Source organism: Marmota flaviventris, chromosome 10, assembly GCF_047511675.1.
Source record: "Marmota flaviventris isolate mMarFla1 chromosome 10, mMarFla1.hap1, whole genome shotgun sequence".
Taxonomy (NCBI): Eukaryota; Metazoa; Chordata; class Mammalia; order Rodentia; family Sciuridae; genus Marmota; species Marmota flaviventris.
In genome coordinates, this window is record NC_092507.1 from 90690693 (window position 1) to 90834871 (window position 144179).

General features: G+C 34.7%; 2 protein-coding genes, 1 long non-coding RNA gene and 1 pseudogene across 7 annotated transcripts; 3 read left to right on the forward strand and 1 right to left on the reverse strand.

Annotated features, from left to right (window-relative positions):
* Nucleotides 1-18925: 18925 nt before the first annotated feature.
* On the reverse strand, nt 18926-26709 carry LOC139707466 (uncharacterized). The gene is made up of 4 exons (XR_011709032.1): nt 26672-26709; nt 24209-24320; nt 19615-19743; nt 18926-19422 (listed from the first exon to the last, which is right to left on the reverse strand). It is a non-coding gene; the product is annotated as an uncharacterized lncRNA (long non-coding RNA).
* Nucleotides 26710-26812: 103 nt separating this feature from the next.
* Nucleotides 26813-63353, forward strand: Rnpc3 (RNA binding region (RNP1, RRM) containing 3). 4 transcript variants are annotated; one of them, XR_011708891.1, is made up of 16 exons: nt 26814-27092; nt 28253-28300; nt 32462-32580; nt 33753-33836; nt 34307-34418; nt 35075-35143; nt 36354-36496; nt 38679-38804; nt 39886-40037; nt 42776-42937; nt 44008-44102; nt 44188-44246; nt 46604-46736; nt 47279-47350; nt 49942-50017; nt 62079-63353. XR_011708891.1 is itself a non-coding variant. In XM_071618098.1 (15 exons), the coding sequence occupies exons 1-14, from the start codon at nt 26901-26903 to the stop codon at nt 47336-47338; spliced, it is 1551 nt and encodes a 516-aa protein (XP_071474199.1). In that variant the 5' UTR covers nt 26813-26900; the 3' UTR covers nt 47339-47350; nt 49942-50143. The 4 variants fall into 4 exon arrangements, 3 of the variants coding, with proteins under 3 accessions (XP_071474199.1, XP_027780987.1, XP_027780986.1); XM_071618098.1 differs by lacking the exon at nt 62079-63353 and having other exon boundaries at nt 26813-27092; nt 47282-47350; nt 49942-50143; XM_027925186.2 differs by lacking the exon at nt 62079-63353 and having other exon boundaries at nt 48393-50143.
* Nucleotides 49942-99333, forward strand: LOC114098916 (pancreatic alpha-amylase). Of its 2 annotated transcripts, none has more exons than XM_071618099.1 (11): nt 49942-50017; nt 92089-92302; nt 92658-92804; nt 93623-93820; nt 94335-94565; nt 95409-95542; nt 96255-96377; nt 96455-96554; nt 97478-97596; nt 97696-97821; nt 99123-99333. In XM_071618099.1, exons 2-11 carry the CDS (start codon nt 92135-92137, stop codon nt 99310-99312), a joined length of 1536 nt encoding a protein of 511 aa, XP_071474200.1. In that variant the 5' UTR covers nt 49942-50017; nt 92089-92134; the 3' UTR covers nt 99313-99333. The 2 variants fall into 2 exon arrangements, with proteins under 2 accessions (XP_071474200.1, XP_071474201.1); XM_071618100.1 differs by lacking the exon at nt 49942-50017 and adding an exon at nt 82654-82909.
* On the forward strand, nt 72408-73489 carry LOC114083973 (dnaJ homolog subfamily A member 1-like; annotated as a pseudogene).
* Nucleotides 99334-144179: the final 44846 nt, after the last annotated feature.

Genomic DNA, 144179 nt, shown 5'->3' on the forward strand with positions numbered 1-144179 from the left:
CTTTTAGGCAGTAGTTCAATATGGAAATTAGTGTAACTATATCTTATTTTATCCTGCTTAAAATATAGCATTATAAAGTTTTCACATTGTACTTTGAAATCACAAACCATTAACTGTTTCAGCATGCCATTAAATTGTGCATTCCAATTCAGAATGTGGCTCTAATGATCTCTTAAATGAACCCACCTTAAATAAATTAATGTTAAAGGAAAGCAACAGCTTGGTAAACATGGTGTCTGAAGGATATTATTAAATGTAAAAGAATATGTGTGGCAATCACTAAACGGTGAACAGAGCACATTTAAAAAAATTTCCAAAAGCTATATGAAATTTTTGAGATTGTAATCCTCTAAGTTCTTTCTAACATCTCCTTTTAAGGACCAACTAGGACACCATGAACATAGTCTGGTACAATGTTTGGTACAATGGATAATAATTGATGTTGGGCAAAAGTGAAGAATATCTAAATAGACTGACAACTTTATGTGTTCAATAATGCCCTTTACCAAACACTAAGAACATACTTACAGGTTAGGTGCATTAATTGTTACAGCAAGAAAGAATGCATACTATGGAGAATTGTGGGACTTTTCTGTAAGGAGATGTTAGAAAGAACTTAGAGGATTAGAACTTTGCATGGATAGTTTTGTGAGGATCAAATGTATCCTTATGTAGATAGGATTCTATCAGAAAGTTGGGACACTTAATGATTGGTATCTCAGTAAATATAATCTGTAGATAAAGCACACAAGATTGCAGATAAAGCTATAAGTGGAAAAACATCAATTACACTCTTTGGCTTCCACATTGTTCATGTTTTATTTGTGTTCATCATGTTTATCAAGAGGCCAGTTTTTGTCTTGCTCCATCATAGTCACAGAGTATCCTTATCTGATGTTGATAAATTGTTCTATTTTTCTCCAAGACTTACCTCTGAATGTCTGGCCAGTTCAGAGAAACACCAAAGTCTAGTCGACAGTACTATCCCTGAGGAGTTCTTGGAGAGGGGCAACTCAAATCTGGACACGTGGGGTCCTTGGAAAATGTGACAGAAATGATTTCAGCATACCCTAGTCAGAGACACAAATTTATTTAGGAAAGCAGAAAATCATGAGAGAATGTCACCTATCTTGAGAGAGATGTCTTTTATGATAAAGTACGAATATACACTCAAGGGAGAATGCCAGCCATTTCCAGAGGGAAAGAAAGCAACTCCTTGGTGTAGCGTGTTAATATTTATAGAGGAACAGTTACTAGGAACTGGATTAGAGGTGTTATCAGGACAGAATTATCAATTTCTTGTCAGTTTTTACTGCACTTGCAAATTGCTTGAATTGTTAATTTTGCAAGCAAGTATGTGGCCCAAAGGGATTGGGCCATGGACTTGGGCAAAGTCTGGGTTGCTCAGGGAATACTTGTTTTGCATCTCAGAGATTTATAGGAATTCCTACATTCTAACATATCTTAAACCCTTCTCCTTTAAGTCTCTTCCTTTTCTGAGTCCCAAATTCCTCAATACCAGGCCAGTTCCCAAATATCAGGGTCTGCTTTATATTCTTAAGGAAGTGCTTACAAAAATAATTATAGTAAGCACTCCATATCCATGGGTTCTTCATTCAAAGATTAAATCCACCAAGGATGGGAAATATTTAGAAAAGATGAATCTGTACTGAAACTGTCATTATTCCTTAAACAATGCATTACGACAACTATTTACATAGCATTTACATTGCATTTTAGGTATTCAAGTTATCTAGAGATGACTCAAAAGTACACAAGAGGGGTGTGTATGTTACATGCAGAAACTATGCCATTTTATATAAGGAACATGAGCCAAGATTTGATATGGTTGGGGGTAGGAGGTTCTGGAACCAATATCCCTGTGGGCAGATTTCAAGGAAGGTCGGCAATTGATTTGAACTAGTAAACATATACATGAAGGATTTTACTAAGTTCTGTACTACATCATCATCTGTATTGATAGAGTGAATTTTACTAAATTTAATGTTTTCTTATAACTAATAACATGATTTTTTAAAAAATCTAATTTTTTATAGTACCTAATGGGCTTCTACTTTATACTTTGCATCATACACAGCAAATTTTATCATTAAAACTAAAAATGCAATAAGATTTGAAAACATGGAAAAATTAAGTTGATATAAGAGCTGGATTTTTATTTGCTTAGGAGTACAAATTTTAGATAAAATAACAGAAAGTTCATAGGGCAGAAATAATTATTCACTAACATTTTTGAGCTTTATAAATCAATTATTAACCAACACTGAGTGCTTTCTATGGGCCAAATTACTGACAAGTAGTAACTAATTTACTCTTTTCAACAATATGAGTTCTATCATTTTCCCTATTTTACAGGTGAAAGAAAAAAAAGAATTGGACACCCTGTCTGTGTGAATTCAGAGGTAAGTCTTCAATCTTACCTCTCCTACTAAGGAGGTTCCACTAGGCCAATAATCAAAGTTTAAGATTGTGAGACATCAACAGCCAGAGTAGACCCTTAAGATGAGGATTTAGATTATATGGTACCAGTCATTGATATTGTAATTATTTTAGACTAGATAACACAGAGTAATATTAGTGTAAAACAGAATGGCAAAGTCATATTTAGTTTATATATATAGTTTTCTATACATACTCTGTATGTATATATATACACACTACATGTGACTTAATGAGTAGATCTTTCACAAGAAAATGAGTTAGACCTTTTCATACTGTTTCACAGAAGAAAGAATTAGTTGCATTATGAATATATAATAACAATTATATATTATTTAAATATTCCTTAAAATGATTCTTTCCTTTAATTTTTAACATGTATACTAAACATGTCTATTAATTCTTAGACATCAATTTTCTTGGATCTGCTATAACCTGGAATCAAAAAAAGGCACATGAACTTTTCATTCACCTCCTCATACGCAACTATGAAAAACCATCTAGCCAAAAGTCAATGTACTGATAACCCCAAATCTAAATCTCAGAAACGTAATTGTGACAGAGAAATTGTAATTACTGACAAGGATAGGAGCTGAATAGACATAGGAGTTATTGCTTGTGATTCCAATGGACAACATACAATGAGTAAAGAAGTGGTGTTAGAGATAGCCAAATAGCAGTTAGAAATTAGGAAACAGATTTTAATGAATAAGGTACCTGGGAATAAGAAAGAGCATTCTCAGTGTCTGACATTCTAAATTCAGCCCCCATGAGGCCCAACATTATCATTTTCATTCTTTGGAATTCTAGGACATCTGAGACTTTATAGTAAACAATTCCTTTTTGGTGGGAGAGGTACTGGGGATTGAACCAGGGGCAATCAACCACTGAGCCACATCCCCAGCTCTATTTTGTATTTTGTGTAAAGACAGGGTCTCACTGAATTGCTCAGCACCTTGCTTTTGCTGAGGCTGGCTTTGAACTTGCAATTCTCTTGTCTCAGGCTCCCAAGCCACTGGGATTATAGGTGGTGCCACAGGATGCAGCAACATTTACTTCTTTTTAAATCTAGTTTACATTAGTTTCTGTACCTTAAGACCAAAAAAAAATTGACAGAATAAACAAAAGTGCATGTAGTGGAAAGCTTTAATAATGCCACTTCATATGAAAGGTTGGAATTCCAGCTAGAAGATTACAATTTTTAATTGTGTTCCTGGGATAACCCCCACCTGACAGTCAAAACAGAGTAGGAACATTAGTCCTACAACCTTAAGGAATTAAGCTCTTCCAACATCTTGAATGATCTTGAAAATGAACTCTCTTTGGAGCTTCTCCATAAGATCCAGCACATTTATTTTGACCCTCTGAAAGCCAGAGCAAAGAAACCAGTTGACCAATCTGGACATCTGACCTGTGGAACTGTGGGACTGTGAGAAAATCAATTTGCATTGTTTTAAGTCACTCAATTTGTGGCAACCTGTTAAGCAGTGATAGGAAATGAATACGTTATCTCAGACCATATACCTGCCACTGAATCTTCAGGTGACTATAATCATTATAAGGATCCAAAGTAAACCTAGCCCAATTGCTGATCCATACAACTATCTGATGATTTAGGCCACCAAGATTCTTTGTGGTTTATCAGACATTAATAAAAAGCTGATAAATAAGATAAAAATAAGTACTGAAGATTGGAATCTGCAGTCTTAAATATCTGGAACAGATGACACTAGCTTTAGGATTAGGTAAAAGGTTGAGACTTAAAAAGCATAAAGTAAGCTGTTAGTGAAGTCCTCCTCACCAAAAAAAAAAAAAAAAAAAATTGTGAGGAAACTGCTTTAAGAAGTCAGGAGAAGGAATCATATACCTAGATGATATATCCTGATGATGGTATGTATAGTAGAAAGCAAACAGTCAAATCCCTAGGAAACAGAAACATGTAAAGATGTAGACAGAAAGAAGGTCTAAGTAAAGGAGATTGAAAGGTTGTTTTTTTTTTTTTTATTTTTAGGAGAGTAGTCATGTAACCAAGAAAGAATGATCCAAGCAAATCAATATTCAAAGAAGAGGCCAGAAAGCTGTGAGAAATCTGACAATATGGATTCCAGGATTCTTAAATATATGTACTTTTGACTTATAGTTGCACTTTCATCAAATTATCCTACAGAAAATTAGAGAATTTTTTAGATTGATAGAAATTTTCAAATACAACCATAACATATTAAGTATTGAATAAATAAATGATGACACAGCCATATTGTGCAATTACAAAATGTTGGATATTGGTTGGCATTTCAGCAAATAACAGAAGGAAGTTCACTCTCATACCTCCTGTTTCTCTACTTCTCTAAAGCAGGCCATAAATCCTAGCTTATAGCAGTTTCTCCTCTAAAGCAGTCCATAAAAGCAACCTTTCCCAGATGTAGGTCATAAAACCCTCATTCCAGAGGAGTACACCCAATTTCTGGAAGAAAGGAATGTTCTCATCTCTGAAGTAAGATACACCAAGAATCTGAACAAATAGGTCTCACTAAGTTTCTTCTAATTTATTAACCTTTTGATTTTCAACTGTACTTCTGCATAACTGTCCATAAAATATACTGATTTCCATGTTTCTTTGGGTCTTCATTTCTAAAGGCTACCATATCATGTAAAACTTATATTAAATAAATCCATATGCTTTTCTCTTGTCTGTCATTTGCTCTAAGAGTCTCAGCCACGAACCATGCAACCAGTGAGGAAGACATTACATTTTCATATGTGTGTTTGTATGTGTGTATATATACGTGTTCACATACCTTAAATAGATATACATGAATGTGTATCAGAAAAAAAATCTAAACATATATAATGATATATGAACATATTTAAATACACACACATAATGTTAAAGGAGTCATCAGCATAACTGAATGATTTTTTTATTATTTTTTCCTTTATGTTACTATTTTAAAATTTTCCTATTATAAATAAATGTAAGACAAGCTTCATTTTTTTAAACTTTAACATTAGTGAAGACATCTTTCTCTGCAAAGAGTGCCAAGAAATACTAAATACCACAGAAAATAATTTTTTTAAAAAAGTGATTATTTGACTTGGCATTCAATAGTTTATTCACAACTTAAGAAAAAAAAAAACATTTTATTTGAATTTGAGACCCCTGGAGTTAATGAACAGGAGTCCTCACTTCAGGAGGATGTCATGAAGACAAAACAAGAAAACAAGGGTAAAGAACTTAATGAGTTCTTGATCATCACAGAGTAAATAACCAAAGAGTTCTAGTTAAAAAAATTTAGGGGAGAATAATAATATCCATATTATAGTATGTATGCTTTGGATTCAAGTTACCTTCAGCAGCAGATCTTTTAGCCTCTTTCAATCTGTTTCCTCATCCTTAAATTGAGAGGACAGGTGCATGTATTTCATCCAATAATAAAGAATTAAATTTGGTAACATACATGATGCCTAATCCCTAACATTGGCTTAGAAATATTTCTGAATGAATGAATGAAGGGATAGTGAGAGTAAACTGACACACCCCTTACAAGAATTTTGGCTGTGAAATGAAGTATGAGTGTGGTCAGTATATACAAAACAGAGAGAGGGAGCATGATTTCATGGCAGGAAAAATTGAGTATATTCATTTCATGAAGAGAAGAAAAGAGTGAAGAGTGAGAAAATCTATGAAAAGAGAAATGATAACTTAATAACTTATTTGTGAAATAATGTCTTTGATGTAATGAGAATGAGTGGGCTCTAAAGCATAGGAGATGCATTGACCTTAGTCTGTGTTCCTATGGGAAGGAAGGGATAGATATTGATGTAAAAGAACCAAATCCTTAGGAAAAGATTTTCTTGGAGTGGCCTATGTTGAGTGACCTATCTGAAGCTTGAACAATATTCATGTTGACTCATAAGTCTGTAAGCATCTGCTATTACCATTATTAGGGTTTTCTGTTCTTGGTGTTTTTAAAAAAAATCCTTGCCTTCACCCTCAAAAAAGTAGCAGTAAAATACGTGGAAACTTAGAAGGTACCTCATTGAATAAAAAAAAAAATGAGAGAAGACATTTACTTACTTGAGTAGTGCCTTACCCTTACCCCAAAATGATTGCCAAGATCCAGATAACTCTACATAATTAAGCCTCAATAATTTGAATTCCAACTTCATATAAACACCGGTTGACACAAGCTATGGGCTTGTTCCTCAGTACTTCAAATTAACATTTTGAACATTTTTAATGTGGGGGGTTGTGTAAAGGAAACATTTTAAAGGTATTTTTGGCAGGTGCTTTGGCTAGCTTCACTGAATCTATTCATTAGTAAAAGGGAGCATTCTCCACTGGTTGCAGACAAAACTGAAGGTAAACTTACTGGGTAAACACTCCAGTTTACTTGTCCTGATAAATTATTTATGATTATTTCACTATACACAATAGTTTTGTGAGATAAGTTAATAAATAACATATGCAAACTAAGTAGATGGTCAGTTATCTCTCAAGGAATATATAACATTGAGAGGTACTCAAGAGAATTTTAATTTATGTAGCTTTATTGTAATTATCATTATCATCATCACCAACACCACCACTACCATTTTATTTTCATGTGGAATAAAAATTTATCCTAGAAAAAAAAAGCATTAACATACTTCACATTTAGTAACTATAATGTCCCTTATATTAGTCAAGTTTCTCCAGAGAAACAGCAACAATGAGGTGTGTGTGTGTGTGTGTATGTGTGTGTACACAAACATGCAAAAAGAGACTTATTTTAAGGAACTGACTCGTGATTATGCAGGCTGGAAAGTACAGATTCTGCAAGTGGAGCAAAAATAAACAGCATGTTGACCACATATATAAACTTCAGTGTAATAATTACATAGATATTCACATGCGTGAGAGTGCATGCATACATACATATTAAGAGGAAAAGTAGCTGGGCATGATGGTGCATGCCTGTAATCCCTGCAGCCCAAGAGGCTGGGCAGGAGGATTACTAGTTCAGAGCCAGCCTCAGCAATTTAGCAAGACTCTAAGTAACTTTGCAAGACCCTGACTCAAAATAAAAAATTAAAAAATGGCCTGGGGTTGTGGCTCAGTGGTTAAGACCCTCTGGGTTCAATCCCTAGTACAGAGAGAGAGGAAAAGTAGATGTGATTTGTAGGCTGAAGTTCATTAAAATTATAACTACACATTTGCTATTGTGGTAAAATAATTCATCTCCCTCTGGTAAGGATTTATTTTGTCATGAGGCATACTACACCCATTTTGATGATGACTATTTGCAAACACTGGAAAATTTTTCTGTAGATACAAAATAAACTCTATGGGTTGTTAGTTATTTTGGGGAAAAAAACTCTCTTCATACATAAGTACTAGCCATTTCCACAATTGTGCTTGTTAACAACCTACCCCACAACTAAGAGGCATAAAACAACAATCATTTTTTTTTTCTTGTTCACAAATGGGTATGCTGACTAGAGAGGTTGGCTTCTTTAGGCTGATCTTGGCTCCAAGTATAGTATAAATTGAAGTTCTCTCTCTCTCTCTTGAACTCATGGGACTAGTGGCCTACCCAAATATATTATTTATATAACAATAACAGAAGTATTGGAGAGTAAGCTCAATTGCTGCATTAATTTTAAAACTTTTACTTGTATCATGTTGGCTAATAGTGCATAGGGCAGAGCTGGTCATATGTTCAAGTTCTAAATTAAGAGCTGAAGTAGTATATCCCACACATCTTGACACATAACAAAAGTGTGAATATACATTACTGTGTAACATATATGACTAAACTAAACTCAGAAACACACTGTATCCTTAAATATCATTGGTCAAGGCAAGTCATAAGATAGCTCAACATCAAGGAGTAGTAAAGAAAGAATACTCCTTTTTCTCTTTCATTTTATTGATTGTTTTATTTATTTTATGTATCTGTGTGTGTATGTGTTTGTGTAAGTGAAAGGTTACATGGTGAATGATTACAGGTAAGTGAAGTGAAACAATTTACCCAAACTCTAATTTCTTATAAATGCTGATATATGTATTTATATATGTGTGTGTGTATGCAGGTATGTATCTATCTACATTTCCACTATTTCTGTGTATGTATGATTATATATGCTTCCATATATTATATATAATGCATTATGTAATATATAATAAAATTATATATATATATATATATATATATATATATATATATATATATCTCCACCAGTTTAAGTAGATATAGAAGCTCAAAAGAAAAGAAACCAATACAGCAGGTAGGAGACAAAAGTAGTACTCAATTCTTAGATATTTATTTTTCTTATATGTACTTTGAACATAATCCAAAAAAAATGAACTATATGAATACATTGAAACCACACTTGGAACCAGGGAAATTAAGATACAGGTTATTGCTGGGCGCAGTGGTGAATGCCTATAATCCCAGTGATTTGGGAGGCAGAGGCAGGAGGATCATGAGTTCAAATCCAGCCTCAGCAATGGCAAGGCACTAAGCAACTCAGTGAGACCCTGTCTCTAAATAAAATATAAAATTGGGCTGGGGAAGTGGCTCAGTTGTTGAATGCCCCTGAGTTCAATCCCTGGTACATTAAAAAAAAAAAAGATTCAGGTTATTTCTTGTCTCATTAGCACATGCATTAATTCAATGAATGTTTAGCTGACTTTCCCAATTGGAAAAGACAAAATGAGATGATTTTTAGATTCTCTTTTGTTGTTACTTAACAGAATAATCTCTATAATCTGTTTTGTTACTCTTCTATTTCTAAAATATTCTTGGTTTTCATAACTGATGGCTCTCATTCCATTTCTTTTCTAATTTATCTGGTATGCTATAAAGAAATTAGTATAGTTGGACAAACCAATGAAGATTTTCAGCAACCTTGCCATCAGGCATTCTATAAAAGTGGCTGCTGGCAATATTCTTCAATTGAGACATTTAACATGAAACTTTGATGTGACTATTTAATGAGATGTATAAATCCAAACTTGACCAGATATGCTTAGCATCAAATTTAACTGTAAATTTAGTTTTCAGAATCTTTCAAGATGGCAGAATAGAGAACATCACTTTCCTGGCTGCTCTGTGGTATGAAACCAATAAAGCAGATAAGCAGCTAACTTCAAGCAAGGTGGGTGAATAAAAAGGAGGGCGGAACCTAACTGAGATTTAATATTGGACATTCAAAGTAGATTGGGGACTCAGGAGGTTGGATATAATAAAATAAGAAAGAAATCCCTAGCGCCATGTGTTGCAATGGCTGGAAGCAACAGCCAGAGTGGTTCTTTTGTGAGCAAAGTGGAGGGAAAAGGGAATTAAAAGAACCCACATTTTTAGGAGGCCTCAGAAGTGTCTGATTATGGAGAGACCAGAGATCAAAGACAATGTCCAACTGGCCTGAAAGGTGTGCTGCACAATATACTTCTGAGGGAAAGAAACCACATCTCCCAGGGCTACCCTCAGAGAACAGGAAAAAACCATTCTGTAGCCACAGTGCGGAAGACCACCAGCTGGAGGGGCTGATTCCTGGCAAACCCACATGGCATGACATAGAGTATGCCTAAGTGACCAGGAGAAAATCAAACATGGAGAGGGGTTTACACAGGGGATTACTGGTCATGGAAACCCACCTGGCTTTCCCCATTCTCATCCAATCCTGCTGCTTGCAAGACTGGATGGGTGACATGTGCAAGACTGGAAATATGAAAGGTCGGGCAGAAGAGATTGGAGTTTAAAGACTGAATCCAAGGGACCAGGAAACATGGAGTCTGCGGGTGACAGAGAGAACTAAGAATTGGCTCCTCCACTGCACGAGTGAAACCCAGGGGAGATGGGTGGGGTCCAGTCTTCCAGTAAGGACTGGCAACTCTTGGGCTCTGGAGTTGTGCTGATTTAAAATCTTCAGATCAATCGCCATTCAAGCAAGAACCTAAATACTATGAAAGCCTAAACCCCACCTTCAGGAGTTCTGCCTACAGAATTACTCTTACAATCCAGCAACCCAACCCTGAGGGTAGAGAAGGCATCACACTCCAGCACTCCAGGCCACCCCACCTATCACTACCATGGGAAGCTGAGAATCATATGACCTCCAATGGAAACAATTCTTTAACTTTTCATCAAGATCTTTTTTTATTTGATTTTAATTTATTTTTCCATTTTCTCGGTTTAACTGTAACTTTAATGGTTCATGGACACATACCTACTCATATATTTTCTTTTTCTCATTTCTAGCATTGTGAAGCTAGCTATTTTTTCATGGATCAGTATTTTGAGAACTAGGATGTTTGATTAATATAGTTCAACTTTATTTTTAATTATTTAAATTTTTGCTTTGTACATAGTTTTTTCTCTCACTTATCTATTTCCCTTGATTGTCTTTCTCTATTCTTCCACTAAATGGCCAATCTCTAGTGTTCTCACTTCATACTTCCTTTAATTTTTTACTTCTATTTTCTTTCTTCCTCCCTCATAACCATCACATTCTACATCATTTCTGTTCTCTCCTCTCTACCACTTGAAACTGTAAACCTTGTTTGCAAACTTAATGTTATTACTGTGGGTAATAACTAATCACATCATTTCTCTTTATTGTGAAAATTAATACTGTAGATGTCATAGCAGGAACTATTTGATTTAATGCTATATATTATTTGCAGTGGTTGTTGTTATTATTTGTCTTCCTGTACATGGTGAGGTGCTGGAAACTTTCAGGGACACTATTAAGTCCACAGGGTAGAAACTCTACTGTCTCAGATCCATGATGTTAGATGGGTAGACACAAAAACAACATGAAAAACAAGGGAACAAATCACCCTAAACAAACCAAACATACTTCAATAACAGAATCAATCAAAGGTCATTCCATTCTGTTTACAGTAATTGTGCATCAACAAGACATAACATTAATCAATATTTATGCACCAAACAGTGGAGCATCTACATACATCAAACAAACTCTTCTTAATTTCAAGAATCAAAGAGATCCTAACGCAATGAGAGTGGGTGACTTTAACATGTCTCTCTCACCATTGGATAGATCTTCCAAACAAAAACTAAGTAAATAAGCTATAGAACTAAATAATACAAATATTAATTTAGATTTAACAAATATGTGTGTGTGTAAATAACATTTTATGCATGAATGACTGAATACACTTCCTTCTCTAAAAGAAGAGAGCTCCTTCTCTAAAACAGATATTTTAGGCCACAAATTAACTCTTAGTAAATACAAAAAAATAGAGATCACAACTTTCATTCTATCAGATTGTAATGAAATGAAATTAGATATCAATGATAAGATAAAAAATAGAAACTACTCTAACACCTGGAAACTAAATAATATGCTATTAAATGGCCAATGGATAGCAGAAGAAATCAGGGATGAAATTAAAAAAACAAACAAACTTAGAAGTAAGTGAGAATAGTGATACAACATATCAAATGCTGGGACACTATGAAGGCAGTACTAAGAGGATAGTTCATTGCATTGAGTTCATTCATTAAAAGAATAGAAAGTCACCAAATAACCTAACATTACATCTCAAAGCCCTAGAAAAAGAAGAACAACTCAACACCAAAAGTAGTAGAAATCAGGAAATGAATTATTATAACAGCCAAAACACACCAAATCACATGAAATTAAAACAAAATCAATGAAACTAAAACAAAAATAAATTTCAAAATAATCAATGAAACAAAAATTTGGCTCTTTGAAAAATAAAATTGAAAATTCAAATTACTAAAATTTTTAAAAATTATTTATTTATTTATTTACATGAGTATTATTATTATTATTATTATTATTATTATTATTATTTTGCATTACAATTCTTAATACACCTTTATATCACAATTTACCATATCTCTGTACACAAGATATGTGACACCAAATTCACATCTTCATACATGTATTTTGTATAACCACGAGGGTCTCCTTCCACCATCCATGCAATTTCCCTTCTCCCTCCCTTTCCCTCCCACCCCTCTTCCCTATCTAGAGGTAATCTTCTTCCCATGCTCTTCCTCCCTACCCCATTTTGAGTCACCCCCCTTATATCAGAGAAGAAATTTGTCATTTGATTTTTGGGGATTGGCTAACTTCACTTAGCATAATCTGCTCTAATGCAATCCATTTCCCTGCAAATGCCATGATCTTATTATTTTTTAGTGCTGAGTAATATTCCAATTCTTGATAAAAATGGAAATATCACCATGGACACTACCAAAATACAGACAATAACCAAACATTACTTTGAAAATATATACTCTAATAAAATAGAAAATCTTGACGACATCAACAAATTTCTAGAGACATATGACCTACCCAAATTGAATCAGGAGGACATCGAAAATTTAAACAGATCAATTTTAAGCAATGAAACTGAAGATGCCATTAAAAGCCTATCAAAAAAGACAAGGACCACACAGATTCTCAGCCAAATTCTACCAGATCTTCAAAGAAGAACACACACCGATCCTTCTCAAATGATTCCATGAAATAGAAAAGGAGGGAACATTTCCAAACTCTTCATTATATGAAGCTAATATCACCCAGACACCAAAACCAGACACAGAACATCAAGGAAAGAAAATTTCAGACCAATATCCCTGATGAACTTAGATGTAAAAATTCTTGATAAGATACTGACAAACTACATAGAAAACACATATCAAAAAGACAGTGCACCATGAGTCAACTGGGGTTCATTTCAGGGATGCAAGTTTTGTTCAACATATGGAAATAAATAAATGTAATTAATCACATCAATAGAATAAAAGACAAGAATCATATGGTTATCTTAGTAGATGCAGAAAAAGCATATGACAAAATATAGCATTCATCCATGTTCAAAACACTAGAAAAACTAGAGATGGTAGGAATGTAACTTATTTTAAAAGCTTTAGATGCTAAACCCAAGGCCAACATCATTCTAAATGGAGAAAAATTGAAAGCATTCCCTCTAAAAACTGGAATGAGAGTGGAATACCCTCTTTCACCACTTCTATTCAACACAGTCCTTAAACTAGTCAGTATAATTAGACAAAAGAAAGAAATTAAAGCCATATAAATAGAAGAAGAAGAGCTCAAACTATCCCTATATGCCCATGATTTCATTTTATATTTAGAAGACTCAAAAATTTCACCAGAAATCTACTAGAACTCATAAGTGAAAAAGTAAAGTATCAGGATATAAAATTAAACACTCATAAATCAATTGTGTTCCTAGGTAACAATGATGAGTCAGCTGAAAGAGAAATTAGGAACTCTCCCATTCATAATAGCCTCAATAAATAAATAAGTAAATAAAATACTTGGGAATCAATCTAACAAAAGAGGTTAAAGACCTCTGCAATGAAAACAACAGAATGCTAAAGAAATAAATTAGAGAAGACCTTAGAAGATCTCCCATGTTTTTGGATGGGCAGAATTAACATTGTCAAAATGGCCATATTACCAAAAGCACTATACAGCTTTAATGCAATTATAATTTCAATAAGAAAAATTGAGATACTTAATATACTTTTTTTTAGAACTTCATCTTCAAAATCTTGTTTGTATTTTCCATTTAAGACCATTTTCAGAATGGATAAAGAAACTGTGGTATATATACACAATGGGATATTATTCATCATTAAAAGAGAATAAAATTATGGTATTTACAGGTAAATGGATGGAGTTGGAGAATATCATGCTAAGCAAAGTAAGCCAATCCCAAAACACCAAAGGCAGATCGTTCTCCCTGATAAGTGGATGTTGATCCCTAATGGGGGGAGGGAGGGTATGGGAAAAATGGAGGAACTTGGGGCTAAGGGGAGGGAGAGGAAGGGAGGGTGAATGGGGGCAGGAATGATGGTGATGGACATTATTACCCTAGGTACATGTAGGACTGCATATATGGTGCTATGCTACATCATGTACAACCAGAGAAATGAAAAGTTGTGCTACTATTATGTACAATGAATCAAAATACATTCTGCTGTCATATATACCTAATTTAAATAAATAAATAAATAAAATGCCTCAGATTCAAGTGATAAAATGTTGCTAGTTAATTATAATATTAAGATAGTGCAGGTCAAGTTCACATTTCTACATTTGATTATAGTCACTGCTTTTCTTTACCCATTTTTTAAACATATTCAATGCCTACTATGTGACAGGCACTATAATAGATACAGAGGTAGGATGGGAATGAGCGAAATCTGGACACTCTGTCATAAGTTTATCAATACAGTATAGTGTATTTAATATCCCAATGTGTAGAGCCTTGGCAACATCCACAAATTGTAATATTTACGCTTTTAAAAATTGTTTTATTCAAACTGTCTATAATTTCATCATTAATTTTCATTAGAAGAACATTATGGAAATTTTCAAGTACATAAAAACTCATAAAAGAATTGCAAAAACAAAACAAAAAAATGCATATGCAACATTTAGTCATATCTTTAAAAATATATTTTTTAGTTAGAGGTGGACACAATATCTTTATTTTATTTTTATGTGGTGCTGAGAATTGAACCCAGTGCCTCATGCATGGTAGGCCAGCGTTCTACCTCTGAACCACAACCCCAGCCTTAGTTGGCTATCTTTCTACCAAACTTCTGATATCTCCTTTTTGCTTTTTTTTTTTTTAAAAAAAGAACTTGTTACTGGGGATTGAATAGAGGGGTGCTTAACCACTGAGCCACAAACCCAGACCTTTTTACTTTTTGATATAAGCTCTCAGTAAGTTGCTGCAGCTGGCTTCAAACTTGTGATCCTCCTGTCTAAGCCTCCCAAGTTGCTGGTGTTACAGGTATGTGACAACATGCCTGGTCCCTATTTTGCATGAACATTTAAAGAACTTTCCAGATATCACAGTATATAGTGTATAGAAATTTCAGAATTTATTCCTACCAAAATGCATTTTGCATAATCAAATGCTATTTTCCACACCCAATGAAAACATAATTTCTTAATATTATCTACTAGTACGAATATTCCTATTTTCCCAATTGTTGTGAAAATGTCACAACCTGAAGAAGAACCATTCTTTCATTGCATTTGATATGTCTCTAAAGTTTTTTCAATATCTTAGGAGTCCTAGCTCCTTTTTCCAATATCATTTTATTGGTTGAAAAGCTGGGTTACTTCTCTTGTAGAATCACCCACATTTAGATTTGCTTCTTGTTGTGTCATGACATTTGTTATTCCATTCCCTATTTTCTCTAAACTTGGGAGTTGGATCTTCAAGCTTAAATTAAGTTTCAATATTTTTGGTAAGATGTGTGTTTTTTATTGCATCACATTGGGAAGCACATAAGATTTTCTTGTACTACTTCTGATCAGTGGATTCAGATGCTGTCAACCTGATCTGTTCACCATAAAACTCAAGTCAACCTGTAGAACTGGTTCTATATCCATTATTATATTATATGTTACAAGATGTTATTTTCTAATAGAACTTTCTAATTCTATGATTCTCTAACAAAGAACTTTACCTTATCAAAGTCTGGTTTTCTTAAATACAGTTTATATAGGAATTACAAGCTAGATGACTTTTCTTTCTTTTCATCCATTTTCAGCATGAGCTGGTGCCCTGGCAAATTTCAGAGGTACACTACACAGATAGAATAGGGATGATAAAAGGTAAAGCCAAAAGCCTTTCACATTTAGTTCTTTAACAAAGTTCCTTTCTAGAGTGAATTTCCTGTAGTTTAACTTGGTTTAATTGTGAAGAAAGGCTTCTAGTCATTAAATTAACAGATTGTTTCCTTTAAATAACTAAGTTATGAGCCTGAAGCAAAAGGGATTCCTACATTCAAAAATTTTCCTCTAAGGTTTATTTTCTAATGCTCCTTAATACTATGTTCACATATGAAGGATTCTTATAATTATTAAGTTACATTATGAATTTGCTGGTGGTAAGTAAGGTGTGAATGTTGTCTGAATGCTTTCTTACATTCTAAACGTGTAAGGTTTCTCGCCAGAATGAATTCTCTAGTGTTACATAAGCGGTGCATGAAGTCTAAAGTCCTTTCCACATTCCTGTCATAGGGTTTCTCACCAGTGTGAATACTCTGATGTTGAATAGTAAGAGCAGTCTGAAAGTCTTCTCACATTCCTTACATTTATAGTTTCTCACAAAAATAAATGCTCTGGTGTTGAGTAAGTTGTGAGAACAGCCTAAAAGACTTCCCAGATTCCTCACACTCATAAGTTTTCTCTACAATATGTGAATGCCTTAATGTGAAATAATTTCTTTTTGTTTTTAATATATATTTTTCTTAGTTATAGATGGACAGATACCTTCATTTTGTTTATTTTTATGTGGTGCTGAGAATCAAATCCAGTGCCTCATGAACTTGAAGCAAACGCTTTACCACTGAGCCACAACCCCAGGCCGTGAAATAGTTTCTGAGTAAGATGAAAGAACTTCTCACATTGCTTGCATTTGTAAGGTTTCTCACCTGTATGAATTCTCTGATGAAGAGTCAGGTGTAACCACAACTAAAGGTCTTCCCCTACTCCTTGCAATCATAGGACTTCTCACCAGTGTGAATCCTCTGATGCAGTTTAAGTTGTTGCCCCACTCTTTAGGCCTTTCTATACTCCTTGCAGTCATAGGGTTTTTCACCTGTATTAAGTTTGTGATGGATTAGAAGGCCAGTACTGCAAAGAAAAGCCTACCCGCATTCCTTACACTCACAGCACTTCTCATCAATGTTAAGTCTCTAGTGCCGAGTAAGATGTGCATACTGTTTAAAGGTCTTCCCACACTCCTTATACTCAGAAGGCTTCTCACCAGTGTGAATCTGCTGAGTAAGTTGTTCCTGCACTCTGAAGGTCTTCCCAAATCCCTTACATTCATAGGGCTTCTCACCAATATGAATTCTCTGATGTACTCGAAGGTCTGGGCTACATGTAAATATCTTTCCACACTTTTTACATTCATAGTTTGCCAGATGTATGAATTCTCTGATGTCTACTCAGGCCTTGTCTAAAGGCCTTTTCATATTCTTTGCATTCATAGGGTTTCTCACAGGTATGGATTCTCTGATGGGAAAGTAAGTTGTTGGCATACTCTAAAAGCCTTCCCACATTCCCTGCATTCAGAGTGCTTTTCTCTATATACAGTGCTTTTCTGATATACAGTAAGATATGTGAGTTTTCTGTAAAGGGTGTTTTTTTTTTTTTTGTCACTTGCCTGAAATATACTTTGTGAGGACCCTTTTTGTTCCAACATTTCATATTCAGTCTTTTCTAAAAAAGAAATAATCAAGGATCCAACTTTTAATTCTTTCCATTATTTCTCACTGAGATAAGTTCATTTCATAAATACCATTTTCTTGAAATAACTTTTTAGTGTCATATTTAGATTCCAAATCTAGGTTCCATCTTCTTTTTACATCTATCACAATCATCCAGGGCTTTTTCCCTTGTTCCAACAGAGTAATCACATCTGCTTTAGAAATGAAACATTGCAGTGCTGAATTGCTATAGTTCTTTAAAATCACATCTCCGTACAAATTCTTCTCAGAGGGGTTCAGGTATTCCCAAACCCCATGAGAAAAGACTACAGTCACATCTCTGAACATCACCAAATCATAAGCCATAATTTTAGAATTTCAACAAATGGTCAGCTTTCCTCAAGGTTCATTTACTGAAGGAGGAGAGTCCACAGAGGCCAGAGAATGCTCAGTCCTCACTGGTCCCTGAGAGCTGCCCAACCCCAGATTCCGCAACTCGCTCCTGGAGAGTGCTCAGATTGGCCCACCCTATTTAAAAATTTTGTGAGTAATCTCTATAAATGTTTTTAAGGATAATCATAACATAAATGAATTTAAAATACAATTATATAAGAAAAAGTTCTTCCTCGGTTTACTTTACGCTTACTTGAAAATATATTGTTGTACCATATATTATGCTAAGATGTTGTCACTGCTGCTAATTTGCCAGATAAATATGAGTAAGATGAATGAAATTCATTAAAAGCAAAATGTACATAGGTAGTTTGAGGCTATAAAGTTAGTACATGAACATATCTATTTTGTATAAATTTTAGATGATTTGATATACACATATGCTACTAAGGACCTTTTATTTTTATCTATTTTTAAACTTACACATAAATGCATAAAATTCATACAAATTGTTAGAATAGTGTGATGATTTTATACATGTATACATTGTGTAATGCTTAAATCAGATTAAACATATTTATCTCCTCAAACATTTATCATTACTTTTTGGTAAAAATTTTTTAAAATAATTTCTTCTAGCTTTTTGAAATGTATAGTTTATTATTGTTATCTATGTGCAATAACACCAGAATTTGTAATTTGAAAAAGAATTATCACACAAAAAGATGAAACCTGAATATTGCTAAAAATTTTAAGACAAAATAAATAGTATAAGTGGTAATGTTTAATTTTTACAAATACATGTAATAAAGGTAGAGTAAGAATTAGAATTATTCCAAGTTATTAAAAAAAACTTTATCAGTGTTTGGTAGCTTATACTTTTTTTCATTTTGCTAGTAAGTATAAAGTTTCAACAATAAATATTAACTTTAAAAATAATAATGTATAATTTCAACTGAGTTATAATTATTTTTCAAAACTGGTCTTTAGGGTGACTAAGTCTGGGATATTTATGGGACATAATGTAGCTGAAAAACATACTTGCATGACACCTTCTCCTTATAATAGCTCATCTCATGAAAACCTCCCTGAGGTTGGATATAAAATAATTTCATGAATTACGTTTGAAGGAGAAATGGAAATGGGATAGTGGGAATATAGAGGAAGCTGAAGTCAATTCTAAGTCTCAAAATTAATACTATATATTCCCATGATATAAGAAATCACTCTTGATGAAATGTTTCCTTCCATTTTGAATCATTTAAGTTGAGAAAGATTATCAGTATGTTTGAATCCCAGCTACCATCATTAATAGTTTAACCTGAAAAAGAAAGAAAGAAATTTAATGTCAGCAATTGAAATATGAGAATAATCTATAATCACTTTTCTTACTAAGGAGAGGTGTTTGTATCTGCAAAATTAATATGCTAAAGTTCTAATTCTAAAATGATGGCATTAGGAGAAGTAGCCTTTGGGGGTAAAGATTAAGTCTTGAGTATACTAGTGTCCTTACAAAAGAGGATTCAGAGAGCTTCTTTTCCCCTTCTACTCTGAAGACATATGGAAAAGATGCCAAGAGACCAGGAAAATACTTCACCAGATCCTGAGTCTGCTGGTGCCTTGATTTGGACTTATTCGCCTCCTAAATTGAGAAAAATATATTTTTGTCACTTATAGATGCTTAGGGGTATTTTGCTAAATCATCTCAAATGGACTGATTGAAACAAGAGAAAGGGAAGGGAAAGTTTCTTTTAGTCAATAATATGCCACATCCAGGAATAAAGAATATTTTAAACATTTTTAAAGTCTACATCATTAAGTAGCTATTTTTTCAAGAAATTAATAAGAACATAATGACTCTAAATACTACTACAATGAAAACTATTACTGCTGTCTTAAAATGCTATTGTTTATTTTGATATTCCCATAATTTGAAGATACATTGATAAATGTAGCTTACAAAAGCATATGTGTACACACACACACATACACACACACACACTTTAACAATTATAAGTAACTTATATATAAAATTTTGATAATTCAAAAGAAAAACATTTAGAGATTGGTTATTTCATCTGTAGGCTACTCAATACTTCCTTATACTAGGAAACTTGTTTGTTAATCTTACTACACAAATATGAGGTTGGACATGAACAAAAGCAGTGGCCTAGTAATTTATTTTCCAAAGACGGCGCATGGAGAGTTGGAAGAGAACAAAAAGCAGTATAAGCTTTACATCAAAATCAAATTACCAATAATCCGAAAATAATGGCAGAGTTCTTGCTCAGTAATGGAGCATAGCAAGGATATGATAAAGAATAATTTATGTTCCAGTCAAAATAAAAAAAAATATTTTGGAATAATTAGGTAAAAGGCTTGAGATTGAAAGAACTAGGAAACAATACATTAAGAGTTCTTTCTAACATTGATTTTTAAATAGAAATTAAATTACTTTAGTAACAAGAGATTAGTGGAAACAATAAGTATCACTATGCAAAAAATGAACTATTCAGGAGGGTTACAATATAATGGAAAAGCAGAAATATCATATAAGCCACCATTAGTTATGACTAAACTTTTAGCCTTTATCATTTAAGTAATCTATAAAAACAAGTATGACAATTTCCCCTATTTCAGCCCTGCTGTCTTTAGTTTATAAGGGCCTAGCGCTAGTACAACTTTCATTTTCCTAGGATAAGGTTTCCATCTGGTGACAATGGCTGGTAACTACAGAAAATGGGAATGTGCTTTATGTACACAAACACCTGTTGGCGTTCTCAAATTTTAAGTCATTTTTAAATTAATTTGAAAAATATTTATAGAGTTCCTATTATAAGCAGAAATTTGGAGATTCAATTATGGAAAATTAATGATATACTAAAATTCTAGTGAAAAAGAATGGTTTTAGTCAAATAATTACCAATTAAATATAAAAACAATAAATATAACTTGTATAGAACTTTTATGACACAGAATATCTGCCATACTAATCCACTTACTACCACCACTAAGCCTATTAGGCTGGATACTATCTCCAATTTACAGATTTGAAAATTATGGCAGAGTGGTTAAGTAACTTCCTTTATATATACAGTAGAATATGAATATAAACCCCGGTTGTATGAATCCCCAAATTTATTCTTTTAGTCATCTCTAAATGAAAAATTGAAAGACTGATAAATGACAAGATAAACAAATGATGAGACAACCTTCATTATTTATTCATCTGTTTATCCATTCAATAAATATTGAGTATCTACAATGTGCCAAGTACTACTTTTGGCCTGAGGATAAAGTAGCAAACATGATAAAGACTAGCCTAATGGAGCTTATGTCTTAAACATGCACATACACAGGCATTAGCATGTACTTTCTAGGCTATTATAGTACAAGAAATTAATAAGGCAGGATAAGTGATTAGGGATGGGTACATGAGGAAGGCACTGTTTGCAGAGTAGTCATGGAAATCCTCTGTAAGGAAAAGACATCTGAAAAAGGTTGAAAAATATGAGCATCTGGAAGCAGAATACCAGAAAGACAGTGAATGCAAAGGCATCAGGAGGGATTCCAGTTAATCGTGCATCTCCACCTCCACTGCAGAAAGAGTGACTAAATGACTAAATCTAATGAAGCAGCATAGTAGGATAGGAGATTTTAGAAGTGCTTAGAAAGACTTCATAGGACAAGATAAGTTCTTTAATTGGTACTGCAACATTCCAGATAAAGGATAAAGATTAAATTGAATAAACAAAATAAATTTACAAATGATTATATGGGAAACTGTGTAATAACAAAACATATAGGATATCAAAGGAAAGACCACATTTAAATAAGGATTAAGAAAATCATCACCTAGAGGGTGGCATATGCAGCATATATGAGCATATAGAAATAAAAATGGATCTTTAAAAAGAAGGAAATAGTTCAATTTCCCTGCAGCATGAGGTGAATATAAGAGTAAAATATAAATTAAGGCCAATGGAAGCACTCAAAGGATTAGGGAGATAAAATTAATCCCTCCTTTATTTTTTATTTCTTCTCTTGGCCTTATATAGCTTCCAGGAGAGTACTGTTAACAACTCAAGTTATGTACTGGTTTCCATCTAATATGGTACTGTACATGTCATTTTAATGTCTTGGAGAGTGCCAGGCACAGAAAATGTTCAAAATTTACTCTTTAATCTTCTTATAGACCACCAGACAATAACAGATCCATGGATTGACAAAGTTAGGTTTATTAATTTGATATAGTAAGAGAGTCTGCACATTAGAGTAATGATGGGGCATTTTGCAAAAACAAAGGAAGGAAAATCCAGTGTTCTTATGGTTTGAGAGTAAGGTACAAATGAAATTTAAACGAATAGTTCTCTGATAGGTTAAAAGCAAAGGAGGGTTGTGTTAGGAAGAGGCCAGGACTGAAAAGTGAGCATAGGGTCCTGTTTTCTCAAAACTACAGAAATGAATGTCAACTCTTGATCTGAAAACACATTACCTGAAGCTTTGATTTGAGAAAGAAACAGGAAACTACTCTGTGTCATAGTGCTTACATAGTTCAGCTTCCCAGTAATGGTGAAAAGTTCCCATCTCATTAATATTTTTAAAATGAGGTTTCTGATAATCTATGGATTTAGAGAATTAAGTTTTTCAGTGTTGTCACTGTAATTAATTAACAAAAGAATTTTTGTAGCTTTATATATTGTAGCTTTTCAATATATTTGAATTATTAAAGCATGATTTTAAAACATCAGTTTTGCTGTGAAGCAGGAGCATGACTATCTTGGGAATGAATGAGGAAGAAAGCAAAGGAACTTAGGTAAATTGGGGACAAACCATTTGTTCAGACCACTTGTAGGCTAGTACTAAGAGACTGGAGCTTTCCTGGAAACTGATAGGCCAGAAATATCACTTAAAGAGACACTTGGACTCACTCTATGTGACCCCACCCAAGGAATCTATCTGCTGGGATGAATGACTGCAAGTAGATGGAAGCAAGAACTAACACAGAATCATAGGTGTCAATCAGAAAGTTCATCACTGATATCATGAAACTACATGGCATAAATTCTTCAGGTCCCTCTTAAGGGACCTATATATTTAGTTCCCATCAATAGCCAAGAGAGAATTGACTCCCTATGCCCAGAGAATCTTGAAGCAGAAAGAGAAGGTGAAGGAACAGAGAAAGCAAGGGCTATATCTCCTACCCTGCTGCAGTCCCTGAGATCAAAGGACATAATCCTAGAAGTAAGATTAGTATTTGTAATTGGATTAAAAGTGAATTCTAAGTAGTGAATTGTTTTAAAAATCAAATGAATAGGAAATCTAGGGAATATTATAAGGAAGAGAGATCCACTAGAGCATGTTTGAAGCTGTAAAATAAAGTTTTTGTTTCTTCATTTTTTTGGTAGCCCACTAGGTTCAAGTAATTTAACCATTCAGTAAATTAGTGACATACAGGTGCCTTTACTTCAATGAGATACATTTTAAAACAATGCTGAAACAAAAAGCATATAAGTACATTTTATCTGAATAAATAAATATTCAGTTGCTTTTCCAAAAGACTGTGACAAAAATTTGCCCACATATGCACAGCAATATTTGATTGACTATACCAAATATTTTCCAGTTTGATAGTTATAAACTAATATATTCCTATGGAATGGAATCAGTATTCACTTTACTATTGGTGAGGCCAATCATTTTCTCATCTAATAATGGCTCATTTATAATTCTCTTTTGGAAAATTACCTGCTTATATCCTTTACATGCTTACCCATTAATTCTTTTCCAAAATGTTTTAGTGACCTATATTTTCTGACACTTTATCACTTGTTTATATATTTTTTTTATATTGAGAGGGTGGTCTAGCTTTATAGTTTCACAGAAAGGTTATTTATTATACCATTTATTGGCAGAAGAATTGTCTTTGAATGTTTAATATATTTCAATTTTTTGATTGAACAATAAACACTTAAATGTATAAGCATATATGCAGGTAAATATCCATTCAGGTTGCACGTTTTTAAAATTCTGTATGCTAATCAAATCAATCCCTAATTACAAATGGACTTAAGCAAATATTCTAGAACAGGGTGCTACTTCCCTACCTTTTATGGATTCTATATCCAAATACCAGAAATAAGCAAGTCACATTATATTATAAGAGGTTGATTTTCCTTGTAGTAGCCAAAATTTCAGGAAAATAATACTTTTGTTCATCTGGAATTTAAAGGTAAAGAATAAATCTGTAAATAACTATGAGTGAAATTCACACACAATCATCTATAAAAAATAACACAGCATAATAATGAATATTACATTTATCATAATTTTACGAAGAAATCTTTAGCCTTGTTTCTTAAAATCATCATACAAATCAATGAATATATAATACCTGATTGCCAGCAGAATGTATTTTATTTCTTGTGAGTTATATTAATTTACATGCTTTAACATTCAATGATCATCAAACTATTTGTAAGATTCTGTGTCAATGATGGGAGAATGGGGATATGAATTTATCAATTCCTGCCTTCAAGGAGCTTACCATTGATAACAAAATCATTTTTATACATGTAACTATAATAAAGCCTAGACTTCTATGCTAGATGTAAAAAGTACTGCAAAAACCAAGATGAAGATATTGTGCTTCGGGAAAAAGGAAAACTCTTTGATGGTGGTTATTTTGAATCAAGTTACTAAATTTTGAGATAGCAATAAAAAACTAAAAGTTTGAAATATATGATCTCTAAGGCTGGGGTTGTGGCTCAGTGGTAGAGCACTTACCTAGCATTTGTGAAGCACTGGGTTCATTCTCAGCACCACATATATAAATAAATTAGTAAATAAAGTAAAGGTCCATTGACATTTAAAAAATATTTTTAAAAATCTGATCTCTGGTCTTTTAGCCCCTGTAATATAGAGAAGACAATGGAAGAGGTAGGGAGGGTGTTGGCTGACTGTAGACAATTTAATGAGGTCATATTTAAACGACTGAAAGAAGGAAGCTAATCAAGTAAATAATTGTGAGAAAGGATTCCTGAGTGAACAACAACCACAAAGATCTGAGCTGTGGGTCTGAAGAGCATAAGAGCCAGGTCATTGGTGGTCCACAGCAGTGTAAAGGAGGTAGAGAATAGATATCAAAAAAGTAATTTGCTGGTGAGCCAGATCATGTCAGTTCTTATAGAACAAAGAAAGAGCTTCATCTTTTTCTCTGAAAAAAAGCCAGTAGAGAATTTTGAGGATTTAACAAAATCATTCTGGTCTCTGTGATAAGAATATATTGGGGAGTTTCTTTTTAATCATAATAAATAGGCTTTGCCATTGTAAAAATAAATACTAAACTATCAATGTAGTTAACATAAAAATCTTATTTTCTACTTATGCAAACTTGAGTGGGAGTCAAGCAATTCTGCAGGGCAGTTGGCCAGTTGTCACTTACATACTGACTTGTTATTCTTGGCAATATTTACCTTGTAGTTCTACCATCTAAACGTGTCCTCCACACACACACACACACACACAAAAAAAAAAAAAAAAAAAAAGCTTCCATTGGTTTACCCCAACACACACCTACAAAACAACAAAAAACAAAAAAAACATTGGTTACCAATTTTTCTTCAGATAATCAAGTTTCTTACCAAACGCTTAAGGCTATCTCTGACTACCGAAAATTTGGGGATGAATTTTTCTCCCCAATCAGTGCTCCAGGAGAACAGAACTGACAGCATAACTTTGATGTATTGTTACATCTGCTACATCTCTCACAAGCACCTGTATAGCAAATAAAAAAACCAGGAAGAGACATTCCAGTTCTCTACACTGTAGCAGCTGCACCTAGGGTGGTGCACCTGGGGGGCTGGATTTCTGACCTTCGTTGTATTTACATTATAGGCAGAGTACTGGATCAGAGTGTGGACTTGGAGTCAGACTACCAAAGATCAAATCCCACCTCGTGTATTAGGTGTTACAATCCCTTTTTACTTCAGTGTCCTCAAAAAAAGGGGGGAAGAGTACCCACATTATGTGTGTGTGTGTGGGGGGGGGGTTGAATGTGTGCTTGAGCATGTTTGGTTATTAGGATATCTCTTCCTAGAAGCTGATAATTCTCTGAAATGAACACTGGCAGGCTGTATGCTCCTGCTAATGCAAGGAAATACTTTCTGTCCCTTACATGGAGTTCTCCTATTTACACAGACACTAAGTGTCTACAGATCTGACTACAGAACCGGCTACCTCTGGGTTTTACAATCCCAAAGTGTAAGGACACACCCCATATTTCTGCAGAGTTAGCCTCCTCCAGAGCCTGTCACAGTCACTTCCTCAAGGCTGGGATTAAGAGCCCAGAGAGCAAAGGCTCCAGAGCGCGCGCCCGCGCGCGCACACACACGCGCAGCGGTGAGTCCTTCTGCCCTTTCGTGTACACACGTACTTTTATTTACGTGATTCGGGGATGTTTGTTTCTCCTTTAATTATGACTTTTTAAAAGAATCCTTCTGTTTCTCAGGGCCAGTTTTTGTTTATAGTACCTTCGACAGCTACCTGGCATTTAAAACCTCTTACTTTACCTTCGCCTTAGCACCTCCTACTTCGGTTTGTGGGAAGTATCACCGCCAAGGGCCCGCGCGACCGTGGCTCATTATCGCGAGAAGGAGACAACCTCTCGCGGTGTTTCCTTGTTTCCAGAATCCTTAGCGCGAAGCGGAAAAGATACTCTTTTTATCTCAGGTTCTGTTGATGCTGCAGTTTTGACGGAGGCTTCTTCCGTGTGTTTCTTCTGCTTTTTCTCCAAGGGAAATGGCGGCTCCCGAGCAGCCAATGCCCATACCGAGAGGATGCCCAAGCTCCACGTCGCTCTCCCCGCCCCGGGGCGACAGAACCCTTCTAGTGAGGCATTTGCCGGCAGAGCTGACCGCGGAGGAAAAAGAGGACTTGCTGAAATACTTCGGGGCGCAGTCGGTGCGCGTTCTGTCAGATAAGGGGCGACTGGTAAGGATGCACTCCGCCGATTCTTCCCGGAAGGTCCTTGAGTAGTGATTCGAAAAGTGGAATGCCAAAAAGAAAGGATACCGGGACCAAGAGTGAAGGGGCGCTCTTGTCGTGGGAGAGTCCGGGTCTTTCCTCTTAAGTCAGACTACTTTGCGCTAGAAGTGAAGCTTTAATTAGCTCCAGTCTCAGTAATCACATCGCTGCGGAAAAGGCAAAAGAGAAAGGCAAAGTAGACGAATGGGTAAAATAGTATATTAACACTTAAAAATTCCTACGCAGGAATTCATACACTTTTTTATTAATATATTAGAAGTGTCTTTAATGGTTATTTCTTCACTTCAATATTAGTGGGGACGTTAAGTTTGCAAGATGACCCACAATAAAGCAAGATATCAGTTGTTTTATTAAAGTTTTCTTCTTAGATGATTCTAATGTGCAGCCAAGGTTGAGAATCTGTAAGTTAAAAACCAGTTTTGATCAGTCTTAAGTGTCATGTATGCCAACAAATACAAATAAAAATGCGCCTTTTGTTCAGTTTAAATACATTCAGGTCATCTTGTTTCAGATTAGGCGAAATTAATAAGTGTGATATTAATTACCCAAGCAATTTCTTGTAATAAACGTTGACAACTTATCCCTAATATGATAATTAGTTTACTTTTGGCTTTTTTGTTTGTTTGTTTTTGGTAATTTAAAAAGTATTTTCAACATGTACTTAAAAGTAGAATTCTTCCATTGAAACTTGTTACAAAAATAAAGCTCAAATGAAACATACATATTGAAAAATGATTTCTGCATTTTGTGAACACTTTTGAATTTTGCCTCAGACTGTATAGATTAAATTATAGGATCTCTGGATTTGTTATAAATAGGGGATAAATATATAACATATTTAGAATTTAAGATTTAGATGTTTAAGATTGATTCTCTGTGTATAGTATAGGTTTTTAAATTTCTGGTTTATTGGCTGTTTGTATACATAACACATGCTAGGTTGTACATCTTTATATGAAAAAGCTGCATAGCTTTTATTTCTGTCTGACCCAAACAAAGAATGAAACTAGTAATCAGTTAAATAGTCTCAATGTCCCATTCTTTACTGTGGTTTTATAGGAACTGAAATTATATTGCAAGTAATTTGTACATTTACTCTGTTTCAGAAACATACAGCTTTTGCTACATTCTCTAATGAGAAAGCAGCTATAAAGGTATGATTTTTTTCTTTACTTTTAAAGTTGTCAGTAATTTTTTTATTCTTAGTTTGGGTACAAAAATGGGAAGTAATATTAAACTCTAGTTTTTAGAAGTGAAAACTTTGTATTCCAAGAGTATACCCAACAGGTTGATTTGGTTGTCAGTTGGCAGACTTTGTCCAGTGCTTAGTTATTGGAACTCAGAAGTGGTAGGCTAACTATAAAATCAACTATATGTGTAATTGAAAATAACAAGTTCTGAAAGAATGTAAAATGGATAACTATCTCTGTAAATGTTACAAGGAAAGATGTGTTAAGTATTAAAAAGTAGAAACCCAGGGAATCATTTGTGATGGAGCTGACTTTTAAACTAGATCTCTAATGATTAGTTGGATTTTAAGAACAGAGGCTGGCCTTCCACATTTAGGAAACACTTTAAGTAAAGCCATGCCATGGAAAGTTTTAAGTGGGAGCTAGGACCTGAGATGGAAAGAGGACTTGAAAAATATAGTCTATGGGCTGAGGTAGTGGCTCAGTGGTAGAGCATTCGCCTAGCACATTGGAGGCCTGGGTTCAATCTTCAGCACCAAATAAAACAATAAATAAATAAAATAAAGGTATTGCTTCCAACTACAACTAAAAAATAAATATTTTTTAAAAATATAGAGAGTCTAAATTTGAGTAGAAGAGAGGTATGGAATTTTATTTAGTAGTTTGTTCTAAAGGCATTGGATACTTTTGAGCTGGCTAAAAATACAACCAGCCCTTTGAAAAATACACAATGGTGTTTATATCTCAGATTGGATTTGGAGAAATATTGAAGACAAGAAAACCAAATAGAAAGATGTTTTAGTGGCCAAGGCAAGAATAAATATCTGAAGAAAACAAAGGGCAAATTACATAAACATTTGGTAAAGATTGAGTTTATAGGTCTTGTGTCGTAGGGGTTGAGAGAGAGAGAATAGTCAAAATTTTTGTGGTTGAGAATTTAAATTGGGACCGTGCTGCTTCTGAGGATCTTCTATAAGAATTTGGAGTAGGAATATGTTTGTAAAGGTATGTAATGAATTCATATATTACCTATTAATTTTGAGAAGTCATTGGGCTACTTCTGTGGAATATTTGGTAAATATTTAAAAATACCAGTCTAGAGTTAAGGCAAGGTCAACAATGGAAAATTTCTTCAACTATGTGAATAGATACGATAGATATCATGACCCACTGGAAGATGAGCCCAGAGAAAAGACTGGGAGGGAAAAGTTAAGGAAGTAGGATAACTAGAAAAGAAATTTTCATAAATGCAAAAAGAAGAGTGTTAAGAAGACCAGCTCCTGTGATGACACATACTGAGGAACGAACACAGTGTATTAAGGACTTTTTACCATGAAACAATAGAAATTACCCAAATTCTCATCAATAAGGAGAAAGGGATAATTTGAAATGCAGATTGAGCATCCCCCATCTGTAACACTCCCAACGTCTGAAATTTTCAGCTCCAACACATAGCCACAAAGTGGAAAAGTCTATACTTGACCTCGTGGAACAGGTCACAAAGTGCATGCACATTAAAATTATTGTATAAAATTACCTTTAGGCTATATGTAAAAGTTATTTCCAAAACATAAATGAATTTTATGTTTAGACTTAGGTCCCATCTAAAAGTTATCTCATTATATTCCCCAAATCTGAAAAAATTCCAAAATCTGATTTCTGGTCCTAGGCATTTTAGATAGGTGTACTTAATCTGTGTGGATGGTTCGGGTCATATTTTGGTGGTAATTTGAAGAAAGTGAAGGAAGTTAGTTTAAGAAGTATTTGGGAGAAGTGCATTCCAGTCAGAGGAACAGCTAGAACAGAGAGGTCCTAGGGTATAAACATGCCTTTTGTGTTCAAGGAAGCCTCTGTGACAGGAGCACGCCAAATGAAAGGGAGAGCATTGGATTTGAAATCAGAGAAGTAAGTGTCCTCACTATGGAGTTTATATAAGGAATTTAGATTTTACCCTGAGAAAAATGATTTCTACTAGTATTTTAAGCAAGGTAGTGACATAACTCTGACTTATAGTTAAAAGAATCACATTGCTTGTGTTAAAATAGGCTGAAGAAGGGGGAGAGTAGAAATGGGAGAGTTTACTAAAAAGTTATTATAATTTAGTCCAAAGATGATTTTGCTTAGATAATCATTGCTCAGTTGTAGCACTGGAAACACTAAAGCAATGGTTAGATTCTGGGTATATTTTGGAGGTAAAAATAATCAAGATTTCTTAGAGGCTTGAATATAAAATATAGGAAAGAAGTGGTTAGGATAATTCTAAGATTTTTGACCTGATTAACTGGAAGAATGGAATTATTCTTAACTGAAAAACTGGTCCTAGGCATTTTAGATAGGTGTTCTTAACTGAAAGAGAAAAGGCTCCAGATAAAGGACATTGAGGTTGGGTGAGTATTAAGTGGTTCAATTTCTGAAATGTTAAATTTGAGATGTTTGACACTTGAGAAAAGATATTCATTATTTGGATATTTGTTCCTGGATTCAGGACAGTTCTGGGCTGAAGTTATAAATTCAGGATTTTCATTATATTGATGATATTTAAATTTAGAATGCTGTATTAGACCACCAAAAGAATGTATTTAGATAGGGGGGAAGACCAAGAATAGTTTTGGAGCATTCTAACATTAGGAATGTGAAAAAGCACAAGTCAGAGATTGATTAGTAAAATAAAATAAAAAACAGCGAGCTAAAAAAAAAATTATATTATAAATGTGTATATTTATATACATTATGTATGTTATTTATATTTACATATGTCATAATATAAATGATGCCTGAAAACAAGCAAATAACCATTTACCAAGGTGTATGTATTTATAAAATGTAGTGTAGAGAAGAATAAGTGTAGTATCATTGGCTTGGTAATGCAAAATTTCTAGTTGTCTATGAAAGGCAGTATCAGGGGATTTCATAAGCCTGACTGGAATAGATTTGAGACTGAATGGAAGGAGGTATAGATAAGAGAGTTTAGATCATTCTAAAGGATTTTAGTGGCAAGAATACGAATAAGCAATGGTAAGCAGGATCATAGCAGAAAGAAAAAAAATCAGGGTGGGAGAAATAGGAGTATGTTTGTATGATGTGGGAGATCCAACAGGATAGAAAATTAATAATGTAGATAAGAACACCCCCTTGTACATGTCCAGAGAATAGCTGAAGAAAGACTTTAATAGATGAGGGTTTGATTTAGTTTGCAAATCAAGCAGCTGGATTTAGATTTAAAATATGCATAGTTAATTTGTGTGACAGAAAATATGTTGATGCAGATGACGATAGATAGGGAGTTATGATAGGACTCTGAAATTCTCATCTTGTTTATTCAGTTACCTCAAAGTAAGGATATAAGGTGCTTTGCTGAGAATGGGAGAGAAAATATTGTAAGGTTAAGGATCAAGGAGGAAGTATAAAATATTTTGTTCATGTATAACTGTGACATTATTAAGAAGTGGTTGCATTTGTGAATGGGACCATGCAGATTTGTTTTATATATATATATATATAAATTTTTTTCTAGCCATTTTCAGCTTCCTATAACAATATCTAATTTCACTTTTATTTGTGCATTGGGATCCTGAGTATTGATAAAATAGTTTCCTAATTATAAGAAGAGTTTGCAGAGGGTTGGAGTTAGGTAGATTTTTTTATTTTGCTCAGATATAGGAAGCAGTCCTTTGATAAGTAATAAAGATTTGAACATAGGAAGGTTATGTCCAATTCATTCCATTGTGTTTCCTATGTTCATATATGAATATAGCATAGTCAATCTCCACATCATGTACAATCACAAGAATGGGATGCTAATTAGAATAACATATACTTCATGTATGTATAATATGTCAAAATATACTCTACTGACATGTATATCTAAAAAGAACAGATAAAAAATTTAAAAATTAGGTTGTTTAACAAATCAATTTTAAGAAAGTAATAAACACTTGATAGATAGCCTGAGATTAGAAATGAACAAGAAATAGCCAAGTAAATAAGTAAATGTTTATAGCCTTAACAACAATAAAACATGTATACAGTTTTTTGTTTGTTTTGTTTTATTTTTCTTTTTAATGTGATACTTAGCAAATAGTTTTTGATATAGTAAATTTTTTACTCTTGTTCTTCCAATTGAAGGCATTGACAAGACTTCATCAGCTGAAACTTTTAGGTCATACTTTAGTAGTTGAATTTGCAAAAGAGCAAGATCGCATTCATTCTCCATGTTCCACTTCAAGCACTGAAAAAAAGAAAAGGTACGTAGATTCATTTAGGTTTTCCTACCATTTTAGGTTGGGGAGTGTGCGTGTGTGTTAGCCAGTTGTGTAATTACTTCATTGTTCTCAGACTAGCAAGTAAAATAATTTGAAGCCATAATGATAAATTTCTTCATTAAATCAAGTATAGTAAAACAATATCTAATTTCACTTCTAATTGTGCATTGGGATCCTGAGTAATGATAAAATAAATGTAAAGTGAGATGGAAATGTGGTGAAAGCATTCCACTTTTAGTGGAAAGGAGGTAATTACAGCTCGTTTGTTTCTTATCCAAAATGGTTGTCACCAGATGTTTCAGATTTTTTTTTATTATTATTATTTTGAAATATTTGCAGATACATAATGAGTTATCTTAGGGATGAGACTCAACATGAAGTTTATGTATTTTCATGTATACCTCATATACATAGCCTGAAGATAACTTTATGTGATATTAATAGTGTGCCTGTTACATGAGGGTAGGTATGGAATTTTACACTTCTGGTATGATGTTGGCTCTCAAAAAGTTTCATATTTGAGAGCATTTGGTATTTCAACTTATAAAAGAGATTCCTTTCAGTAATGATACTAAGCTGTCATGAATACGTGTGGCCTTTGAAAATGATGACCAGTATTTGGTTCTCAGTTACGACTCTTTGTTATATAATCTTTACAAATTTGCTTTACACAAGTGGGTCTCAAAGTAAATCCCTGGACTAACTGAATCATCTAGAAACTTGATTAAAATATCGAATTATACAGAATCCTAGGCTTTAATACTCAATCTTACTGAATCAGAAACTAAAGGGGGAGGGACAAGGAAGTACAGTGCTAGACATCTGTGAGATTGGACAAAGATATATAAAAAAAATGGAGTACCACTTATGTACTATATAAATTTTATTTTATTTTTTGGTCTTTGAGAATTATCATGCCAAATTTATAAATTTCCTGTGAAAAGGAAATGAAAACGTGGAATGTCCAATTTTACAATAATACAAAAGGTTTTCAGTACAATTCTGCTTCTCTTTTCATTGATGCCTGCTTGAGAAATGCTTGAAAGGTTTTTTTTTTTCCATAACTGAATTGTTTTCATAATGTCATGTTTGAAAAAATTCTTTTTCTTTTCTGTATGTAATTTTAAGATAAGATCAACTTATGTTCTGTCTAGGTCTGATGACACTGTGGAAGATGATAAAGAAAAGAAAGAATTTGGTTGTTTAACAATAGAAAATGGAATTGCACCAAACCACGGGTTAGCATTTTTTTGTTTGTTCTTTTGTTGATTTTATGGCTTTTGTTGCTCTCTATGTGTGTGTGTACACATTTTACAATAATGCAAAAAATTTTTATTATTTGCAATATATACATATATTGCAAATAAAAAAATTTTTAAATGAATAAATTTAGCATGTCACGTATAATGTTAATACGCTGAATAAACATCTAGAGCTAGGTGCTTGTCACTGAATTCAGTTCAAAAAGCACCTATTAAAGTGTTCAGAGCTATATGTAAGCTCTGAAAATGTCTTCCTTTTGTGATGCAATCAGAAGGCAAGTTTCTTCTTAAAAGTACTTGTTTGGATCTTTAAGGAACAAGGTAACTAACTTTAAGTGTATCATTTGAACAATTTTGTATATTGTCAGTTTACCTAAAGTGAGTTATTGATATGAAATTATTAAAACATAATAAACACTCAATTTTTTTATTTTTTATTTTTTTAGGTTGACTTTTCCTCTGAATTCATGCCTCAAGTATATGTACCCGCCACCTTCAAGCACAATCTTAGCAAACATAGTAAATGCTTTAGCAAGTGTACCTAAGTTCTATGTACAGGTATATAAAATAAAACTTATTTTTCTCAAAATACTTATTTGTTTAGCTCAATACTATATTTTCCATGATGATTTTCATACTTATGTATAATAGTATCAATCAGACTAATTCTAGACAGGCAATGATATACAATGCATTCATTAACTACATTGAAAATGGATTCTAATAAAGAGAACCTAATTTGGGAAATGTCATTTCTGGTAATTTTCTGTTATTTTAGAATATACCATTAGTATGGAATTTCCTAAGGAAAGAGTGGGTCCTTCAGCAAGTGCTTGGTAATTTCAGCAGTAATAGGATACTTCTTTGAAGTAGAAAATATATGTGTTTTTCATTATTGTACTCTGTTTGATTAACTCAGTAATCAGTAACATTGATAGAGTAACATTAGATTTTACATTATAAGAGCATTACATTCTTATTAGTGGGGATAACTATATTGATAGAAATGACAAAAAAATTTAGGAAGACTAACCTGAGATATATCAGTGCTTTGTTTTTCCTTGTCTTGGGATCATAAAGAGAAGAAATGGCCTTTCTTTTCACTCATTTAATCAGTAGTGTTTTTACAGAAGGTTTTTAGTACATGAAATACAGGATGTGAGTTGAAACATTATGTGAATACTGTGTGATTTTAAAACTCTTGCCACTTTAAGGTACTTCATCTTATGAATAAAATGAATTTGCCTACACCTTTTGGACCAATTACTGCACGACCTCCCATGGTAAGAAACCACGTAGAATTTTCAACTTTCATTTACTGAATGAAATTATTGAGGATAAATTATACAAGTATTATGTCAACCTCTGATGTATGGTGAAGATAAGAAATACATATAAAGTAAATGTGATATTAATAATAAAGCTGAGAAGGAAAAGAGGAAAACCAGAATATGAAAGTTTTGGTAATAGAGACCAAAATTTTTTATAGCATTGTTCAATTCTTTAACCTACAATGTTGCATCATTACAACATAACCACAACAATAGAAACATCTAAAAATTCCATTGTTGTGACTCTGTTGTATCATTTGAGAAAGACAAAAAAAAAAGGTTGCTAATACTATATTAAAATTTACCTGCATATCTTGTAGTAATTTAGACATTAAGCTATGTCTACTCTTAAAATTATTCCAATGTAATACTGTATATATTTATGGATAATAATAATGCAAAATTATTTTGAATGTTACCATAGAAGAGAATTTGCATTGAGCTTGACTGCTTTTCTGCTATATGTAGTGTTAGCTTTATAATTTTTTTTTGTAGCTTTAGCACCTACTCAGTGCTTGTTATAGGGTTTTTATGATTATGCCAGGGGCTGGGATTGTGGCTCAGTGGAAGAGTGCTTGCCTGGCATGTGTGAGGCCCTGGGTTCGATCCTCAGCACCACATAAAAATAAATAAATAAACAAAATAAAGGTATATAAAAAAACAAAAAGATTGTGCTAGCAGCTGTTAATGAACAAAATTTACTCTTAACTCTTTTAATACAGTAAGTTATTTCTTGTTCACGTTGTTTCCATTCCAAAATTATGATAGAAAGATATTCTATTCTAAGTTATTCAGAAGCCTGAGTTGTCTTCACCCTGTGCCTTGTCAGGTTGATGAGGGCATTACCAAATAGTCTGCAGATCAGGAAGGGAAAATTATGATAGAGTTCTTTTTTCTCCTATTTTTGGTTACATGGCAAACAATAACTCTATAAGAGGGGCTTTCAAAGTTGGTCCAGCTAGAGGCCAAAGAAGACAAAATAAATTTTGTGATCAATTAGTAGTCTGCCACAGCACACATGAGTATGTTTCTGTGCTGAATATGCAAAAGAATATTATGAAGTAAAGGGAAACAAGAATCAAGTATTTACATGGAAATTGGTTTGTCTGTTCTGTAAATATCACGGATTGCCATAGCATTTTTGTTTTGTTTTTTAAATTAGTATGAAGACTATATGCCATTGCATGCACCTCTCCCACCTACATCTCCTCGGCCACCTGAGGACCCTCCTTTGCCAGATGAGGATGAGGAGTTATCTAGTAAAGAATCAGAATATGAAAGCAGTGATGATGAGGACCGACAGAGGTTAGTAATAAGAATAAATTGTTTAGATTGTAAGAAGCATAGAATGTGGGAAAGACTTTTTTGTTCTTCCTATACTTTGCATATAATTCTTCAGATTTTGGAGTCATTAGAATTTGTTCATAGCCATCACCCCTCTAGCATGCAATGTTTGATAAATTAAGACCTGAGAATAGGTACTAGGACCTAAGGGAATATTGGGGGAGTATGCATAATTTTTTAGATGAGTGATTGTGGCATTAAAAGCACACCATGAAACTTCATTATTTATGGATTTGTGTTTGTGAATTTGCCTACTTGATATTTTAGCTAGCCCCCAAATCAATAGTTTATAATATATTTTTCAAGTATTTTGTGGATCTGGATGCGCATAGCTTGGTGCAAATTTATTTAAGTCATCTGACATGGAGATATCAAATGAGGTCAAATAAAGTGGCTGTGTTTGTTGGCATTACATCATTATAATGAAGTGCTTGAGATAATGAACTTAAAAAAGGGCTTTGTTTATTTAATTATTTACTGGCCTCTCCAGTTGTGGAGGTTCTGGTTTATTGGCCTCATTATTTTAGGCATGCGATGAGGCAGCACATCACACATAGCACAGCAGAACTACTCGCCTTATGGTTAGAAAGAGAAAGAGATCACACCTCACAGTACACTTCAAGGGCATGCCCTGGTTGACATCAGGACCTTTCACTAGGCCCTACCTCCTAAAGATTCCATTACTGCCTAAGAGGGCCACCCTGGAAACCAGGCTTTTAAACACAAGGCCTTTGGGGGATATTCAAGATGCAAACTTTGTCAGTGACTCTCTGCCTTCTTGTTTTAGCTCTCATACTATATACAAGTGTTCTTTGCAAAGTCTGTTCAGTGTTGTATTTTTCACATTTTTGAGTTTTTGTTGGTCATTTTGCTGTTTAGAATCGCAGTGTTACCTTGTATTCATTTCTGCTGTTAATTCATCTTTATGAGAGAAAACAAAACTGCATATAGTAACCTGTGTTTCCATGCTTTTCTGTCACTCTGTAACAGAACTTTAAAAAAAAAAGGAATATTTATTGGTTCAGCATATGTTTTTTGAGTATCTAATATATATGCATGACCTTGATTTAGAGACTTGGTATACTTCAGGTGAGCAATTTATGTGATTTAAATCACTGGATTTTTCATAAAATTTTTGGTAAGTTGTGTAATTAAGAGAGTTTAAAAATTTACATCGTATGTTTACATTTTTCTCTGGGGGAAAAAAATTTAAAACCTATTTGAGCCATACCTCCTCTCTGTTTTGTTGAGTGTATTTGTTGTGCTTCCAAATTTTACAAATGAAATTCTGAGAGTTAGAATTATGACTGGTGGCTTCTGAGCTCCTTCTTTATGGAAAATGCAAAAATGCTTAGGTAAGGTATAAATATTAGCTATTCATATTCATAATGGAGGAAAGCTATGTACAAGGTATCAATACTACTTCCTAATTATTACTTGCAGGCTACTCCCACCCCCACTTCCTTACCCCAGGGCTGGGGACTGAACTCAGGGCCTTGCATGTGCTAGTCAAGTGCTCTGCCACTGAGCTAAATCCCCAACCCTGCAAGCTACTTTGAGTGAAGTATTTGAAAACTGTTCTTAGGTAGCTTGTTACCTTACCTTGCTTATATAATGGTTTATTTGCAGCATTTATTCATATGATGCTTTTCAGTGAAATACTTTTTGGTCTATGGTCTGTTTGAATATGAATCAAAATAGTTTTACTCTCTTGGTAAAGTCTTTTGAATATCTGTCAAGAAAATATCAATAAAGTTACATAAATTGTATTAAGGTATCAGTTCTTTTGTTTGGTATGAGTCCACCATTTTATTTGGACAACTAATATTTATAATGAAAAATATTTTTAAGATAATTTGATAAATTTTAAGTAAATTCTTAATTCTTTCAAAGAAAGTTAGAATATAAGCTCCATCAAATCTTTCAAAGAAAGTTAGAATTTAAGCTCTGTCAAATTTTTTATCCCTTTATTTATGTCTTCGAATTTCTTATCCCATGTAAATATATTCCATATTAGATAAGTGAATTGTGTTATAATTTATTTTTATACATCCAAATTCAAATTTAAGCTTAACACCAACAGTATTGAATAATTATGCTTCTAGATAAGGATCTTGTTTACACTCCCTCTTTTCCAATATAGAATGACCAAACTAATGGAACTAGCAAATTTTCAGCCCAAAAGACCAAAGATGGTAAAGCAGCGCCATGTGAGAAAAAAGCGAAAAATAAAGGATATGTTGAATACACCCTCATCTTCTTCACACAGGTAGTTTTATATAGAATTATGAAAGTGAATGCTGTCCATATGTACTTTGTTTACTTGCTTAACTCACATTACTCCTAAATGTAGCTTTTGTTTAATACACATTTACTTGGTTCACCATTGGCTTCCTATTTGCACATTCATAACTATTCATAATTTTCTCACAGTTTACCATTGTTTAATAATACTGAGTAGCCCGGTTCTCAGAATTTTCCACCTTTCATTTTATAACATCATGTTCTCTTTTTGTCTTTTCTATTTAGTGTCTCAATATTAATTGAAATTTTAACTTCATTTAGTTTTTCTATTAGATATATTTGTCTTGTAATTAACTTTATAAGTTAAGGGGGGAGTTTTAAAATTTTTTTTATTTTTAAAGGAATATATTTTTAATCACTTATTTCAATTTAAGTAGAAATAATATGATATATAATTTGATGCCTACCTGACTTGACACTGCTATTCCATACTTTTAATCTCTATAGCAGTACTGAACAACAGAAACAATGTGAGCCACATTAAACTTTCCAGTAGCCACATTAAAACAGTAAAAAGAAGCAGATGAAATTAATGTTGATAATATAACTATGTAACATGTATATCTAAAATATTATTTAAGCCTAATTCAGTATAAAATTGAGATATTTATTATATATTTGTTTTTCATAAAGAATCAGCAGCTACTTATAGCTGTTATTTACTTTGTTAACACAGGGCTGCTGCATACTGTATAAAATATAGTGCATTAAAAATTTATACATTAATATAAATTTAACTTTTTTGAGTATATTAGTAAATACCATGGTGTATAAAATCAGTAGTCAAGTAATTCAAGTACTGCCATTCATTTACCTGGTAACTTTATGCAAATTATTAGCATCTTTTAACCTCAATCTCCTCATCTGTAAAGTAGAAATTTAGTAATACATTAGTGCATATCTTAGAGTTTACTGAAGTATTTAAAACACTTTATGCAGTGCTTATAAGTGTATTGAATGTTTTATCAAACTTTTTAAAATTGGGAATGAAATAATATTCTCGGGATTTGCAATTACAAATTCATGCTGTGGTTATTTTTAAATAGCAATGTACATCCTGTGCTGTTACCTTCGGATGTATTTGACCAACCACAACCTGTAGGTAATAAAAGAATTGAATTCCACATATCCACGGACCTGCCAGCTGCATTGAAGAAAGATTTAGAGAAAGAACAGAATTGTGAAGAAAAAAATTCTGGTAAGAATATGAGTTCTTTCACATGATAAAGTCAGTCTTATTGCATTAGAATTAAATTTCATATATAATATTTGTCTGTTTTCGTATTTGTCAGTTTTATTTAAAATATGTGACTAGGCTTCCTTAATATCACGAAATAATATACATTTTCAGCTGTTTTATATACATAAAACTTACTTTGCAAGGTTGTCACTATTACTTTTTTGCTAGTAATGACATCTAGAGTGAAATTTATGTTTTCTGGCTGGTATATACACTAATAATACAAGAGTTTTGTGTTGTCTTAACTTCTCATTGCTTGTTTAATGTGATGTTCTATGGTTTTATTAATGTCATTGTATTATTAGGAAACAATGTAGCTATCCTGTGAGTTGTAGATTTTACACATGTTTATCTATATTTGTGTGTGTGTGTGTGTGAGAGAGAGAGAGAGAGAAAGAGAGAGAGAGAATATGGGTGTATTTTTTTTTTAATCCAAAACTTTTGGAGGATTGTTTACCAGATACTATTTTTACAGTTAAATTTAGCATATTAAAAATTACAGGTTTTTTTCCAACTTTTTTAGACATTAATTTTTTATTAACAGTGTCATTTCTTTGTACCTTAAATCTTTATATTTCCAAAATCATACAAGCTTATTAGAAATTGATTCAGGACAGAAACATAAAGTAAATTTTTTTAAAAAATTAGCATTCCCAAACCCTACTATCCTCTGTTCTACTGTGCAGAGGTAACCAATGTTTTTGTTTCTGCATTCTTCAAGACTTTATCTTGTGTGTTAGCTTTGTGTTGCTATAACACAACATCAGAGATCATCGATTTAAAGGAAAGGTTTATTTTGGCTCACTGTTTAGGAAGTTTCAGTCCATAGTTAATAGACTCATTGCTTTTGGGACTATGGTGAGGCAGTAAATGGTATTTGTAACACATGCAAAGGAAGCCACTCATCTCATAACAGCCAAGAAGCAAAAAGAAAGTGTCATAGACCAGTGTTCCATAAGTCCTGTCAAGAGCAAGCCCCTGATGAGGAGACTACTTCCCACTAATCCCCAATCCTTACGTTTCCACCATCTCCTAATATTGCCATGGGCTGATCAAGCCTTTACCACATAGTCTTTTAAGATCAGTGTAGATCCAAACTATAGCAGTCAGTACATGTAAACACATTTTTCTTTTATTCTTGTTTTTGAACATGAATATGAATAAAATATGCACATCATATTTTACAGTGTTCATCTTTCACTCAGTGACTTATTGAAAGTTATATAGCAGACTCTGGACAAAGACATTTTCTCTTGTGTTTTAGAATTTACAGTCTAGCGGAGATAACTTACTATATCAGAGCATAAAAATATGTACCATACTTTTTCATGACTGTGTAATAGAACATAGTGTAGTAATATCAGTCATTATTTAATCATACAATATTATGAGTTTTCTAATCTTTACTGTTACAGAAAACACTAAAATATACATCTTTTTTACTTATATATTTGAATACTTCTGTGACTATGGGGTAGAATTCTAGTAGGTATTAGAGACATAGTGAGTGAAAATCTCTAGTGAATTTTAATTCCTGTCTGATGGTTAGTGAGAATGCATTGATTTTTTTGGGGTAGCTTTATTTTTGTTTTTTTCAATATTTTTATTTTTTGTTTTGTAAGTTCATCTTATTAAGTCACTCATTAACATAAAAATTTATTAATCTGTTTTTTCTTTACTAGGATATGAAAATTGTACATATTTATGTGGTACAATTTTCTTAGGTTTAATTTGCTCAAAGACTTATACATGTACAAAAAGGGAGCAGTCATTCTACATCATTGGCAAAGCAGAAAAATTAATAGTAGAAGCATTTTAGAGATTTTAGGTTTTCTTTTTTAGGTAGTATTAACTAGAATGTTTCTAGTGAATGTTTAACCCTGTCTTTCTAAACATTTTTCCCCTATGCCAGATTAATTATTGTTGATGCTAAAATTCATATTTTATTAATGAAATCCAGTATGTTGATAACTAAAGTAAAAAGTTTTTAGTATTTTTTAATTTCCTTAATTTGAATGAGTAATTTTTAAATTTTGGGTTTCTTCTTAAAGAATCAAGATTATAATTATCTTTTTTTCTTTGTAGTGTGGGGAGGTTAATGGAAGGACATACCTTGTTATGGTGTTTATTTCAGCATAGTTTACTTATCCTAATCTTATAATTGTTGAAAAGATTGAGGTTGTTTCACAATGTTCTGATGTAACAATATAATCTTCGTAACTATTATATAACACTGAGTGACTATCTTAGCAGAATTATGTAATTTATTTAATTGCAAATTTCTTTTTGTTCCTACAGTTATTAATATTTCACACTGTCTACCCAGTGAACGTTTCATCAGATGCCCCTTTGGCACCTCAGACTGAATACGTTGAAACTAAATTTATTTTTTCCTCTTTGCAGAACCTCTATGTAGCAATACAAAGCAATAGTTTAGCTGCTTAGCTCTTGTCTATGGGTGTTTTCATATTACAATAACAAAATTAAATAGTCATGATAGAAACCATATGACCTACAAAGCCTAAAATATTTACTATTTGGACCTATTTTCCTATGTCTATTCTAGAACATTGAGAAACACCAAAAAAATTCAGTGATGCCAAAAATATTTGTTAAATTAAAATAGGGAACAGAAACTTGAAAACTGTATTGAAAAGAGAGATAGTTAATGGCTAATATTAATGTTGAACTCTTAGAATTACCTGCTACTGAAGTTGATGCATCCAGTATAGGATTTGGGAAAATCTTCCCCAAACCTAATCTGAACATCACAGAAGAAACTAAAGAAGACTCTGATGAAATGCCCTCAGAATGTATTTCTAGAAGGGAGTTGGAAAAGGGCAGAATTTCCAAAGAAGGTAATATTATGAAATAAACCAGTTTATATTCCATTTCACAGTTCTTTAACTACACAGAAACAAAACAAATCCATTTATATCAAGAAACATAACTTAAAGCATAAACATCAGTTTCTATCTGATTAATGTTTGTTATCTCTTTTGGGTTTTAAACCCCATACTTCATAGGTAAATTTCCTTTCCATACTGTTTCCTGCTTACATTCATTTGGGAAAAATATTTCTTTTCATTCCTAAAACTTTTTTATATGGCATGTAAAACAAATAATTATATCCACAAGTCTGGAGTTATGTGTTACAAATATAGAACTGTTAATTGATAATTTATTTTTCTCTGTTGTGGATTTAACATACTATATCTGAGATGCATACAAAGCAACTCTAAAACAATGTTGATGATTAAAAATGCATATTTTAGGATTTTATATTCTCACGTAATAGTTTTTCACTTTTAAAAGATTTTTTACTGTTTAGTTCATTTCAGAAAAATATAAGGTTTTTTGGACTGTTTGTAACATGTAATTTTTTTTCCACAATAATGAGAGATAGACTTCCAGCTAGTATTTTTGCATATAACTTCTAGTTATGAAGAACAGATTGCTTAGTAAACTTGGGGAACTATAAAGGGAATCTGAAATACATTTGTCCAAAATACACGATTGTTATTTTGTAGTACTTCATAATTATTTTTGAATATGGAAGTGGCTGGTGGTTTGGAAAATTTATTTTAATCAAAATGTTATACAAACAATATCAGATATGCTTTACTCTTTAATAAAGTAACTCATCTTAGGACCTTTAATAGTAAATATTTTATTAAACAGATTTTAGTTATTGTAGATGTCAGAGATTTTTCAAAACAATACTTAAATTTTTTCCTTATAATCATTTCAGATTTTTAATTTGTATTATATACCCATCAGTAATATTGCTACTAATATCTATGGCTTTAACATTTTCATAAAGCCTATTTTACCTGTTTAATAGTTATTTGCATGTTATAAGTTTCTTTGAAAAATTGGTAAAAATATTTTAATTTTATATCTTTGTTTTGTCTTGTCTTTAAATAAGAAATGGAAACACTTTCAGTTTTCAGAAGTTATGAACCTGGCGAACCAAACTGTAGAATATATGTAAAGAATTTAGCTAAACATGTTCAAGAAAAGGTAAGTTGAACTTACAAATCGATTTTGTTATTTTACATTTTCCCCACTGGCTTCCTTATTTATTTCTTTCTTATTGAATTTCCAGGATCTTAAATTTATTTTTGGGCGCTTTGTTGACTTTTCATCAGAGACACAACGAATCATGTAAGTAGCAATCATAACCTCAAGTTATGTTTTGGTTTTTCTATGTTGTAAATTTAACACTTTTTGTTATGCCACCATTTTCCTTTTAAAGATAAAGATTGAATGAATATATTGGTGTATTTTCTTTCACAAGTAACCTTTTAGACATCTATTATAGGAATTGACAAACTTCTTTAAATGGACAAACAGGAAAAAATACAATGTTTTTATTTTATTGCAGGCCATGTTGTCTGTAGCTAATCATTTTTGTAGTCCTAGCTTCAAAATAGCTGTGATACATAAACAAATATTTATGGCTTTATTCAGGTATATCTTTACTTATAGGAATGGACTTTTGGTAAATTCTGCTCCTGTACCCTGCTCTAAAGCACACGTGTTCAGGCTTTAATATACCGCACAATAATCACCTGAAGATTGTGGTGAAGCAGTTTCTTGGGCCCATCTCCAGAGAGTCTGGTTTTCTAGAGTGTAATAAGACTCATGAGTTTGCATTTCTCAAAAGCTTTTGGGTGATATGAAGCTACTGGTCCAAAGAGGACACTTTGAAAAATATTATTTTAGTGGTTTATCCAAGAATATACAGTAACCAGGAAAGTTTTTTTAAGAATTTGTACTCTGGCAAGAAAGTTCTCATCTTTTAATTGAACTGTATTAGTCAAAGCTAGCAATTCTGTGAAAGTAGAAAAAAGGGATGTGATTCATTATTACTATAAAGCTAATATTTGGAGTTATAATTTCATTTTTTAAAATTTTGTACTAGTTAATTTCAAAGTAAAGATTCTTTGTCATATAAATAAAAAGTAGAATGAAGTAGAAAATGAGAAATGTTTGAGTGGAGTTAAAATAACAAGTTAGTTTTGTTTTAACTTTCAGTCAAAAAAGTACTTTATAAGTCTTATCTGACCTGCGTGTCTTTTTCAATAGATATACAGAGATAAGACCACATCTTAACATGCTCCATCTGTATTCATTAGTGGCAGATGTCTCATCAGGATATCAAGTTTATTTTTCTGGCCATGCAAAATGCTGTTCTTTGTTGTTGTCAATAGGACGTGATTGTACAGGGGGAAAAAATTATATATGCATTCATATAAGTATGTTTGTGTATATATGTAAACATTATTTTCAGTATTGTCTATAATCAGAATTTGAACTGAAAATATATTTCTATGTTGAGAAAACTGTAGGTAGCAAAATAGTATATTGTTTCCCATGAGACTGACCATGTGATTAAAAAAGGTCAGTGCATTTTTTTTAATTGATACCTTTACATGTTAGTATTCTTTTCCCATCCAGTACACCATATCTTAGTGGAAAACTATACTCTCATTTTTCTAAGTAGTTTTGGAGTATAGATTTCTCTCAGAAATGTTGAAAAAATGAGTATGTTGTAGAATAATAGAAAACTGTACTAGGAATAAACTCTGTGATTTGAGCCATCTACTTTTCAAAGTCTTCTCTCTAGGTATCACTTTAAAATGATAGTTTTGACTAGAAAATAATCAAGGTCTTTTTCTATCCTGATACTATAATTTCTTTCCCTTTTTTTTCCTCTTATTAGTTCTTTTTTAGTTATACATGGCAGTAGGATCCATTTTGCTATAATTTTACAAGCATGGAATATATCTTATTATGATTAGGACCCCATTCTTATGGATGTACACCATAGTGAGATTCACTATGGTATGTTCGTATATGTACATAAGAAAATTATTTCAGATTTATTTCACAGTCTTCCCTTTTCTTGCATGCCCTCCTTTCCCTTCATTTCACTTCATCTAATCTACTGAATATCTATTCTTCCCCTCTCCCTGCATTATAATTTCTTATAGTAATAATAATAATATAATAAATTACTCAGTTGCTTATATTTGGTTCCTATTAATCTTCTGTCCTTGGTCGTATGGTTTATTTTTTGTTTATTTGTTGTTGTCACTTTGAGCAGAAAGTATTGAATTGATTGCAAGAAACTTTTTGAAAATAGGGATATATGTGGCAAACCTAAGTAATAGAAACATACCTAGCATGCACAGGACTCTGAGTTTAATCTCCAAAACAATAACAACCAAAAACTGTGTGTGCTTTTACTGTTACTTTATAACTTTTAAATAACCAAAATATATGTGTAAGAGTTAAAATATAGAGATTCACACATCATGAAATTTGTATTACCTACTTGTAGAAAAATAGAATACAAAATAGAATTTTAGAAAGCCTGACTAATGTGTTAATCAGAGAGTATAGTCATTTTTATTTTAAAATAGCAACTTTTGAATTGTTGAACACATTCTTATTCATTGCATCAAAATAATTTTACATTCTTTGAAGCAAAACTACTTTTCTTCCTTGACTTCTAGGTTTGATATACGCCTGATGAAAGAAGGTCGCATGAAAGGACAAGCTTTCATTGGACTTCCAAATGAAAAAGCAGCAGCAAAAGCCTTAAAGGAAGCAAATGGATATGTTCTTTTTGGAAAACCCATGGTGGTTGTATCCTTTAAATCAATCTATTTCAAAACTATGTAATTTTGGGGAAAAGAGTATAACTGAAATTAATTCTATGTTACCCTTTAAAAAGCTCATCTGGCATTCTACCTTGAAATATGCAGTTACAGTTAAACTTTCTTAGCTGAGTCAGGTGATGATTCTATTTAGACTTTTATTGCATGAGGTTATTAAATTTCAGCCAAGTTTACTTAGTATTTCACTTACACAGCTCAAAAGTACATCTTCTTACTAAGCCTTACAAAGGGTATCTGGAAATACATTTGGAGTCACAAAAACATTATTCATTATACCATTATTATTCTCTTGTATTATTATTCATATTTTTGCTTGATAATTTTAATATCCAGACTATATCATTGGTTAATCATCTTTTAGTCATTAATGTATAAAGGTAGAAAGTCCAGGTATAAAAACTAATGATACTAAAGGAAAGGCTAATTTTTATTCCCCTCCCCCCACGATGATTATGTAGAAAAAAAATTACTTTCATTTTTGTGAAGGAAACCTTAATTTTAAAATATTAGCAGTTTGCTCGATCTGCTAGACCCAAACAAGATACAAAAGAAGGGAAAAGAAAGTGTTAAATATTAACAAAGGTAAGTGTGGAGAAAACATAAAAAGACAAGACTTTCTATACAAGCAAAATTAAAGAAGTGTAAAAGCCTGATAGAATAATAATTATAATACCTCTTAAGAATTTTAAGGAAATTTCTGTGTATACAGTTGATTCCAGAAAACGTCAGAATTATTGACTGCAGAATAAAGTTCATTTGTATGTAAAAATTAAGTTTGGAGAAAGAATAAAGTATATGTCTATTAGTATTTATTTATAAAGAAGCGTGTTTTAACCTTTAAAATGTTAAATCCCTTAGAGAGCTTGGTAAAACAGTCTGCTAGGCTTCTCCCTCCCTACCAAGAATTTCATATTCAGGAAAACTGATGTGGGTGACAAGTTGTCCTAGTTTTCCTGTGACTGAGGGATTTCTCAGTATATACTACCTTCAGTGCTAAAAAGATCCGGCATGCCAGAACAAGCTGGTTACTCTGGGTGGCACCTGGTAATTTATGTAGCGTGTTCCCTCGTAATAGTAAGGCAACTTGGTCCAGAGCCCACACTTAGAAACTGACAGGAAACAGTTAAAGCAAGATTTTCCAACTCTTAAAATTCTGCAGTGCTGAGAATATACAATTAATTATTAATATAAAATGTTAAAAAAATTTTGTGGAATTAATTTTTTTTCCTCTGGATCAAGCAATTTTAATATTATGATTAGAAATAATAAATTGGGCATTATATATTCTAAAGTTTGTTACTTAAGAAATAAGCAGAAGTAAATTACTTTTTTAAAAAAAAAATTTTTCTCCCTTTTTAAACTGGAAGGACATGAAATAAATTGGTCAAAATTACTGGGTCTAGCTGAAAAAATGCTAAATAAGAAAAATTTGCAGTGTTTAGTCTATCTGAGATGCCTTGGATATTTGAATTTTGTTTCAAAGTATCTATACTATTGTAACCAGAAGTCAAGTATCTTAGGGGAAAATTGAATAATTTCAGTATGTTTTAAAGTCATTTATTTGTAAATCTAATGCTGAAAAAATAAGAAAAAAATTAAACTGCATTCTGCTGTTCTTCTTTAGAAGCATTCCTGCGTAAATACTGCTGTAATACTGTCATGCAAAGTGTATCCTTTCTTGTTGTATCCTTTTTGGGGCAGTGTTTTTTGGTTTTTTCCTAGAGATATTTTTTCCCTTTCCTATCCACTGATCCAGATTAAGTAGTCATTTTTCTATACTTTTATTCAAGTGAACTATTTCTAAAATTATTTCTATAGCTTGAGCAGGTTTGTTGTTGAATTTTCTATGCTTTCATTTACGTTGTATAGTTTTGCCAAGGAAAGTTAGTGAATCAGGTCAACTTAGAGAATGTATGCATTTGTTTTAACAGAGAATGTGGTCTTTCTTCTATTTATGTATTTCCTAAATCTAATTCAGTAACATGCTTTTTATTTTATGATACACCTGGTTTAGGTGTTCTGTATAACATGCTCTCCAATTTGAATGGGAATTTTTTTTAATGTACATATATTGAAATAACTGGATTTCTGTATAAATGCCAAATAGGAGTAGCGCATCTCACATATGAAGTCTTCTTTTTGAAATCTTTTTTGACAGAGAGCAGTAGAAGTTTCTTCTCCCTGTTTCTTTTCCTAAACAAACAAAAAATAATAATAAGGAAAGAGAAAAAACATAATGTTGACTTAGGGTAGTTCAGTAAGTGAAAAGAAATGATCCTGGTAGAAATATAAGAACATAGATTTCCAGACCAGTTGGTGTCCAAAATCCACTGGAACACAGTGGTTCTCAAATTTGGCTGCACATTGGAACACCGTGGGAACTTTAAAAAAAATTATATATTTATATTTATATATGTGTGTGTGTGTGTGTGTGTGTGTGTGTGTGTGTATATATATATATATATGTATATATATCTTTAAAAAGGGGGAAAAATAACCTTAAATATATATTGATATCTAGTTCCTTCCCTCCCACAGAGTTTAGATTTAATTGGTTTGGGGCGTACCATGGGCGTTGAAATTTTTCAAACCTTTCTAATGTGCAGTCAAAGTGGAAAGCCACCAAAGAAGGGTTTTTATGCATAAAGATTCCTAGACTATGTGAAACAACACTGATGAATTAGAACCTCTGAGAATGAGGCCCAATAACCAAATTTGAAAAGGTTTCCTTAGTAATTTTAAGGACTGTCCTATTGGGATACTACTTTATTAGAGTAAATGGTTGGCCACCTATTACCAACTTTGTCATCCAACCTTTTATAAACAGGAAAATAAAGGGGTAGAATCTCTGCATCTCTTTGTGGGAAACTTTGCTATTATACATACTATGAAAACTACTCAAAATTTTGTTAAGAACCATTATAACCCTAAGAGTTCAAAAAGTTCATATATAACTGAAATTACAATTTTTTTGATATGCACAATTAAAATGCTTTGTTTTCTAATGTTATAAATCAGTTTCTGGGAAACATGTTTATTTGCATAAAAATTTTGTTGTACTGACATGATTCACTAATTTTCTAAGTAAAAATGTTTTAGCTTTTAGTTATTTTTGAACTAATAGATTATTTTATAATCATGATTATTTTTAATGTGCTTTTCTGATATTTTAGGTTCCTTTTGAATTCCATATCTTTCAAGTGCTTTCCAACTTTGATGAGAAGAAATTGACCATCTGGCTATGGAACTGTGCGTAACAGCTTTGAAAGTATATTTAAAAATTAAATCTATATGCATTTAGATCAGATTATTGAAGATATATAATGTGTTTTAATGATTTCTCTCATATAATAAATTATTTTCTTTCCAATAAAATATTGCTTGTATTTTTAATTATGTTAGTTTATATATCTAGAAAAGTATAAATCATATGAATTTCTCACTAAGATAATTTAATAGTAAATTTTAAGTATTCTTTTATGATTATGTATATTACCATTTTCATTCTTGATACAGTGCACTTTTTCTACAATAATCTTAATTCTTATAATTATTCTAGTAGGTTTCTTTGGTAGTGGGAAATTTGTTCCAGTTTAGGGATTTTGTACCCTTGTCTTAAGTTGAAATTTCATTTTTATACCCCTGAATCTCTTACCTACTAGAACATCATTCACCTGTGAAAATGTTTCCCATGTGGATTTATTCTATTCCCCTTAGTAAAATTAGTTCCGGGGATATATAAGTGGGAAAATTTGATTTCTTTTTTTTTTTTTTAATTTTTTATTGTGGGTTGTTCAAAACATTACAAATTTCTTGACATATCATATTCCACACTTTGATTCAAGTGGGTTATGAACTCCCACCTTCACCCCATACCCAGATTGCAGAATCACATCAGTTACACATCCATTGATTTACAAATTGCCATACTAGTGTCTGTTGTGCTCCGCTGCCTTTCCCGTCCTCCACCCTCCCCCCTCCCCACCTCTCCCCTCCCCTCCCCTCCTCTCTCTCTACCTCCTCCACTGTATAACCCTGAGGGTCTCCTTCCATTACCATGCAATTTCCCTTCTCTCTCCCTTTCCCTCCCACCTCTCATCCCTGTTAAATGTTAATCTTCTTCTCCTGCTCTTCGTCCCTACTCTGTTCTTAGTTACTCTCCTTATATCAAAGAAGACATTTGGCATTTGTTTTTTAGGGATTGGCTAGCTTCACTTAGCATAATCTGCTCTAATGCCATCCATTTCCCTGTAAATTCTATGATTTTGTCATTTTTTAATGCAGAGTAATACTCCATTGTGTATAAATGCCACATTTTTTTTATCCATTCGTCTATTGAAGGGCATCTAGGTTGGTTCCACAGTCTTGCTATTGTGAACTGTGCTGCTATGAACATCGATGTAGCAGTGTCCCTGTAGCATGCCCTTTTTAGGTCTTTAGGGAATAGACCAAGAAGGGGAATAGCTGGGTCAAATGGTGGCTCCATTCCCAACTTTCCAAGAAATCTCCATACTGCTTTCCAAATTGGCTGCACCGATCTGCAGTCCCACCAGCAATGTACAAGTGTACCCTTTTCCCCACATCCTCGCCAGCACTTGTTGTTGTTTGACTTCTTAATGGCTGCCAATCTTACTGGAGTGAGATGGTATCTTAGGGTGGTTTTGATTTGCATTTCTCTGACAGCTAGAGATGTTGAACATTTTTTCATGTACTTGTTGATTGACTGTATGTCCTCCCCTGAGAAGTGTCTGTTCAGGTCCTTGGCCCATTTGTTGATTGGGTTGTTTGTTCTCTTATTGTCTAATTTTTTGAGTTCTTTGTATACTCTGGATATTAGGGCTCTATCTGAAGTGTGAGGAGTAAAGATTTGTTCCCAGGGTGTAGGCTCCCTATTTACGTCTCTTATTGTTTCTTTTGCTGAGAAAAAACTTTTTAGTTTGATTAAGTCCCATTTGTTGATTCTAGTTATTAACTTTTGTGCTATGGGTGTCCTATTGAGGAATTTGGAGCCCGACCCCACCGACTGTAGATTGTAGCCAACTTTTTCTTCTATTAGACGGCGCGTCTCTGATTTGATATCAAGCTCCTTGATCCATTTTGAATTCACTTTTGTGCATGGCGAGAGAAAGGGATTCAGTTTCATTTTGTTGCATATGGATTTCCAGTTTTCCCAGCACCATTTGTTGAAGATGCTATCCTTCCTCCATTGCATGTTTTTAGCCCCTTTATCAAATATAAGAAAGTTGTAGTTTTGTGGATTGGTTTCTGTGTCCTCTATTCTGTACCATTGGTCCACCCGTCTGTTTTGGTACCAGTACCATGCTGTTTTTGTTACTATTGATCTGTAGTATAGTTTGAAGTCTGGTATCGCTATACCGCCTGATTCACACTTCCTGCTTAGCATTGTTTTTGCTATTCTGGGTCTTTTATTTTTCCATATGAATTTCATGATTGCTTTCTCTATTTCTACAAGAAATGCCGTTGGGATTTTGATTGGCATTGCATTAAACCTATAGAGAACTTTTGGTAATATCGCCATTTTGATGATGTTAGTTCTGCCTATCCATGAACAGGGTATATTTTTCCATCTTCTAAGATCTTCTTCTATTTCTCTCTTTAAGGTTCTGTAGTTTTCATTGTATAAGTCTTTCACCTCTTTTGTTAGGTTGATTCCCAAGTATTTTATTTTTTTTGAAGATATTTTGAATGGAGTGGTTGTCCTCATTTCCATTTCAGAGGATTTGTCGCTGATATACAGGAATGCCTTTGATTTATGCGTGTTGATTTTATATCCTGCCACTTTGCTGAATTCATTTATTAGCTCTAATAGTTTCTTTGTAGAGCCTTTTGGGTCTGCTAGGTATAGAATCATATCATCTGCAAATAGTGATAATTTAAGTTCTTCTTTTCCTATTTTTATGCCTTTAATTTCTTTCGTCTGTCTAATTGCTCTGGCCAGTGTTTCGAGAACTATGTTGAACAGAAGTGGAGAGAGAGGGCATCCCTGTCTTGTTCCAGATTTTAGAGGGAATGCCTTCAGTTTTTCTCCATTCAGAATGATGCTAGCCTGAGGCTTAGCATAGATTGCTTTTACAATATTGAGGTATATTCCTGTTATCCCTAGTTTTTCTAGAGCTTTGAACATAAAGGGATGCTGTACTTTGTCGAATGCTTTTTCCGCATCTATCGAGATGATCATATGGTTCTTATTTTTAAGTCTATTGATGTGGTGAATAACATTTATTGATTTCCGTATATTGAACCAGCCTTGCATCCCAGGGATGAATCCTACTTGATCATGGTGTACAATTTTTTTGATATGTTTTTGTATCCGATTCGCCAGAATTTTATTGAGGATTTTTGCATCTAGGTTCATTAGAGATATTGGTCTGTAGTTTTCTTTCTTTGAAGTGTCTTTGTCTGGTTTAGGTATCAGGGTGATGTTGGCCTCATAGAATGAATTTGGAAGTTCTCCCTCCTTTTCTATTTCTTGAAGTAGCTTGAAAAGTATTGGTATTAGTTCTTCTTTAAAGGTTTTGTAAAATTCTGCTGTATACCCATCTGGACCTGGGCTTTTCTTAGTTGGTAGTCTTTTTATGGTTTCTTCTATTTCCTCAATTGATATTGGTCTGTTTAGGTTTTCTATATCCTCCTGACTCAATCTGGGCAGATCATATGACTTAAGAAATTTATCTATGCCTTCACTATCTTCTAATTTGTTGGAGTATAAGGATTCAAAATAGTTTTTGATTATCTTCTGTATTTCTGAAGTGTCTGTTGTGATATTGCCTTTTTCATCCTGTATGCTAGTAATTTGAGTTCTCTCTCTTCTTCTCTTCGCTAGCATGGCTAAGGGTCTGTCGATTTTGTTTATTTTTTCAAAGAACCAACTTTTAGTTTTGTCAATTTTTTCAATTGTTTCTTTTGTTTCAATTTCATTAATTTCAGCTCTGATTTTAATTATTTCTTGCCTTCTACTTCTTTTGCTGTTGTTTTGCTCTTCTTTTTCAAGGATTTTGAGATGAAGTATGAGATCATTTATTTGTTGGTTTTTTCTTTTTTTAAGGAATGAACTCCAAGCAATGAATTTTCCTCTTAGAACTGCTTTCAATGTATCCCATAGATTCCGATATGTTGTGTCTGTGTTTTCATTAATCTCTAAGAATTTTTTAATTTCCTCCTTGATGTCTTCTATAACCCATTGATCATTCAGTAACCTATTGTTCATTCTCCAAGTGATGTATGCTTTTTCCTTCCTTCTTTTATCGTTGATTTTCAGTTTCATTCCATTATGATCAGATAAGATGCATGGTATTATCTCTACTCCTTTATATTGTCTAAGAGTTGCCCTGTGACATAATATATGATCTATTTTTGAGAAGGATCCATGTGCTGCTGAGAAAAAAGTGTAACTGCTTGATGTTGGGTGGTATACTCTATATATGTCAATTAGGTCTAGGTTATTAATAGTGTTATTGAGTTCTATAGTTTCCTTATTCAACTTTTGTTTGGAAGATCTGTCCAGTGGCGAGAGAGGTGTGTTGAAGTCTCCCATGAATATGGTATGGTGGTCTATTAGACTCTTGAACTTGAGAAGAGTTTGTTTGACGAACATAGCTGCACCATTGTTTGGGGCATAAATATTTATGATTGTTATGTCTTGTTGTATGGTTCCCTTAAGCAGTATGTAGTGTCCCTCTTTATCTCTTTTGATTAACTTTGGCTTGAAATCTATTTTATTTGATATGAGTATGGACACTCCTGCTTGTTTCCGAAGTCCATATGAGTGATATGATTTTTCCCAACCTTTCACCTTCAGCCTATGTATGTCTTTTCCTATCAAATGCGTCTCCTGTAGGCAGCATATTGTTGGGTCTTGTTTTGTGATCCATTCTACTAGCCTGTGTCTCTTAATTGGTGAGTTTAAGCCATTGACATTTAGGGTTATTATTGAGATATGTGTTGTTCTTCCAGCCATATTTGTTTATTTCTGTTACTAAACATGGTTTGTTTTCCTCTTTGATTATTCCCCCCCCCTTTATTGTCCTACCTCCCACTGTTGGTTTTCATTGTTATTTTCCATTTCCTCTTCCTGTAATGCTTTGGCGATGATGTTTTGAAGAGATGGTTTTCTAGCTGCGAATTCTTTAAACTTTTGTTTATCGTGGAAGGTTTTAATTTCATCTTCCATCCTGAAGCTTAATTTCGCTGGATACACAATTCTTGGTTGGAACCCATTTTCTTTCAGTGTTTGAAATATGTTATTCCAGGATCTTCTAGCTTTCAGAGTCTGTGTTGAGAGATCAGGTGTTATCCTGATTGGCTTACCCCTAAATGTAATCTGCTTCCTTTCTCTTGTAGCTTTTAAAATTCTCTCCTTATTCTGTATGTTGGGCATCTTCATTATAATGTGTCTAGGTGTGGATCTCTTATGATTTTGCACTTTCGGCGTCCTGTAGGCTTCTAGGATTTGGGATTCTGTCTCATTCTTCAAGTCTGGGAAGTTTTCTTGTATTATTTCATTGAATAGACTTCTCATTCCTTTGGTTTGGAGCTCTGTACCTTCCTGTATCCCAATGACTCTTAAGTTTGGTCTCTTAATGTTATCCCATATTTCTTGGATGTTCTGCTCATGGTTCCTTAACAGTCTTGCTGAGCTGTCTATGTTCTTTTCCAGTTGAAATACTTTGTCTTCATTGTCTGATGTTCTATCTTCTAAGTGTTCTACTCTGCTGGTAGTATTCTCCATTGAGTTTTTAAGTTGGTTTATTGCTTCCTGCATTTCTAGGATTTCTGTTTGTTTGTTTTTTATAACCTCTATCTCCCTGTATAGTTGATCCTTTGCTTCCTGGATTTGTTTGCGTAATTCGTTGTCGAAGTGATCTTTCATTGTCTGATTTTGCTGTTTAATGTCTTCCTTGATACTCCAGATCATTTGAAGCATGTATATCCTGAATTCTTTATCTGACATTCCATCTGCTGCAGCTGTTACCTCTTCTAAAGTTGCGTTGACCTGCATTGCTTGTGGTCCTTTCTTTCCTTGTCTTTTCATACTGCTTGCGTATCTTTCCTGCAGGTGCGGGCGGCGGCTCTGCTCTCTCCTTATTCCAATTGGGGTTTCGTGGCTACCACGCCGGCAGGTCACTGGGCCTGTTCTGGGAGCTGGCGGCGGCTCTGTTCTGCCCCTGCTCCGATTGGGGTGACGAGTGTACCACGCCGGCAGGCCACCGGGCCTGATCCGCCGGTCGGTTGCAGGTTTGCCTACCCTGCAGGCGCGGGAGGCGGCTCTACTCTGCCCCTACTCCAAATGGGGTGACGTGTCTGTCGTACCGGCAGGCCACTGGGCCTGTCCCGCTGGTCGGTCGCAGATCTGCCCACCTTTCGGGCACGGGTGGAGGCTCTGCTCTGCCCCTACTCCAATTGGGGTGTCGTGACTACCCCGCCTGCAGGACGCTGGGCCTGTTCCTGGCACGGGCGGCGACTCTGCTCTGCCACTACTCCAATTAGGGTGGTGTTTGTACCATGCCGGCAGGCTCCTGGGCCTGATCCGCCGGTCTGTTGTAGGTCTGCCTACCTTGGAGGCGCGGGCGGCGGATCTGCCCTGCCCCTCCTACCACGCCTGCGGACCCCTGGGCCTGATCTACAGGTTGGTCACAGGTCTGCTCGCCCTGCGGACACGGGTGGCGGTTCCGCTCCGCCCCCACTCCAATTGGGGTCACGTGACCACCACACCGGCAGGGCCTGATCCGGGCGTGGCAGAAGGATCTGCTCTGCCCCTACTCCAGTTGGGGTGATGTGTGTACCACACTGGCAAGCCACTGGGCCTGACCCGCCAGGCTGTCACAGGTCTGTTTACCTTGCCCGCGCGAACGACGGCTCTGCCCTGCCCCTCCTACCACGCCCATGTACCACTGGGTCGCGGGTCTGCCCACCTTGCGGTTGCGGGTGGCGGCTCCGCTCCGCCCCCTCTCCAATTGGGGTCACGCGGTCACCACGCTGGCGAGTCGCTGGGCCTGCTCTGGGCGCTGGCGGCGGCCCGGCTCCTCCCCTCTGGCTCGAGGACAAATTGAGGAGACTCGGGTGACTGTGCCTCACCCCCCCTACCAGGAGACCAACTGCTTATGTCACCGCTGGTATTGATGAAGTTCTCTCCTCCGCCGCTTTCTGCTGACATCAGATCTCTGCCATGTTGGTATCCTATGCGAATGGCAGCATTTCGTTCCCCTTGCCAGGCAACCAAAGCAACGGGTGAGTCCTGACCGGCCCTCAGCAGGACCCGGACCAAGAAGCAATTTCCGCGGGCTCCTAGCCCCGGGCCAGGGAAGTTCCGGGAGCCGGAACTCGGCCGCTCCGTGCTCTGTGTAAGCTCCTATAAGTGTAAGCTCCAAGAAGCAGTCCCGCGGGCTCAGTTCCGGGAGCCGGAATTCGGCTGCTTAGTGCTTGGTGTATGCTCTGATAGGCGCAGGGTCCAAGAAGCAGCCTCCGCAGGCTCCGCAGCCCTGGGCCAGGGCGGTTCCGGGACGGTTCCGGGAGCCGGAACTCGGCCGCCCCGCGCTCGGTGTTCGCTCCGATAGGATCAGGTTCTAAGAAGCACCCAGGCGCTGAACCCTAGCAATCTGTCTGCAAGCCGCAGGCGAATTGCAGCCTGAAATTACCTGATCTATGGCTGAATGAGCTGCGGTCAGTCGAAAACGGGTGGTGACGTCAGTTTACCAACATGGTGGCTGCTGGCCTCCTCTGTGGTCTGACCGGCGTGGAGAACCGAGATGGACCGCTTCCTTCCCCCGTCTGGAACCCAGAATTCAGCCCTGAGTACGGTGCTTGCGCGGCTGGTAGAAACTGCAGCGCTGTAACCCTGCGTCTCTATCCCAGTGCGCTCTGCAGACTTTAGCCACGGGGCGATTTGCTGAATAAGCAGTGTTACCCTCCGTGCAACAAACCTCTCGCGTTTGAGTCCCCGTAGCCGATCCTCGTGCGATGGAAATCCTTCCTCCAGGTTCCGGAGCACCCCACTATTGCTGGAAATTTCTAACAAAATATCCTTTAGCCGTCCTGACTTGTCATACTCCCACACAGTGAAGCAGCACACGGGGACAATGCACTCCCCTCGCCGCCATCTTCCTTCCTCTGATTTCTTTTTTTTAAAGTTTACTTGTTCTACTTATAATCTGTGAGTATGTGATAACCTTCAAATTAGAGTCACTGCCAACAGATCTTCTGTAAAACTGTAAAAAAACAGGCATACAGATAATGTAATAGCAGTAGAGAAGAAGACATTATACAGGTCTATATGTTTGTAGTTTGGTAGATAGTACAAACATGAAAGTTTTGTTTTTTCTCAGTAAAATAGGAAGTGACATTATAGAGAACAGAGACAGAGTCATGAATAATTGAGGAAAGGAAGAAGGTGGTTAAAATAACAAGGAAAATGGAAGGATAAATATACTCTTGGGATGACTGGCTAGGTAGTACATAAAATACTTAAGTGTCTTTAAAGTTTCTGGTTGTTAATTTAAGTGAGATTAGTCAACATGTTTTGAGTTTTTCTCCAGTTAATTTCCACATGGGTGCCATCTCTATGCATAGGCTCAGAGTTGAATTTGATGAAAATTGAGATTTTTAAAGGTAAATATGACAAATTTGGAGGAAAGCAAAAGTATTGATATTCAAGAGATTGATTATAATGAGTCACAATGAAAGTATTCTGGTTAAGGAGTAAAGTAAGAGAAAGTTGAGATGTGGTAGAAAATGGTATAGCCAATTGTAAATTGCAGTATAGTTGTAGATGTGTTAAATTTTCTTACTAGTAGTAGGAACTAGAAATTTGGTTGTTTGAAATAAGAACAGGGTGACTAAAATTGAAAATATCAGTGCAGTGATTAATGACTGAAGTTCTAGGATGTGAAGATGGGAATAGGATGAGGCCAAATAATGGAAAGAGATGAATTTAAGAAATTAATAAGAAAAGTTTGAAAGTATTATGTAAGTGGATTTTGAAATTGTCAAGAATTATGACAAGAGCCAAGGAGTAAATTATCCTTAGAGCATATAAATGTCAAATATGTAAGAAACAATAATTTAAAAACTTTAAAACTCTTGAGTCCCTATCCTGCAATACTGACAGGGAATTAAATAATAAACTATTTGACTTTACTGAGATATAATGGTTTTATGAGGATGGGTTTTAAATTGAAATCTTATATCTATGACTTGACTTTTAGCCTAACTTGACTTTTTTTCCTCATTTTCCATGGGGATAATAGTATCTACTTTAAGGTTGTAAAGACAATTTGGTGAACATAAATACTGAATACAAGTCTGATATATGCTATTCAAGTATTATGTTAGCTCTCATGGTAGTGGTTTTCAGCTGTATTAATTTCTTTAACATTTCTGATACAATAATTTTGGAAGGAAAAATGTATTAAGCTTACAATTCTGAAGGTCCAAGAATATGCCACTGACCTTTTAACTCTCAGGGTTCCAAGGTGTATGGCATCACAGAGGCAGGAGTGCATGGTGAGAAGAGATCACATAGTGAAACAGGAAAATCAAGAGAGTGGGAAGGGGCTAGTCTTGCTCTTTTGCAGGAACCCCTTTCTTGGGAATTAACTGGGTTCCCACAAGAACTATTAAATCTTGGCTGAGGGTGATGTCCCTAATGACCCCAGTCATTAGGGTTACTAGGCTGGTACAAGGTTCCACTTTTACAGTTTTCTCCATTTCAAAACTGCCACACTGAGGAACAAGCTGCCAACGTTTATACCCTTGGAGGACAAGCTGAAACTGCCATACTATAGTATCAGCTCATCTCATTTCTGAGTTGTGTGAATATTCTTAAGTGTTATAAAACCTCAGTCATTCTTCCATTTTAATTATCACTTAGATGCCCAACACTTCCACTGGTTTCTTGCCTCACTTGGAGGATGATGCTATTTAACAAATTTAGGAACTTAAATATTGAGGATTTAAGTATCATACAAATATACCCTACCTATTCTCACTTCATAAATAGAGCATATGGCCCAAGTGTCGAATTTGAAAGATTTCTAGAAATTGTTCAGAAACTTTTTTTCCCCTTCTGGATAGAAATAGACCTAGATGTGTTAACCATAATCCTGTCAGTAATCTAATGATAGTTCCTGGTCATTCCTGAGTCCAAAAAAGGAGTTATCATGGTATTGAGAAAGTACTGATAATATAATTTGAGCCTATTTAGTTCCCTGTTTCTTTTTCTTCTTACTAGAGGATTTGGCATGTAACTGGCAGTGTATAGGTCAAATACATTACAGCTGAGGGTGAAAAGTGAAATTTTATCTAAAGGAAATTTCATCTAAAGGAAGAAGCATCGTACTACAAAATCAAGTGGGAAACTAGGTATTAGGCAGCTGAAAACAAAAGTATTACTGCAATGTAAGATATGTAAAATTTATTCTTATGGTTTTCCATTTGTGCCTCCATCCAAGGCTGGACTAGTGTGAGGTGAATGTGACACCAAGGGTATAATATATAAGGAGGCAGTTTCTCTCAGAATGGCACAAATACCCTTCACCCAGTCCTATTCATGATTGTGCCTTTTGTATTGATAACATGAACAGAAACAGCATAATCAATCCTTATTAGGTAAATCACCAAAGGGCAATAGTTTTCAAGTTGCTGTTTTAGATTCTATTTAGAAAATACTGTTGTGCAAATGAGACTCCTTCAGAATCAAGTCCAAAATATTCTTTCAAAGAAGGAAAGGGAAGAAGTCAGTACCTATGAAGCATTTAACACTCAAATGGTATTTTGCTTAATGGTGATAGTAGTTATTTTATCTTTATTCCACTTCCCTTTGTAGTAGAAAGTTCTTCATGTCTCATCTGTAAGAATAACATATACATTACATCAATTGTCTTTACTAATACATATAAAAATGGTAACTTCATTGGGATTATTCAGAAGAAATGAGAGCCAATCATATGTGTCAGTAACACAAAAGGTAGAACTGATGGTTCTTAAGGGAAATAGAGAATTTCCACTTCAAGTACTTTACTGTATATCCTACCCTGAGATTTCATGCAAAGTAGAGAGGTACAGTATTCACATGAAAGTCATGAGGGTACAGGGAGCAAGACAATTTATAAGCTTTAAAGCAACATGGAAAGTGATAGGATATTGACAGAAATTTAAAATATTAATGATTAATATACAAAGACCTGAGAGGCAATTATATCTATTTTTAAAACGTATCAATTAAAAATGAGAAAAGGGGTATTTGACTCTAAAAGAACAATTCTAAAATAATTGTATCTTTTTAAAATTATGAGGGAGCACTTATGGTCCTTATGTGCTGAAATCTTTGAAAAATCTAAAAATTCAAGAAGAAAATATGAGCAATTGTATGAAACTTTTCAGAGCTTAGAAAGATTGGTATACAAAATACTGCTTTACATTTTTCTTGGGAACATAAGTAAACATTACAAAAACGTTCATGGAATTCATAGTACCAACTGTGTGAGGTAATAGTTTCTTCTGTGGAAGGAAAAGATGAAAAAAATTCTATGGTTTGTGGACAACTGTGTGTGTGTGTGTGTGTGTGTGTGTGTGTGTGTGTGTGTGTATGTATATGTGTATTATGTTATTTAAAGATGTGTGTGTGTCTGTACATGTCTATTATATTACTTAAAGAAATTTTTGGCAAAATATCAACTTCCATTAAATCTGAGTCATGGGAAATGGGGCCTCTTTTTTTTTTTTTTTAATAGCCTTTCTGTATATTAGTGTTTCACAACTTAAACAAAAATAAAATAATCAAATGCCTATAAACCAGTGTTTCTCAACCATTTTTTCCCCTATATTGGCTTTGCGCCCAGGGAACATGTTTTAGATTTTTTTTTCAATCCTAATCACCTTCTGCAGTATTTTAAAGCCACACTATACTGTATATCTGTTTATGTGTCCATATGGATACAGAGTAAGATTTTTCTCCCTTCCCTGCCCCTGGAACCAAATTATATACCACATTAAGACACATGATCCTGTTCAATAAAACATTTTAAAAATTAAGACCTTAAGAAATCATAGAGTGAATTCTGTAACCGTAGCTGATTTAAACTAGACATCAATAATAGAAAAAAAGTACATTGCTAATAACATGGGTTTAAATGGACTATTCAAGAGAAATTAGGAAATATTTGAATAACTGAGTAAAAATAAAAATACAATATCAAAATTTGTGAGCTATAACTAAAGGAGTATTTAAAAAGAAAATCACAAGTTGATTTAATTTTTCTTTTCTTTTTTTTTTTTTTTTTTTTTTTGGTTGCAGGCATTGAACTCAGGGGCACTCACTGTAAGGCACATCCCCAGTCCTATTTTGTATTTTATTTATAGAGGCAGGGTCTCACTGAGTTTTTCTTAGTACCTCGCTTTTGCTGAGGCCGGCTTTGAACTTGTGATCCTGTGCTTCAGCCTCCTGAGCTGCTTGGATTACAGGCATGTGCTACCACGTCCAGCTCAGTTTTTCTTTTTAAGAAACTAAAAATGGAAGACTAAATTAAACCCCCAGAGCAAGTAGAAGGAAAAAAAATAATTAAAACGAAACTTGAATCAGTAAACTTAAGCATGAAACAGAAAGAGAAATAAATTGTGCAAATAATAGCTAATTCCAGTAAATGACCAGAGAAATTGAAATAGTTATTGCCAGGCTACCAAGAAAAGATGAATGACAAATGTCGAGAGTAAAAGGTTATCATTGATGAGGGCTATCATTAAATCCCCAAATTCTAAGAAGGTACAAATGGAATATTTTGAACAATTTATCTCCACAAATTTGATGAAAAGAACAATTTCATGAAGATCACAAACTGCTGCCTATTTAAAAAGTAGGTTATCTGAATCCTATATATGTTTAAGAAATTTACTTAGTAGATAAGTTTTCACATAAGGAAAACTCAATAGTTTTCCCATATTGTTTCACTGGTGAATTCTGCCAAACAATAAAGGAAGAAAGTACAGTACTAATCCAGCATATAAGACCATTCAAGAAAACTATAAATTACTACTTTTCATGAATATGAAAAAAATCATTTTGTCAAGTGTGATTTATTTTGGGAAATACTGACTATTTGAGCCTTTGAAAATCATTGTAATCAAGTATAACAATAAAGAAAAAGCATGTGATCATCTTAATTAGTGAAGAAGAGATGGTATTTGACAAGATTAAATATCTACTTATAACAAAAACTCAGGAAACCAGGAATGATACAGACCCTTAAACTACCAGTGTCTATAGAACCTATCTTCATTTTGATGGTGAAATATTGAATAATGAAAGTCTTTCTCCTAAAGTTGTAAAGAAGGAAAGGAGGTACAAACTCTAGATTCCTGTTCAGCCTCTCACTAGCAGTATGGCCAGTGAAATGAAAAAAGAAGAAAGTATAAAAATTAAGAATGAAATAAAGTTGTTCTTAGAGATGGCATGATTTGGATGTAGCAAATACCTAAAAATTAGCAAAATGGCTCCTACAAACAATAAGTGAGTTAAGGTGTATGTGAAAAATCAATTGTACTGTATATTTTCAATAAACAACCAGAAATTTAATTTCCTTTTCAATATTACTTCTCATGATGCCAAATCTAAGAAAGAATTGGGTGTATATCACTGAAATATGTGCTAGGCCTGAATGTTGGAAAATCTTTGCCAATTTTTTATGGAAAGATGTATACCCTAGCTGGGTAAGAAGATTTGTTAAGATGTCCACTCTTCCCCCACTTGGTTCATTCTCTTTAAAAAAATCCCTGCAGAATATTTTGTTGATGTTGCCAGGTTAACTCAGATTTGTTTGGTTTAAAGCAACAGAACTAGCAGAACCACCAGGTTTGAAAACACAGACAAAACCGGATGGCTTATATTACAAATCCAAAACTTATTTTAAAGATACTCAAGATAGTGTGGTATTGACAAAATAAAAGACACATAAATCATTGAAACAAAAGATCAGCAATGGGCTCACACACGGCCAATTAAATTTTGACAAAGGGAGAAACCAATTCAGTGGAGAAAAGATAGTTCTTTTCAATATTTAAGAGAAAAATCTGACACCTGTATGAAATAATAAGGAAGACCTCAACACATTTCTCTCACTTTAGGTCTATGGATCATAGACCTAAATGTAAAATGTAAACTCTGAAGTCCCTGTGACCATAGTTCAGCAAGGAATTCTTACATACAACACCAAATATTGGATCAGTTATTTTTAAATGACAAAAGATACAGAGGATTTCATCAAATAAAAATAGTTTGCTTTTCAAAAGACAATAAAATTTTAAAAAGCCAGAGCTTAGAGACTGGGGTTGTGAGGCGCTGGGTTTGATCCTCAGCATCATATATGAATAAATAGAAAGTAAAGGTATTGTATCCATCTACAAGTATATATATATATATATATGTGTGTGTGTGTGTGTGTTTATATATATAAACACACATATAACGTTTTTTTAAAAAGTCAGGGCCTGGGAGAAAATTTTTACAAACCATGTATTTGATGAAGATTATATCCAGAATATAAAAAGAAATCTCAAAACTAATAAGATATCTCACACACATCCTCAAAATGGTCAATGGGCTGGAACTGTGGCTCAGTGGTTGAGTGCTTGCCTAGCAAGTGTGAGGCACTGGATTCAATCCTTGGCACCACATAAAAATAAATAAAGGTATTTTTAAAAAATGGGCAATTAATTTGAACAGGCACTTCGCCCACGATTTACAAATGGCAAATAATTATGTGAAACATTACTCAACATCATTCGACTATAAACGAATGTAAAATATAGCTACAATAACACCAACACACTTAGAATAGCCTGAAAAATTCTAATAATAGCAAGAATTATCAAGAATGTAGTACAACTATAACTAAGCTTGTAGTCATGCAAAATGGATAGATAGCCACATTGCAAAACACTTTGAGGGGCAATTTCTTATAAAGTTAAACATCAATGTGACTCAATTAGAGAAGTATCCAAGAAAAGCTGCTCACACAAAAATGTATATGTGAGTGCAGTGCTTTTATTCATCTATTCATCTTTCACAATGGAAACCCAGGTATTTTTCAACTATTGTAGTACATCTGTATAAAGTACTGATGACTGCTATGTGAAACAATATGACTTTATCTTAAATACATCGTGCTAAGAAGCCAGAGTCAAAAAAGTTACATACTGTGACAACATTTTCATGAAATTTTGTAAAGGTAACTTGTATGACAGAGAAAATAACTGGTTGCCAAAAGTCAGATGTGAATGAGTAAGCTGAATGACTACAGAGGGTCAAGAGAATTTGGTGGCATAATAGAAACATTCTGATTGTGGTTATTGCTATTCACTGTATCTAAAACTTGTGGATCTGTATACATTGCACAAAGAATTTCACTCTATAGAAAAAATAAAACTGCATTTGATGAAAAGAAGTCCTGCCCCTTTATCACTGCTTGATATAAGTAGGATAGAACTTCTGTTAAAATTTAAGCTCTGATCCACTTTGTTATCTTTGGCATGAAATATGCTATTATTTAATATTAAACATGCTATTTTCACCTTTAAAACTATGAAAGAATTTCTTTTTTCAAGTGAATGAGTTCAAGGGTTTTTTAATTTAATTTATGATCAGTTTCAAATGTAAACAATGTCTTTAGCTTTGCTAAAGGAGATGGTATTCATTGATTTTTATTTCCATAAACCCACCAACCAATATTTAAAGTGTTTAATAGTGCATTACTCTATCTCTGTGTAGAAAGGAACATTTTACTATCTCTGGAGGCAGAATTGTAATTTAAAAACTAATTCTTGAGTTCAATAAGTTATCTCACCTTTCTGACTCTTGGCTTTCACATTTATAATTTGGGTATAATTAAACCAACCCAGCAGTATTGTTTAGGAAGCAAATACATGCCCACAGATATAAAAAGCGTCTGTTACTACTCCAGATACATATGAGGTGACCTCTATATTAAAATGTATGTATTTGTGTTTGTGACATATTTTACAAAGTACCTTCATACATAAAATCTTCATGCCATTCCTAAGAGATGGGCAGCCTTACATCCCCCTTTAGATTCAGCAAACATAAAGTTTGTCTAATACTAAGGAAAGGATTTAACAAAGAATCAAATTTCTTACTGTTGATCCAGTGCCTCAAAACAGATACGGCTTTTTTTTTTTTTTAAGAGAGAGAATTTTTTAATATTTATTTTTTAGTTTTCGGCAGTCACAACATATTTTCACGTGGTGCTGAGGGTCGAACCCAGCATTCTGCGCATGCCAGGAGAGCGCATTACCGCTTGAGCCACATCCCCAGCCCACAGATAAGGCTTTTGAGAGCACTTTGTGCCAACCTAAGCTTTGTAAGTGTTCAATATCTTTGGCCTTGCATTCCTAAATTATCCTATCTTGAAACAGAACTGACAGATCTTACCTCAGATAGAGGTGTTTTACTTTTAAAAGAGGTGAGTAGTTAAGTGATAAGAAAAACATAGAAGTAATCCTTATGAGCTTCATAATCACTGCCCTAAAATATAATTGGTAAATATAATCACAGTATAAATGGGGCAAGACTTAATTGAAACAGTGACATTAAGCTTCTTTAAGTTACTGTGAATTTATAGTATTATTGATTAAATACTGATCATTACTAGTGTAATCAGAATTTAGACATATCTCCTTTTGCTGTTAAGCAAATCTCTTAACATTGTAAAATTTTTAAATTTTGTATGTTTAATACTGATTCATTAAGAATCATGGCATAAGTTAGATTTTAATACACAAAATGTAAAGCCTACAGAGATGTATTAAAAGCATCGTGGTATATGTAACAGCAAGATTTAGATTTGTCTAGACAACTTGGATTTGTCAAGTTTTTTTAATGTGCAGGAACACTTTGACAATGTAGTGTGAATTGATTAACTTTTCTCTAAAAGCCATAACACTAGACAAGATAAATATTATGTAATCAGATGTTAGACGTTTTTACTTTTTGCTTTTAAATCTCTTTATGTAAGACAGATTTTAATTATTTTTATATTGACTATTAAGGAATTATGGCATGGATAAGATTTTAATACCCAATTCAATGAAATTTGAATAAAGGCAATAAATTGAGAAATATTATCAATACAATGCTGCCATAACATAAAAGAACAGATACAGTTTGGATCTCTTGTCTAGAACTGCTCTCCAGGTTAACCTGCAGCCCTTCTGCCTCACACAGTGAAACTGTTTTGATGTGAAGACTATAAACTTATGGTGACTATACCCATAAATGTAGCAGATGCTTTAGGAAACATTTAGAAAACAGCCTTGTTAGTGCAGTATTATGATCCCAGTTGGGGGGAGTTGTGAAACAGCCATAAATTTGATTTAGTAGGAAGATCCTGGGAATAAGAGAACCAAAGTCTGAGATAAGGTTTGCAAACATTCTCAAGAAAATTGTTGTATTCCAATAGGATTAAAAGAGATCATTAGAAAGTAAACCCAAAGCAGACTTGAATACTCCTAGAACTTTGTGTTCTCCTCCCAAATACAGATGTTCAAATAAACAAATATGACATACTAACAATTGTTAACTAGCTCCAACTGGGTCCAGATAAAGATGATGAATATGTTCTAAGAATTAAAATAAACATTGTCTGAAGAATCAAATGAAATATGATGATAATGTCTCAACACAGTAAATCTCAGCTAAGAAGTTGAAACAGTAAAAAAGAACCAAATAGAAAAATGACATCAGCAAGATGGCAAAATAGCTAAGTCCTAGGCCCTCACATGGTCCATACAGAAAATCAACAAAATACTTATGGGAGATACCTAGAAACTGGTTAAAAGGTCTGAGTCTCAAACAAGCACAAAACCAATTGCATAAAAGCTGTATAGGAAATTCAGTATTCTGTCCATTCACCAGAACCATACCACTCTTCCAATCCATGTGGGAGGCTTATTTAGGAGGAATCCTGCAACTTCCTGTTTCTCTATAGGAAGGAAAACCAGTAGAACATACAGCCAACTGAATTGGAGGAGGCTGCCTAAAGGACTTTTTTCTGTCTTGTCTGTATCCACTGAATGACAGAACAAATTACCAGGTGGAGGGTATTGAATAATTAGACTTAGAGGAAACACAGTTGAGTCTGCAAATCCTGGGGTAGACTGTAGATGGCTCACAAGGTCCATGATTTAAGGCAACATCAAGAAGAAAAGGAGAAAACTTCAAGGAGATTACATGCAAAAGCTCAGGAGGGACTCATACTCACAACTATGGTTTGAGAGACACTGTAGCCAGACTATGAAATCTCTGTGAAACTAAATTGTAAAATATGGGTGTGTCAGCTGATTAATGAAATGACAAATAAAAGAAGGAAAACAAAATGGAGAAAAGGAAATTATACAAAGAAACAGGTGATCAAGACACATTTAAAGGAACTAATTAAATTTCCATGAACCAAACACTAAAAATTGGATAAATAGACAAAGAATTAAAAATTACTGTCATAAGATGCACAATGAATTAAGAGAACTTGGTTAATAGTAAATTAAATAAAACAAAAATGATGCATGGACAAAACAAGAATACCAACAGAAGAGAGAGGAATTATGAGAGGGAGCCAAACAGATATTATGTAGCTGCAGAACACAATAAGTACTAAAACTCGAGACGGACTCAATAGCAGACCTTACCAGACAAGAAGAGACTTGAAAGGACTTACGGTATACCATTAAATGGAACAGCATTCATATTATGGAACTCCAGTGGGAAGGTATGTGACAGAAAACCTATTTAAAGAACTAATAAGTGAAAATATCCCAAATATCAGAAAAGAGATGGGCATTCAAATTCAAGAAGCTCAAAGAACTCCAAAAGTATACATATAAAGAACCTATACTGAGACACATTATAAACAAACTGTCAAAATAGAATCTTAACATCAAAATAAAATTCCCATGTAAAAGGGAGCTGTTATATTACCACTAGATTTATTTTAGCAGAAACCTCACAGGCTGGATGATAGTGGGATTATAAATTCAATGTACCCATAAGAAAAATATTGTCACACCAAGAATAATATATCTAACAAAGCTGTCTTTCAAAAATGAATGAAAAATTCAGACTCTCCTATATAAACGAGATAAGAAAGTTCATCACAACTAGTTATGCTCTACAAGAAATATTAAAGAGTCTGATAAGTTGAAATGAAAAAGAACAAATAATGCAAAATCACACAAAAATGTAAAATCCCTGGTAAAGATACACATACAGAATACAGAAGCCTTTGGTATTATAATGTAAGTGAACAAATCACTTATAAATCTGGTATAACATTCTTTAAAGCATGAAAGATGGTATAAACCAAATAGTGTTTTATATACAAATGAAATTAATTTTTATCAGTTAAAAATAGATTGTTATATCTTTACTTATTTTTATTTAGTATTTGTAGTACTGGGAATATAACCCAGGTCCTCATGACACCCCAAGCCCTTAGATTATTATAAGTGCAATGGTAACCATTGTAATATGCAAACTGGCAAATAAGAAATAAAACATGCCACTGCCAAAAAAAAAAAAAAAAATCAGTGAAACACAAAGAGAGGAAAAGAGGAACAAAAATCCTATAAGACCAAAAAAAAAAAAAAATCAGTAATTTATTGAAATGAAAATGGGTTGCATGCACCAGCAAAAATACTTAGGCTAAATGGATAAAAAATAAGATACAATGATATGTTGCCTATTAGCAACTAACTTCATATCTAAAGTTAAAAATGAGAAGGTATAAAAAGATATTTCAGTTATATTAGAACCTAAAGATAGCACAGATGACCATACTTACACAAAATAGATTTTAGGACAAAAATTGTCACAAGACAGAGAAGAACATTGTATGATGATGAAAGGATCAATTTAAACAGAAGATAAATGGTTTAATATGCACCTAATATCAGAGCACCTAAATAAATGTATTTAGCAGACATTGATAGTACTCATGGGAAATATAAGAAAAAAATAATGGCAGGAGACTTCAATATTCCATTTTCCAGCAATGGATTGAAAAACAGTATTCATGAGGAAACAGAACTTGAACAACACACTAGAAAAATCAGATCTACCAGGCCTATATAGAATAGTTCATCCAACAACAGAACATACATTCTTCTCAAGCAACAATGGTATACTCTCCCAGATAGCCACATTAGATCATGAAATCAGTCTTAACAAATTTAGGAAGATTTAAAATGTACAAAGCATCTTTTCTGACCCCATAATGGAATATAAGCAAAAAATCATATCAGAAGAGAAACAAGAAACTCCACAAATATCTGGAAATTAATGATGCATTCTTAAACGACCAATGAGTCAAAGAGGAAATGACCAGGGAAATTATAAAATATTTGGAAAGAAAACCATAACAATTTATGGGATGCAGCAAAGCAGTTCTGAGAGAGGAGTTCATAGTGGTAAACACCTGTATCAAAAAGAAGAAAGATAGCAAATCAAGAACCTAAATTTATATCTTAAAAGAAGAACAAACTAAATACAAAACCAGGAAACAAAAGGAAAATAAGAGTATGAGTAAATACTAGCAATATAAAAATCAATGAAATCAAGATTTTTTTTAATGATCAACAAAGTTGACAAGTACTTAGCTAGACTAACAAAAAAGAAGTTTTGAATGTCTAACTTAGAAATTACAAAGGAGACATTACAACTGAAGTTATAGGAATAAAAGGACTCATAACATTCCTTTGAGAATTGTATGCTGACAAATTGGTTGACCCAGAAGAAACGGAGAAATTCGTACAAAAGTATGATCTACCAAGAAGAAATCAAGAAGAAATAAAAATCTAAATACACCTATAACAAGTGAGGTTATTGAAGCAATAACAAATACCTCCCCACAAAACAAAGCCCAGGATCACAGCATTCCCTGCAGAATTTTACTGAACACTTAAAAAGGAATTAACATCATTTTTTCGCTCTAATTCTTCCAAAGAAAGGAACAGGAGGAGACACATCCAAACTCATTCTGTGAGGCCAACGTTACCCTAATACCAAAATACCCAGCACAACAAAATTATAGAACAATATATCTGGTGAATGTTGATATCTAAATCTTTAACAAAATAATAGCAAACTAAATTGAAGAGCACATTTAAAGGACCATACATTATGGCCACCGATATTTATACATGAAATTTGGAATAATTCATCATATATAAATCAATGAATGTGATATACCACATTAACAGAATGAAGAACAAAATAATATGATAATGCAGAAAAAGCATTTGATAAAATTCAACTTATTTTTATAATAAAAATACTCATCAAGAAAGGAAGAGAAAGTTTCTTGATATATTAAATTTCATATATGAAATGCCTGTAGTTAATATCATACTCAATGGGAAAGGCTGGATTTTTTTTCTAAGATTAGGAAGAAAACAAAGATGCCCCCTCTAACCACTATTTTTCAACATATAATTGGAACTTCTAGCCATATCAGTTAGACAAGAAAAAGAAATAAAAACATTCAAATTGAAAAGGGGAAGAATTTAAACAATTTCTGCTTACAGACAGCATGATCTTGTCCATAGAAAACTCTTAATGTTTTATACACATAAAACCTGTTCTTATTAGAAATAATAAGTGAATTTGGCAAAGCTGCTGGATGAAATATCAGCAAATTCAGTTGCAGCAATAACCAAACAATAAAAGAAATATAAGAAATCTATTTATTTTGACATCAAAGAGAAGAAAATACTTAGGAATAAACTTAAGCAGATGAAAAAATATACATTAAACATATTGCTAAGCAAAATGAAAGGAATACAACAAATAAATGGAAATGCATCCTGTGTTCACGAATTGGAAGATATAAAATTGTTAAAATATTCATACTACTATAATGATCTAAATTCAATTCAATCTTTATGAAAATCCCAATAACATTTATACAGAAGTAGCAAGAATGTCTCAAAATTCTGTGGAATCTCAAAGAGTCATGGACAGCCAAAACTATCTTCAAGAGGAACTAAATTAGAGGGCTTACACTGCCTGACTTTTTTTTTTAGTATTTTTAGTTGTAGATGGACACATACCTTTACTTATTTATTTACTTTTATGTGGTGCTGAGGATTGAACGCAGTGCCTCACACCTGCCAGGCAATCTACCACTCAGCCCCAACACTGCCTGATTTTAAGTATACAACACAGAAAAAAAAAATAGTTTAGGCATGTGCTACTGGATATGAAGAGAAATATACAGGCCAAAAGAACAGAACAGAAAGCACAGAAATAAACCCCTGCACATATGGCCAAGTGATTATTAACAGAAATTCCTAGACTAAACATTTGTCTTCAACAAATAGCACTTGGAAAATAGAGTAGCCACGTGCAAAAAGAATGAGTTGGACCTTACACCACACACAAAAATTAATTCGAAATGGATTAAAGACCGAATGTGAGATCTGAAACTGTTAAAATTCCAGAAGAGGGAACTTTCCAGAATGTTCAGTGAGAGGCGGAGGAGCAGCAGCTGCCTGGGCTGTACACAGTTAAGTGCTCCTTCCCACTCCTCCACAATGCCCCCAGCACGCTCATGGGCTGTAGAAAATGGTGAAAGAAACCACTTACTATGATGTTTTGGGGATCAAACCCAATGTCACCCAGGAAGAATTTTAAAAAGCTTAGAGAAAACTGGCCTTGAAGTACCACCCTGATAAGAATCCAAATGAAGGAGAAAAGTTTAAACAGATTTCTCAAGCTTATGAAGTTCTCTCTGATGCCAAGAAAAGGGAATTATATGACAAAGGAGGAGAACAGGCAATTAAGGAGGTTAGAGCAGGTGGTGGTTTTGGCTCCCCCATGGACATCTTTGATATGCTTTTTGGAGGAGGAGGAAGGATGCAGAGAGAAAGGAGAGGTAAAAATGTTGTGCACCATCTCTCAGTAACATTAGAAGACTTATATAATGATGCAACAAGAAAACTGGCTCTACAAAATAATGTGATTTGTGACAAATGTCAAGGCTGAGGTGGTAAGAAGGAGCATTAGAGTGCTGTTCCAACTGCTGAAGTACTGGAATGCAAATAATAATTCATCAGATAGGACCTGGAATGGTTCAGCAAATTCAGTCTGTGTGTGTGGAGTGCCAGGGCCATGGGGAACGAATCAGTCCTAAAGATAGATGTAAAAGCTGCAATGGAAGGAAGATAGTTCGAGAGAAGATGATCCTGGAAGTTCATATTGACAAAGGCATGAAAGATGGACAGAAGATAACATTCCATGATGAAGGAGATCAGAAGCCAGGATTGGAACCAGGAGATATTATCATTGTGTTAGATCAGATGTGTTAGATCATCACCTCTCATCCAAGTCAGATTGTCAATCATGGTGATATAAAATATGTGCTAAATGAAGGTATGCCAATTTATTGTAGACCATGTGAAAAGGGTCGCCTAATCATCGAGTTTAAGGTAAACTTTCCTAAAAATGGCTTTCTCTCTCCTAACAAACTCTCTTTGCTAGAAAAACTCCTACCTGAGAGGAAGGAATTAGAAGAGACTGATGAAACAGATCAAGTAGAACTGGCGGACTTTGATCCAAATCAGGAATGATGGCACCATTATAATGGAGAAGCATATGATGATGATGAACATCATCCCAGAGGTGGTGTTCAATGTCAAAGTTCTTAATGGGGCTAGTGAATAACACTCACTGCAGGCATATTATATGCAGTAGTGAATGCGTGAAGGAATACAATCATAATATCTCACTACTTCCTATTGTTTTAATATTCAATTATAGTAGTGTTTTAAAAGTTAAATGAAGAAGAAATGCAAATATAAAAGCTCTTACTTTGCCCTGTATGTATGATGACTTCAGTGTGCAAGAAGTTGTGTAATACCTGTAAAAACTACTTTTAAAAAAGTCCCCCTAGCATTTGTTAGGCCATACCTTATTATTGATTTCAGCTGTGTATGATGAAAAACTTAGACTGAAATACTAGGTATATGTGTTGATTTCAGTGTATGACCCTTTGTTGTTAAGCTATAAAATTAAAACTGTATATTTAACTGACAAGAAACCTTATTTTGTAAAAGATTGTTGGTCTTTCTAGTTATTTGTATTAAGTGGGACTCTTGTAATGCCTCTTCCTATGTGGTTTTACATTATCTTTCCTCGAATATTCCTGCATTGCCTCAACCTACTTGAAGGTTGTATATGTATAATGTATAATTTCACTTCTGGTATCAGTGAAAGAAATGATAACTTTCGAAAGAAGAGGTTTATACTGAAAACATCATCATTAAATTGAAATATATAACAGATATCTATGAAATGTCCCTAACATTTGCAAATTTATTAACATACTTCTAAGTCATCTTTGCCTTCAAAAGGAAATCAAGAGAAATTAGAAAAAAATGGAGATAAATAATGACCTTATAATACATCAAAATCTGATATATCTTATCAAATTACAACACTTGACCTAGTCAGTCTTTTTAGTTTTAATCATGCCATTCTCACATGTATCTTATTGTATGTGTGTGTATATGTGTATGTGTCAGTTTTAATCATGCTATTCTACTGTAAGTAGCTATTTTTTTGAGGACATTAACACCTAACAAGTCTTGTAAGAAAAGAAACGTTAAAGCCACATACTTCATGAACATAGATGCAAAATCCTTAAGAAAATAAACTTTCTAATATGGAAAATAAGATAATAGATCATTACCACATGGAACTTATTCTATCAAGGAAATTTTTAAATATTTTTTTAGTTGTTCATGGACCTTTATTTTATTTATTTATATGCAGTGCTGAGAATCAAAGCCAGTGCCTTGCACATGCTAGGCAAGCACTTTATCACTGAGCTACAACTCCAGCCCTAGGAATGATTTTTTTAATATTCAACAAACAATTAATCTCATGCCTATAATCCCAGCAACTTGAAAGGCTGAGACAGGAGGACCACAAGTTCAAAGCCAGCCTCAGCAAAAGTGAGGCAGTAAGCAACTCAGTGAGATTCTGTCTCTAATTAAAATACAAAATAGGGCTGGAGATATGGCTCAGTGGTCGAGTGCCCCTGAGTGAAATCCCTGGTAACCAAAAAAAAAAAAAAAAAAAAACAACAACAACAAAAATCAATATGATCTAATTTACTATTTTACATTAAAGGAGATGAAAAAAGTATTCAACAAAATTCTTTAAATATTCATTGCAAATGACAATTTGAGAAGAAAATAGTCTCAACTTGATAAAGGTATTTGTAAAAATTTTATAGTTAATGTCATTCTTAATGGTAAAAAAATTGAATGTTTCTATATTAGTTTAATAGGGCTAACATAAACACACACACACACACACTATGTGGCTTCAATGACAGAAATTTGTTGTTGGAAGTTAGAAAGTCTAAAGTTAATGCGACAGCACTGTTGCTTCTTTCTAATGCCAAAGTAGGAAGGATCCTTCATATGTTCTTCTCCATGACTTATAGATGACCTTCCTCTACCTATGTGGTTTTACATTATCTTTCCTCATGTATAGTATCTTTGTGCCAAGTTTACCCTTTTTACAAGGACAATAGTCATCTTTAATTAGGGACTATTCTAGTAACCTAAGTCTAACTGGATCACCTCTGTAAAGACCCTTTCTCTAAATAAGGTCACATTCTGAGGAGTCGGGCATTAGGACTCTAACCTGTGAATTTTTGAAGGATACACAACTCAACCCTATTAGTTTCCTTTTTGAGATCAAGAACAAAGTCAGGATGTAAACTATTCAATAGTTTGTTGGAAGTTCTAGCCAATGCAATAAGGCAAGAAAAGGCATAGATATAAAAGAAAGAAAAAAATGAAAATGTTTTGTTCTCAAATGCCATGATTATTTATGCAGAAAATCCTACAGCATCTCTTTTTTTCATTGATTTTATTTTTTTAAATACACGACAGCAGAATGCATTACAATTCTTATTACACATATAGAACACAATTTTTCATATCTTTGTATATAAAGTATGTTCACGCCAATTCATATCTTTATACATGTGCTTTTTTGCATTACAATTATTATTATACATATATACCACAATTTTTCATGTTTCTGTTTGTATATAAAGTAGGTTGACACCGAATTTGTGTCTTCATACATGTACTTTGGATAATGATGTCCATCACATTCCACTATTCTTGCTAATCCCCTGCATCTTAAAAATGTAATTCTTAGAACTAATGAATGAATTTATCAAAGATAGAAGATAAATTCTATATGTAGTAGCATCATTTGGAAAGTGATTTTTTAAAGAAAATACTTTATGGAAGGATATAAAACATAAAATAATGGATAACATATATGACAAATAAGACCCATACAATGAAAAGTATAAAACATTTAGGGGAGGAAGATTGTCAACCTTACTGGTTCTTAAGAAAATAAAAATTAAAGGCTAAATAAGATAATCATTTTGCAATAGAATGACAAAATTAAAACCCCAAAAAACAAAACAAAAATAAACAACAAAAAAGGCAATGTAATGTGAATGATGTGTAGCAACTGAATGTCTTAAATTACTAATGGGAGTATTTGCTATCATGTTGGCAAAGAGTTTCATAATCTTTATAAGTGTATACACTTAAAATGAATACCCACAATTTTATTTCTAGATATTAAGAAGAGATACAAAATATAATTCTCTGAAAAGTCTTTTTCTTGCTTTTTTATTGTAGCTTCATTTATGAGAGCCAAAGATAAAAACAACCCAAATGTCCATCAACATGTAAACAGATAAACAAATGATGAGAAGTTCATAAAACAGTATACATCACAGCCATATAAATGATAATACTACTACAATATAATTTTTTTAAAATAAGTGTCACATTGATTCAGCATTTAGGTAAGTTTCCCTTGTAGAACAACTGATGAAGTTCAAAGACCAAGTACCTCCCTTATAGAATTCTCACTCTGTGTGGCAGTCTGATTTCCCAGGTTCTAGGTACCAAACAATTAGGTTCAACTCCCATTACCTAAAGGTCAATAAAATTATTCAAAGGAGCTAGTCCTAACCACTCCCTACCCCTTGCTTTCCCATTCTGTCCTATAGAAACCATAATGAAAGTGCTTGCCCATATTTCCCTCTATACTTCTGCCTGATATTTTTGTGTTCCATCCTAGTACTTCCCCTGAGGAGTTTTGTATGGTATATTGTTTCTCCCTAGGATCCATGAGCATAACAAGCTCTTAAACTCCAGTTTCTTTCTCTTGATCTGTATCTGCCCTCACCATACTTCACCCAAGAAAATATATTAAAAACACTGATAAACACAAAAAACATACTTAAATTCATTTCCTATGGATGCTGTAACAAATAAACATTCTCTTAGTGGCTTAAAACACCAGGAATATATTCTGTTACAGTTAAAGATGCCAGAAGTCCAAATCAGGGAGTCAGTGAGGCAATGCTCCTTTCAGAGGCTCCAAGCAAAGTTCAATCTTATTTCTTCCAGTTTTGGGTGGCTGCTGGAATTCCATGAGTTGGGACCACATCACTCCAGTCTCTGCATCTTTAGTTTTCTGTATGTCAAATCTCTCTCTTCTTCCCTCTATTAGGATACATGTCATAGCATTTAGGTCCATTGTGAATAATCTAAGATACTCAACCCATCCCAAGATCATTAATTTAATCTCAGAAGTTCTAGAAAATAGGGCTTGATGTCCTTTTAAAATTTTTAATAGATTTTACTTTTATGGACACTTTTAGATTCATAGCAAACATGAATGTATAGTACAGAGTTTCAATATATCCTCAACTTAACCCCACAATTCCACCCCCACTAAACTGCACCAGAGTGGAACATTACTACAATTGATGAAAATACATTGACATACATTTATCACCAAAAGTTTGCATTATGGTGAATGATTGTTATTGAACATTTTATATTTTGACAAATGAACTATGATATGTATTCACTTTTAAAGTATATAGAATGGTTTCACTACTTTATAATTCATCCATATTCCACCTATTCATCCCTCTCCTACCCTTAACCTCTGGTGATCACTGATATTCTTACTTTGTTTGCACTTTTGTTTTCAAGGAATGTCATATATTTGTAATCATACAGGATGCATTTAAAAAAATTTTATTCATTTGGTATCATGCATCTACATTTCCTTTATAACTTTTCAGCTCATTTCTTCTTAGTGCTAAAAAATTATATATACACACATAAGCATACATACATCCCTCAGTTTATCCATTCACCTTCTGAAGGGCATATTGCTGCTTCCTAGTCTGGGCACTTATAAATAAAGATGTCATAGACATTGGTTTGTGGGTTTTGTGTGAGCATAAGTTTTGGCTTGTGTTGGTAGATACCAAAGTATCATGTTTTTTGGATTACATGGTGAGAGAATGTTTAGTTTCAGTTCTAACATTTTACACTGATACAAGCAAATGGTTGCTGTCAAAATTTTGGATTTTCAGCATTCTAATAAATGTGTAGTAGTTTCTTGTTTTAATTTGCAACTCTCAATGAAATATGATATCAAATATATTTTCATATGCTTAACTTACAATCAACATATCTTTTTCACAAAATATCTGTTAAAATATTTTGCCCAGTATTTAATTGGATTGTCCATTTCTCATTGCTGAGTTTCAAGGGTTCTTTGTACACTTTGGATAACAGTCCTTTATCAAATGTCATTTGCACACATTTTCTCATAGTCTGTGGCTTGTATCTTGATAACATCTTTAACAGAATGGTTCTGAATTTTAATTAAGTCCAGGTGATTAATTATTTTTTCATGAATTATGTCTTTGGTGTTGTATTTAAAAAGTGATGACCACATCCAAGCCTACCCAGATTTTCTCCTCTGTTATTTTCTAAGTATTTCATGGTTTTGCCTTTTATACTTACAGTGTGGTCCATTTTGAGTTATTTTTTGTGAAAGGGGTAAAGTCTGTCTCATTATGTTTTTTTCAATTTGGATGTCCACTTGTTCTAGCACCATTTATTGGAAAGTTTATCTTTTCCCACTGTATTTCCTTTGTTCTTTTGTCAAAGATCAGATGGCTATATTTATGTGGATCTATTTTTGAGTTCTCTATTTTGTTTCATTGAACTACTATCTTTTTTTTTTTATTATTGACTTTGGCAAAGGATCTAAGAGTTTTCTTTGGACTTTAAAAATCTCTATGGTGTTACTTTCGTTGAAAAAATAGAAACAAAGTACATAATTTCCACTATGATGAAGGGTAAAAAGAGATTTATAAAAATATTATGAAAGAAGAAAAGGGTATAAAAAGAAGAATAAATTTGATATTAAGTGGATTCAAACACAAATGTATTAATTACTTTCAGTGTAAATGGACTAAATGTTTCTGTTAAAGAAAAGCATTTTCACACATGATATTAAAAGTAGGGATAGAAAAAGAAATAAAGTTAAAAAAACAGAACAAAATAATCTATGAATAGTCTAACAAAATAAAAGCTAGTATATCTTTGTTGGTATTGAAAATATTAGCTTTAAGGCCAAGTAAGCACAAAAGATAAAAATAGTTATTCTTTAATAATAAAATATTTGACTCTGTATATTATCTATTCAAATTATAACTCACCTTATAATCCATGTTTAAAATAGATAAGGCTAAAAAATAGTAATAAATAGTAGCTCACAATTAAATTGGGAGATATTTAACATACCAACCTCAAGAGTTGTTAAAACAATAGATTTGAATAGCATTTAATTAACCTAATCAAATGGAAATATAGAGAAAATATTCTTTTGACTATTGTGTACATCTGGGCTCAGAAAGTGAGTCTTTATAAGGTCAAAATAGACCAGAATATGTTAACTGTAGTAATATCACATGTTTGCTCTTTAATTATTATAACTTCAATATTATGAAAATATTATTATTTAATTTTATTTAAAATTATTATTACAGTTGGTTTCTTACAAAGGTGCCACTTTAATAATATTATTAAAATATTATTAAAGTTGGTTCCTTACAAAGGTACCACTCAGTGGTCTCTCTACTGGTGTTGTAGTATATCATCGCATATTTATCATATACTAATCTGAAATTGTTGTTATGAAGCATCTAACTTTTGCCTTTCTATTGAATTAAAATTTTTAAATTTTTTAAAAATACCTTCATTTTATCTATTTATTTTTATGTGGTACTGAGAATCGAACCCAGGACCTTGGATGTGCTAGGTGAGCATCTTACTGTTGAGCCACAACCCCAGCCCAAAATTATTTTTTATTTTAATTTGTACTTCCCACATTATCAGAAAAATTGGGCCTCTTTTATACATTTGGCAACTTGGGTTTTCACTTAAGATTCCTTATTCCTTTTTCTGCCATTTTTGTTTTTAGATTTGTCTTCTTCCTATTGAGAATCTGGAATTCTTGTATTCTTGTTATTTCTTGTTATATATTGCAGATATATTCTTCACCTCTTCATCACTTGTTTTTGAATAATTTTTGTAGTGTAAATTTAAGTAATCTTGAATTTTGGTAATAAATAGGGAGTGCCGTAATAAATAAGTATGCTGGCATTATTATTTGGTTTAGCTATTTACCATGCAAAAAGGTTTTATTACTCTTTAAATTGTTTTTTGTTATACTATATGTCACTTGTATCATTCTTAAATCACATCAATAAAATAAAATTTTAATTAGATAAGTGGTTCTATGTGACCAAAAAGTACAAATTATGAAAGTAAATTTAAAAATAAACAAGTAGGACAACAATATATTAATTTTATATTGAAGAATTTTTTATATAATTCTCAGAAATTTCACTGGTTACGTAAAAATGAAAGTCTGGAAAATACTGAAGTAATTATTTCAATAGTGTCTTTGATTGTTAACATTTTCTGATTCTATGATTTATTCTTTCCTTAAATTTTCATATCCCATGAAAAAAGAAATGTATAGAATATTTTATGAATTAAAAAGCTTACAGGAATCTAGTGGATGTATCAGTCAAAAGGCTATGCTGTAGTAAGAAAAACTCAAAATTTTTCAGTGGCTTCAAATACTAAGTTTGTTTTTCGTTTTCATCTAAGATCAGCAAGGGAATTCTTATTAGTCCCTTTGCAATGGCAACAAAATTTTTATTTTGACATATATTTTAACAATTTAGGAGGCCCCTAAGTAAACATTATTTTTTTTCTTGCATTTCATTGCAAAAGCAAATTACCTGGACTTCCTCAAATTCAAACAGGTGTATATTTCACCTGCAGGGAGACACACCAACTATTGTGAACAATTGTCCATCTGTCTGTGACTGTGAAGTTATAGTTGAAAACTACCAGAAAGAAATAATTCCATTTGAGTTAACACTTGAAAAGCAAGAAATGTATGAAGAACCCTTACCACTTCCACAGTCTTCTAAAAATATTATTAACTAAACAGAACTCTATATATTCCAAAATACGTTCACCAACGATACTTTGTCTGATTTTCATAACAAGCGAGACTATAGGAAGAGCTCACTGAAGAGTTAGACTACTTTGTCTTGAATTTCAGTCCAATATTTTCTACAATTTGACAATGAACAAATCATGTGGCCTGCTTTTTTTAATGTCTCTGTTTTCTCATTTCAAAAATAGTGATAATCCCATTTGACAGGGTTATCCCATTCCTCAATATATGTCCAAAGGAGTCAATATTAGCATATTACAGTGACACAGCCACATCAATGTCTATAGCAGCTCAATTCACAATTGTTAAGCTATGGAGCCAACCTAGATGCCCTTCAACAGATGAATGGATAAAGAAAATGTGGCATATATACATAATGGAGTATGACTCAATCATAAAGAGAATGACTTTATGTCATTTGCCAATAAATAGATGGAGCTAGAAACTATCATGCTAAGTGAAATAAGCCAATCCCCCCAAAATAAAGGTTAAATGTTTTCCCTGATATATGGAAGCTAACCCACAATAAGGGGTTGGAGTAGAAGTTCAGTGAATGAAGGGAAATGAAGGGAAGAGAGGGTAATAGGAAAAGGAAAGACAGTGGAGTGAATATGATATAACTTTCCTTTACATATATGAATATACCACAGTGAATCTCACCATGATACATATTGACAAGAAATTAATTAAAAAATAATTATGGGTAACCGGCAGATCAATCAGTAGAGGCAGCGGGTGGGAAGAGGGTAAGGGAAAAAGAGGTACTGGAGTATGAATTAGGATAAGTTATATTCTGTAATTGTATAATTATGTTAAAATGTATTCTACTGGTTACTTAAAAATGTAACTAAAAAGAACCAATATAAAACTTTATTAAAAATAGTGATAATCATAATTCAATCCTTCAGGGCCATAGCGGGGTGTGGGGGTAGGTCAAACTGATAAAGCATGGAATTAGAAAGCAACACTCAATACATATTGTTAATATCCTTAGAGGATTCTGTTCTTTCATCAAATTCATTAAAATACTACCACCCTCATTTCCAAAGTGAAGACTTTAATGAAATCTGTAGATACCAATTGATTATCCAAGGTTCACATCATAGATGGCAGAACTTACACTTAAAACTAGGTTTCTTTTGTAGTCACTTTATTTACATTCTAGTCTCACTTATTTTATTTAGCTAATTTGACCCAATTAGATGATGATACAATCTTTATGGTTAATTTAGCAAAGTTTTTTTCTATGTATATTAGTTTAAGTGATTCAGGGAAAAAAGAAAAAAGATTAGTTGAGAGTGGAAGAGGATATTGTAGAAAAAGAAAGTGAAACAACTGTGTAGGTATGGTGTAATCAGAAAAGGTTGCAGAACAGCAAATTTAGCAGAGGAAAGACAGTGGTTGGCTCAGGAAGCAAGGGTGAGGCCAATGCGGTGTCATTATGGAGATTGGATTACTGCTTATACAATTTAGATTTGAAGAATTGGAACAGGGCTGTAGGATTGCATTTTGAAAAGAAGAGGTTTTGTAAAATTTATAAAATTCCAGCATTTCATTCTTTTCTGCTGATCAGAAAAAAAAAAAAAAAGCAAAACTGAGATTTTCGTCATTTCTCAATTGAAAAACACTTAACTGTGGTTTTGAGATATTGCTGATTTTAAGTTGACCTGGTAAGTGGGTTTTAATATTTTCTTGAGTTTAATATAAGTCCCCTCTCCCCTTCATCCACCCTTTTTGTCTTGAAATAGGTGGTTTCTGTCATATGGTTTGATACAGTTCAGAGCTTCACAGTCTATTTTAGGTTTGCTGACAGCTCATGTTTCAGTGTCTAACAGAACAAACTGTACTATTTATGTTGGAAATGTGACTGAGTGCTGGCTCAAAACATTTCTCTAATTTCAGAGATCTGGTAGGCAAACTTCATTATCTTTGCCTTCTTTATCTAACCTTCACGTGGGGCTTATCCTAAGCTTAGGTTTATTTTCTTTTTCCTTACTTCTGGTGGGGACTGCTGATGGGTGAAGGTTTCCTGTTTTGAGAAAATCTTACATAATACAATGTAAAATTCAAAGGAATTATGGCTTCTTTTCAATAAGAACAACTATGCACTTGATCAAGTTTTATAGTTAATAAAACTAACTAAAGCTTTAGTATATAAAAAACTGGAAAAAAAAATAGAAAAAAAATCAAGTTTGCAATACTTGTAGGTAGATATATGTGATAACATACCTTGCATAGATGTGACATTAAAAGTATGTCCTTTTTACAGCCTATAGAAGAATGAGAAATAAATATCTATTGGTTATAAATTATAAAGTAAATAAAAGTATTTCTATTGAATATTTTAATGATACTTCTATTAAATTTTTTACTACAAAATACATAAATATGAGGTCTCTGGCTAATAACTGTAAATGACAAGAGTATGTAATTCGTCTCTTCAATTCCTTTGGATATTAAAAACCCCAGTAGCATTTAACACAGTTTCGAGACTACTTACAATAGGTAGAAAGAATTTTGTGAATAATTGATATTTGTATAAATAGACAGGAAGTTATAGAAATCTACAGGTTTCTTCGAAGTTATTACTCTTTGTTTAACATTTTAATAGAACTCCATCAATTTATGTAATTCTGGCTTTGGCATGACTCAAGTAGGGTTTAAGCTAAATGGGTTAAGTGAAATCCCGAATTTTTGCTGGAGTCTTACCGTTATATTGACATTTATATTGCAGGCATTAAATAAAATAACAATGTCTCATATAATATCTATTGGAAAAATATTTTAGAGATAACTCTGCACTGGATAATTTTCAGTTAGAATTTTCTTCATATCTGTGGATATGATTTTTTTACAATTATTCATTTATATATTATTATTTTAATAGTACATATTTATGAGGTGTGGTATAATAATTTGACTCATGTATACAAGGTGCAATGATCAAATCAGGGTAGTTAGCATTTCCAACTGTTTAAAATTTTAAAAATATTTTATTAATACATAATAAATATATATATTAATGGGGTGTTTATATTTCACAATAACCTAATAAATATGTTATGAATAACTAGAAGAGATAACTTGAAAGTTTTAAACATAAAACAATGATAAGAAGATGGACACATTAAATATCCTGTTTTGATCAGTGCATATCATATATATATGAATCAAAAGTATCACAGTATATCCCATAAACATTGGGTATGTATATTGACTATAAATATTGACCTGAAAGATTGTTGATTTACTGTTAGGATATTATTAGATGCCCTGTTTTATGTATTTTATGTGTATGAATTCCTAGCCTTATTTCATATTTTTAAGGAATTTCCAAGTTATCTCATTTGCTACTATGTATAGTAACAGGAGAGCTTTCGAATAGAGAGAAATTTCCTCTTTGTTGAGCAATGCAAAAAATAAACATACATAATTAACAGAATTATTATTACTAACTTTGATAGGTTTTCTGAGGAAAATTCTTACAGGATAGCTATTCTAGGAAAATAGACACAACAAATATTGCAAATCCATATATATTTTTTTTAATTCCAAAGATATCCTGGATTTGATTGCAGATTTAATTTCACATGGTAGCAACATATTTAGTTATATGAAGCCTTCTCCTGTGGGGTTTAGAGCTCTAATTATTGCTTGTTTGAGGGGAAAATTAAGATTAAATGGGTCATAACTGCTTCCAGGTTGATGAAGGACCTGGAGCCCTCAAAAACAGGATAGCAATTCTCTTAAGATTGAGTGTCCTCTGCAATGTCCAAGGAGGCTAAGCTCTGTTACTTTGGATACCAGTGGTCAGAAATGCTCATGTCTCAATATTTCTCTAACACTGACTTACCCCAGGATGCTGTGGTATGCAGCACCTTCACTGGTCACCAAGCCCCATTTTGGTTTCAAGGCTCCATTGAACTAATGAGAGGGTTATCAGTGTTTTGCTCCTGGGGATGCTCTGGCTGCATGTTTGAATCTTTGCTTTGCCGTGGACCATTCATCCTTGGTTGTAGCCCTCACTGTTCACAGTCATTGGAGCCTTGGATAAGTTGTTACTATGTTCATGAAAGCTGTTACCATGCTGTGGAAGCTCTGACATTTTTAATACCTTAAGAACCAATCGTATGCCTCCTTGCCTCTACTGTCATGCCATTCATCTCACAATAAGGAAGAAATAAGAGATCAGTCCATTTGTAGACAAACTTTCTCCCAATCACATGGTTATTTTAGAATTAATTGTTGAGAGAAATTCGAGAGGAAATGTATTCAAGTAATCATAAGACTGAGTTTTATATTATGATGAGATGATGGGGTTGTCTCCTAATTCATAAGGCTCACAGTATTACTAAACTTTAGATATGCGCTTTTGCCTTTTGATTTATCAATATTTTAAAGATAATTTAGCTTTGTTATTGTCAATACATGATCATACTTCTGCATTTGACTTGGGAATAATAGACAAAGGGAAAAACTTCATTCACGACTAAAGACCCCAGAAAATAGACACTGTTTAATTAAAAACTAGGAACTTCCCTCTGTTCCATTGATACCAGCTGGTGATGGTCACCTATCCCCTGGAAAACTTTAAAATTAGGAGAGGCTGAAATCTCAGTTTACAGATTTCTGAATCCTAGGAAGGAAAGTCAGGGAAGAGCTCTCCCTTTTTGGTATATCAGAGTATTACAGATTCCAACAGACTTTATCCTCAACTGTGCTTTACTTGTCCTGAAATAATCTTCCCATGGATATAAAATTATAAATAATAAATAATTTTCCACTGTGGAAATTGATAATGACCACATGTATTTTATGAAAAGAAAATTACCAAAAAAATGTTGAAGAGAATATATTGTGCTCTTTAAAAAAGAATAAGTGAGAAAAATATATGACAATGTATTTGACCAGTAATAGAAGTTTATATTCGTATATCTCCACCTATCTTGGGTTGCTAATAAAATTCCCCAATAATATCCTTAAGTTTTCCCTTACTTTAATAATATCTTACCTGCACTGTGAATATCACTGATCTGTTGCTAAAAGGATGGCTCAAAATTAACTGATTAGGCAATGATGAAAGTATTTTTCAAAATCAACACAGGTTTGCCAGAAATCCTAAAGAAGGAAAGGTATTGTATCCTTCTTTTCAAGGATTTCTGACTGCCCCCCACCCAGGGTCTGTCTCTCTTGAGGTAATCTTTTGCTACTTTTATTTGCTCTCTTATCTCATTGTTGGAGTGATCAGTCTTTGCCTCTGTTTGCTCATTTAGGCCATTCTTTAATTCACAGGTTATTTTAATTATGAACCTTCTGAAATCCTTTTCTGACATTTCATCAAATTTGCTCTCCATTGGTTCTGTTATTAGTGTCCTGGTTTGTTTGGGGCACTTTCCTCCCTTGTTTTTTCATGTTGTCTATGTGTCTTCCTTTCTTGCAGTGTGAATCTGAGATATTACAGTTTCTTCCCTATATTCTTGTAGTACCCATGCAGATTGTCTATACCTCACCTTAATGTTGGGCTTCCAGACCCTGCTGGTGTCCCTCACTGAGTGCTACTGCTTCCTGGGTCTGAGTCCTGCTTCAGTGGATCTGGGCTGCTGGGCTTGACCTCCCCTGGTAGTTTGCTGGTCTAAATGGGCAGTCCTGTGCCAAAGGCTAGGCTCTGATGGTGTCTGCCCCACAGGAAAAGGATGGACCAGGCCTTCTGTGTACTTGGGCCCCTCAGAGGTCCATGTGGGTGGATTTGGGCCACTGGGCTTGACCTCCCACAGTAGTCTGCTGGTCACAAGGGATGGTCCTGCGCCAAAGGCTAGTTTCTGGCTGTGTCTGCCCTGCTGGGAAAGGGTTGGGCCAGGCCTACTGTGCACCTGGGCCCTGCAGAGGCCTGTGTAGGAAGATCTGGGCCACTGGACTTGACCTCCCCCAGTAGTCTGCTGTGAATATACTGTGTATACAAAGAGAGATATGAAAAATTGTACTCTATATGTGCAGTAAGAATTGTAATGCATTTCGCTGTCATATAAAATAAGAAAAATTTAAAGAAGGAAAGATATAGAAAGAAAGAGCTGTGTGAAGGGGAGAAAGAGGGAATATAGAAAGGAAAGAAGAAAGGGAAAAGAAAAAAATTCAAAAAATTAAAGATGGAAAATAATAAAGATGTCTTCTCATTCCCATATCTTATTCTTGGGGATACAAAAGTATTTCTGATAAGTAGAAAGAATTATTAGAAGTTGAAAAGTGTGGAAAGGAAAGAGAATGCCAAGTGATGAAAGAATGAAAGGTGGAAAGAGAAATGAGTTTGTAACAATTTCAGTAGGACCAAGACTAAAAATAACAATGCTGTAATAACAATATCATAGCAAACAAGCTTACTGAGATTTTATCATGTTCATACACTAGAATAACAGCTTTACTTGCATTAACTTGTTTAATCATGATAATTTTATGACATAAGCATTACTTTATTACTTTAGTTCATAGATAAGTTAAATTTACAAAGGCCAATTTCCAGGGTTACACAACTGATAAATGGAAAGGTCAAGATTTAAAACTAGCTTGTCTTAATCTTTAGGTCATGTTCTGAACCATTACATTTTAGCATTTGTAACCTTGAATCAAGTGTGAAGTTAAAATGATTTCTCTCTCAACTCTTTAGAGCATCAGCTCTATATTATCACCAACTATATAATCCATCTTCTCTTCTAATCTGATTCTAATTCTCAAGCACATCTAGTTAGTGTTTTGTAATCCTTGTAAATTTTCCTTTTTTGTTTGTTTTTGAAAACTGTTCTCTGGTAATGAAAGAGCTCTTTATTCTCTCCTTCCTATACCCTCTACCCCATCTTTTATATCAATTGATGGTATCTGTATTTTCAATATCTCTCTTGGTACCTTGTCAGCTATCAAGGATCCAGTTTTCCAGACCAGATAATTCAGACAGCGTTAGCCAGGACATTGTTTGGGGATGACATCTGTTCTGCTCAGAATCTCTGGTAAATCAGTAAATATGTTGTGTGCCATTCCTCAAAATATCATTGCTTTATTGGAAACTCCCAAATTTCTCTGGTATTTTGCTTCTCACACCTATCTCTTAAGTTGTTTTTGTATTCCCATGTAGGTTTAAAAGTGGACGCTCAAACTCAGGATTTTTTGTTCCTGTGACCAATCTATCTTTAAATTGCACTGAAAGTGACATGGGCATTGCCATTTTCTACTCACCCAACCTTTAAATAACAGAGTCCCATTTAACTCCATTTTTTTCTCCTCAGATATCTACTTAGCTACCATTTCAATCTTCACCAGATTTATTGCATCTCTCTTCTCTGTATAAGTTAATTATTACTTAATAACAATATCTCATGTCTTATAATTGTATGGGTGGAACAGATGGCCCTTCTGCTGGTTCAGCCCTGGAGCATTATTCATCTACTGTTAGCTAGTGGGTCAAAACTCAGATGATTGAAATGGCTAAGGACAACCAGACTTCTTTACCTATCCATTCATTCCAACTCTGCACACAGCACAATAGACTCTGATTTTGATAAGATTAAGCCTCATGCAGGTCCTAATAAAATTTTTGCGTGTTTCTTGTTGACTGACATTTCACTCTATAAGGAAAATCACACACTGAGTAAATCAGTCCCATAGACTATATAGGAAGAGAGTCCACATAGGTATGGCCATTGGAAAATGTTATTCATAGGGTAGCCCTTATTGCAACAATCTGCAGTACTCTCCTAATTCTCATTCTTATTGCTATAATCCTAGTTCAGATTTTCATGACTGCCTGTTTAATAATCTGCAGGACTTCTATTGTTTCTTCCCAGCTACCTGTGCCTTCTAATGCATCTGTTATACTTAAAAAGTTCTAATCAAGTTCCTTTCCTGTCTAAAGCAAACAATCAGTATCTTGGTATAGGCTTCCAAGAAAAGTGTTTCTTTCTTCTGACTTTGAGCATTCTCAATACATCTTTACCACCTTGATGTCCATGGTTCTCCTACACCTCAACTTATGGTTTTAAAGCATTTCTTTCCTCCTTCCCCTTACTCACATTTGATAATTCTATTTTTCTTACTAAAATGGAATTTTACCTGATCTTTTTTCATTAAAATCAAACTCATTCTTCGAATCAATTTCATCTTCCCCTATTCATGTCAGAAATTAATTACTTTTTGTGTCAATAAAATCTTAACACACTTTACTCATGACTCCCTTACCACAATGATCTGACCCTTCACTTTACTATTGTTGGCTTTTTTGTGTGGCTGTATCCCTTCTCATACTTAACCTCTAAAATAATTCTACTAGGATCTGACCTATCATATATGTAATTTAACATTTTTAATGACCATTTGTAAAGAAGCAAAAAATGAACTGAGGTTATTTATGTTAATAATAGATTTTTATTTATCTTAATTTCTCTCAGAATATTAATTCATCAAGTAAAAACAATTATTCATTTTCATGTTCTGGTTTTATATTAACTCTGAAATACAAATTGTATTTTATACTTAGAGCATATCTCTGTTCAAATTAGCAACATTTCAACTGCTCCATAGATAATTCTTGCTCGTGGCTACTTTAGTGACATTCCAAATTTAGAAATATGGAAGAAATGTTGATGTAACACAGAAAATATCACTTCATAGTCAGACTTTTTATATTCTGCCCTGTCACTTACTACAGAAGTTTGGGCAAATTGCTTAGTCTCTCTGGGCCTTAGTTTCTTCATGTATATGAAATTTTTGAAAAGACAAGGGTTGAAGTATTACACAATTTCTGACATGGTATTCATTTATTTATAAAATGAAGACATAACACATACTAATCTCAATGTCTTGCACGATATGGAACTTAGAGTATATGTTAGATAGCCATTTATTGAGCGCATTAGACATACTAATCATTTGCTAGGTTCTAGGAATATTGCATATGATGTCTGCCTTTTAAAAGCTTAGTCCAGAATGGTGAACATGTAAATATTTAATTATTTATAACACATTTACAATATAAATGATATGTATAATAATTTGAAAAGCTGTTACACGGCAGAGGAGTTATAAACTATGCCTAGGAATATGAGTGTAGGCTTTATGAAGATGTTGCTTCAACTCAATATATGCCAGGTACACAACAATGGTAGAAGAGGATCATAGGAAGAATACCAGGAGGTATGAACTTACATGTAAGACACATGGAACTTTGATTGTCCACATGGTTGGTCCCAGGAAAGACCAAAGGAGAGTCCGGTGAATACTAGAGAAATAATTAGGTAATAATTGGAATAATAACTCTTTCCCAGAGATAGTACTTCCTCATTTCCCCTCATCTTGATAAATGATATCATTGCCAAATATCTATATCTTTAGTGTCTGCATTTCATAATTCTTTAGATTTAATATATCCATAAACCTGTTGCCTCTCACCTTTGAAACATCCTCTCTGTGCCCTAGTCAAAGTCACCCACTTCTTTTCTGGGCTACTATAAAAAGCCTCTAACTTATCTTCCTTTTTTCATTCTTATACTCCAATTTCTGATTTCCTCCAAGAGGCAATGATGATTTCCTTTTAAAGTACAGCATGCTCTTTCACCACTCTTTACAGCATCACTACCTCTCTTTCTTGATTCATTCTAAGATCTGACCTACCTATCTATCTTCAATTCATTTGCTTTTCCATTTATCACACATGCTTTAGCCTTGCTAACTTAAAAAAAAAGATCCTCGAGTATTCCAAGCTTTTTTTGCCCATCAGTTTTTGCTTTCTCTTCTATCTAGATTGGACTTTTTCTTGTCTTCAAATGACTACTGATTTTTAATTCTTTAATTCACAGCTAAAATCACTCCCTCAGTAATGTTTCACTGACCATCCAGTCTGAAATACTCTGATAGTGATGTTACTCTCTATTTTATTATGCTGTTACTTCATAGTAGTTTTTATCGAAACCTGAAATTATTTATCATCACTGTTATTCTCATTACTGATATTATATTTACTTGCATATTTTGTTTTTCTTCCACTAGAATGTAAGCTCTCTTGGAATAGAAAAATGACTGTCTTGCTCATCATTATATCCCTTATATCATCCTTAATATTTGGCAAAGGAGAACACTCAATCCTTCTTGAAAGGATGGATAATATTTTCCCACCTATACTATTAATTAAGGAGGAAAAGTATGTGCATTCTTTGATTTAGTGTTTTATTAGACATCAAAGATATTTGGCTATGGGGATAAAATCATAACCACCACAAATTCTGCTATTCCAGCATAAATCGTACTATTCTAGCACAAAATCTACTCTCTAGCCATATTATTAAGCACTTGAATTGATGAGTGGGGGCGTCCTAATTCTCTAATTCATGGGCATTTAAATTTCAAGTAGTTTTTAAAATTTTAATGCAGAAATGTAAATAACTAAAAATTGGTGTGTGGGAAGGAGTAGAAGAAAAATAATGTCTTGTTTCTTTTTGGAAATTGAAATATTACAAACATTGCAGATAAATAGTTCAAACAACATTTTGAGTATAAGTTGAGTTATGTCTAATTGTAACTTTCTATTAGTGAAGCACATCAGAAATAAGATCTACTTCTAGGTAAATAATACATGAATGAGGACTGTTTACATATGTCACATGCCAGATATTTGAAAAGACTAATATTCCTTTAATAAGAACAACATTAAGTTCTAAAAGGTCATTTAAGATTATTTTCTTGGGAGATTTTATGAATGTTCTTCACCTGTTGAGTTAACATTATTATTGATAATCTTTTTCACATTCCAGTGTTTGTACTCTAAATATTTATTCATGTTAACGTTTACTTTGTCAAATGTGTTCTTTTACAGGAATATAAATAGCTGCTAGAAAGAACAGTGGCAGCTTCAGAGCAAAATGAAGTTATTTTTGCTGCTTTCAGCCCTTGGGCTCTGTTGGGCTCAGTATTCCCCAAACACTCAACAGGGAAGGACCTCTATGGTCCACTTGTTTGAGTGGCGCTGGGTTGATATTGCTCAGGAATGTGAGCGATACTTAGCTCCCAATGGATTTGGAGGAGTTCAGGTAAGGATTGTTCACATCATAAATTGCAACATTTACTTGAGCTTATGATAAATGCTATAATAAAATGGCAACCCGTTTCTGTGAAATTGAGATAATATTTTACTTAACATATAAGCCCTCTGAAACAGTTTTCTGAGGAAGAAAAAATTTAGTATTGGTGGCAACTTTATATTTTGTTTCAGGATAACAGCAGGACATCTTTAATGGGCTGTTAATATTTTAGAGTGATTATAAAGTACTGTAGCTGCATGTACAAAGATTCAGCAATAATTTTAGGTTATTAATTTGTTTTAGAGGTTTTAATGATATAAAATAAGCTATAATTTGATACTTATTTAGATTGCTTTGTTTGTAGATCTCACCACCCAATGAAAATATTGTTGTTAACAACCCTTCAAGACCTTGGTGGGAAAGATACCAACCAATTAGCTATAAAATATGCACAAGATCTGGAAATGAAAATGAGTTCAGAGACATGGTGATAAGGTGTAACAATGTTGGTGTAAGTGAATTTAAGTTTCCTTTAAAAATATTATATAGGAAGATAATTTCTTCTTTTTCTTTCTCTTCTTGAGCAGAAAGTTTCTGGGGCTTGATTTTTTAAAATTTTATTTCATACTTGAGCTATAACTCAAAAGGAACTATTGCTTTATGTTCAACCTTTATAAATCCTTATTTTTGTGCCATTCATCTACTAAAGAAAAGACCATTTAGTTCAAAGAAGAGTTTATTTGTAAAGCAATGCATCAACTTTAAAACTTTATAACTAAATACATTTCTTATTAAGCATTAGAAATTCCAATTACAATAATTGCTGTGATTTTTATGTGATTTATCTATAAGTAAATTCCTGAGTACTCTTCTCCATCATTTTTTAAAATAAAAAATAGCCATTTTCTCTTTAGAGTGAGTAGTGTAATGATAGGCAATATCTATCTTCCTTTCTTCAGATACTAAGCAGAGAGTAAAGGCTAATAGTTTCTTTTTCCTTATGATCCACTGAAATTTCAAAAATTAATAATTTCTTCTGTCTCAACTGATTGTTACCTCCTCAAAAATGACTTTCTTAATAATTATCATAGTTTCTGCTTTTCTCAATTCATCATTTATGTAAATATATGACCAGACAACTAGAATAGATATCACTCTTCATTTCACATTAGTTTCCTTTCATGCTTCACTTTTTAATCTTATTGGAAAATTAAGTTATACAATAATTATGAAATATTTTATATTTTAATGAATACTCTGTAAAGTTTAATCAATAATGTGTCATATTTTTACCTAAAATCAAACTGAAGTAAACCCTTTGCTTTTCAGGTCCGAATTTATGTGGATGCTGTAATTAATCATATGTGTGGTGAAGGGGGAGGTGCAGGAACAAGCAGTACTTGTGGAAGTTACTTCAATGCTGGAAATAGGGAATTTCCAGCAGTCCCATACTCTGGTTGGGATTTTAATGATGGTAAATGTAAAACCTCAAGTGGCGGCATTGAGAGCTATAATGATGCTTATCAGGTAATTTTCTTTTTAAAATAATGATCTGAATAAAGATCTACCTATGCCTTTAATTATGCACATGTAACTTACTTAAACACTGATTTTAAACACTAGTTTATATTCCTAGGTAAAATAACTAACCATGACTGCATAAAAATAAAAAAACTCAATAATCAAAAGCATTTTGCAGTCATGATACTAGTTATAGAACTCAGTGATAGAATACTTGCCTGGCATGTGTAAGGCACTGGGTTCACTCCTCAATCCCCAAAGGATAAATAAATAAATAAATAAATTCCTCCAGTCAACTAAAAAGCTCATCTACTCATCAACTCATTTTCTACCTTCTCCATTTTTATGCTAGAAAATATTTCAAAGTGCACCACAGAATAATGCCAATATTCCCAATGCCCAATTTAAAAAATGAACTATGGAAATATCTGTTGATGAATAAATGAATGAATAAATGATCAAACAGATTCTCAGGTGAAAGATGATATTTTTAAAAAACACAAAATTTTTACCTCAACAGGTCAGAGATTGTCGTCTGGTTGGTCTTCTTGATCTTGCCCTGGAGAAAGATTATGTGCGCACCCAAATTGCCAATTATATGAACCATCTCATTGATATTGGTGTAGCAGGGTTCAGACTGGATGCTTCTAAACATATGTGGCCTGGAGACATAAAGGCAGTTTTGGATAAACTACATAATCTAAACACAAAATGGTTCCCTGGAGGAAGCAGGCCTTTCATTTTCCAGGAGGTACATTCATCTATATATGTGCATAAAAACTGCATCATTTCATTCACTAGAAAATAAATGGCAGATTTAATTCAATAAGAAATTTCTGTAGGTTAATGGCTGAGTCATTAATATACTGTAGTATTCTTAAAATTTTTATTCAGAAATAACACATTTAATTCTAGAGGTAGAGGATGCTATCATTTATAAAGTACCTACAATTTGGCCATAACTATGGAATAAGTATGCATTTTCTCAATTCATTAATTTGAAACATTAATTCAAAGTATGTTATTTGGAATTACAGGAAATTTATTTAGGCTACGAATTCCTGATATTTATTACATTTCAGAGACCATTGTACAAGATCAAAAATAAAATAGTTGTTGTATAAGCCATTCTGAGTTTGGGTCTTCACTATACCACTATTGGCTGTCTAAGTTTTTAATCAAACTGATTTTCCTTTCTGTGAAAAAAAAATTTTATGTAAACAAAAGGACTAATGATAATGTTTATGTTTTTGTTCTGTTTGGAAAATTAATTAGTAATTAATGAATTAGTAATTATCAAGCATTGATAAATATCGATAAGGTAGTAGGTTCTATGATAGTGTGAGCTTTTTCTAATAATTTATGTGCAAGACTAAATGAGATCAAGATTTTCACAGGTTACCTTGCCAAGAGATTTCTTTCAATGTTGTGACATATATTTTATCAAAACAAAATAAGAATCTCAGTGTGATGAAAGCAGTTTTAAGCATTTCAAATAACAAATGTTTTAAAGCTATTTTATATTAATTTTTTCATTAAAATACTTTAAAAGTTTTCTACACTACATTTATATTTTACACTGTTTTTCAACCAGGTGATTGATCTGGGTGGTGAGGCAATTACAAGTAGTGAGTACTTTGGAAATGGCCGTGTGACAGAATTCAAGTATGGTGCAAAACTGGGCACAGTTATTCGCAGATGGAATGGAGAGAAGATGGCTTACTTAAAGTAAATATAATTTGTCATTTATAGTATTTTACAGATCTATTAGACATACTACTCCAGTATGAGTTATTGTCTTAGAACCTTCTTAGATAATCAAGAAGTAGATTATTAATAAATGTTATTCTTCCTCAAACCACAATTAATCATCTTTTTAATTTAAAATATCAGTCACAAGGAAGTATTCTGGAAACCAAAACATCACCTAAATATTTTCATCTATCTTTTATTTGAGTACACTATATTTGAGTTATATTTCTTGTTAAAGCCAGGTTATTTTTAAGAGGATGCTACCATTTATAAAGTGACTACAATTTGGCCATAACTATGGAATAAGTATGCATTTTCTCAACTCGTTAATTTGAAACATTAAGGTGTTCATTCTAAAGGAATACAGTGTTGAAGCCTCATTTTAACCAAGTTTGTCTTTCTGTATAATGTGATATGAATATTACCCTTTCAGAAATCCACATATCATGCATATATTGAAACCTTTAAAAGAAACTTTTGTATGACAAAAATCTTGCTTATGAAAGGATACAAGTAATCCTACATATATACAAACACATAATGAATTTATAGTTTTGTTAATTTAAAAAACACTAAATTCTATGGAATAATTAGAGAGTTTGTGTAAGTATGCTATATAAAAAGAGATGCAGATTTAGGTTACCCTAAACCTATTGTAAAAGAATGAAAATATTTATTTTTTTAATAGGAACTGGGGAGAAGGTTGGGGTTTCATGCCCTCAGACAGAGCTCTAGTCTTTGTGGATAACCATGACAACCAACGAGGACATGGAGCTGGAGGATCATCCATTCTTACCTTCTGGGATGCAAGGTAGGAAAAAAACTCACCTTTTAATGAGAGTAATAATATTCTATTCTTCGATTGTAATATATTTTTATAATTTTCAGGCTGTATAAAATGGCAGTTGGATTTATGCTTGCTCATCCTTATGGATTTACACGAGTAATGTCAAGCTACCGTTGGCCAAGATATTTTGTGAATGGACAAGTAAGTTTTGAATTTGTTCAAAATATCTTTTTTTCAAGAAAGAAGTAGGTAATTTTCTTTTAATTTCTCATGAGTTTGTTGCATTCAGTATTTATCATCAAGTATTTATTTAAATGGAAACATAATGCTGATCTCTGATTTTTGTAATGGAAAGGATATTAAATACATAAAATTTATGTTCTCTTTTTTCAAAGAGTATGAAAACTGTTCAGTAATAGGACAGATATCCACACACTAAGAAAAGAAGCTTATGAAAAAGAACAAGTTACAGGGTATAAAGTATATACTTATCATAAGTACCCAATTTCATAGAGTTGATATGAGGATTACACATGTTAAAACTTATCAAGAACTTAAATCAGTTCCTGCTTTTATTATAAGAAATGAATACTATGAAAATATTTTTTTATAAAAGTTTTATGGTGTGCAAAGAAATGGTTCAGCTGAGCTGAAGTTAAATGAGGAAAATATCTTAAAAGTTGAATGAAATGATATACATTACAGAATTAAAAAATTCCAAACCACTTCAGGATAAGTAAGTATGAGAAAAATATCAGGGATATGGTAAAAACATTAATCCAAATATCAATTTCAAAACTGAACTGAGAAGTAAATTATGAAGATGCTTTAAAAGTTAAGTGAGGGTTTTCTTTTTAAACTAAAGATTTCAGAAGTAGCATCATTAAAGAGACTTCATATCTAAAATAAATCCCTTCTGTATAATTCAGACAGATACCTAGAGAAACAGAGTTTACAGAGATTCTAAAAATTCAGTAAAGGTCTATAAAAATTGTATACATGATGTATTCTAAATAAAGACACTGCAGAGACAAATAGCAGGACCAATTAATTGAGTTTAGTATAATGAAGGAAGTGAAAGATAGATGTGTGTGTGTTAAAAATCTGTTTTTGTTTAAATTAAGGATGTTAATGATTGGGTTGGACCACCAAATAATAATGGAGTGACTAAAGAAGTAACTATTAATCCAGACACTACTTGTGGCAATGACTGGGTCTGTGAACATCGATGGCGCCAAATAAGGTAAGAGTAATACATATCCTCTAACATTTTCCTTAACATTTTCCTTTAAACTGTTTGAGTTTAAGAATAGCAACATTTTATATGATACTATGCTTTTAGAAACATGGTTATTTTCCGAAATGTGGTTGATGGCCAGCCTTTTCAAAACTGGTGGGATAATGGTAGCAACCAAGTGGCTTTTGGAAGAGGAAACAAAGGATTCATTGTCTTTAATAATGATGACTGGTAAGTAGATATCAATTTTAAATAATTTTTACACTGTTAAGTTCTAGTTTTATTCTATTCCTGTTCATTGACTTTTTTCATATCTTCAAAATCCTTTAAGTCAGGGAATTAAGAAAATAAGAAATCAGAAAAGTAAAGAAGAAAAATGATGATAGCATTTATTTCCCCCCCCCTATTTTTATAAGGGTCTTTGTTTTAACTTGAGCTTTCTTATGCATCCATGCAATATTGTGTACTAAATATTATGCATATTATGCTAATATTATATGAGCCACTAAATATACCAACAGTTATTTTAAGGATGGCAAAATCTCTAAAAGAGCATGGCTTTCAATATCAATCTTAGTATTGGAATATCTTTTTTTAGCTCTGTATCTCAACTACTCCACTATCTGCTCCTTTGCTATACATTCTTCACTTCCTACCTCTCAGGGACAAGTACCACTTTAAAGTGTATGTGTTAGAAATGTATCTTATGGCCAATGATATTCCCACTAGATTTTTTTAGTTTTACTTCTAAATCTTCTCATTTTGGCCTTTCTTTAGTGATACTGATAGCCTATTCTTGTAGTCTAATGAGTCTTTCATATGGAGAACTACAGACAGAAGAACTCTGCCAGCTTTGGAGTGTCTCAGTCCCAGCCCAACTTCTGCTCATGTTTAGCTCAGGTTAGGCTAAAATTACATTTTATTGGTCAAAAATAAATAAGTAAGTAATGTGTCTTTTTTTTTTCTAAAAGAGCCTATGGCTAGATCTTTAATTTCTGTGTTTTCCGGATAGAAGAACTGAAATAAATTTGTACAAGATAGTTTTCTATTCCAAGCTTTATAATTCTTCATAAAAGTGCTAAAATATTTTTACTTCTATTTCTATTTATTTTTGGTCTCTTGAAAAAAATATTTTTTGAAGAAAAATTCCAATTTTAATTCTTTAAAGCAATCAGTATTTTTATAAATTCACTAAAAGACAAATAGAAAGTATTTATGTTTACCACAGGCAGTACTTTTATCTAAGGGTAGCAATTCCTGTAGATCTTCACTGCTGTTCTTCAACCTTTATGGTCTGGTAATAGTCACCACTGACTAGGAATGGATAGGTGTTCTGTATGATTACATTGTACTGAGAGTGCTGTTCACATCCACTGGAAAGATCTCTGTGTTTCCATTTTCTTCTTATTGAGACTTTGACTGCTTAAAATTCTATGGCACAAAATTAAGCTGTTTATTTACTTTAGAGAGAATCTGAATTCTTATATTTGACAGTAATGAATTTAAGTTAAATATCAAATTTTGTTTTATAGGTCATTGTCAACAACTTTGCAAACTGGTCTTCCTGGTGGCACATATTGTGATGTCATTTCTGGAGATAAAATTAATGGAAATTGCACAGGAATTAAAGTCTATGTTTCCAGTGATGGCAAGGCTCAGTTTTCTATTAGTAACTCTGCTGAAGACCCATTCATTGCAATTCATGCTGATTCAAAGTTGTAAAATTTAAATTAAATGCATATACACAGCATTATCAAGTGTCTTTTTATTGTAAATACATTAGTTTCCATAATCCTTTAAATTTTATTATAAGATTATGTCATCAACTTGAAAAGGTCAAGCATTAAAAAATTGCATTACTTATATGTATAATTATAAGAAAACAATAGGCAAGGTGTTATTGTTTTAGAAGACACACTTTAACCTGCCTGTCAAGGGAATTTCTAAGAACTCAGAAAGGCATTTTGACAAATACATTTATCGTCATTGACACCATTTGTCCACTATGTATCTCTTATTTCTGAGATATAGTCTGAAAGTCTGTCTACGATTTAGAGATATAGTCTGAAATTCTGTCTGTAATGCTCTCGCAGAGTCTTTCTTCCAATTAGAAAGAACTGGTTTAATGGTGATTCACATACTGAGATAGCTCAATTGGATGGTTTTCACAATACAGAAGTGGTTTTATAATTTACAGAGTTAAAAATAGAAGAGCCTGGGGCTGCGGTTGTGGCTCAGTGGTAGAACACTTGCCTAGCATGTGTGAGGCACTGGGTTCATTTCTAAGCATCACATGTAAATAAATGAATAAAATAAAGGTCCCCCAACATCTAAAAAATAGTTAAAAAAATAGAAGGGACTTCAATTACATAGTCTATAATTTTTAATATTATTGAGCCTACAGGAATATTCTACTCCTTTCCCTATAGTCTTGTCTCTCATTTTCTTTTTTTTTAACTGTTTTTTTTAGCTATAGTTGGACACAATGCTTTTTTATTTTACTTATATATTTTCATGTGGTGCTAAGGATCGAACCCATCACCTCACACATGCTAGGCGCGCTCTCTACCACTGAGCCACAACCCCTGCCTGCCCTCCTCTCATTTTCTTTCAGTGGTTTTGACTTGCTGTCACATGGCTTTTCATTCTTGCTCCAACCTCTAACATGGATGTTCAGTTAAGGCTTTCATTTCACTATATTCTCCAGATTTTCTTTATGATCCTCTAGTTGTTTATTCCCCATTATCTAAAATTTTAACATAGAATTTCTTATGGCCCTCACATTAATCTTTGTATAACTCAGTTGTTTTATAATGCTTAAGTGATAAGATAGAAAAAATAAATTGAGAACTCTTCTTTTTACCTATAAATTTATCTGTCTCTGCCATGAAACAGATTTATAGTGCATTGGTTACAACTTCAGCCCAATTTATCTTGGGCTCCAATTTTCTAGAATTTCTGTGACTTTTATGATACAGCTCGCTCTCTCTCTCTCTCTCTCTCTCTCACACACACACACACACACACACACACACACACACACAAGAATTTTCATGAAGCAGGTTATTTATTTACAGAGAGGCAGCAAGGGACAACAGACACTTAGCATAGCCATTCTCCCAAGGCTCAGAAAAGCTGCACAGGGTAGATGCGGTCAAATGTGCCTCATTTGTTCCAAAGCAGAGGGCAAAAAGAAGCCTTCCCTAGATTTATAACCCAGGATTCACAAGATTTTCTGGGCTAAAGTGTAGAAGGACATCTGGTTCTTGGAGGGACAAAAGCACCTTGGGCTGTCATTTCTAATTCCCATTCCTTCTTATTTTAGGATGCTGTTTTTCAGCCCATTTCTACAGTGCTAAGGATCGAACCCATCACTTCACACATGCTAGGCGCCACTTGAGAACTAAAAATGTAAAATGGAGACCAACTGGCTTGGTCCACACAGCATTGGAGAATAGTCATTTATTTGCACACAGGATTTTCTTCTTTTCTCTCTCATGATAAGAACCGAAAAACATACCACATTCTACCAAAGGTCATTCCATCCACTTTTGTCAATGGTCTTGCCATTTTTAACCTCTCTGTTGTAGCCATCTTTTTCTTCCTACCTCATTAGTCCCCTTAGATTATATGCACTATAGTCTTTCTACTAAAAAAAAAAAAATCCATGATTTTAGCCAGGCCCAGTAATGTACACCCATAATCCCAACTACTTGGAAGTTAAGGCAGAAAGATCAAAATGTCCATATCAGTTTAGGCAATTTAGCAAGACCTTATCTCAAAAGCAGCTGAGGATGTAGCCCAGTGGGAAAGTACTTGCCTAGCATGCACAAGACCCTTGGTTCAATTCAAGTAGTACAAAAATAAAATGGATAATTAAATAAGTCCATTCTTTGGTTTTATATGGTTTTGTCTTCCAAGTGTCATGTTTTGGTCTTGGTCCCCATTTGGTGATGTGAGGGACAATGGGACCTTCATGTGGTGAAGCCTAGTTGGAATTGGTTAGGTCATTTAGGGTGCTATCCCCTAAGGGATTAAGGAAGTTCTGTGGGAACTCTTTTAGTTCCCAAAAATGAGTTGTTGCAAAAGAGTAAGTCTGACTCCTAAATCCCTCTCTGGCTTCTTGTCTCACTGTGTGATCCCTTTATAGGTGTTCCCACTATGATACCATTCACAATGAGACCCTCACCAGAGACCAAACAAATAGGACCACCCAATCCTGGTCTCTTGGCATCTAAAACTGAAAATAAATAAACCTCTTTTTTATGTTTTCCACAGTATCAACATCATTTCTCATCTCTCCAATGACTATTTTCCATCATCAATACATTCACCTTATTTTGTTATTCCTATATCAGCGGTAACATTTATGTTATCTGTCTTATGTACTTCTCTATTCTTATTGTATTCTACTTCATATTCATAATCAATATGGTGGATCACTCTTTCTTCCTTTTCTACCATACTCTTTTATGGTATTCTTTTGTATCACTGATCACTATTTTTAAATTTTTTATTTGTTCTTTTTTAGTTACACATGACCATAGAATGTATTTTGTCACTGACCACCTTTTTAAAGTTCTTTTTACTGAATAATCTTTTTATGTTTTACCAAAGCCTCATTTTTGTTTAATTCTCTTTTTAATCCTACCTTATACAAATGATTCCAATCATTTCCATGGATTTAAAGCAAATCCCTTTGCATAATACCTATATCTCCAAATGCAGAACATTTCTTGGACTTTAGGTCACATTTCCAGTAGGTGCTATATTTATATAAATCAAAGGAAAATATAAACCTTTATACTTAAATCTCTTAAATTTGTATTGTGCTTAGAATAAAATTTCAATCACAGTATTTTACAAAACCAAAGAAACTAGCTCTCCAAGCTCAACTCTTATTTTTCACCTTAGCTCTCCCATACCCAAATTCTTCTGGCCTTTCTCCATTTTCTTGACTATGCCATATTATTTTTCATTTTGAGGATTTTGTTGAATGTCCTCCCTTCTTTACTTTTGGAATGCTCTTAAACCATTATGGCTGGCTTTGATCCTTTATAAATACTCCCTAACTCAGTGATTATCATTGTCATTTATTCAATTCTTCAATCGAGAAATCTATGTTGCATCTTTGAAATTCCCCATTATGTCTCTCAGAACTAATCAAGCACCACATTCTTTAGATTTTGCCTTCTAAATATTTCTTGACTGTGTTTTTTCACTCTCTCTCTACTACCACTATCTTGTCATTCTTTTCTTAAATGTCCCAAACCTGCTATTTTATGTTCTTCAATATGTGCAAAAAGCCACAATGAATTGAAAGCCTGAATCACTACAGTTTATTTATGACAACTTCAAGTAATTACAGATCCATAGGTTATTAATATTGAAGATTAAACTTTACCTCAGCTGCAGAGGGGAAGAAGAACTTTATGTGGACATAAGATAGTAAACTTCAAAAATAATATTTGAAAGGGATTCTATGATGGCATAACTAACTATGTTTCTACAAGGGAATATATTTTACAGAGGCTAAATATATTGTCCAGGAGAGTAAAACATTACTAAAGTCTAAAGTATATGCAGATGCTTAAGTCAAGTCCTTGATAAACAAATTAACTCCATTTAAGGCATTCTTCCAAAAGAAGTTTGTATAGTAGCTGAAATTTTTACTCTTAGTATCCCTTTAATGGAATTCCTTTATTTATCAAGGTCTTGACTTCAGCATCTGCATCTACTTAACCCTTCCTCCATCCACATGGTTCTCCACCATACAACCAAAGTGATTTTCAAATTGGAAAACCATAACCATCACCACTACAATGTTTCCAAATCTCATTAATGGATTTTTTACTTTGCATAGGATAAAAGGCCAAAAATCTAACTAGACTATTAAGCCTGCATTTGAAACCTCACCTCAAAATATTTCTTCTCTTTAGCTTCTGGTTTCTTTTTAGCAAAGCTAACCTTTTAGTTATTTGAACTTAACAAACCTCACTTAGCTTCTTAAGTTCAATACAAGAAACATTCTAGGTCAGGGCTGATGGCGCACACCTGTTAATTCCAGTGGTGTGGGAGGCAGAGGCAGGGGGATCAGGAGTTCAAAGCCAGCCTTATCAAAAGCGAGGTGCTAAGCAACTCATTGAGACCCTGTCGCTCAATAAAATACAAAAATAGGGCTGGGATGTGGCTCAGTGGCCAAGTGCTCCTGAGTTCAATCCCAGTACCCAACCCCTTGCAAAAAAAAAAAAAAAATTCTTTTCCTTCTACTTGGGATATTCCTTACCTCTTCCCCTAATAAACGTCTATTCATAGTTCAAATTTTGGTTCAATGGCTGACGTATGGATTAGGTCAGATCCCCTGATTTCTTTCATGACTGCCCATATCATCCTTCTTATTACTCATTAGTATTATGGAAAATGCCTATTTTGCTCTTTATTGAATCCTTATTCTCAGTATAACATCCAGAAGCTATAATGTATGAATTCAATAAGTGTGGTGAGCCGCTTCTGCCGTTTCTGCAGACTATGGTCGCCATTACGAGATGGCGCTGGCTCCGCTGTGGTATGTGACAAACAACTCCTTATCTGAGAGAGTTGGCACATGATTTTTCACCACCCTGTGAGAGAGTTCCACGCGGCAGCTTTGCATTGGGGCTTGGGATGCTTTATTAAGGCTGGGAGGGCATCCGGGAGAAGAGAAGAAGAAAGAATAATAAATATCAAGGGCCCGAATAAAACTACTGAGAGAAGATTTCGGAGTTGCGTCTTCCTTGCGGGCAAGGGGTCGCGACAAGTGGTGCCGAGACCCGGGAAAATCAGAACTCTCAGTAGTCAGGGGTGGTGCACCGGTTAGTCCCAGGTAAGTGGGATCCGCGTTCAAAGCGGGGTCAGTCCCCAGGTAAGGGGGATCCGCGATTAAAGCGGGGTTAGTCCCAGGTAAGTGGGATACGCGAAGAAAGCGAGGCAGCTCCTCTGTCTGTAATGAAAGAGGAAGCCTTGCATTTTATTGCAGCCGCGCCGTGTACTTTTGCGTCTACTTTCGCTTTTGCTTTCTGTGTCTCTTTCGCTGTGTCAGTGTGTTTCTGCTGTCTGTATTTTTTTTGTCGTTGTGTCATGGGTGCCACATCTTCAAGTCCGCTTCTTCTGGCCCTAGATGGCCTGTTACGTTCCAAGGGACTGGAAGTGAAGCATAGTACACTACAGAGATTTTTACAAAAGGTAGATATCGCTGCACCGTGGTTTGCATTTTCGGGCAGCCTTACTGCGCCTAGTTGGGATAAATTAGGCAAAGATCTTGATTTTGCATCTGAGCACGGCATGTTAGAGGGTGGGGTGATACCCCTTTGGAAAATGGTCCGTGGTTGCCTTACGGATGGCAGATGCCAGGAAGCACTTGCTAAAGGACAGGAGGTTTTAGAGCGATTACATGAGGAAAAGTCGGAGACGGCAGAAAGCGAAGTGACTCGAGAAGAGGGGAGTGTGCGGAGCATGACACGGGGGAGGAGACGGTTGTATCCAGATCTCAGTACGCTGCGTACACCCCCATGCGAAAGTGGGTCAGAGGAGGAGGAGGATGAGGAGGAAGAGCTCGGGAGGCTGTCTTGTCAGCTAGGGAGTTTAGCTACAGAAGAAGGGAACAAAAAGAAACAGGAGCTCAGGAAAAACGATCCCCCGGATCCACCGCCGTATGGTGGGGGCACTTCGGGGAGAGCTTTCCATGCCCAAACATGGAGGGCTGTTCACGCTGAGATGGGTCTTGCTTATCCAGTTTTTCAGGATGACAACAGGGGAAGAGTCCATGAACCCTTAGATTTTAAAATTGTAAAGACCCTGGCGGAGTCTGTGCGCACTTATGGGGTGGATGCCGCTTTCACACTGACTCAGGTGGAGAATCTATCTAGATACTGTATGACTCCCTCTGATTGGGCTAGCCTTGTTCGGGCTTGCGTTTCCCCGGGTAAATATCTGGACTGGAGAGCATTCGTGCTAGAGGGCGCAATAGAGCAGGCCGCCCAAAACCATGCGGCGGGACATCCCCATTGGGACAAGGATATGCTCTTAGGGCAGGGTAGATTTGCAAATCAGCAGACAGGATTTCCTCTTGAGGCATATGATCAAATTAACAACATTTGCATTCGGGCATGGAAGTCGCTTCCAAATAGAGGAGAGGTGTCTGGTAATTTGACCAAGATTCTACAAGGCCCTACAGAACCCTTTTCAGATTTTGTAGCAAGGATGGTGGATGCCGCTGGAAAGATTTTTGGGGATCCTGATAGAGCCATGCCCCTTATCAAGCAATTGGTCTTTGAGCAGTGCACTAAGGAATGTAAAGCAGCAATCACTCCTTATAAAAATAAGGGCATAGAAGCATGGATGAAAGTGTGTAGAGAGATTGGAGGACCTTTAACTAATGCAGGTCTTGCAGCTGCTGTCCTTCGGATGGCAAAAGGGGGCAGTCCTGGTGCCGGAACATGCTTCCATTGTGGTCAACCTGGTCATTTCAGACGTGAATGTCCTAAAAAAGATAATTTTACTGGACCCCCTCGCGGTGGCCCTTCCAATGGCCTTCGTCAACCGGGGCTGTGTCCAAAATGTAAAAAGGGAAAGCATTGGGCAAAAGAGTGTAGATCAGTGTGGGACATCTATGGACAGCCTGTTTCAGCTGGGCCAAAAAACGGCCGAAGGGGCCCCCGACCTCAGGGCCCACAAATATATGGGGCAATGGAGAATGTCACACCCAAACCCGAGACATGGCCATCTCTACGCCATCCCATGAGACGCGGAGAGCCACTACAGGTGCCGCGGGATTGGACCTCTGTTCCACCTCTAGACTCGTACTAACACCTAAGATGGGAGTCCAATTGGTGGAAACTAAATTCAAAGGACCTTTACCACCTGGCACTGTAGGCTTGCTAATTGGACGTGCATCCTCTATATTACAAGGTCTTCATGTCTTTCCTGGAGTCATTAGTCCTGATACTGTAGGATCAGTAAAGGTTATGGTGGAAGCTCCAAGGGGTATTGTGTCCATTTCCCCAGGAGACCGGATTGCTCAATTGCTAATTCTACCCAGTCTGCATACCCGCTTTCCTGCTGATTCCTTTTCAAGGACAAGTGATGAGATTGGAGTCACTGGAGGGAATTCTGTTTATTTGTCCTTAGATATGAATGACCGTCCTACTTTAACCTTAACCATAGAAGGCAAATCAATTTTGGGATTGCTAGATACTGGAGCAGATCGTAGTATAATAGCACAAAAGGACTGGTCAAAGGGGTGGCCGGTGCAGCTCTCAGATCAATCACTAAGAGGTTTGGGATATGCCCAAGCCCCTCAAATCAGCTGTAGACATCTATCTTGGAAGGACCCAGAAGGACACAATGGCACCTTTCAGCCTTATGTACTTGATTTACCTATCTCTTTATGGGGTCGTGATCTGATGAAAGACATGGGGATTACTCTTAGTAATGACTATTCTCCGGTGTCTCAACGGATTATGCAAAATATGGGGTATAGGCCAGGTCTAGGACTAGGAAAACACCTACAGGGGTGTAGGCATCCTGTGCAAGGTCATCAAAAGCTTAACAGATTTGGTCTGGGTTTTTCCTAGGGGCCACTGGGGCTCAAATACCCATAACATGGCTCACCGAGGAGCCTGTTTGGGTGCCTCAGTGGCCTCTTCCCTCGGTTAAATTGGCAGCGGCCCATAATTTAATCAAAGAACAACTAAACTTGGGTCACATCCAACCTTCTACTTCTCCATGGAATACTCCCATATTTGTTATTAGGAAAAAATCAGGAAAGTGGCGCCTACTACATGATTTACGAGCAGTTAATGCTCAAATGCAACTTATGGGGCCCATTCAAAGAGGGCTACCTCTGCTCTCCTCTATTCCTCAGGGCTGGCATATTATTGCTATTGACATTAAAGACTGTTTCTTTTCTATTCCTTTGCATCCTAAAGACTCACAACGTTTTGCTTTCACCCTTCCCTCGTGTAACCACGAGGAGCCAGATCTTAGGTTTGAGTGGGTAGTGTTGCCACAGGGAATGGCTAATAGTCCCACGATGTGCCAGATGTATGTGGGGAAGGCACTTGCACCTCTCAGACATAAGTATCCCTTCATCAAGATTATTCACTATATGGATGATGTGTTATTGGCCGCTAAATTAGAACAGATAGTTAATGAGGCCTATAAAGACTTAGTAAAGCTGTTAGCTCAATATGGGCTACATATTGCACCTGAAAAGGTTCAAACGGGGAATTCTATTGAGTATTTGGGAGCAATAATTGGGTATGATAAACTAAAACCACAAAAAATCACCATAAGAACTCAAGATCTCCAAACTCTGAATGATTTTCAAAAACTGTTGGGAGATATTAATTGGATAAGGGGATATTTACATATTCCTAATGGTGTGCTCCAGCCTTTGTATGCTACCCTTAAGGGTGATCCAGATCTTGCTTCTCCTCGTAGCCTCACCAAAGAGGCTAGAGCGGCCCTTATAACAGTAGAAGAAGCTATACAACATGCTACTCTATACAGGCTCCAAAGTGATAAATCTTTCCAGTTATGTGTGCTTGCCACTATGCGGCAGCCTACTGGAGTACTGTGGCAAGATGGGCCTTTACTATGGATCCATCCACATATATCCCCAGGAAAATCTTTAGAATACTATCCTGACGCTGTTGCAGCGTTAGCACTTAAAGGGATTCACCAAAGCATTCAATTTTTTGGACAATCACCTTCTTCTCTTATTATACCCTATACTAAGGCTCAACTTAATGTTTTGTGTGCTACTCTAGACAACTGGGCTATTCTATGTTGCTCGTTTCAAGGGGCTATTGATAATCATTACCCTTCCCATCCATTACTCCATTTTGTTAAAGAACATCCTATCATTTTCCCTAAGGTAACTTCACCCAATCCAATTCCGGGGGCTGTTAATATTTTCACTGATGGTTCCAAGTCTGGAATGGGAGCTTATGTAATTAATGATTCTCCCCCTGTTCAGCATCAATTTGCTCCTGGTAATCCACAATGGGTTGAATTGCAAATTGTTATTGAGGTTTTTAAACAGTGTTCTTTTCCTTTTAATCTTATCTCGGACTCCATTTATGTGGTACAAGCACTCAAAGTCCTGGAGGCCGTGGGAGCTATTAGTAATGCCCATAATGTATCTGCTTACTTTAATCAGCTTCAACAACTTATCTGTAGCCGCACTGCTCCCTTTTATCCAATGCACATACGGGCTCATACTTCTCTTCCTGGTCCGTTATCACAGGGTAATGCCTGTGCGGACTCAGCCACTAGAGGCCAGTTGATATGCTTGGCTTCCTCCTTAGAGGGGGCTAAATTATTTCACCAAAATTTCCATGTTAATGCTTTAACGCTGCGCAGGCGTTTTTCCATTTCAAGAGCGGATGCTCGTCAGATAGTATTACAATGTCCCCATTGTGTCACATTTCTTCATCCCCCTACTTATGGAGTGAACCCACGGGGATTAAAACCATTGGTTGTCTGGCAAATGGATGTGACGCACATACCTGACTTTGGTAACCTCAAGTATGTACATGTTTCTGTTGATACGTGCTCTGGAGTTATTCATGCCTCTGCTTTGTCGGGAGAGAAGGCACGTAATGTTATCACTCATTGCCTAGAAGCATGGGCAGCATGGGGTGCTCCTGCATCCCTTAAGACTGATAATGGACCTGCTTATACTGGCAGACAATTTACATCTTTTTGTTCTACCATGGGAGTGCAACTTACTCATGGTCTGCCTTACAACCCTCAAGGACAAGGCATTGTTGAGCGTGCTCATCGCACCTTAAAGGAAACTTTACAAAAACAAAAAGGGGGAATAGGAGCTGAACACACTCCTAAAGAACGCCTGTCCTTAGCTCTCTTTACCATTAATTTTTTAAATTTGGATATTCATGGTCGCTCTGTGGCTGATAGACATGTGTCCCCTCAGCCCTCTGTGATTGGTTATGTTAAGTGGAAGGATGTTCTTACAGGCCAATGGAACGGCCCCGACCCCGTGCTGACATGGGCACGAGGATCTGTATGTGTTTTTCCCCAGGATCGCACGGAGCCGTTGTGGGTCCCTGAACGCCTGACAAGAAGAGTCTTGACATCAACCGACCAGCAACAAGAGATACCACAGCAACCCTGTGATGAGGATCTTCACTCTGCTACGTGCTCTGGTTCTGGTGCTGGTGCCGATGGCACAGACGACACCAATGCAGTGGTGGGCAGTGGCACGGGCTTGGCCAATGCCGATGCCGGTTCATGGTAGTTCTAGTGTCCTCCCCACTCTTTTCTCTACCTCATGTGAGATGTCTGCTCCCTGTGCCTCTCCTAGAGGGGACGTGGAAAGCATTTTTAATCGATCTCAGGTTAATCTCACAGGAGTTTTTTGTTTCAGCCTTGGAAACGCTAATTGCATTAGCCTTAGGACCAAAAATCTGACTAACTGGGAGGACCCATTGCGGTCCAAGCAGGTCTCAGGGAGTATTATTAATGCTGTACTGAGCCAAGTAGTTTCGGGGAAGCAATCAGGTTCAGGGACCCCTGTAAATAGCTCTGCTTTAAACATAACTACCTTGGCCATGATCTCCAAGGTACTAATCCCAGTGCCTCCTTCTTCTAATAGTACTTACAATGCCACTCATTTCAAGGCCTCTCCTTACTGTACCCCTAATCTTGGTTTCCCTCCAACATTTACGCCTTGTCAGGATCATTCTTGGGAGAAACTTCAAGTTACTAAGGGTTTCTCCTTTTCCCCCTCTCTTAAGAGGTATGTTTATAATTTTAACCATAGTGCCAACTCCTCTACAGGAGTAGGTTGGTCCTGGTTTCAATGGCTGATTTCCAATGAGAAGGGGGCTTCAGCTGATATTTCTGCATTGGCTCAATTGCTAGGAGCCAAAACCTGGCTGGCTAATGTTTCTGGCACTGTTAGGAAAAGTGAACGAGGTAATAGGCTCACATCTGTTTCGCTCAACTCTTTGCTACATAATGCTACATTGCCTCCTGCAATGGTCTGCGTCCAATCCCCGTTCTTGCTCCTTTTGGCTAACAATACCTCGTCAGGGATGCTGGATTGTTCTAGTGTTACCTGTCTCTTATCTGAGTGTTGGAATGGTTCTTGGACTGTAGCAGTGGTTATGAAAATTCCAACCTTTGTCCCAATCCCAGTCACTGCGGACCCAGATAAATTCCCCATTGTTGAACTACTCAGAGTCCGCAGAGATTTTGGAATTACGGCAGCTATAGTGACAGCTGTGGCAGTGTCTGCTGCTGCAGCAGTTACAGCTGGAGTGGCCATGGCCAGTCAAGTACAAACTGCTGCCACTATTAATCAAGTTGTTCAACAAACTTCCACCATACTTGAATCCCAAAATTCAATTAATCAACATATTTTGTCAGGGATTTTAGCTGCCAACCAAAGGATAGATTTACTCCAAGCTCAGGTAGAAGAATTGGCTGACTTAGTGCTTTTGGGTTGTGTTGACCAACGTGCACATTTATGTATAACCTCTGTCAGATTTAATGATTCCAGAAATGCCTCCCGCATCATCGGGGAATATCTATCCGGAACCTGGTCCTTGGCAGCAGAAAACTTGATCCAGTCTCAACTAACTCAGATTGCTGTCTTGAACAGTACCCGTATCGAACCAGTGACTTTGGGTCAATTCACCGATTGGATATCTTCTGCTTTTTCCTTCTTCAAAGAGTGGGTGGGAGTAGGCATTTTTGGTGCAATGTGTTGCTTCAGTGTTATACTTTGTTTGTGGTTTCTCTGTCGCCTTAAAACTCGCCATGCACAAGAAAAGGCTATGATCATACAAGCTCTTGCAGCTTTAGAAAATGGCAACTCACCTCAAGTCTGGCTTGCGCATCTTAAACAGTAAACCTTTGTCATGGTCGTTGCACCCCAAGTTATTATAACATTGCACTGGGATCGACATGACTTTCCTTGTTATTCTCTTAGTGTTGGAAAGCCCTTGCACTCTGCCGGTCTTGCTGCCATTGCACGCAGATGGGTTTTCACACTAGTGCTTTTCTATCGCTTTAAAGTCCGTGCCTTTCTTTCAGGGTGCTGTCAACTTGTTTGTCATTAATAACAGCCACAGTTCAGCCTCAGCTATCCCCCTTCGTCCACCATCGTCACGATACAGGATGCGAGGCAAGGCACTGCACTTGAGTGATCCTTGACGTGGACCTCAAGGAGAGCATGTCCTATTGCATGCGGGTTAGACGCGTCCACGCCCCGCCCCACGAAAAAAGGCGTCGGCTGATATGGCCTCGGATCTGGGGAAGGGCCCTCCTTAGGACTGAGCCATACTATGCAGCCACTTCTGCACAGTGGGATAGGACCTCTACTCTCGCCTGTATTGTTTTAATAAAACAGAAAGGGGGAACTGTGGTGAGCCGCTTCTGCCGTTTCTGCAGACTATGGTCGCCATTACGAGATGGCGCTGGCTCCGCTGTGGTATGTGACAAACAACTCCTTATCTGAGAGAGTTGGCACATGATTTTTCACCACCCTGTGAGAGAGTTCCACGCGGCAGCTTTGCATTGGGGCTTGGGATGCTTTATTAAGGCTGGGAGGGCATCCGGGAGAAGAGAAGAAGAAAGAATAATAAATATCAAGGGCCCGAATAAAACTACTGAGAGAAGATTTCGGAGTTGCGTCTTCCTTGCGGGCAAGGGGTCGCGACAAATAAGTATTTGTAAAATGAATCGATATATTGATTTGCTTAATACCTTGCTTTTGCTGAGGCTGGCTTTGAACTTGTGATCCTCTTGCTGCAACCTCCTGAGCTGCTGGGATTACAGGCATGTGCCATCATTTCCAGCTCAATTTTTCTTTTTAAGAAACTAAAAATGGAAGACTAAATTAAATTCCCAGAGCAAGTAGAAGGGAAAACATAAAACAAAACTTGAATCACTGAACTTAAACCTGAAACAGTATGGGAAAATAAATTGTGTAAACAATAGCTAATTCCAGTAAATGACCAGTGAAATTAAAAAAGTTATTGCTAGATTACCAAGAAAAGATGAATGACAAATGTCAAGAGTAGAAAGTTATTATTGATGAAGGTTATCATTAAATCCCCAAATTCTAAGTAGGTACTAATGGAACATTTTGAATAATTTATCTCCACAAATTTGATTAAAAGAACAATATCATGAAGATCACAAACTGCTGCCTATTTAAAAAGTAGGTTACCTGAATCCTATCTATGTTTAAGAAATTTACTTAGTAGATAAGTTTTCACATAAGGAAAACTCAATAGTTTTCCCACATTGTTTCACTGGTGAATTCAGCCAAACATTAAAGGAAGAAAGTACACTATGAATCCAGCATATAAGACCATTCAAGAAAACTACAAATTACTACTTTTCATGAATATAGAAAAATTCATTTGGTCAAGTGGGATTTATCTTGGGAAATACTGACTATTTGAGCCTTTGAAAATCATTGTAATCAATAAAGAAAAAGCATATGATCATCTTAATTAGGGGAAAAGAGATGATATTTGACAAGATTAAATATCACTTATAATAAAAATTCAGGAAATCAGGAATGAAACAGATTCTTAAGCTGCCAATGTCCATAGAACCTATCTCCATTCTTGATGGTGAGATACTGAATAATGAAAGTCTTTCTTCTGAGACAGGCCGAGTTGAGAGCCACGGAGCTCTGGCAGTGTGGAGACACAGGGTTACAGATCCTTTAGGGCTGAAGCGTGCCAAACTGCGACCAGTGTCACCGCAAGGCACCTGGTATTTACCACATAAGTATGAGCTTAATGAATGCTTGATTTTATACTTTGAAAAGCACTGGCTCACTAGTCTAGAAACTCGGTGGACAGGGCCCATATTTGTTTTGTGTCCAACACCCAACAGTATGCTCTCACTAGCATTTCAATAAAATGATAAATAAATGACTATATTATTATTTTTTAAAAGATCTTTTTTTTTTTTTTTTTTTTTTAAAAAAAAGGGCCTGTATCTTGGTGCTGTATCTTGGAATCGAACACAGTGCCTCACACATGCCAGGCAAGCGCTCTACCACTAAGCCACAACCCCAGCTCCAAAGACATTATTATTAAGCGCTATTCTGTCACTCAGTTGCTGCACCACTACCTTCTGTGTCTGATAAATAAGATGGAGGAGGCTGGGAGAGGCTGAGTGGAGGGTGGGCGCAGCGGGTCGCTCCTAGCACTGTCCAGACTTAGAAGACCCCAGAAGAGGGCAGGTGGACCTAAAATCGACGACACGTGTGGTAATGAACACACAGACATCTGCTTATTTGCATTTGTCAAAACACACCTTTGAGGGAGAATTAACCAGTGACAAACCATCAACTGCGTGTACACAGTCAAGGAAGAAGAACTCCAAAGGGGGAGATGAGTTTTCAGAGTTTGAAGCAACTGATAAAACCACTCTGGCTAGGCCTCCAAAGGATGGGAACTTGAAAGTGCCATCGCACACCCTGGGGCATCACACCCTGCTGGTTCTGAAGCCTTGTGCTTCCCGCCTAAATTTGCAAGTTTCCCCGCCCACCCGCCTGCCTACCCCGGATGTGGCCTACGCCTAGCTCCGCCCCCCACGCACACGCACGTGCTCCGCACTCTCCAGGACCCCGGAAGGCCCAGGCGCCTGCGGGTAAGACAGCCCTCAAGACCCGCCCCAAAGGGCAGTTCCCACGAGTTGGCTTCTGGGCGGTCCTTCACCACGTGACTTCTCAGTTTCCAAGCCCTACTGCTGTGAGTCCTGTTCCTGTGCTGGCGTCCGTACCTCTGAGGGTCTGCCGCTCGCCTGGAGAGCTGGTAAGAAGCCCAACAGGTCGCCCTCCCTGTGGCTGCGAGAGCCTCCGCCCGCGCACCCTGGGTACACAGCCTCTCCTGTATGCTGCAGAGGACCGTGGCAGAGCCATGGAGGACCCTGGGAGCGCAGCGCAGGATCCTGGGAGTGCCACAGAGGACCTAGGAGTGCCACGCAGCTGCTAGGGGGCTCCTGCTGAGAGGACTTCTGCTGGGAGCTGCTGCTGGGTGTCATCCTCAAGGTGAGTCCGGGAATTCTTGAGTGGAGTCCTGGAATGGCTACTCTGTTCTCAGGAGTCAGCTCAATTCTGTTGACTCTAGTGATGAATTGGGTTAGACCCTGAAATCCCCTGATCTTTCCCTGTTAGCTGTAGGCCAAGTGAAAGCTTCTGAATGTTAGTGAGTTGAAATGACCCCAAGGATGTTTCAAGGAAAACTATGGGGAAGATGGAACCAATGTGTTAAGGGTGACTCAACGTCAGTTTTGAGTGATTTCATGATGTAGTATACCACTAACACAAATATTATAATAATAACAAAATAGAAGCTTTTACTTTTGTATTTCTATGTGCTACCCTAAGGAGGTTATACATATTTTCTTATATAACACAACAACTTTATTAGTAGGTCATGTATGCTGGAACTTAGAATGGTAATCAGCAAGACAGACAACAGAAATTGTATTATTTTCTAAGTAACAGCATCAGAATATTATTTCCATGTAAGTTAATCCTGGTGCTTCCATTTTAGAAGTGTGCCCCCCTTCAGTAAATTCATTCTGAACTACAAAAAAGTTGAGTTTGGGTTGTTTTTTCATAGAAACTCCAACAAAGCATGTTTTTATGAAGCTAATATTGTGTCTTGAGTCTTCATGAATACTGATTGAGCCACCTACTTTATGTGCCAACCACTTCTTACACTACTGCAGATAGAGGCTTCTAATCTCATGGAGCTTATACTTTAAAAGGAAAAGATAGGCAATAGATAACAATCAGGTAGTGATCACTGCTAAGGCAGTGCAATGCTAAGATCAATGCTAAGACAGTAAAACAGTGTCACATCATAGGGCTTCATTGATTTTGCCCATCACCTTTCCTGTTACCTAAGTCCTAGGCTAGAGGCCTAACTCTGTGGGTCCCAACAAATCAGACTTTACCACTTGCCCCAAATGGAGAACACAATGGGGAAATAAGGAAATAAACTTTAATAATCATTGTACCTGTATTCGGAAGACAAGTGATGTCAAGTGTCTCAATTCTGTCTTTCACGAAACTGATGTGCGTTTTACCTTCAGAGGAAAAACTGGGGTGGGAAACAAGAAGTATGTGAAATAAGCAGTCTTGGTCAAACTGTGGTGTGTTTTATGATTTTCTTGAATTTTGATCATACCACATGTTATTGGTGTTGAGGAAATTGCCAGCTGATCAAGGGGCAATTTCCACTTGCTTCATAGGATACTTATCTATTAGATCTGTGATTCTGGGATGTCCCATTCAGTTCCCATGGGCCTATATTGCTTCTGCTGAGAGAAGGCAATCTCTTCAGGGTTGATCTGCCTCCAAGACTGACTGAGCTAAAAGTAGGGTAAAGACTGAAGACTTCTGGGCACCACTCCAGGTTCCTGGAACAGGACATAGTAAAAGAAATCGGTCTGTAGAAGATATCTTCGTTTTTCTGACCTTGATGTCTTCAGCCTTGAAGGAAGTAAATTATCAGATGTAGACAAATATTCCTTAAATGATTAATATGCTTATGCTTATGTAAATTAGTAGAGCAGTTATGAAAATACTATGAGGCTCCTCAAAAAAAAAGAACCAAAAACCAAAAAGCAAACAAACAAAAAACACTGGGATGTGAGTCAGTGATTGAGCTCCCCTGGATTCAATCCTCAGTACCAAAACAAACAAACAAACAAAAAAGTATTGTTAAATGTTTGAGGGCCTTTTTGAGCATTTTGAAAATCTAGGACCTGTGATTGTTAAAACCTTGGGGAAAAATGAGAGAACATTTAACAATGAGCAAACTAAGACACAGAACATTTAGGAAACTAGTTCAATATTTTCTAGTGAGTCAGCATTAACTTCCAGAATGAAGTCTAGCACAACTCTTTTTTCATTCCTTGCTTAGGTTATACAATCATGATGCTTTCATTAATTCTGTTTTATTCCTCTACAAAAGGGTAAGTCCTCTAACAACAACAACCCAGTAACATTAACAGTAATCAAATCATGCCTTTGATAGTTCTTAGCATCTTCAACCCCAACCCAAATAAGCATGATTGAAGGACAGGTTAGTGAACAGATTATGTGTGGTATCCACTATATCTTGGTTTACTGGGTTACAATAGAATACTAGCTGGCAGCATCTACTGAGTCAGATATGAAGCTTGAGTAAAAGATGTGACCATAAGGGAAAATGTGTAGAGAACTCTACTTGCATACTTAAACTTAAACCTTTGGGCTAAGGTTAGGATTAAGTCAGTGCCCTCCACTGAGTTGAAAGCAATTTGGGTTTTTATTTTCCAAGAACGAAAAACTACATTTGACTATGATGTAATTATATTTCTGAGGCATTAAATTTACATAATAAATGTAAAACCCAGAGAACCCAAGAGCCTGAGAAGATATACCAAGGAGAGTGTACATTCAAGTATAGCAAGAAGTGTTTTACAGCACTGTTGCCCAGTCACCTCTGAGAATTGTCATTCCCTTTCAATACTAAAGGTAAGGTCACACAATAAAATATTTTCAAATAAATCTTTGAGGACACAGGTCAGAGATCGTAGATGGCTCTGCACTGAAATTTGCCTATGTGTCTTGTTTGACAGAGCAGTTCTTGTTTTCCTTTTTTGTTCATTTGTGATACTTACTGGGATTGAACTCAAGATCTTGCACATATTAGGAAAGCACTCTCTTACTGAGCTACATCCTCATCCCTTTATATATTATTTTATTCTACTTTATTGAGTAGGGGTTAATGTGTTTAATTTGCCAGAGCTGGGCTTAAATTCATGATCTTCCTGCCTTAGCTTCTTTAGTAGCTGTGATAACAAGCATGTGCCATTGTGCCAGGTTTTTATTTTATTTTACTTTGTAATTGAATACTTTTGCAAATTAGTCACAGCAGTTTTACCTTTTGCTCTCTGTCCTGCCTGAAAACTTTTATATAATCCACCTTGCTGGTTCCTGGAGCTTTTGAGTTTACAAGTGCTGGAATTTAACTTTTTGAGAGATTTTCACATAGGGAGTAGGTTATCTCAATAATAAAATTACACGAATCCAAAATGTTCCTCATGATTCAGCCAACATTGAAACCCTAGGAACTCTCTGTGACCGTCCACTTCCACTGTGTTGATGAGAACCCCAAGCCATCTCATACCCTAAGCTTACAAAGCATGGGTCTTTGTTTATATTTTGTAGTTTATCTATCTTTTATTACAGCAGAAAGTCAGAGTAACTTCCTTATTGCAGCTGAAGGATCAGATGGGTGCTTCTGGAAAGAGAGTAAGATGACACCAGGGTGCTCCTCAGCTCTGGGTCTTGCAGGCACAGGGCTTCCCCATCCTGTGCAGAGGATTTCTTCTAAAGAGGGCAACCGCATCTGGCTTCCCCAGTCAGCTCTTGTTAACAGCATTTATTTGAGTGTCATGGCAGCTGTCATTCTTAAGAAGTGTTGACAGATTTGTACTTTCTGTCTCTTGTTCTTTCTTTAGGAAAAGTGACATTGCCCTAGCCAGGTGAAGATCCTTGAAGACCATGAACAAGAAAAGAATCTCTGATTGGGTGGAGCCTGTTGGCTCTGTTTTGTCAATGGCTGCCTGGATGAAGTCTTGGAAAACCTGTTTGCTTTGAAAGGACTGATGACATTGGAGAGCTCTGGAGGTATCAGGTCAGTCTTTTTGTCCCTTAGTACTTGAATCCCTCCCTGCACCTGGGCGCATGCAATATTTTATCTCATGTCAGGTAATATGAGAGCTTGATAGTGACTAAATCTGATAGAATTCTGCCTGTTGACTTCTTAGCAGCCCCTCACCCCACCTTTTATGGGGGTTTGACTTTCCCTCTGTTGGTTGCAAAATGCCACATAGATATGACCCTTTTTCCTTTTCTGCTGTCTATGTAAACCACAGAGAACATTTTCATTTCATTCGTTTTGCTGTTTTTCAGAAGATAGAAATAATCTGGAGAGGAAGGAAGGATGAGAAACAAAATCACATACATTAGAATGCACATAGGGATTAGAAAATGTAGAGTGGTTCCTTCTGATATGTCTTAAAGGTAAGTGAGGTAGAATTACCTGCTAACAACTCGTTCCAAGAACACCCACTCCCCTGCCCAATCTTTAACCTTATTTTTTCTATTAAAAATCCAGGTATTTCTCTGACAATTCTAGTCCTTGAAGAAAATATAAACTTTGATACTGTTATTTGTTTCAAATTTCTTGCATTGAGAAGTTCAAAGTTCTTTGTATTACAAAAAAGAGCAGAGGTTACCTGCAACTGGGTTTTCTTATTCTTGTAGGTACTCACTTTTAAAGTTAAATTGTTTTTAATATGCCTCCAGTACTGTAATTTGTTAGTAAGCATTTTAAATATCATCTACTTAAATGATAGTTATGCTTAATCAGTGCCCCAAAATATCCGATAGCTTCACTGATCTCTTAATTGGTGTTGCTTAAACTCACTTTCTGAACTGGTGAATGGAATTGATGTGCCAAAGAAGGTATATTTCCCATCATAAAAACTAACACAGAGTTGGCCAACTACTTAAAAATGGCATTATGACATTTCTTAGTTGAACAGAACTATTGTATTGTCTTTTGGCTCTGATTTGAGAAATCGTTCTACCGACAATAATCTTATTCATATCTAGAATGGATCCCCTTTGCAAGTCCCTATATCTTTATCATAACTAGTCTTGGACGTGTGGTGAGAAAACTGTTAATTTGTTTTTAGTAACAGAAAATTCTACACTTGAAAGTCAGCCACACCCAAGACAAAAAATCAACAAATTGGAAAGGAATGAAAAGACACTTCACAGAAGAAGAAACCCAATAGATCAACATATGAATTTAAAAATGTATAATATCTGTATCCATTATAGAAATGCAAATCAAAATGACACTGAGATTCCATCTCTCTCCAGTCAGAATGGCAGTTATCAAGGATATAAGCAGCAGTAAATGGTGGTGAGGATGTGGGGGAAAAGGTACTCACATACATTGCTGGTGGGACTGCACATTTGTGCAAGCACTATAAAAAGCTTTATGGAGAGTCCTAAGACTCTCCATAAAGGAGAGGCAAGGGGGCAAGGGGTAAGAGCATAGTGAATGAATCAGTAACAGTACTGGCACCAAACCAGATATATGGAGGAATGTTAGGTTTCTTGAGTTCTTAATGTATTCTGGACAATAATGCTTGATCTGAGGTACATGTGGTAAAGATTTTTTCCCATTGTGTAGGCTCTCTCTTCATGTTCTTGATTCTGTCCTTTGCTGTGAAGAAGCTTTGTAGTTTGAATCCATCCCATTTATCCATTCTTGGTTTCACTTCTTGTACTTTAGGAGTCCCAGTAACAAAGTGTGTTCCTAAGCCGACATGGTGGAAATATGGGCCTACATGTACTAGGATCAGGCCCAGGGTCTCTGACCTAGTGCCTCCACCTTTGATCTGCTTTGAGTTGATTTTTATGCATGATGAGAGAGAGGCTTTTTATTTCTTTTTGGTAGGTATGGATTTCCAGTTTTCCCAGCACCACTTGTTTATGAGGCAGTCTTTTCTCCAGTGTATATTTTGGGTGCCTTTTTCTAGTGTGAGATAACTGTATTTTTGTCAGATTGTCTCTGTGTCCTTTCTTGTGTACCATTGGTCTCTGTATGTGTTTTGCTGCCAATATCATGCCATTTTCATTCTGTGAACCTCACGTGCAAAAAGACTGTACCTTGCTCCTTAGTCAGCGCATACTTTGCAGACAGTGACAGACCCAAAGGGTCCCCACTCTGTGTTCCTAAATGCTAGCTGAGCGAGAGCTGGTCCTACATTGAGGGTATAGGTCAAAATCAGGGCACCATCCACAGCTACGGAAGCTGGCATCCTTCATCAGCCACAGCAGCCACCTCAGCAGTCACTTCAGCAGTGTTAGCTGGGCCTCTCAGCATTCAAGATTCTCAGATTTTCTTTATCCATTCATCTATTGAAGGACATCTAGCTATTGTGAATTGAGCTTCTATAAACGTTGATGTGGCTGCATTACTGCAGTATGCTGATTTTATGTCCTTTGGTTATAAACCGAGGAGTGGGATAGCTGGGTCAAATGGTGACTGTCTCCACAGAAGAGGTCCAGAGTACCACAGAGCACGTGCTGCAAGTTAGATCTATTTCCATTAATGGAATGTGACAGATTTTACAAAACTCTGGGGCAGCAGGAGAGTTTGCTTTTCCACAGAGTCTCTTTTTTTAAAATTTTTAATTTGTTTTAATTAGTTATACATGACAGTGGAATGCATTCATGCCCTTTGGTTATCATTTATAGATGGGATATAATTTCTCATTTTTCTGAGTATGCATGTTGTAGGATCACATTGGTCTTTCAGTCATATATATACATCAAGTAGTAATGTCTGTTTTCTTCTGTTATCCTTCCTATCCTCATGTTCCCTCCCCTCCCTTCCCTTCCCTCTGCCAAAAACAAGGTAACTCCATTCTTCTCTAGTTCCCTGCCCTCCCCTTATTTTTAATTAAAATGCACATATTCCAGAAACCATTTTGCCTTTGGTTTATGGGGATTGACTTCTTTCTCTTATCATGATATTCTCCAACTCCATCCATTAACTGGAAAATGCCATAATTTCATTCTTCTTTAAAGCAGAGTAATATTCCATTGAATGTCTATCTCAGATTTTCTTTATCCATTCATCTATTGAAGGACATCTAGCTATTGTGAATTGAGCTTCTGTAAACGTTGATGTGGCTGCATTACTTCAGTATGCTGATTTTATGTCCTTAGGGTATAAAGCAAGGAGTGGGATAGCTGGGTCAAATGGTGGTTCCAGTCCATGTTTTCAGAATACTCTCCATACTGCTTTCCATAGTGGTCATACAGTTTGGAGTCCCAACAGCAATGTATGAGTGTACCTTTCCCCCCACATGGAATCTTAGTGTAGTTTTGATTTGCATTTCTTTAATTGATAGAGATGTTGAACACTTTTTCTTACATTTGTTGATCGATTGTATTTCTTCTTCTGTGAAGTGTATATTCATTTCCTTAGCTCCTTTATTGATTGGGTTATATGTGTTCTTGGTGTTAAGTGTTTTTTAGTTCTTTCTGTATCCTAGAGATCAATGCTTTGTGAGAGGTACATGTGGTAAAGATTTTCTCCCAGTCTCTAGGCTCTCTTCTCACATTATTGTTTCCTTTGCTGATAAGAATCTTTTTTATTTTAATCCATCCCATTTATTGATCCTTAATTTTACTTCTTGCACTTCAGGGGTCTTGTTACGGAAGTCTGATCCTAGGCTGACATGGTGAAGATTTGTTTCTACTTTTTCTTCTGTTAGGTACAGGGTCTCTGTTCTAGTGGCTAAGTCTTAGATGCACTTTGGGTTGATTTTGGTGTGAGAGAGAGAGAGGTTTAATTTCATTTTCCTTCATGTGAATTCCCAGTTTTGCCAGCACTATTGGTTGAATAGGCTATTTTTTCCTCCAATAAGTTTTTGGCACCTTTGTCTAGTGTGAGATAATGTATTTATGTGGGTTTGTCTCTGTGTCCTCTTGTAGGGCATGACATGTGAACTTGCTCCACCCCTCTGACCTTTATCCTGATTGGCTCCTGCACATTATATTACCTGTGTGTACTTCCTCAATAAATGAGATCCTGCTTTGACTGGTATCCCTGGTGCTTCTGATTGTCCTCCAGTGGGGAGGACTGGGTGGGTGACCTGCCGACCCTCACCTTTCTTGATCCGTCCAGTTTGGGGCCTGTTCTCCTAAGCCTCTCTGTGGGACGGAGTGGATAGAAGAAGCTAAAAACCCCAACATCCTCTATTCTGTACCATTGGTTTACAAGTCTGTTTTGGTGCCAATACCATGTTGGTTTTGTTACTATAGCTCTGTGCTATGGTTTTACGTCTGGTATGGTGATGCCTCCTGCTTTACTTTTCATGCTAAAGATTGCTTTTCCTATTCTGAGTCTCTTATTTTTCCAAATAAATTTCATGGTTGCTTTTTATATTTCTATGAAGAATGTCATTGGGATTTTAATAGAAATTGCATTAAATCTATATAATGCTTTTGGTAGTAGAGCACATTTGACAATAATAATTCTGCCTATCCAGGATCATGGGAGATCTTTCCATCTTCTGAGTTTTCTTGACTTTCTTTAATGTTCTCTACTTTTCATTATAGAGGCATTTCACCTCTTTTGTTTGATTGATTCCCAGGTATTTTATTTTATTTTATTTTGAGGCTGTTGTGAATGGGGTAGTTTTCCTAATTTCTCATTCAGTGGATTCATCACTGATGTATCGGAATGCATTTGATTTATGGGTGGTGATTTTACATCCTCCGACTTTGCTGAATTCATCTGGTAGTTTCAGAAGTTTTCTGGTAGAATTTTTTGGATCTTTTAGATACGGAATCATGTCATCAGCAAATAGGGATAGTTTGGGTTCTTCTATACCTACTTGTATTCCTTTAACTTCTTTCCTGTAATTGCTCTGGCTAGAGTTTCAAGGATGATGTTGAATAGAAGTGGTGAAAGAGGACATCCTTGTCTTGTTCCAGTGTTTAGAGGGGATGCTTTCAATTTTTCTCCATTTAGAATGATGCTGGCCTTGGGTTTAGCATAGATAGCTTTTACAATGTTGAGGTATGTTCCTACTATTCCTAATTTTTCTCGTGTTTTGAACATGAGAGTGTGCCGTATTTTGTCAAATGCTGTTTTTTGCATCTATTGAGATCATATGATTCTTGTTTTCCAGTCTAGTGATATGATGATTTACATTTATTGATTTCTGCATATTAAACCAACCTTGGATGCTTGGGATGAACCCCACTTGATCATGGTGAACTATGTTTTTAATATTTTTTGTATGCAATTTGTCAGAATTTTATTGAGAATTTTTACATGTATGTTCATCAGGGATATTGGTCTGAAGTTTTCTTTTCTTAAAGGGTCTTTGTCTGGTTTTGGTATCAGGGTGATGTTAGTCTCATAGAATGAGTTTAGAAGGCTTCCCTCTTTTCCTGTTTCATGGAATACTATGAGAAGTATGGTATTAATTCTTCTTTGAAAGTCTCGTTGAATTTAGCAGAGAATCTGTCTGGTCCTGGACTTTTCTTGGTTAGTAGGCTTTTAAAAATATATTTTTATTAGTTTTAGATAGGCACAATGCCTTTAGTTTATTTTTTATGTGATGCTGATAATCAAACCCAGTGCCTCACACATGCCAGGCTGCACTCTACCACACAACCCCAGACTGGTTGGTAGGCTTTAGATGGTGTTTTCTATTTCATTACTTGCAATTAATCTATTTAAATTGTGTATGACCTCCTCATTCAGTTTGAGTAGGTCTTATGACTCTAGGAATTTGTTTATGTATTCTGTATTTTCTATTTTTTTGGAGTACAAATTGTCAAAGTAGTTTCTAATTTCCTTCTGCATTTTAGACATGTCCGTTGTGATATTACCTGCTTCATCTTCTTTTTCAGTAATCTTAGTTTTCTTTTTCTCTTCGTTAGCATGGCCAAGGGTTTATGTTTTTTATTTATTGTTTCAAAGAACCAACTTTGTGTTTTGTCAATTTTTCAATTTTTTTCCATTAGAGTTCCATTGATTTCAGCTCTGATTTTATTTTATTTTTTTATTTGTTGCTCAAAACACTACAATGATCTTGACATATCATATTTCTTACATTTGATTCAAGTGGGTTATGAATTCTTATTTTTACCACGTGTACAGATTGCAGGATCACATTGGTTATACATCCACATTTATACATACTTCCATACTAGTGTCTGTTGTATTCTGCTGCCGTTCCTGATTTTCATTAGTTTCTGTCTTCTATTGCTTTTGGTATTGATTTGTTCTTCTTTTTCTCAGGCTTTGAGATGTAGTGTTAGGTCCTTTATTTGTGCACAGTGCAGTAAACTTTCCTCTTAGTACTGCCTTCGTAGTGTCCCAGAGATTTTGATATGTTGTATCAGCGTTCTCATTTACCTTTAACAATTTTTTTATTTCATCCTTGATTTATTTGACTATCCATTCCTCATTAATTAATGTATAATGTAGTCTCCCTTTGGTAGAGTAGCTTCTGTTTTTTACTTGAGCGCTGATTTCTAATTTCTTCCATTTTAATATGATAGAATGCAGGGTAATTTCTTTGCTTTTTTTGTATTTACTAAGAATTGCTTTGCGGTGTAAGTTACGGTCCATTTTAGAGAAGAAGACAAGTGCTGCTGAAAAGAAAGTATATTTACTCGTTAATGGATAAAATATTCTATATATTTCTATTAAGTATAAATTATTGATTGTATTATCGTATGGTTTCTTTTTAAAAAATATTTATTTTTACTTCTTAGAACTTTATTTTATTTATTTTATTTTATATGCTGTGCTGAGAATTGATCCCAGTGCCTTATACATGCTAGGCAAGTGCTCTACCACGGAGCCACAACCCAAGCCCCTCTATAGTTTTTTCATTTAGTTTTTGTTTAGAACGACTGTCTAGTAGTGAGAGGGATGTGTTAAAGTCACCCAGTATTATTGTGTTATGGTCTATTTTACTATTGAAATAGAGAAGGATTTGTTTGATACATGCAGACGTCCATTGTTTGGGACACAAATGTTTATAATTGTTATGTCCTCCTCATATATACTTCTCTTAAGAAGTATGAAATATCCTTCTTTGTCTCTTCTAAATTTGGCTTGAAGTCTACTTTATCTGAGATGAGCATGGAAACCCCAACTTGTTTACACAATTAATGTGATGTTTTTTCCCATCCTTTCACCCTCAGGCTGTGGATGTCTTTCCCCATGAAATGAATCTGCCAGTCTGCATATTCTGATTGATGAGTTCGGACTGTTAATATTAAGTTTATTATTGAGATATGATCTGGGTTCCCACTCGTTTTGAATTATATCTGGTTATTAATGTGACTTAGTTTCTAGTTTGGTTGACTATTTATTTAGTGTAGATCCTCCCTTTCCTGTTTTTTTTTTTTAATTCATCCTCATGAAATATTTTGTTGAGAATGTTGTGTGTTGTGGGCATTCTAGTTGTAAATTATTTAGTTTTTGTTTATCATGGGGAACATATATCTGGCAGGGCTCTGAATGACATTCGTTGATGTACATCTCCCATCAAGGTGCCCTATGTCCCTCAGGATCCTCGCAGTGGAAGCTGCTGTCCGTGTTCACACACAGGCCTGCGTGCACACAAGGATTGCTGTTGGCATCAAGCCACGAGCACCTGTGACCAGGACTCACGCACCAGCCAGAATTTCCACACATGCAGACAGCAGAGGAGCATCTGCTACTTACACCAGCCCCAGAACTTTGGTAAGCTTGCTTTCTGCTCTTTAATTTGTTCAAATATATTTTTCATTTGTTCTGATCAGTTACACATGACAGTGGAATGCGCTTTGACACATCCCAAATCAGTGAAGTGTAATTTCTCCTTCGTCTGGTTGTCCATGAAGCAGATTTACACAAATCATGTAATCATGTGGGCCCATGCATTAGTAATGGCCAAATCATTCTACCATTGTTTCTTTTTCTTTTTTTGTAAATATTTATTTTTTTGGTTATACTTGGACACAATATCTTAATTTAATTTATTTATTTATATGTGGTGTTGAGGATCGAACCCAGGGCTTCGCACATGCGAGGCAAGTGCTCTACCACTGTGACACAACCCCAGCCCCTCTACCATTGTTTCTAACCCCATAGCGTCTTTTTTTTCAATTTTTTTTAAAGCTGTGTTTTTCTTTCTTCGTAATCAGGTATTGAACTTTTAATTAATCATTCACATATACTATTGTAACACCAAAGTATTGAAAAGGTAATCTGCAGCTTTAACAAAGCATGCTTTGAACAAACAAAATCCAAGTAACTTTTTATTTTTCATTTCTAAGTTATAATGACTGATGATATGCTTTGGAAGCTCCAGACACTACAAACAATACAAGGCTGTGGTATATTCTTTGTTTCTAATTGTGTCTCTTACTTTTTATGTAAAAGCTTAATATTTTGTTACTATTTTGTTTATTAAATTGGCCTCTGTTGTAAAGACAAATTTAATGTTAAGTGGTCTAGTTTGAAGTAAAGCTTTAATAACCATAGAAGTAATAATTAACAGTTTTATTCAAAACATTTTTATGTTAAGTTGTTTGTTTTTGATTTGGGAGTACCTGCTTTGAGTGCATAGTGGGTAAATTTTCAGGCATATCCAATTTACTTGCCTTTAAGACTTCTTCTACTTTAATACTTAATTTAGAAATGTCATTTAAAATGGTTCTTAAAGATCAAATGCACTTATACTAGAAAAAAAAGTCCCAGATTCTGTTAGTTGAGTGCCATACTCTGAGACCGACTGGTCCCATTATTAGAAACTCTAGGTTTGAATATAGGACTCCTCACTTTACTAGCTGTGACTAGAGGGATTTAAATTATCTGGATCTTGATTGTTTATTTGGTAAACTCAACTTTCAACTACCTGTTCTACTCATTTTATAAGACTTTTGTGAGAATGAAATGAGTCCACTTATTGCCTATACCCTGATTGGTATCAACTAGCAGACCCTTTTGATATGCATTTAGCTATTTCTGATTTTTTTAAAAAAAATAATGATTGCAAATGTAAGGCCATTTAAAAGTCTGGTTAACTTTTAAATGAAGAATAGCTAAATTTCTGGAGTTCTATTCCCTATACCACTCAACTGATCATTACCTTTTTCTAGAATAATGCAATGGATAAAGAGAAACATCCAGAGCAAACATTTAGTTTCTTAATTTAATTCCTGAAAAAATGCTAACACGAGAACACTTTGCTTTGAGCAGCACCAAGTTAAAATGCTCCATTAATAAAATGCATTTCTCATGTGCCCTCACTCCTCTTGGATCCTCTTAGTTCTATGCTCAGAACAGTGTCTGGAACATATGTCTAAATCAGCCATAATCACACTTTGTGCCCAAATGCAAGTTAAATACTTTATTTTTGGCATGGAGGAGTTACTATGGATTGAATTTAGTCAGGGGAACTCCATTTACAATAGCCTCTAAAAAAATAAAATACCTGGGAAGCAACCTGATGAAAGACGAAAAAGATCTATATAATAAAAATTGCAGAACCCTAAAGAAAGAAATCAAAGACTTAGAATATAAAAAGATCTACCTTGCTCTTGGATAGGCAGAATTAATATTATCAACTTCACCATACAACCAAAAGCACTATAAAGATTTAATGCAGTTCTAACCAAAACCCTAATGACATTCCTCATAGAAACAGATAGCAGTCATGAAATTCATCTGGAAAAATAAGAGACCCAGAATAGCTAAAGCAATCCTTAGCAGGAAGAGTAAAGCAGGTGGCATCACTATACCAGACCACTTAAACTATACTGCAGAGCAATAGTTAAAAAAACAACAACGTGGTATTGGCACCAAAACAGGCTGGTAGACCAATGGTACAGAATAGAAGGACACAGAAACTAACCCACAAAATTATAATTTTTATATTAGACAAAGGTGCCAAAAACATGCATTGGAGAAAAGATAGCCTCTTCAATAAATGGTGCTGGGAAAACTGGAACTCCCTATGCAACAAAGTGAAATTAAACCCCTATGTCTCACCTTGCACAAAACTCAACTCAAAATGGATCAAGGACTTAGGAATAAAACCAGAGACCCTGCATCTAATAGAAGAAAAAGTCAGCCCTAAAGCTTGCTTCTCTACATTCTGTTTTCACTCCTCATCCAGGCTTGCCTCTGCTGCTAAGTTTTATTATTCCCTAAATCAATTTTGCATCATCTAAAGGAACAAATTGTATATTACTCCACAGATTAGTAGCTATCCGTCTCAGCAGTAACTCAATGATTGCATTTTTTTTTCAAACCTCCACATCAGAAAGACTTAGATGGGAAAGAATAATTTGAGTCAAGTCCAGGTTGTACCCCTCGAACTATGAAAGTTAGGATTTCATGCCATATAAAGGAAATCTTTGTCATTAATTTATTAAACCACATTTGAATTGACAGATATAATTGGAATAATCATATAGAGAAATTAATTCCCACTTTTCTGATTCTGCTCCTTCTTTGTCCTTTCCATATTGTTGCTTCTCAGTAGTGGTATCAACTAGAAATTCTTAAATTATGACTGAAAGTGACCTCATATCTAAAGCATTTAAAGTTATCACAGGTGGTGAAATCTTTCTCAAGAACTTTCAGTCTTTCAAATACATGGATATACAATCTGTGTCACTAATGAATTCTGAACATTAAATTGACCTTGATGATTGGAGCCCAGACTTTTTTCTCAATTTTGTCAAATTTCTGACATAAAACTTAGAATGTTAAGAGTTGAAAAAAGCTTTAGCATAATGTACAGACTCTGAAAGGATTTCCAGGTAGCTACATTTTTTTTTCTTTTCTAAATATAATGGGAATTTCCAATAATTTTTACTGAAGAATAATTTGGCCTCACAGGGATTGTTTCCACCACCCTGAGGGCAGAGACTCAACCTGGAATGCACAACGCCACCTCCTGGAAGAGGAGAAAACAGAATTCTAAGAGTACATTTTTTCTTTTTCCTTCTTTCCTTTTTTCTTTTTATCTTTTTCTTCTCTCTTTTCCTCTTTTTTCATTCATTTTTCTCTATATCTTCTCCCCTTTTTCTTCTTCTTTTCTTTTTGCTTTTCTTTCTCCTTGTCTTCCTCTCCCAACCTCCCAAGTGTTACTATTTCTACTACGTGTAATTTAATAAATGCAAATAGATGTTTGTTTCTATGTTTCTTATTGTCCTCCCACGTACTTAGCTACCCTAAAATACCATCTGTCTATTCTCTTGCTAATAACTCCCTTCATTAGAGTTTTCCTCCAAAGTACCTAAAATATATTAACCCGCATACTCCCACATCTTTCCCCCTAAATATAAAGTCCTATGCCTGACCCTCAGTTCTCTCTAAGCCACCAGAATCTGTATGCCTTTTATGAAGCTATTGAATATATTTTAAATTATAATTTAATCCAACATCTCTAGAAATTGTCTCCCATCACAAAGGAGAGATCTTGGAACTATACAAGAGCAATACAAATCTATAGGAGAAAAATAATAATACAACAGTCACACAGAGCTGGAAAGAAATGTGAGCAACATGAAAAACAAGGAAATAAAGGACCACAAACAATGCAGGACAATTCAACAACAGAGGAGATAACAGCTACAGCAGAAAGAATGTCAGATAAAGATTTCAGGATATACATGGGTCAGATGATCTGGAATCTCAAGGAGGACTTTAGACAGCAAATGCAGACAATGAAAGATCACTTTGACAATCAATTATATAAACAAATCCAAGAAGCAAAAGATCAACTCTACAGGGAGATAGAGGTTATACCAAAAAACCAAACAGAAATACTGAAAATGAAGGAAATAATAAACCAAATTAAAAACTCAAATGAGAGTGTCACCAACAGATTAGAACACTTAGAAGTCAGAACATCAGACAACGAAGACAAAGTATATCATCTCTAAAAGAGTGTAGACAGCTCAGAGAGACTGATAAGAAACCATGAGCAGAACATCCAAGAAATTTGGAATAGCATGAAGAGACCAAATTTAAGAATTATTGGGATAGAGGATGGTATATAGGTCCGTAAAAAAGGAATGAGCAATCTGTTCAATGAAATAATTTTAGAAAACTTTCCAGACATGAAGAATGAATTGGAAATCCAAATCCTAGAAGCCTATAGGACGCCAAATGTACAAAACCACAAGAGATCCACACCAAGACACATTATAATGAAAATGCCCAACATACAGAACAAGGAGAGAATTTTAAAAGCCACAAGAGGAAGGAAGCAGATTACATTTAGGGGTAAACCAATTAGGTGAACGGCTGATTTTTCAACACAGACTCTGAGAGCTAGAAGATCTTGGAACAATATTTCAAATGCTGAAGGATAATGGGTTCCAACCAAGAAACTTGTATCCACCAAAATTAAGCTTCAGGTTTGAAGATGAAAGAAAAACCTTCCACGATAAACAAAAGTTAAAAGAATTTGCAGCTAGAAAACTGGCGCTTCAAAACATCCTTGGCAAAACATTACATGAAGAGGAAATGAAAAATAACAACAAAAATCAACAGTGAGAGGTAGTACAATAAAGGAAAATCTAATCAAAGAGGAAAAACAAATCAAGTTAAATAACAAAAATAAACAAATATGGCTGGAAATACAAGCCATATCTCAATAGTAACCCTAAATGTTAATGGCTTAAATTCACTAATCAAAAGACAGAGGCTAGTAGACTGGATTAAAAAAAACATGCAACAATATTCTGCCTACAGGGGACTCATCTGATAGGAAAAGATATACACAGACTGAAGGTGAAAGGTTGGGAAAAATCAGACCACTCACATGGACCTCAGAAGGAAGCAGGGGAGTCCATACTCATATCAAATAAAATAGACTTCAAGCCAAAGTTAATCAAAAGGGATAAAGAAGGACACTACATACTAATAAAGAGAACCATTCACCAACAAGACATAACAATCATTAATATGTATACCTCAAACAGTGGTGCAGCTATGTTCATCAAACAAACTCTTCTCAAGTTCAAGAGACAAATAAACCACAACACTATAATCATGGGTGGTTTTAACACACCTCTCTCACCACTGGACAGATCTTCCAAACAAAAGTTGAATAAAGAAGCTGTAGAACTCAATAACATAATTAATAACTTAGAATTAATTGACATATATAGAATATATCAACCATGATCAAGCAGATACACTTTTTTCTCAGCAGCAAATGGATCCTTCTCAAAAATAGACCATATATTATGCCACAGGGCATCTCTTAGCAAATACAAAGGAGTAGAGATATTATCATGCTTTAATCTGATCATAATGGAATGAAATTGGAAATCAGTGATAAAATAAGAAGAAAAATTCCTACATCATATGGAGAATGAACAATATGCTACTGAATGAACAATGTCACAGAAGACATCAAGAAGGTAATAAAAAAATTCTTAGAGGTAAATGAAGACACAGACACAACATATTGAAATCTCTCGGACACTATGAAAGCAGTACTAAGAGGAAAATTCATTGCATGGAGTTCATTCCTTAAAATAATGAAAAGCCAACAAATAAATGACCTCACACTACATCTCAAAGCCCTAGAAAAGAAGAAAAAATCAGCAGCAAATTCAGTAGAAGTCAAGAAAAATTTCAAATCAGAGCTGAAATCAATGAAATTGAAACAAAAGAAAGAACTGAAAAAAATTGACAAAACTAAAAGATTGTTCTTTGAAAAAATAAATAAGATTTACAGACCCTTAACCATGCTAATGAAGGGAAGAAGAGAGAGAATCCAATTATTGGCCTATGGGATGAAAAAGCCAATATCACAACAGACACTACAGAAATGCAGGAGATAATTAGAAATTATTTTGAAACCTTATACTCTAATAAAATAGAAGATAGTGAAGGCAACAATAAATTCCTTAAGTCATATAATCTGTCCATATTGAGTCAGGAAGATATACACAACTTAAACAGACCAATATCAAGTGAGGAAATAGAAGAAGCCATCAAAAGATTACCAACCAAGAAAAGCCCAGGACCAGACAGATATACAGCCGAGTTTTATAAGACTTTTAAAGAAGAACTAATATCTTCAGTCTATTTCAGAAAATAGAAAAATAAGGAATACTTCCAAATTCATTCTACGAGGCCAATATCACCCTGATTCCAAATCCAGACAAAGACATTTCAAAGAAAGAAAACTTCAGACCAATATCTCTAATGAATATAGATGTAAAAATCCTCAATAAAATTCTGGCAAATTGGATACAAAAACATCAAAAAGATCGTGCACCATGATCAAGTGAGATTCATCCTTGGGATGCAAGGTTGGTTCAACATATGGAAATCAGTAAGTTTAATTCGTCACATTAATAGACTTAAAGATAAGAACCATATGATCATCTCGATAGATACAGAAAAAGCATTTGACAAAATACAGCAACCCTTTATGTTCCAAACAATAGAAAAACTAGGGATATCAGGAACTTACCTCAACATTGTAAAAGCTATCTACGCTAAGCCTCAGGCCAACATCATTCCAAATGGAGAAGAATTGAAGGCATTCTCTTTAAAATCTGGAACAAGACAGGGATGCCCTCTCTCACCACTTCTATTCAACATAGTTCTTTAAACACTGTTAGCAATTAGATGAAAGAAATTAAAGTTATAACTATAGGAAAAGAAGAACTTCAACTAGCACTATTTGCTGATGATATGATTCTATATCTAGAAGACCCAAAAAACTCTACCAAGAAACTTCTAAAACTAGTAAATGAATTCAGCAAAATGGCAGGATATAAAATCAACATCCATAAATCAAAGGCATTCCTGTACATCAGTGACAAATCAGCTGAAAAGGAAATGAGGACAACTACCCCATTCACAATATTCTCAAAAAAATAAAATAAAATACTTGGGAACCAACTTAACAAAAAAGATGAAAGATCTATACAATGAAAACTATAGAACCCTAAAGAGAGAAATAGAAGAAGACATTAGAAGATGGAAAGCTCTACCTTGCTCATGGATAGGCAGAATTAATATTATTAAAATGAACATATTACCAAAAGCACTATACAGGTTCAATGCAATTCCAATCAAAATCCCAATGGCATTCCTCACAGAAATGGAAAAAACAATTATGAAATTCATCTGGAAAAATAAGAGACCCAGAATAGCTAAAGCATTCTAAGCATTAAGAGTGAAACAGGTGGTATCGCTATATCAGATCTTAAACTATACTACAGAGCAATAGTAACAAAAACAGCATGGTGCTGGCACCAAAACAGGCTGGTAGACCAATGGTACAGAATAGAGGACACAGAGACCAACCAACAAAATTACAACTACCTTATATTAGCAAAGGTGCCAAAAGCATGCACTGGAGAAAGGATAGCATCTACAACAAATGGTGCTGGGAAAACTGGAAATCCATATGCAACAAAATGACATTGAATCCCTATCTCTCACCATGCACAAAAGTTAACTCAAAATGGATCAAGGATCTAGAAATTATACCAGAGACTCTGTGTCTAATAGAAGAAAAAGTAGGCCCTAATTTCCATCACGTGGGGCTAGGCCTCAATTTCCTTTATAAGATGCCTATAGCACAAGAATTAAAACCAAGAATCAACAAATGGGATGAATTCAAACTATTTTTTTTTCTCAGCAAGAGAAATAATGTGAGGTGAATAGGGAGCCTACATCCTGGGAACAAAATTTTACCCCTCACACATCAGATACAGCTCTAATCTCTAGGGTATACAAAGAACTCAAAAAGCTGAACACCAGAAAAACAAATAACCCAATCAACAAATGGGCCAAGGACCTGAACAGACACTACTCAGAAGAGGATATACAATCAATCAACAAATATACGAAAAAATGCTCATCATCTCTAGCAATCAGAGAAATGCAAATTAAAACAGAGTAACCATCTCACTCCAGTAAGAATGGCAGCCATTATGAAGACAAACAAAAACAAGTGCTTGCGAGGATGAGGGGAAAAAGGTACACTCATACATTGCTGGTGGGACTGCAAATTGGTGCAGCCAATTTGGAAAGCAGTATGGAGATTACTTAGAAAGCTGGGAATGGAACCAACATTTGACCCAGCTATTCCTCTTCTTGGACTATATCCAAAGGACCTAAAAACACCATACTACAGGGACACAGCCACATCAGTGTTTATAGCAGCACATTTCACAATAGCTCGACTGTGGAGCCAACTTAGATGTCCTTCAATGGATGCATGGGTAAAAAGATGTGGCATTTATACACAATGGAATATTACTCAGCACTAAAAAATAATAAGATCATGGCATTTGCTGGGAAATGGATGGCACTAGAGCAGATTATGCTAAGTGAAGTTAGCCAATCCCTCCAAAACAAATGCCGAATGTCTTCTCTGATATAAGGTGGGAGACTCAAAATGGGGTAAGGAGGAAGAGCATGGGAAGAAGATTACATCTAGATAGGGAAGAGGGGTGGGAGGGAAAGGGAGGGAGAAGGGGAATTTCATGGATGGTGGAAGGAGACCCTCATCGTTATACAAAATACATGTATGAATATGTGAAAAAAAAAAAGAATAGCATTACCTTAGATTAGGTGGAGAGAAGTGATGGGAGGAGAGGGGAAGGGATGTGGGGATAGGAAACATAGTAGAATTAAACAGACATTATTATTAATGTGTGTATATATGTGACTGTATGACCAAAATGATACTGCAACCTGTACACTCAGAAAAATGAGAAATTATATCCCATCTGATTCAAATGTATGATACATCAAAGTCATTGTACTGTCATGTATAACTAATTAAAACAAATAAAAAAATTTTTTAAAAAGAAAGTATTTTTCTCCTAAGGTTGCAAACAAGGAAAGGAGGTACAAACTCTAGATTCCTATTCAGCCTCTCACTGGCAGTATGGTCATTGAAATAAAGTATAAAAATTAAGAATGAAATAAAATTGTTCTTAGAGATGGCATGATTTTGGATGTAGCAAATACCTAAAAATTAGCAAAATGACTCCTACTAACAATAAGTGAGTTAAGGTGAATTTAAAAACTCAATTGTACTATATATTTTCAATAAACAACTAGAAATTTAATTTCCTTTTCAATAATACTTCTCATGATGCCAAATCTAAGAAAGAATTGGGTGTATATCACTGAAATATGTGCTAGGCCTGAATGTTGGAAAATCTTTGCCAATTTTTTATGGAAAGATGTATACCCTAGCTGGGTAAGAAGATTTGTTAAGATGTCCACTCTTCCCCCACTTGGTTCATTCTCTTTAAAAAAATCCCTGCAGAATATTTTGTTGATGTTGCCAGGTTAACTCAGATTTGTTTGGTTTAAAGCAACAGAACTAGCAGAACCACCAGGTTTGAAAACACATACAAAACCAGATGGCTTATATTACAAATCCCAAATCTTATTTTAAAGCTACTCAAGATAGTGTGGTATTGACAAAATAAAAGACATAAATCATTGAATCAGAAAAGATCAGAAATGGGCTTACACACGGCCAATTAAATTTTGACAGAGTGAGTAACCAATTCAGTGGAGAAAAGATAGTTTTTTTCAACATATAAGAGAAATATTTGACACCTGTATGAAATAAAAAGGACCTCAACACATTTCTCTCACTTTACAAAAAAAGTGTATTCAAAATGGATCATAGACCTAAATGTAAAATGTGAACTCCAAAGTCCCTGTGACCATAGTTCAGCAAGGAATTTTTACATACAACACCAAATATTTGATCCATTTTTTTTAAATGACAAAAGAATTTCCTCAAATAAAAATATTTTGCTTTTCAAAAAACAGTAAAATTTTAAAAAGCCAGAGCCTGGGGACTGGGGTTGTTGCTCAATGGTAGAGTGCCCACATAGCCCATGTGAGGTGCTGGGTTTGATCCTCAGCATCATATATGAAAAAATAAAAAATAAAGGTATTGTGTCAACCTACAAATATGTATGTGTGTGTGTATTTACATATTATATATATATACACACACAATGCCTTTATTTTTTATTTTATATATATATATACACATATATATGCATAGATAGATAGATATGTACTTTTTAAAAAGTCAGGGCATGGGAGAAAATTTTCACAAACCATGTATTTGGTGAAGATTATATCCAGAATATAAAAAGAAATCTCAAAACTAATAAAAGAAATCTTACACACATTCTTAAAATGGACAATGGGCTGGAACTGTGGCTCAGTGGTTGAGTGCTTGACTAGCATGTGTGAGGCACTGGATTCAATCCTTGGCACCACACAAAAATAAATAAACAAAGGTATTTTTTAAAAATGAACAATTAATTTGAACAGGTACTTCACCCAAGATATACAAATGGCAAATAATTATGTGAAAAGTGACTCAACATCATTTGACTATAAACAAATGTAAAATATAGCTACAATAACACCAACACACTTAGAATAGCCTGAAAAATTCTAATAATAGCAAGAATTATCAAGAATGTAGTACAACTATAACTACATAGCTTGTAGTCATGCAAAATGGATAGCTACATAGCAAAACACTTTGGGGGGCAGTTTCTTATAAAGTTAAACATATAAATGTGACTCAATTAGAGAAGTATCCAAGAAAAGCTGCTCACACAAAAATGTATATGTGAGTGCAGTGCTTTTATTCATGCTTCACAATGGAAACCCAGGTATTTTTCAACTATTGTAGTACATCTGTATAAAGTACTGATGTCTGCTATGTGAAACAATATGACTTTATCTTAAATACATGGTGTTAGGTATAAGAAGCCAGACTCAAAAAAGTTACATAATGTGACAATATTGTCATGAAATTTTGTATATGTAAATTGTATGAAAAAAAAGAGAAAATAACTGGCTGCCAGAAGTCAGATGTTATTGAGTAATCTGACTGACTATAGAGGATCATGAGAATTTGGTGGCATAATAGACATATTCAGATTATGGTTATTGCTATGCACTATCTCTAAAACTTGTGGATCTGTATACATCGCACAAAGAATTTCACTGTATACAAAAAAAAACCACTGCATTTAATGAAAAGAAAGTCTACCCCTTTTTCACTAATCCACTTGATATAAGTAGGATAGAACTTCTGTTGATAAAATCAAGCTCTGATCCACTTTGGTTATCTTTGGCATGAAATATGCTATTATTTAACACCGAACATGCTATTTTCTCCTTTAAAATTATGAAGGAATTTATTTTTTTAAGTGAATGAGCTCAAGGATTTTTTAATTTAATCTATGATCAGTTTCAAATATAAACAATGTATTTAGCTTTGCTAAAGGAGATGGTTATTCATTGATTTTTATTTCTATAAACCCACCAACCAATATTTAAGGTATTTAATAATGTATTACTCTATCTCTGTGTAGAAAGGAACATTTTACTATCTCTGGAGGCAGAATTGTAATTTAAAAACTAATTCTTGAACTCAATAAGTTATCTCACCTTTCTGACCCTTGGCTTTCACATTTATAATTTGGATATAATTAAACCAACCCAGCAGTATTGTTTAGGAAGCAAATACATGCCCACAGATATAAAAAGCGTGTGTTACTACTCCAGATACATATGAGGTGACTTCTTTATTAAAATGTATGTATTTGTGTTTGTGACATAATTTACAAAGTACCTTCATACATAAAATCTTCATGCCATTCCTAAGAGAGATGGGCAGCCATACATCCGAAAGGATTTAACAAAGAATCAAATTTCTTACTATTCATCCAGTGCCTCAAAAAAGATAAGGCTTTTGAGAGGACTTTGTGCCAACCTAAGCTTTGTAAGTATTTAATCACCTTTGGCCTTGCATTCCTAAATCATCCTATCATGAAACAGAACTGACAGGTCTTACCTCAGATAGAGGTGTTTTACTTTTAAGAGAGGTGAGTAGTTAAGTGATAAGAAAAATATAGAAGTAATCTTTATGAGCTTTATAATCACTGCCCTAAAATATAATTGGTAAATATAATCACAGTATAAGTGAGGCAAGACTTAATTGAAGCAGTGACATTAAGCTTATTTAAGTTACTATGAATTGTGTAGTATTACTGATTAAATACTGATAATTACTAGTGTAATCAGAATTTAGACATATTTCCTTTTGCTTTTTTTAAAATTTTTATTGTTGGTTGTTCAAAACATTACATAGTTCTTGATATATCATATTTCACACTTTGATTCAAGTGGGTTATGAGCTCCCATTTTTACCCCATATACAGATTGCAGAATCACATCAGTTACACATCCATTGATTTACATATTGCCATACTAGTGTCTGTTGTATTCTGCTGCCTTTCCTATCCTCTACTATCCCCCCTCCCCTCCCCTCCCCTCCCCTCCCCTCTTCTCTATCTACCCCCTCTACTGTCATTCATTTCTCCCCCTTGTATTATTTTTCCCTTTCCCCTCACTTCCTCTTGTATGTAATTTTGTATAACCCTGAGGGTCTCCTTCCATTTCCATGCAATTTCCCTTCTCTCTCCCTTTCCCTCCCACCTCTCATCCCTGTTTAATGTTAATCTTCTTCTCATGCTCTTCGTCCCTACTCTGTTCTTAGTTACTCTCCTTATATCAAAGAAGACATTTGGCATTTGTTTTTTAGGGATTGGCTAGCTTCACTTAGCATAATCTGCTCTAGTGCCATCCATTTCCCTGCAAATTCTATGATTTTGTCATTTTTTAATGCAGAGTAATACTCCATTGTGTATAAATGCCACATTTTTTTTTTATCCATTCGTCTATTGAAGGGCATCTAGGTTGGTTCCACAGTCTTGCTATTGTGAATTGTGCTGCTATGAACATCGATGTAGCAGTGTCCCTGTAGCATGCTCTTTTTAGGTCTTTAGGGAATAGACCGAGAAGGGGAATAGCTGGGTCAAATGGTGGTTCCATTCCCAGGTTTCCAAGAAATCTCCATACTGCTTTCCAAATTGGCTGCACCAATTTGCAGTCCCACCAGCAATGTACAAGTGTACCCTTTTCCCCACATCCTCACCAGCACTTGTTGTTGTTTGACTTCTTAATGGCTGCCAATCTTACTGGAGTGAGATGGTATCTTAGGGTGGTTTTGATTTGCATTTCTCTGACTGCTGGAGATGGTGAGCATTTTTTCATGTACTTGTTGATTGATTGTATGTCCTCCTCTGAGAAGTGTCTGTTCAGGTCCTTGGCCCATTTGTTGATTGGGTTATTTGTTATCTTATTGTCTAATTTTTTGAGTTCTTTGTATACTCTGGATATTAGGGCTCTATCTGAAGTGTGAGGAGTAAAGATTTGTTCCCATGATGTAGTCTCCCTATTTACCTCTCTTATTGTTTCTTTTGCTGAGAAAAAACTTTTTAGTTTGAGTAAGTCCCATTCGTTGATTCTAGTTATTAACTCTTGTGCTATTGGTGTCCTATTGAGGAATTTGGAGCCCGACCCCACAGTATGTAGATCGTAGCCAACTTTTTCTTCTATCAGACGCCGTGTCTCTGATTTGATATCACGCTCCTTGATCCATTTTGAGTTAACTTTTGTGCATGGCGAGAGAAAGGGATTCAGTTTCATTTTGTTGCATATGGATTTCCAGTTTTCCCAGCACCATTTGTTGAAGATGCTATCCTTCCTCCATTGCATGCTTTTAGCCCCTTTATCAAATATAAGATAGTTGTAGTTTTGTGGATTGGTTTCTGTGTCCTCTATTCTGTACCATTGGTCCACCCGCCTGTTGTGGTACCAGTACCATGCTGTTTTTGTTACTATTGCTCTGTAGTATAGTTTGAATAGAAAAAGAGGGAGAACTTCTAAATTCATTCTACGAGGCCAACATCACCCTGATTCCTAAACCAGACAAAGACACTTCAAAGAAAGAAAACTACAGACCCATATCTCTAATGAACCTAGATGCAAAAATCCTCAATAAAATTCTGGTGAATCGGATACAAAAACATATCAAAAAAATTGTGCACCATGATCAAGTAGGATTCATCCCTGGGATGCAAGGCTGGTTCAATATACGGAAATCAATAAATGTTATTCACCACATCAGTAGACTTAAAAACAAGAACCATATGATCATCTTGATAGATGTGGAAAAAGCATTCGACAAAGTACAGCTTCCCTTTATGTTCAAAACTCTAGAAAAACTAGGGATAATAGGAACATACCTCAATATTGTAAAAGCAATCTATTCTAAGCCTCAGGCTAGCATCATTCTGAATGGAGAAAAATTGAAGGCATTCCCTCTGAAATCTGGAACAAGACAGGGATGCCCTCTCTCACCACTTCTGTTCAACATAGTTCTCGAAACACTGGCCACAGCAATTAGACAGACGAAAGAAATTAAAGGCATAAAAATAGGAAAAGAAGAACTTAAATTATCACTATTTGCAGGTGACATGATTCTATACCTAGCAGACCCAAAAGGCTCTACAAAGAAACTATTAGAGCTAATAAATGAATTCAGCAAAGTGGCAGGATATAAAATCAACACGCATAAATCATAGGCATTCCTGTATATCAGCGACAAATCCTCTGAAATGGAAATGAGGACAACCACTCCATTCATAATATCCTCAAAAATTGGGAATCAACCTAACAAAAGAGGTGAAAGACTTATACAATGAAAACTACAGAACCCTAAAGAGAGAAATAGAAGAAGATCTTAGAAGATGGAAAAATATACCCTGTTCATGGATAGGCAGAACTAACATCATCAAAATGGCGATATTACCCAAAGTTCTCTATAGGTTTAATGCAATGCCAATCAAAATCCCAACAGCATTTCTTGTAGAAATAGAGAAAGCAATCATGAAATTCATATGGAAAAATAAAAGACCCAGAATAGCAAAAACAATGCTAAGCAGGAAGTGTGAATCAGGCGGTATAGTGATACCAGACTCCTTTTGCTTTTAACCAAATCTCTTAACATTGTAATATTTTTAAATTTTGTATGTTTAAGCCATTAAGAATCATGGAATAAGTTAGATTTTAATACACAAAATATAAAGCATACAGAAATGGACTAAAAACATCATGGTATATATAACAGTAAGATTTAGATTTATCTAGACGACTTGGATTTGTCAAGTTTTTTAATGTATAGGAACACTTTGACAATGTATTGTGAATTGATTAACATTTCTCTAAAACCCATAAAGCTAGACAAGAGAAATACTATGTAATCAGATGTTAGACATTTTTACTTTTTGCTTTTAAATCTCTTTATGTAAGACAGATTTTAATTATTTTTATATTGACTATTAAATAATTATGGCATTTGGATAAGATTTAATCCCCAACTCGATGAAAATTGAATAAAGGCAATACATTGAGAAATATGTATCAATACAAAGCTGCCATAACATATAAGACCAGGTACAGTTTGGATCTCTTGTCTAGAACTGCTCTCCAGGTTACCCTGCACTCTTCTGCCACATACAGTGAAACTGTTTTGATGTGGAGACTATAAACTTAGGATGATAAGGCCCATAAATGTAGTAGATATTTTAGGATACAAAGCTGTCTTTCAAAAATGTATGAAAAATTAAGACTCTCTTATATAAACGAGATAAGAAAGTTCATCACAACTAGTTCTGCTCTTCAAGAAATATTGACAAGAGTCTGATAAGTTGAAATGAAGAAGAACAAATACCAGTGTAAAATCTCACAAAAATGTAAAGGCCCTGTTAAAGGTACATGTACAGAACAATACAAAAGCCCCTGATATTATAATGTAAGTGAACAAATCACTTATAAATCTGGTATAACATTCTTTAAAGCATGAAACATGGTATAAACCAAATAGTGTTTTGAAATTAATTTTTATCAGTTGAAATTAAAGAAATTAATTTTTATCAGTTTAAAATAGATTGTTATATCTTTACTTATTTTTATTTTGTATTTGTAGTACTGGGAATATAACCCAGGTCCTCATACACCTCAAGCCCTTAGATTATTATAAGTGCAATGGTAAACATTGTAATATGCAAACTGGCAAATAAGAAAAGAAATAAAACATGCCACTGCCATAAAAAAATCAGTGAAACACAAAGGAAGACCATCAGAAAGGAAAAGAGGAACAAAAATACTATAAGACAAAAGAAATCAGTAATTTATTGAAATGAAAATGGGTTACATGCACCAGCAAAAATACTTAGGCTGAATGGATAAAAAATAAGATACAATGATATGTTGCCTATTAGCAACTAACATTCCATCTAAAGTAAAAATGAAAATAAAATTTTAATTAGATAAGTGGTGCTATGTGACCTAAAAATATAAATTATTAAATTATATATAAAAGTAAACAAAAAGACAACAATGAATTAATTTTATATGTTTTTATATTGACGTATCTTTTCATATAATTTTAGAAATTTCACTGGTTACTTAGAAATGAAAGTCTGGAAAATACTGAAGTAATTTATTCCAGTAGTGTCTTTTATTGTTATACTTTTCAGATTCTATAATTTATTCTTCCCTTAAATTTCCATATCCCATGAAAAAAGAAATGCATAGAATATCTTATGAATTATAAAGCTTACAGGGACCTAGTGGATGTATCAGTTAAGAGCTATACTATAGTAAGAAAAACTCAACAATTTTCTGTGGCTTCAAATAGCCAAATTCGTTTTTCATTTTCATCTAAGATCAGCAAGGGAATTGTTATTAGTACCTTCAAAATGGCAATAAAACCTTTATTTTGACATATACTTTAACAATTTAGGAGGCCCCTAAGTAAACATTATTTTTTTCTTGCATTTCATTGCAAAGCAAATTACTTGTACTTCCTCAAATTCAAACAGGTGTATATTTCACCTGCAGGGAGACACACCAATTATTGTGAACAATAGTCCATCTGTCTGTGAGTGTGAAGGTATAATTGAAAACTACCAGAAAGAAATAATTTCATTTGAGTTAACACTTGAAAAGCAAGAAACGTATGAAGAACCATTACCACTTCCACAGTCTTCTAAAAATATTATTATTAACTAAATAGGAATTTATATACCAAAATATGTTCACCAACAATAATTAGTCTGATTTTCATAACAACCAAACAAGGGAGACTATAGGAAGAGCTCACTGAAGAGTTAGACTACTTTGTCTTGAATTTCAGTCCAATATTTTCTACAATTTGACAATGAACAAATCATATGGCCTGCTTTTTTCAATGTCTGTTTTCTCATTTTAAAAATAGTGATAATCCCATTTGACAGGGTTATCCCATACCTCAGTATATGTCCAAAGGAGTCAATATTAGCGTATTACAGAGACACAGCCACATCAATGTTTATAGCAGCTCAATTTACAATGGCTAAGTTATGGAGCCAACCTAGATGCCCTTCAACAGATGAATGGATAAAGAAAATGTGGCATATATACACAATGGAGTATGACTCAGTCATAAAAAAGATGAATTTATATCATTTACCAGTAAATAGATGAATCTAGAAACTCTCATGCTAAGTGAAATAAGCCAATCCACAACAACCAAAGTTTGAATGTTTTCACTGGATGTGGAAGCTAACCCACAATGAGGAGTTGGGTAGAGGTTCAGTGCAGTAGACAAGGGGAAATGAAGGGAAGAGAGGGTTATAGGAAATGGAAAGACAGTGGAGTGAATCTGACATAACTTTTCTATGTACAAATATAAATATACCATATTGAATTCACCATGATGTATTTTGACAAGATATTAATTAAAAAATAATTTTTGGTGAATGGTAGAACAATCAGTAGAGGCAGGAGATGGGAAGAGGGAAAGGGAAGAAGAGGTACTGGGGTATGAATTAGAACAAGATATATTCTATGCTTGTATGAGTATATTAAATGTAGTCTACTGTCATGTATAACTGAAACGAAAAAAATATAAAACTCTATCAAAAATAGTGATAATCATAATTCTATCCTTTA

What these genes read in the sequence shown, in the direction of transcription:
- LOC114098916 (XM_071618099.1), top strand. Translation starts at nt 92,135, where the DNA reads ATGAAGTTATTTTTGCTGCTTTCAGCCCTTGGGCTCTGTTGGGCTCAG. An exon ending in GCTATAATGATGCTTATCAG is followed by an intron (nt 93,821 to 94,334) that starts GTAATTTTCTTT and finishes TTACCTCAACAG; the next exon opens with GTCAGAGATTGTCGTCTGGT. An exon ending in GAGAAGATGGCTTACTTAAA is followed by an intron (nt 95,543 to 96,254) that starts GTAAATATAATT and finishes TTTTTTTAATAG; the next exon opens with GAACTGGGGAGAAGGTTGGG.
- Rnpc3 (XM_027925186.2), top strand. Translation starts at nt 26,901, where the DNA reads ATGGCGGCTCCCGAGCAGCCAATGCCCATACCGAGAGGATGCCCAAGC. An exon ending in TACCTAAGTTCTATGTACAG is followed by an intron (nt 34,419 to 35,074) that starts GTATATAAAATA and finishes TGCCACTTTAAG; the next exon opens with GTACTTCATCTTATGAATAA. An exon ending in TTGTGAAGAAAAAAATTCTG is followed by an intron (nt 40,038 to 42,775) that starts GTAAGAATATGA and finishes TTGAACTCTTAG; the next exon opens with AATTACCTGCTACTGAAGTT.